This window comes from Camelus ferus, chromosome 3 (genome assembly GCF_009834535.1).
Source record: "Camelus ferus isolate YT-003-E chromosome 3, BCGSAC_Cfer_1.0, whole genome shotgun sequence".
NCBI classification, from domain to species: domain Eukaryota; kingdom Metazoa; phylum Chordata; class Mammalia; order Artiodactyla; family Camelidae; genus Camelus; species Camelus ferus.
Window position 1 is genome coordinate 113838074 of NC_045698.1, and position 143235 is coordinate 113981308.

The following is a 143235-nucleotide window of genomic DNA, read 5'->3' on the forward strand; positions in this document are numbered from 1 at the left end:
TTACACTAAGAAATGTTATAATCACGATGGCCAGGGTTAAGGATAAAGAAATGATTCTAACAGCAGCAAGAGGAAAAAGAAGAGTTAGTTACAAGGGAAACCCCATAAGGCTTTCAGCTGATTTCTCTACACAAACACTGCAAGCCAGAAGGGAGTGGAAAGATATATTCAAATTCTTGAATGAAAAAAAGAGATGCAACCTAGGATACTTTATCCAGCTAGGCTCTCATTTAGAATAGAAGGAGAGATAAAGAACTTCACAGACATGGATGCTCCTGGAGAATGTCATTCTAAGTGAAGTAAGCCAGAAAGAGAAAGAAAAATACCATATGAGATCGCTCATATGTGGAATCTAAAAAACAAAAACAAAAACAAACAAATAAAAACAAAGCATAAATACAGGACAGAAATAGACTGATAGACAGAATACAGACTTGTGGTTGCCAGGGGGGTGGAGGGTGGGAAGGGATAGACTGGGATTTCAAAATTGTAGAATAGATAAACAAGATTACACTGTATAGCACAAGGAAATATACACAAAATGTTATGATAACTCACAGAGAAAAAAATGTGACAATGAGTGTGTATATGTCCATGAATGACTGAAACATTGTGCTGAACACTGGAATTTGACACAACATTGTAAAATGATTATAAATCAATAAAAAATGTTAAAAAAGAAAGAACTTCACAGACAAGCAAAAACTAAAAGACTTTAGCAACACTAAACCTATGCTAAAAGAAATATTGAAAGGTCTACTCTAGAAAAGAAGCAGGATGCTACAGAAAGGAGAAAACCATAATTGGAAAGGTGATAACTATAATGAGTTACAACAGAATAAACATGAAACTGTAAAAGAGGACATCTAAATCATTAAGGGTGGAGGAGGGAAGCAAGAAAATATAGAATTTTTTCTTTCCTTTTTTTTTTTTTTTTTTTTTGTTCTCAGTAGGATGGGTATGAGCTTATATTACTATCATTTAAAACAAACAGGTATAGTAATAGGTTAATATACATACCAAACAGGGTAACCACAAACCAAAAGCTTACACTAGAGTCAAAAAAACTAAAAAGAAACCAAGATACTACAAAGGAAAATTATCAAATCACAAAAAGAGAAAGAAAAGAATAAAGAGGAAATACCAAGTCAACTGCAAAACTAAGTTCAAAATGGCAATAAACACATATCTATCAATAATTACCATAAATGTCAATGGACTAAGTGCTCCAATAAAAGACATAGAGTGGCATACTGGATAATAAAACAAGAACCTACCATATGCTGCATAAAAGAGACCCACTTTACGGAGAAGGACACACATAGACTGAGAGTGAGAGGATGGAAAAAGATATTCCATGCAAATGAAAATGATAAGAAAGCAGGAGTAACAATACTGATTTCAGACAAAATAGGCTTTAAAACAAAGGCAATAAAGAAAGATAAACAAGGACATTATATAATGATTAAAGGAGCAATACAAGATGAAGATATTACACTCGTTAACATATATCATCCAATATAGGAGCACCTAAATACATAAAGCAAATACTAACAGATATAAAGGGAGAAATTGATGGGAACACAATCATAGTAGGAGACTTTAACACTCCATTAACATCACTGGACAGATCTTCAAGACAGAAAATTAATAAGGAAACAGAGAAATGAAATGAAACAATAGGACAGTTAGACTTGGTTGATAATTTCAGAACATTACATCCCCCCAAAATAGAGTATACATTCTTTCCAAGTGCACACGGAGCATTTTCTAGGCTATGTTATGTACTTGGGCACAAAAGAAGCCTCAACAAATTTAAGAGGATAGAAATGATTTCAAGCACCTTTTCTGACCACAATGCCATGAAACTAGAAATCAACTACAGAAAAACAAAAACCAGCATGGAGATTAAACAACATGCTACTAAAAAATTAATGGTTCAACAATGAAATCAAAGAAGAAATTTAAAAATACTTTGAGGCAAATAACAATGATGGAAAGATATCTCATGTTCTTGGATTGAAAGAATTAATATTGTTAAAATGGCCATACTACCCAAAGAAATCTATTGATTTAATGCAATCCCTATAAAATTACCCAGGGCATTTTTCACAGAACTAGAACAAATAATCCTAAAATTTTTATGCAATCACAGAAGACCCAGAATTGACACAGCAATATTGAAGAAAAAGAATGAAGCTGGAGGAATAACCCTCCCAGACTTCAGACAATGCTACAGAGCTGCAGTAATTAAAACAGCATGCTACTGGTACAAAAACAGACATATGGATCAATGGAACAGAATAGAGAGCCTAGAAATAAATCCACAGACTTTTGGTCAGTTAATCTTTGACAAAAGAGGCAAGAATATATAATGGTATAGAGTCTCTTCAGCAAATGGTGTTGGGAAAACTGGACAGCTGCATTTAAATCAGTGAAGTTAGAATGCTCCCTCACACCATACACAAAAATAAACTCAAAATGGCTTAAAGACTTAAACATAAGACAAGACACTATAAACCTCTTAGAAGAAAACATAGGCAAAATATTGTCCGACATAAATCTTACCAATGTTCTCCTAAGGCAGTCTACCCAGCCAATAGAAATAAAAGCAGAAATTTTAAAATGATGCCTAATTAAACTTACAAGCTTTTGCACAGCAGAGGAAACCATAAGCAAAACAAAAAGACAACCTACAGAATGGGAGAAAATATTTGCAAAAGATGAGACTGACAAGGGCTTAATTTCCAGAATATATAAACAGCTCATACAACGTAATAAGAAAAAAACAAAAAACCCAATCCAAAAATGGGCAGAAGACCTAAATAAGCAATTCTCCAATGAAGACATATAAATGGCCAATAGATACATGAAAAAATGCTCAATATCGCTCATTATCAGAGAAATGCAAATAAAAAATACAGCGAGGTATCATCACACACCAGTCAGAATGGCCATCATTAAAAAGTCCACAAATGATAAATGCTGGAGAGGGTGTGGAGAAGAGGAAACCCTCCTACACTGTTGGTGGAAATGTAGTTTGGTGCAGTTGTTATGGAAAATGATATGGAGATTCCTCAAAAGACTGAAAATAAACTTACCACATGATCCAGCAATCCCACTCTTGGGCATATATCCAGAGAGAACTTTAATTTGAAAACATACATGGACCCCAATGTTCATAGCAACACTATATACAATAGCCAAGACATGGAAGCAACTAATTGTCCATCAACAGATGATTGGATAAAGAAGTTGTGGTTTATTTACACAGTGGAATACTACTCAGCCATAAAAAAGAATAAAATAATGTCATTTGCAGCAACATGGATGGACCTGGAGATTGTCATTCTAAGTGAAGGAAGCCAGAAAGAGAAAGAAAAATACCATATGATATTATTTATATGTGGAATCTAATAAAAAAGGCAATAAACTTATTTACAAAACAGAAACAGACTCACAGACGTAGAAAATAAACTTACAGTTACCTAGAGTGGAGGGTATGGGAAGGGATAAATTGGGAGTTCAAGATTTGCAGATATTAACTACTATATATGATATAGATAAACAACAAGTTTATACTGTATAGTACAGGGAGCTGTATCTAAAATTTTGTAGTAACCTATAATGAGAAAGAATATGAAAATGAATATATGTGTGTATATGTATGACTGAACTATTATGCTGTACACCAGAAACTGACACAACATTGTAAACTGACTATACTTCAATATAAAATTAATTAATAAAAAAAAAAGAAAGAAGTCTGAGAAATGTTAGATATGGGTGAAGACTCCATGCATCCAAATGAATCTTCTCTCTCTTTACTATTCTGACTCGGGTCATGTTTGATGAGGTACATCTGGGCATCAAGATGCAGGAGTAAGTTTTAGGAGAGAGGTTATCTACGTTCTTGTACATACCAAAGGATGGAGATTGAATGAAGATGGATGTGACTAGTGCTGAATATTTCCTAGAGTCTTTTCCTGCTGCTTAGTGTCCTGGTGTCACATCAGGTCCCTGAGCCATCATCCCCACCCAATACATGCTCATCCCTACCCTCCAATACACAGACACACAGACACACACAGACACAGACACACAGAGACACACACACACACACACACACTACCACCTCCATGAGGATATCAGTCTTCTTTTTTGATGCTGGTTCTGAGATGGGTGTATCTGACCCTTCCTTTCTTCAGGTAAAGTAACTCCCCAACCTGAACTCTCTCCTAAGTAAGCACCCAACCCACTGAGGAATTTCCTGTTAATTTCAATTATAAATGATACCATCTAAAACCAATCATATTTTTAAAAATAAAATGATATAAAGTTCTGGTAATGTTTTTAAAATCTACAGTAAGCAGTTTTTCCAGATATTCACTGAAATCTAAGTTCTTGTACTTTCTCCTTCGTTTATTAAATCATCCTTTAATTCTTCTCTTGAGAGCCAATCCTACACAATCTCTTCTTTCCCAAGTCTTCCTCTCTTTTCAGGAGATAAGCCCCTACTTTAAGTATTTCATGCACCATTATTTCCATCCCAAAACCCCACTTAGGAGGTTAAGCAGGCTAAGAACAGATGGCAAAATTTCAAATGGCAGCCCTGTGGGGTCTCAAAGACAAAGGAGGCATGCCAAGGTGTTAATATTGTGATCCACATGGAACGTCACCTCTGACTTCCTCTCTCAGTTGAGTAATTGAGGGACGTTTTGAATCACTCAGTGACTCTGGCATGGTACAGGGACTCAAGATCTCCAATGATCAATTAGCCACTGCCATGGGTGGTCTCCAAGGAGACCAGAGGGTGTAGGTTCCCATGGAGATGGCATTTGCCTCCAGCATTACCTTGCAAACACAATGACTGTACGTGCCCAACTGTTCCAGTGGTCTCTTAAAATTACCTAGCTATGGGATGTGTCCCCCTTAATGCAATTGAGAGGCTATTTTTCTGCATGCCAAATAAGAGAATAACACATTAATCACAAAATAATTTTATTAAATTCTGTCCTGCTAGTTCAAATAATCCTCTTTTTTTTCCATTAGGTTAATTCATATATTTGAATAGTTTGAAACTTGATATAGCAGGATTGTCATATGCCCAACATTTAGGAGAAAAACTATGTGCTCCATGCAGACTGTTGGTTCATTCCTTGAGCTACTAAATATAAAAATTTGGATTCTTAGGTAGTAGCTAGGTGGGTGGGATTTGAAATATGATGGGCCAGATTCAAATCCTGGCCCTCCATTGAATACCTAAATAAATTGAATGATGTCACACAAAGTAATAATCTAAACTTTAGTCTCTTGATCAGTAAAACTGATAAGGGGGAGTAATGCCTGTACTTTATGCTGTAAGAATTAAATATGACATTGTATTGATACATTTTATGTATATCATATAACATGGTGCTTGAACTGTAATAAATTCTAAAAAATGAGAACTATGATTATAGGATATATTGGCTTTATGCAGGGAAAAAATATTTTCTCTAGCTAAAGAATGTGTAACTCAGAAGAATTCAGAACCCTGACTGGAATAGACTAAAGCAAAATCATGAAGTATGTTAAGCTCGCCTTTGATTCTCTCCCATCAACCTTTTGTGGCAGCCTCTATCTTTCCTATTAAAAATTCACTCCTAAAAAGGAGAGTTGGCAGGGTGTAGCAGCAAGGGCTGGATTTAGGACGGCAGAAATGTGGATCTCAACCTCACTTCATATGTGAACTTGGAAAAGTTAGACGTGAACTTTGGGAATATTGGTTTCACCGTAGATAAACAGAGACTACTACGAAACTCTCACAGTGATGCTGTGATGATTAATGGCAATTTATGCAAAAGAGTTTTAAAAAGATGAAACAAATACTAGTTTCTATTATTGGAACAAAAGATGATTGACTCAATGTGAAAAATCACTGAGACGGTCAAAGTTTATCAGCAAGGATATCTGCCCTTTGACATGAAAGCATCATTTGAGTATACAGGATGGGAGGGCAGTGCTGGAACTTCGAGTGTCCACTGCCTCTCCCCCTTGCCCTAGAGTCTCCTGACCTGCCCGCCACTGCCTACCACAGGAACCTCTTTTTCTTTCTTTTTTTTTTTGTCAGTCCCTCTTATCCCTTCTTTCCTGTATCACTTCCTCTTGGCTCATTATTTTTATGCACATTTCTTCTCTGCAATGGAAAATATCTTGTCCCTGACGCCAATTAGCATGACCGAGACCCTTGGTGCTGATGACACGATGAGGCTTCCCATTACTCAGTGGTGTCCTAATGATTTTGCCTCCTTCAAACAGGTGAATGACATCTGTGTCAGAGAATATACATGCTCCACGAAGTACCTCTGTTCATGACCGCTTTATTTGTTCCAAGTTTATAGAATGGTAACCATCAAAAGAGACCTTAGAAATGGCCCTGAGATGTGAGGGGACATGTCCAGGGTCACAGCTGATTAGAAGAGCAGTGGTGAACTTGCGCCTTCGCCCTTTGAGCACAGAGCCATCTACATTGCAGCACGTTGGAAATCACTGACTTTGGAAAAGTTGTTGTCATTGCAGTCAAGTCTTTTTTCACTCACAGACTTGCTGAGAACCCGGCCCCACTCTCCACAAGTGGCCACAGTACATCTTTTCCCCAACTTCATTCCTTTGGAAAGTTCTGATACAAATCATACTCCCCTTCTACACAATAATAATAAATATTGATCTGGAAAGAGTTCTGAGAGATCACGACTTCAACTGGAAAACAAGGAAGGCATTAAAACTATAACCTCTGGAGGACTATTTCCCATTGACCAACTCCCCTCCAAGGAAGAGGATGGGCCCCATGATCTGAGAGCCATGACAGACAATTGTATTGGTCCTCCTTTCCTGTCCTACCCTGAGTATCTGCCTCTCCTTAGTACCTTCCTCAGAGCCCTCTTCACATCCTTGTTCCTTAGGGTATAAATCAGAGGATTGAACATGGGAGTAATTATGGTATAAAAAAGGGCAACAAATTTTCCCTCACTCTCAGAATAACTGTGCATGGGTTGGAGGTATGTATGGATGGCTGAGCCATAAAAAAGGGAAACCACCAGGAGGTGGGAGCCACAAGTTCTGAAAGCCTTTCTTCTCCCAGGCATTGATTGACCCTCAGCAGCGCCTGAACAATATATACATAAGAGCCCAGAGTTCGTGCTGCTGGAACAACCAAGACTATGGCTCGAGCCACAAACATCTTGGCCTCTGCCCCTTTTGTGTCCCCGCAAGCCAGCTTCAGAAGTACAGGCAACTCACAGAAGAAGTGGTTCAGGAGCTGGAGGCCACAGAGAGGCATGACCGTCACGAGGCCTGTCTGAATCAGAGGGTTCATGAAGCTCCCAAGCTAGTAAATAGCCAGGGTCTTGCAGAGAAGAGGGTGCATGATGGCTGCTGTAGTGGAGAGGATGACAGACAGCAGCCCAGCGGTCCAAGGCCATCACCACAAGGAGCACACACTCAGGGGCTCCCAGAGCAAGGCAGATGGAAAGCTGGGCCACACACCCTCTATAGGTGATGGTCCGGTCGGGTCCATGAAGGTTGACCAGAAGCTGGGGCACAGTGCTGGTGGTATAGCAGAGGTCAAGGAAGGAGAGGTGGCAGAGAAAGAAATACACAGGCATGTGCAGCTGAGGTTCCAGGAGGGAGAGACTGATGGTGGTGGTGTTGCCAAAGAGAGTTAGGGAGTAGAAAATCGAAATAAAGTCAAAAAAATTGTCTCCAGCTGAGGCCAATCTGAGAAGCCCATTAAAATGAAGCTTTCCCCAAAACTGGTGCTGAAACTTCCCATAGCTTTTCACCTGTTCAAATAGCAGAAGACAACTTAATGCTTAATGCTTATGGAAAACAAGGATTTAAAAAATTTTCACAATTGTCCCTGTATACTCTTAAGTCCTTTATTTTATTATCTATTTTTCTTTTAAGCTCCATTCTGTCCAAACTCCTACTCTTTAGAGTGAAGATCACTAAATGAGGGATGCTGTGACTTCCATTTCATTTGAACTGCAGTCCTGTTTCCTGCTGGTGACTTCAGCCAGGCCACTCAGTCCTTTGGATCTGATGTCTCTTGTCTGCAAGTAGAGGACACCTACTCCCTCCCTCACAGCATTGAGGTTAGGATGAAATTCAGTGATGTGGAAACTGCTTTTAATGGAATATTACTCAGCCATAAAAACAGACAATGTAACGCCATTTGCAGCAACATAGATGCTCCTGGAGAATGTCATTCTAAGTGAAGTAAGCCAGAAAGAGAAAGAAATATACCATATGAGATCGCTCATATGTGGAATCTAGAAAAAAAAAAAACCAGAAACAAAGCATAAATACAAAACAGAAATAGACTCACAGACACAGAATACAAACTTGTGGTTGCCAAGGGGGCGGGGGGTGGGAAGGGATAGACTGGGATTTCAAAATTGTAGAATAGATAAGCAAGATTATACTGTATAGCACAGGGAAATATATACAAGATCTTACGGTAGCTCACAGAGAAAAAAATATGACAATGAATATATATATGTTCATGTATGACTGAAAAATTGTGCTCTACACTGGAATTTGATACAACATTGTAAAATGATTATAAATCAATAAAAAATGTTAAAAAAAAAAAAAAGAATCTAAGGTGCAGCGAGGTAGTATGAGTATTCCATGCTGTTCTCTTTTGCTCCTTTCCTTGGTCTATCAGGTAGTCTGTTTCTATAAATTAGGATCCAGAGCTAACCAGGCTGAAATCACAAGTTTGACCTCTGACTGCTCACTTGCTTCCCTCTGCTCCACCAATATGCTAGCGCACCGGTCCTAGAAGTCCTGCTCATGACCGGCTGCCATCTGTTGAAAAGAACCAAGAAAAGTGTAAATCCATCCTTTCGGGAAAAAACCAACTAGCAACAAGTATGCTCCTTGTGATGACTTGCGATGCCAAGAATACCCTCCTCTTTCTTCTCCAGCTGGTTAAATCCATTCCTCAACTCCTCACAAGCCCAGTTCTCTGTGACAGTTGCTCTATAGCACTTGTCACACTCATTGAATTTTTTAAAATTGTCTTTGTCCCTCTCTGAGTTGTGAGCTCCTAATATTTATTTCTTCCTGTATGGGATACAAAAGGCGCTCAGTGAATGTTACTTTTATTCTTGGCATGGTAGTAAATGTTAAATTAATTTTGTTAAATGAAACATATGACTCTTCCTTCAATCTCATGAAAATTCATTTCTTCTAAGAAACCACATGTTACTAATACACTCTGACGAACTATGAAGCAAGCTATGTATGAAAAGTTGCTCTCCTTTGGAGTTTATTTCTTGTGCTAAAAATCTAAACAGGATTATTTAAAAATAATGTCAGAAGGCAAAGAAGAAACTGGTGCGCAAAAGCAGCCTAGTGTATGCTGAATGTGAACAATATTTGCCAAATTAACTTATTTTTCTTTTTGTTAAGTCTACTGAACTGAGAATCATCCGTGGATCAATGCTGGATCAGTGACTCCAGCAGCATATCTGGATGCCACCCTTGATGTTCTTGTGGAAAATAGAGAGAAAGTGTGAATTAGTGATAACAAAGTGCTTAAACCATGGGTAGCTTAACCAACACAACAATCCTGTTTTTTTCCTTTTTTTCCCAAATTCTATAAAATTTATTTAACCTTGTATATTTTTATATTTAGTAGCTTACATAAATGCAAATAAAAATTTTAATTGGTCAAAAATGGCAGTGAGGGTGAATAAGGGACAGACATCTTCAGTCTTCCTATTCACGGTCCGTCATATTTCCCTTTTGGAAACTCCTCCTCCACTGGCCTCCATGATACACTCTCTCTTCATTTTCTTCTGTCCGCTTTATCTACTCAAGTTTACTCTCCTTTGATGGTTCCTCTTCCTTCAATCAGTGGCTTACATAGTATCTTTCCCTGGAAACTTTCCGGGGCTCTCTCCTCACTTTACACACGCTCTCCGGGGACCCAGCTCATGGCTCCATCTACTGCTCATGACCTCCAGACAGTGACTCTGAACCAAGATTGCTCTCCAGAACTTCACAGAGAGGTGAGGAAGATATTCTTTTTATAAATTGTACAGAGGCCTTGGAGTATAAATGTGAATATAGGAACTTACTAATTTTCAACAAGGCATAAGTTGATAGAAAAAAGAACAGAAGTGAAGTGAATGTACACCAGAGGCCCTACAAGGGGGGAAGTGTAAACAAGACAGGACATGCTTGGAGGAAAAGGGATATGAAGGATGAACCAAAGGAAGAAAAAAACCAAGGAAAAAACCAGGGTCGTTAGCTCAGTTCGGGGAGAGAGGCGTTGGAACCACACGTGTGTGCCATCTGACTGGGTGCAGAGCTGCCCGAGTGTAGACTGGGACCTGATGTCCATCTCTTTGGGCCCCAGGGAAAGGAAACAGTATCACAAGGACAGGTAAGCCAGACTAGCTGTTCCAGGTGAAGCTTCACCCAAGACTTTGATAAAATCCCCAGGTTTTGGGGCCATGGGGCTCAGGTCTACAGTTTCAGAAATTTGACTTTCCTGAGTAATTTCTTAACATTTAAATAAACTATTTTTATAACTTAAAAACAAACAAACAAACAAGTAAGTAGTCTGAGAAATCAATTCAACTAAAACTCCGTAAGAGACTTCACAGATTTAAATCCCACTACCTGACAATTCGCCCGGCTGTCAGCAGAGGGCAGCCCTGCCCAATGAAAACCAAGTTCAGATGAGCAACTTGCCGCATAAGCCAAGAATCGAGACAGTTAATCTGGGCAGTGGAGTTATGGATGAACTTTATTTTTTTAATTTTTCCACATTTTACAAAATCTACACAATGAGCATTATATTACTTATATGAACAGAAAAAAAGTTATTTAAAAATAAGGTATTCTGCAACTTTCTGTCAAATGGTACAGAAAATTATATATTTGCTATATGGAAAAGTATGAATTATTGCATTATCTCAGTGGGAGGAATATGAGTCTTCTTGGTACTGGTCTTTCAACTTCTCTATGGGTTTGAAAATTTTCACAATTAAAAACTTGGAGATTATTTTGAATATAAATTTTTTTAAAGTTTTGGGAGGAAAAAAAGATACTCATATCTTTTAATTCAAGGACCACTTTTCTCTCAGTAATAGAACCAGTCTCCTAGACAGCCATATCCTCCCTTCCTAGGGATTAAAGAGTAAGTGTTTAAAAATCTTATTCTCCAAATATTTGTTTAAAAATTTCCTTCTGTTTACATAAAATCGTGTAACATTTCAGTAACAGAACATAGTACCTAAGAGTACCAGTGTTACCAAGTCCAAACTCGTTCTGCTTGCCTGCACGACAGGCCAATAAACTGGGAGACGAGGTGCTGGGGCAAGGAATGGTGACCTTATTCGGAAAGCCGGCAGACCGAGAGGATGGCCGACCAATATCTTGGAGAACCACCCTGCTCAAGTCAGAATACAGACTCCTATTATACAAAAAAACCCAAAAAAACAAAAAAACAGGGGAGGGGGTGTGGTTGGTTGTTGCAAACTTCTTGGTGTAGGAATTCTTTGTTCTTGCAGCTGTCCACATGGGCCACGTCATGGTGCTCCTGCAAAACCTGCAACAAAACAAATGTTATTCTCAATTCTGCAACTTGTTATCTTTACATGAGCGCAGAGCTAGCAAGACTAAGCCTAGAAAACAAAGGAACAGATCTAATATAGAGTCAGATTTGGTTTGCTCTATTACACCAGGTACTATTGTTGCCTAAGGAATCACTCCAAAACTTAGCATCGCAGAACAACCATTTTACTTTGCTCCTATTTGTGGATCATAAATTCAGGAAGGGATTGTCCAGGCAGCTGTCACTTGGAGTGTCCCCTGCAGTTGCAGTCAGGCGTTGGCAGGGCAGCAGACATCTAAAGGCTGGATATGCAAGGTGGCTGATTCGCATGGCTAAGGCCTCTCCAGCGATGCAGTCTCAGGTCATCAGACTTCTTCCAAGGCAGTCTGCACAGCTGGAGGCTCGGGGCTTGTGCAGTCTAGCAAACAAGATAGAGACCAGGCACAGCTACAGGAACAGTAAAAAGATCATGGCTTCCAGGGGTTTGGGGAGAGGGAGGGAGGGATACACAGATGGAGCACAAGGGATTTTTAGGGCGATGAAATTATCCTGTATGATATTATAGTGATGGCTGCATGTCATTATGTATTTGTCAAAACCCACAGAATGTACAACATCAAGAGTGAACCCTGATGTAAACTATGGACTTTGGTTGATAATAATGTGTCCGTGTTGGGCTGTCAGTTGTACTAAATATGCCACACTGATGAGGGATGTTGAAGGTAGGGGAGTATATATGTGTGGGTGGGGAGGGCTATGTGTGAACTTCCTGTATTTTCTGCTCAGTTCAGCTGTGAACCTGAAACTGCTCTAAAAAAAAAAAAAGTCTATATATTAAAAAAAAAAAAAAAAAAAAAAAAAAAGATAGCGGCCAGGTCCCCTTTCATGATCTGGGAACTCACTCTTGCTCACTGCATGACTTAAGAGAAGTTTTAGCTGAACACATGGTTGCCACTCCATTTCCCGTTCTCCCGTCCAACTAGGGGAACTAGAGCAAGTTTTGGTGAGTGGGAGGTAGGGGAAGGGTGATATGTACAAATTCTAGGTTTCATTCTAAAAAAGAAGGAGGTGTGCCCTCCCCTCCTCTTTTCCTCCTTTCTGACTGGAGCCAGGGCACCATCTTTGACTAGGAGCTGGGAGCCGTGTGTTGAAGATCATAGAAGACAAAATGGAAGGCTGAGTTCTTGGTGGGTGTGGATCTGCTGGAGCAGCCCTAAGACACCACCCATCTGGACTTTGGAACAAACCACAAATAAAACATCTTATTTCGGCCACGATCATTTTGGGTCTCTGTTCCAGCTGCCATCCTGATACCCTGTTAGCCAAAGGTCCTCTGCTTTTAATACGAGTGTATAGTGCATCTCGTGGAAGGGATACACTGATTTTTGTGAAACAGAGCAGGACCCTGTGAGGCCTTCCCAGGGACAGACATGGGCCCTCCCAGCCCCTCACCCGCAGATCCCCCACCTCTTGTTTGTTAAAAAAAAAAAAAAGCTTTAGCCTCCTAGGCCGTCCCAGAGTTCCAAAGAGCAAATTTAATCAGATAAATGAGAAAATTCAGAAACAAAGGAAAGCAGTCAAGCAAGCCTGTGCCTCAAGACAGATGTGGTGCCAGTCCCCACATCAGCACGGGGCCCCTCCCTGATCGGACTCAGGTCCGGCTGCTCACTGCTGGAAAATCAATACCAGAAAGGCAAATATTGGTAGCAGGGAAAGTTGCTCTAATCAGAAAGCTGGCAATCTGGGGAGAAGGCAGACCCCAGTGTCCCCCAAAACCAACTCTGAAGATTCTGTTCAGCCATGACACTTTTTAAAGGGAAAAGAGGGGAAGTAATCTCGACTAATCACCGAGGCAGAAGGTTAGGTTCTGCATCTTTTCCCACTGCATGCAGCATGGCTGACTCCTCGAGATCTTTCTTCAAATGTTATCTTGTCCGTGCAGTCTGTCTGCAGGATTGCTAAGGGGGCTGCCGGGGGTAGAGAGCTGCTCATTCTTTTACTACTTAATTTTTCGTTCCTACTTCTATTAATCTAGGGAAAGAATCAACAGGTTAGGCAAGATATTGTGTGCACTTAGAGCATAAGTCAGGAGTTCGGTTAAATGTTACCTAGTGATCTGGTTTTTATAATTAAGGTCAGAGGGAAACAGAGATGAATCAACGGAAAAGTGGCAGAATTGCTCCTTACGTGACCTCTGCCCCAAGCATAAACACCCTGTGTGTGACTTGCCCACCTTAGATGGAGGGTGGGTTGGAACAGATGGAAGTTCAAGGGCTCAAAGGAAATCCCTTCAGGAAGCCTAAAATCCCACGTGTTTGTTGAGGATATTTAAGGAAGAGGGTAAATGATTAAAAACTATGGTGAAGGTGAATATTTGACATGGCTATAAAACAATATATAGAGTATATATAAATGTTTAACTTATATAAAGCTAAATAAACATTTATGTAACTTTATGGGTTTTATAGATGTTTTATCTATTTATTTACATATGTAAGAAAGAAGTCTGATAGGTTTAAACAGAGATAAGGGGGTCATGTGGACGTGTGAATGTTTATATTATCTGTTTCCTGATTTCGAAAATGAACATGTATTGCTTTTGCAATATGAAAAAAAGTAAATGATACCTATCATTTTAAAAGGGGTGTTGTCTCTAACAATCTAAATGCAGCCCACCCTCACCCCTCCTCTGCCTCCCACCTTGTCCTCAACCCCACCTTCAGCCCTGTCCCTGACCCCCTACCAAGTCCCAGCCTCAATCCCCGGCCCTGGCTGGGTTTTGAAGAAACCCCAGGGGATTAACTGAAGGTTCAGGGGAGCCCTGGCCAGAGACTCTACTCAACACATTTGTTCACACTTGGGGTGACTCACCCTAAAATTAGATCTCACCAGAGGACCAAGATAAGAGAGGAGGACAAAAGAGGGAAGACAGAAACAGCAGTGGTTCCAGAGATCAGCAGGAAGTGGAGGAGGAAGGGCTGTGGGTCACCAGCAGAGGCAGAGGGGCCAAGGCCAGGGCAGAGGAGTGGTGGGCCAGCCCGAATCTCTTCTGGGCCCACAAACATACCTGGTCCCTGCGAGGCCTCCTGCGGGCAGCTGACACCCTGTGCGCCACACGGACACACCCTCCCCCTGCGGGGACTTGCAACCTGCGAGCGCCGAGCCAGTTAGTCACCTTTCAGTGAGGGCCCACCTGGCCTGGGAGCTCTGTTGAGCTGGGTGAGCTCTTTGGAATTATCTTTAATCTCCGAACTCAAGGGTAGCAGAATTCTGCAGGATTTAATGACACCATGCTTGTCCATTTGGTGTTTCCACTTGCTCTGTTACCCACGGGAAGATGGTGGTTTATGAGGAGTGGCAGCCATGCACTTATCAGTCACACCTGAGGATGCCTGGGCATGGTAAAGTTGGCGTCTCTGGGGACCCGCATCAGAAAGAAAAGAATCAAGACACATAGACCTGTCAAAGTGCTCCTCACTTCAGGAGAAACCTGAGTCTCTGTTTCTGTTTTTGTTTTTTTTTTTTAATGGAAGTACTGGGGATTGAACCCAGGACCTCATGCATGCTAAGCATGTGCTCTACCTCTGAGCTACACCCACACCCCCGCCTGCATCTGCAGAGTGTCTCCTCCTTGGTAATCTCTCCAGGAGGACTGCCTTCCCTCCCCACCTGCTGTTTGACTTGGCAGCCCAGTCCCCCTACCCCCATCACCCTGGACCCTGAGGGAGGGGAAACCAGAGTATAGGAAAGCTGAGGAGATGGTCTTGGAGGAAAGGCAGTAAAAGATAGAAATAGAACAGGCCAGACTAAGTAGTGATTATCAGCATGGGATCCATTCAAATCCTGGCTCTGCCTCAACTCGGGGTGTGACCTTGGGCAAACCAACCTCTCTGCGCCTGATTCCTCACCTGTGAAACGGGAGCTCTACTTACCTCCCACGATCGCTTTGAGGATTAAATGAGTTAATACTCAGAACAACGCACTTGGCAAGCAATGTTAAATAAATTGAGCCCTAAGAGTATGGATTCTGGCAGCCAAAGTACACTGGCCCAACTCTGTTAGGCAGGAGGGAGAGCCTCGCAAATCGTGGGTAATGGCGACCTCCTGACCCCAGAAGGGAGGCCAGAGCTGCTCCCTTAGTGACCTGGTGACACTCCCTTCTCCACAACTCACCCATCCAGTGTGCAGCTCAAGAATGGTTTGTCAACAAAGTCACCTAGCCCTGGCTTTTCAAACCCACTAATGAAATCACGCTGGTGGGTCCTAAGCAGCATTTAAAAAAAAAAAAATTGGCAGAAAATAGAAGCCCTTAGGATAGTTATGGGAAAAGTTTGCCATTTATGTGTGGATGTTCCAGGTGGCAGTGTAAAAAACGCATCTCCCTGGGGTCATGGTCAGGACTCTGAGTCCACTGCCAGTTATGAGCTCTGCATCCCAGGGCTCAGGGGCAGGTCCTGGAAGATGCAGAGGAAATGCTGCCTGAGCCAGCAGGGGACACCCTGCACAAGGCACCCACTGCAGGAGGGAATTTCCCATGTCCTCTCTCAGACCAGGCCTTCTGGCTCAGACCAAGCCCAAGGCCACTGAAAGCCCCATGGCCCACCTCTAGCAGCAGCAGGGAGGTGAAGCCTTGGGCCCCCCTCCACCTCCAAGCCTGGCCTTTCCTTCACACCTGTGCCCACCCTCTGCTCTCCCATGACATCCCCCCACTCGCTGCTTGTCTTCATCATCTGCTTTCCTTCCTTCCAGCTCCTTCCTTTTAGTTCTCATTCTCCTTTTCCTCCTTTCTTCCTCTCCCCTTCACCTCCTTTTCCACTCCCTCCTCCTTTTCCGGGGACACACAAACACGCACAGAGTTTTTCAGACAATTCAGCCTTTACTTTATTTTTGAAAATAATTCTGTAGTTTCAATTTTCTTCCATGAACTGAGGTCAGGCAAGAAACAAAAACACACGCATTGCTCTTCAACCCTCCATCTGTACCCTAATCTGTGCGCACGGGAATGCTCAGGGGAGAAGGGAGGGAGGCCGGGCTGAAAGGTCTGAGCTGCTTCATCTCACACTGAGAGGTCCTCCAGAAGCCATGGGCCAAGCCAGTGCGGGCCATCCGAGAGCACAGGGAAGGGATTTTGAAAGGACCAGATGGGGGACAGTCCGTACAAGGAACATGAGGGAGGGGTGCCCCAGCACCCAAGACCTCCCCTCGCCACGGCGGATGAGCTGAGGAGAGGTCTTGCTTTCTCCCTTCAACTTTGCCTCTTAGAATCATGAATCTCTAGGCTGCAGGGAAAGAAGAGCTGAGAGGTCAGGGACAAAGGAGAGAGGGGAGGAAGAGAAACATGGGCAGGAGGCAGTAAACCTTAACAACTTAACAGCTCCCCTGGGTCCCGGATGATGATACCCCTTTGGTTAGTCTCATTTTGGCCACAAATGCATCTCCTCCTCACATATTCCAGCCACTCAACCTGCTCCAATCGGGGGACAGTGGGCACGGGTGGGGGGCAGGTGTAAAAGGAGGGCTCATACTCTGGCTGGAAGACCCAGGACAGTAAAAAGAGACCTGGTCGAGAGAACTAAGTTGCCAACCTCTCTGCAGATGCCCTAGAAGAAAACCTGGAACATGGAAGTCTGTGGCCTCAACGAGCCCCAGTCTCCCTAAACCACACAGTGGTTTCCTGCTTAGTAATGCTCCCCCAACATGCCCCAGAAGATTCCCCTGATTTGACGTCCTTGAGAAAGGGAGAATAACCCTCACCTTACCATCTGTGCACTCAAATGCCACTCAAAAAAGGGAAAAAAAGGAGATAAATGGACCCAAGAGAAAAACAGAGAGGACGATGCGGTCCAGGGACTGCAGTCCTGTCTTAGCCCACGATATGGCAGGGAGGGGCCCCAGGAGGGACAGGCAGGTGCTGCTAATTCCAGCTAGGATCATAGCCGTCCCACGTCTGGGGTGGGGCCAGGTGGACACGGCGGCCCCGGTACAGGAAGCTGACGATGCCCCGGTAGCCAGCCCTAGGGACACCAGACTTGAGGTCATCCATGACTCCCAGGGCCTTGGCAAAGGCCTTGAAGCTGTCCCTGCCCGTGTACTGCACCCGCACCTCCCCAAGCTCGCTCCGCTCACTGGTCCTCACTTTCTCCACCTGCAGCAGGGGAGCACCGTAGACACGGGCAAGGAAATCTGTGTCGTAGGCTTCCTGCCGCAGGTAGGACAGGTCCAGCTGGGTGAAGGGCACAAAGTGCTGGTTCAGCTTGATAAACTTGAGGTGCTGGTCAAAGAACTGCCCGTGGCTCACACCCTTGCGGCCAAAGGTCATTGTCCTAGAGATTTCAGGCCGCACACAGGCCCGGCCCTGCCGCTGCTCAGGCCGGCGCATCCAGTCGTCCCAGAAGGCCTTGGGCCACTTGGGCTCCAGCTCAGCCCAGAGCTCGGCCAACAGCAGCCAGCCCAGGCCAGGGAAGAAGTCTGTGCGGTAGAGCAGCTCGGGCTTGCTCGAGTCCACCATCTGCTCCTTGCCGTTGTCGTTCCAGGCAGACACACACCAGAGGGAGGGGTCGGCCCGCAGCAGTGGGTAGGTGGCCTGGAAGTACTCAAAGAAGTCTGGAGCCACCTCCAGGTCATCCTCCACCACCACCGCCGCTGGGAACTTGAACGTGTGAAAGACCTGCCCCAGCGCCCAGCGGTAGTGCCGTGCGATCTTGTAGTAGCCCTGGAACTTGCGGTGGTCGGGCGGCACTGCGATGTTGCTCAGGTCGGGCTGCCGGATGTGCGTGACGGCACTGCCGTAGGAGGCGATGACCTGGGCTGTCTCCTCGTGCCCGCAGTCCTGGCTGACGATGATGGGGAAGCGCTCAGCCGAAGGCCGATAGTGCAGCAGCTTGTCCAAGCAGCGCCGGACAGTGCTGCGGTCACAGGCGATGACCAGGATGGGGATCACAGCTGGTGGGGAGGTCACAGGCACGCGCGGTGGCACAGGCGGGGCCACGGTGGGTACCCTCCACCGCTGGCTCCACCTAGCATGGTGTTCCCTGATCTGCTGCAACAGCCCCCGCTGCCGCTCCAACTCCACCTCGGCGTCCTGGGCCAGGCGGATCACCTCCCGGGTGAGGCTGGCGGGGTCGTCATCGAGCGCGCTGTCTGCGGGCAGCCTGCCAGGCGCCGGGCGCGTCCAAAAGAAGAGGAGCAGCAGGGCGTTCCAGGCCACGAAGAGGATGGCGCCCCACAGCACAAGCCCTGCTGGCTGCTTCTTCAGCATCCTGGCCCCCGCGGGGGAGGCGGGCAAGGGTGGGGCTCAAGGTCGCCCTCGTCTTGCCGGGCTCACACCCCCGAGTCCTAAGGATGCTTCCTCTGGGCTCTGGGGTTAGCAAGCAGCCACGCACCTGAGCAGAGGAGAGAGAAAACCAACCATCATCACAAAGGCACGGGGCTGCCCGGGGGTGGCAGAATGGGGCGGGGGAAGTGTCCAGGAACAGGTGAAGAAGTGCAGGATGAGGAAGGCCAGGGGGTTAACTCCAGGGCTCTCCTAGAAAAGAGCTGCCTGCTCCCTTATCTGTAGGGTCAATCTATATGGGAGAACACGGTTAGGATAACACTCTCCCCGACTCCAAAATAAATTCACGAGTCCTCAGAAAAGCAATACTTGGTGGGGGGAGCAGTGTAGAGTGTGATGGCCATAGGAGAATGGAAGCAAAGGAACTCCTCGTCCCCATTCCCTACCTGACAGATTTCATTTCCCATCTTCCATCCAGAGCTTAGGAGAGGTGTGGGTAAGACTACTCGCCTGCCATTCCTCAAATCAAACTGCCCAAAGATTACTGATTTTAAAACTCTAATATCACACCTCAGGGCTAAAGCCAGCACCTTACCCAATAAGGAAGCGCCAGCAGCATTCCCACGAAGGTCAAAGCCAAGCCGCCCACGGTCTACATGACTATTTAACATTCTGTTGGAGGGATCAGCCAAGTGCAACTGGACTGCAGAACACAATTAAAGGCAGAGGAAGTGGAAAAGAAGCAAAGCTATCTGAACCTATTGATGCCATGAGAATATACCTGGAAAACTCTAAGAGAATCAATGATAAACTCAACCCGAACAGTCAAAGAATTTGAGCAACGTAGTGGGATATAAAAATTAACATGCGAAGATCAATAGCCTTCATGTCCACAAATAATAACTCATTTACAAAAGTAATGAAAGACAAAACCCTATTTATAATAGCTATGAAAATGATATACTATTTAGGAGTAAACTTAACTAGAAATATTTAAAACTTCATGAACCTATAATTCCTGAAAGACGCAAAAGAAGACTGAACTATCCCTTATTCTTGGTTAGGACATCTCAGTGTCATCAAAAATCTCAATAAAAATGCTTTTTTATGGAGCTAGACAAATTGGTGCTAAAGTTCATGTGAAAAAAATAAGCGTAACAGAACATCTAGAAAAATGATGAAAATGAGCCGTAAAGAAGGACTAGCCCTACCAGATATTAATATCCTACACATTACAAAGCCTCTATAATTAAGTTTGTGGTGCTGGTATGTAAACAAACAGATCATCCAAAGGAACAGAATTTAAACTCCAGAGATAGACTCAACTACATGTAGAAACCTAATGTAATGACAAAGGGGATATTTAGAATTACTGGGGCAAAAAATAGTCTTTGGGGAAAAAAAAAAAGATCCGTATACAAGAGTAAATTCTAAGTGGATTAGATACCTAAATAAAACTAAAAAAATAAAACTATACGAGTGCTAGAAGAAAACATGGGTCAATTCCTCTACAACCTGGTAAAGGCAAAGGCTTTCTAAGTAGACCCAACATGCAGATGCAGTAACATTAAAAGGACTTTTGCACGGCTAAACACACCATAAGCCAAGTCAAAAGGCAAATCACAAACTGGGTGAGAATACCTACAACATGTATCACAAATAAAAAGCCAATGTCCTAACAGACAAAGAACTTTCTAAAAACTGAGGGGAAAAGAGGCCAAAACTCCGTGTCTAAAAGACTAGGGCAACTCACACCAAAAAATACTAAAATGGTCCTCAGACATATGAAAAGGTGTTCAAGTTCACTCATAAGAAAAATTCTCATTCAGACTGTGTACTAAGATAACATTTCTCACCCACCAGACTGGCAAAAACTCAAACACTCGTCCCAGTCTTGTAAGTGTCAACTGAAGAATAGAAGTTCTTAATTTTGATTACGTCTTAATTATCAGGGTTTCTTCCTTTTATGAATCACGCTTTTGGCATTGAATCTAAGAAATCTTTGCCAAAGTCACAAACATTTTTCCCCCCTATGTTTTCTTTTTTAGATTTTATAGTTTCAGGTTTTACATTTAGGTTTATGATTCATTTTGAGTTAATTCTGGTATATGGTGTAAGGTATGGAACTAATGTCCTTTTACAGCAGTTTGGCAGTTTGTCAAAATGCTAAACAGAGAGTTACCATCTGACCCAGCAAGCCCACTCCTAGATATATATACCCAAGAGAAATGAAAACATATGTCCATACAAAATCCTACATGGAATGTTTATAGCAGCATTATTCATAATTGCCAAAAAGTGGAAACAACCCAAACGCCCATCAACAGGGGAGTATGGATAAACAAACTGTGGTTTACCCAAAGAATGGAATAATATTCAGCAATAAAAAGGAACACACTACTGATACAACACATAGATGAATCTCAAAATAATTAGGCAAGATGTGAAAAAGCACATACATTATGATTCTATTTACATAAATCTCCAGAAAATACAAAGTAACCTATGTTCGCAGAAAGGAGATCAGTGGTTGCCTGGGGTTGGGGGCGGTGAGGAGTCCAAGGGGAGGTATTACAAAGAGACACTAGGAAACTCTGTGGGGTGATAGTTTCATGGGTGTATACATATGTCCAAACTTATCAAAATGTACATTTAAAATATGTTAAGTTCATTATATGTCATTTATAACTCAATAAAACTGATTTTTTTTAAAGCCATTATTGGGTCAAATGACAAAATTGGAATATAAACAGTAGATTAAGGTATCAGTGTTGACTAATTGGTAACCATATTGTGGTGACAAAAAAAAATACCCCAATTCTTAGGTAATACACAGTGAAGTAATTAGGGGTAGAAGGCCATAGTGGACACCAACTTCTCAAATGCTTCAGAACAAAAGTATCATGTATCACGGACACCAAACGGAGCAAAATGCTAATAGGTGAATCTGAGTAAAGGGAATATGAGTGTCCTTGTACGATTTTTATTCTTGCAACTGTTGTATGGTTTGAAATTATTTTCAAATAAAATTTCTTAAAATCAAACATGGCGACATAGCTCACAGCTCTGACTAGCTTTGTGCAATACGGCCGCAGCTGGGCATATCAGTAAGGGGAACTGGGACAATCCACTTGCTCTAAAGTCCTCAGTCACTCAATGGCATGCACCACACACCTGCTGTCTGCCAGGTTCTGGGAAACGATTGGGACACACATCCAATAAGAAGAATGCAGTGGTCCCACCAACCCCCGCACTCTACCAGACCCCATTACTCGGAGGGATCTACCACACCCTCCAATTCCGGGACAGCTGCCAGGCCTGACTGTGCAACTCTCTCCCCAGGCATCCTTGCCTCTGGTCTCAACACTTCACACCCAAAAGTTTCAAGGATATGCTCTCTTGTGCTGGCTGCTCTGCCAGTTACTCTCTACCTCACAGCCCAGTTCTCTAATCCTAGCCAAAACCTCGGGCCCCAGATTTCATCTCTGTGCTCCTGGGCTCTCAAGCAGACAGATCCAGTATCAAAGGATCAAAAGGGCTGATCCTGAAGGGTCTTGAAAGGGAATGGATTCTGCCTCCCTCCTCCAAGACCCTCCCAGCTCCTGCAAGCACCAAGTCTTCCTCCCAGAAACCATCTACCCTCACAACTCCACAGCACCAGTCTTTTCAGAAACCTCAAGCCCATTTCTGTTGTGTCATTAAATTTCCGTTTTATCCATGCTCATATACCAATCAGGATTTCCTAGAAGAGAGACACACACAGATTCCCAGTTTCTTCCTCACTCCCCTTCCTCAGGATATAGTCAATGTTGGATTCCCTAACCCCCAACATCCTGCCTCCTGACTAGGCAGGAAAAGCCTTCAGGTCAAGGGTTGGGGGAAAGAAAAGAGAAACTGAACTCTATCAGCTGAAGTGTCTGTTGGCTTCAGGGCTGGAGCAGCAGGCCTGTCTCTGACTTATTATGAAATACTCAACACTTCATGTAGCTTCTCAGCTGGTCTACCACTATCACTAACCTTGCTTTCCTCTAAGTAATCTTCCCAACAGCAACACAGCATCCTTCTTAAAGTATATGCCTGGTCAAAGCACTAGCCTGCCTTAAAAACCATCAGAGGCTACCACTGCCCACAGAATAAAACTCAGATTCATTTTTATGACACACAGGGCCTTCACAACAAACCGACTCAAACATCCCTTTTCAACCTCTCCTCCAACCACTAACCCCATGAACCCTGTATTCTGGCTTCAACAGGCTACTTAATTCCCCCAGTTAAGTACACTTTGTATGTTGCTGTATCTTTGCTCCGCTGGTCCCGCATCCTTATACATTATCCAAAGCCCCCACCCACAGGCACTACATATCCTTAAGGACCAAGTTCTAGTGAGTCCTTCCTTAACATCCAGGCAGAGCCAGGCCTCCTACAACTCTACTCCCACCGTACTCTCTCCACACCTCCCGTCTTTCTCCTCCGCACTGTAACAAAATCTGTGGCTCTGCTGACCTGGGGGTCTCATCTTGCTCCTTAGAAAAAAAACACTCTGTGACCTCTAAACCTATCACAGTGCTTGGCACATGTATGAAGTTCAAGTAGCCAGATGGAGAACTGCTTGCATTATTAACCAAATCAGGGAGAAAGAAGGCCGAACCTGCAGCCTAACAGTAAAGGATTACATTTTCCAAAGATGACTACTGCATCTCCCATCCCCCATGCTCTTCTTACAAAGTGACAATGACACTCCTCCCTCCAGAGCTGCGCGAGGTGAGGTCTACGTTCCCTCTCTTTGATCTGTGACTACAGAGGAAGTGATGATTATGTGACTTAAGAGACTAGTTCATGAAAGGCAACAGAGTTTCCACTTGGTGCTCCTGAGATGCCTGCTCTTGGAAACCAGCCACCAAGGTAAGAGGACACCCAGGCCACAGAGACGGGACACCCGTTGGTATTCCAACTGACAACCAGCATGAACCACTAGACACGGAAGAAGCCTTCCAGGTGATTCCAGCCCCAGCTACATCTGACTGCAACCGCATGAAAGACCAGGAGCAAGAACCACATAGCTGAGACAGGAATAAAATAACTCTGTTGTTTTTAAGCCACTAGGTTTTGGGGTGATTTGTTATGTGGTAATAAGTACCTGAATAAACGAGTAAAATAGAATCTCAGTAGCCTTGATCAGCAGAGCAATTGTTCCTCGTGCCCTCTGCACTCAGGCCCCAAGTCCAAATTCTGAGGCCTGCCTCAACTCATACTCTCTTCCTTACTAGATTATCTACTGCTGAATAATAAAAGCACCTAGTGGCTTAAAACAGTAATAATCATTTATTCCCTCTCAGTTTCTATAGGTGAGGAATTTGGACAGTGCAGCACAGACCTGTCTTTGCTCTGCAATGTCTGGGAGACTCCCCTGCAGGCTAATTCTCTCACATGTCTGCAGGCTGATGTTGGCATCAGCTGAGATGTCAGCTGGAATGCTGGCTGGAACACCTCCATGTGGTCTGTCCACATGGCCTGGGCTTCCTCTGAACATGATGGCTGAATTCCAAAAGTGAGTGTCCCAAGGGAAAACACAAGTCAGGTGAGCTGTACCCTTTTCATGATCCAGCCTTGGATCACTTCTGACTTATTCACAGATCAGGGGAATCACGAGTTGCTGGCTACACTGAAGGGAAGAGAAACACAGATCCCCCCACTACCGGGTGGGAAGAGGGCAGTGTCCTACTGTGACAACTGTAGAATGGAAATATTTAAGGGTGTGGCCATTCTGGGAAAATACAATCTGCCACACCTCCCTTTTCTAAAACAGAACAACAGTCCTTAACCTTGACCTGAGTCCCTGATGTTCTACCATGACATTTACCCACAAAGCACTTTTATTTGCCAGTGTTTTCACAGCTTCTTCAGGGAAGTGACACAGCTGGTCCGCACCAAGTACAAAGACATCTGCACTGTGGCGGGAGAGGAGTGAACCTTTTTAGTAAATAAAACCCTAAACCGAAACCCAGGAGGCTCCGGGCAGGTCCTGCCACCCGCTGTGGGTCTCAGTTTCCTCTTCTGTAGAAATGCCTAGGAGCTGTGAGATCCCTTTCTAAAACTCCGCTTCCCATGGTATCCTCTAGCCAGTCCTCCGAGGCCAAAAAAAAAAAAAAAAAAAAAAGTTTCTTAAACAGCAAGAGAACAACAGATCATCAAATTCCCATTGTGAACCATAGACCAGAAGTCTAATTTAGCTTTTAGAAAGCATGAAAGTTGAAGGAATGTTGACAGGCCTGCCCTTCTATCTCTGTCTTGCTTAGTATGTTAAATGCCTAAAAAAATCAGAAAGTATAGAACATACCACAGATAATGGAGACCTAACGGAATTACATTCTTGTTCATTACCAGAACTCTGCTAGACTCCTGTACCATGTACCAGGCTCCATAATTTCAGAAGGATGTTAGAACTGAAAGGGAGTCAGAGAAAATGCACTAAATAATTCAAGGGCTTAGAGAATAAGACCTAGGAGGGAAGGGATGCAGGTTATTCATCCTGGAAAAGAAAAGGCTAAAGGGAAATACGATGCTAGTGCAGCAAAAAGCACGAAGGCCTGGGAAACCAAGTAACCTCGGGCAAGTCACTTGTGCCTTGGTTCTCTCATTTGAACAGGAAAAGGGTTGATCTGGATCATCTCCAAGGTCCCTGGGCCCTGATGACGAAAAGGGCAGTGACAATTTCCCCCATGTCCCAAAAAAGAAATGAGTTTAACCTGTCACATATGCCACTGAGTTGAGACATACCACGATGCTTTCTAACCTGAGAAAAGGGCAGAGAGTGGGGATCCAGGAGAGAGACCGCAGTGGTGTCGGGTAATGGGGTCAGGGAGGGGTGATTCAAGATTTGAGGCAGACACAGGAGGATGTAAGCATCTAAGAGAAAAGGCTGCATGGTCTGAAAAGTATTATAAACGACAGAAAATGAAGCTGAACCTCTCAGCCAGCCGCGTTCTTAAAGCAAAGGCTAATTAAACACGTCACAGGGGCAAAGGTTAACCAAAGTGGAGCCTCATCCCGGGGCTCATGGTTCTGTGCAGACACAGAGTAGGTGGCTGGCCACAGCCTCTCTGCTCCTGAGTTTATAAGATGGGGGCCCTGCACGACTCAGGGGTCCCCTACTCCACACACTTTAGCAAACAGGTAGGAAAAAGTTTTTTTTTTTTGACAATTTACACATTTCTACATTGAGTCAATTCTTCCTTTCGGCAGAGGAGGAAGAACCCCTAGGAACTTGTGGAAAGGACGCTGGGGTGGGGTCTGGGGAAAGGCCACCCCGCATTCCCCTCCCCAGACCGTCTCAGGCGACCCCACCTCCACCAGGCCCGGCACCCACGGACGCCCGGAGGCTGGGTTTCACCCCCGCCTCCCTGCCGGCGGAGCCCGCCCTCTCCAACAGCTGGAGGCCCGGGATTCCGAAAGCTGAACGCAGAGTTCCACTTCCCGGCTCGGGAGGGGGCGCGCGGCCGGGACCCGGGGCGGCCCGGGCCAAGTCCCTCTCGCTGGGGCTCCCGGGCACCGCGGCTGTCGGGGGACCCGAGCCCCGGGAGCGTCCTCTCGGCTCCCGCGGAGCCTCCCTGTCAGACCTCGGTCCCCTTCCGGGGACCAGCCCCAGAACTGACGGACGCCGGAGTCCCGGGGCCCCTACTCACCAGGTCCTTCCAACTCCGCGGCCCTGAACTTGGCCCGCCCCGGGGCGTGGGGAGCGAGCCCGGTGCCCCGGCGCGTCCCGGGCGCTCGCGCGGCTGCCGGCGCCTTCCGCCTGGCCGGCCCTTCCTGCAGCGCGCCGGGGCCCGACCGCCGGGCGGGCAACGTGGCCCTTCCCCGGGGAGGGCGGGGCGGGGCAGGCCGGGGGGCGGGGCCCACCGCCCCTCCTCGCCTGGGGCCCCTGCTTCCCCGCCTGGCCCCATCGCCCGACTTCTCATAAGAACACCCCAACTTTTCCGGGGCCCCCAACTTCGGGAGATGCTGTGGAGGCAGCTGTTACCACTGGGCCCTGCGCTGCTCCCAATCGCAACGCCACGAGTCGATATCCGTCAGCGCAACCACACTCAACCCACTCCAGTCCAGACTACTCCTGACGACTCCCCAGACCCAGCCCGAGCCCAGGACCTCCTGGAGTTGAGGGGGAGAGCCTAGCAGCCGATCTCAGGAGTGCGTAAACCAAACCCAAGGCCAAGGGTCTGGTGGCCTGCTCCCCGCAACCCCTAGCTTCCGGGAGGGAGGAGTCAGGGGCAATGGAGGGGCTGCAGGGTACAGGGATGTGAGAACAGGAACCAGGGCGCCAAAATGGAAGCCAGGGAGGAAACACCTGCAGCCAAAATCGAGAAACATCAAGTTTTTTCTTTTTCTTTTCTTTGTCTGTTTATTCCTTTCCGGGTGGGTAATGGGTGCTGTTAGTTCTGAGTAAAAGAGCAGAGACAGAACTTTCCCCAGGGCAGACCCACCAGACCTAAAGAGGAAAAGCCTCAATCAGGCTCGTGGTAGCCCCGTGAAAGGGGATGGGGGAAGACCCTGGAAAAGCCTAGATGTCTATATCTGACCCTAAGAAGTGAGGGTGGGGAGCTGAGAACCGGCTGCTCATGCAGACGACTTTCCTGAGAAGGAGTGAGTCCAAGGCCAGCCCTACCATGTGATCGGACCACTCTTCTGGCACTAGCACCTTCCCGCATCCACTTCCCTCCCGTGCTCCAGAGCACAGAGCAGGCCAGAACTTTGTGGTGTGTGGTTACTGACTGACTTCCCTCCCTAACTTGTTTCTAATTAAAACTAGGAAATAGGCAGGGTTCTTGAGAAACAAAGGCAGGACATGCCCTAAAGTTCCTCACATAGGGGTGAGGAGTTCAAACAAAATTGCACAGAGGCCTCCACATGCCAGACCCCTTCCTCAGCCTCTCCTTTAACTTTCCTAGCAGCTCTGCAGAGTATCCGTTATCATCCCATTCCACAGATGAGGAGTTTGAGGCTTAGGTTAAGTGCCAACTTGCTGAAGGTCACAATATCTAATGAGGGTCATGGCCGAGTTTTAGACCCAAGCATTACTGCTTCCAAAGATGGAAACTCATTCCCTCCCCTCATGCAGCCTTGAGTACAGTGCTCTTTGAGATGACTGTGTGTCCAATGACAGGCACACAGTGGGACAGCAGGGAAAACCTGCAGTTGGAGCTGACACCTCAGTGAGGCTGGACTGTATGTGGGTGTGTGTGTGTGTGTGTCCACGGTCTCCAGTTCAGCTGACTATATGGAATGTGACAGGAGATGGGAGCTCATGCTCATGTGCCAGCCAGCAGCCGATGTTTCTGTACCTCGGCTCTCTAAACTTTTCCTCATGGAAGGCCTAATACTAATACTCCATGTCAAGGCAAAAGGAAAAATCATAAAGTTTCCTGAAAGTGTGAGAAGTTGGGAAATACTGTATATCCAAGATATTAGGAGCTGAAGTCAGTGTCCAGGACAAAGGACATAATGGAACGCTGAAAGGCTGGGAAAACAACCAGCCCATGAGATGCCAGATTCCCACCTCTACCAATAATCCTTCTCCATCTAAGGCTGTTCAGTGAGGAACAGGACAGGTGACTGTGTGCCAAAACTCACGCCCCATCGCTACAGTCCTCTGTTTAAATTCCAAGGCTCCCAGGAAGATCTAAGAGTAGAAATTCCCTGACTGTAAGAGGACTGGCCCAAAACAAAAGGACCTGGTTAAAGAATCAAGCTGAGCTGAATTCTTGGATGGAAGCAAGAGAAAACATTTGGTTTGAGAGGCAAGAAGCCAGGGTGATGAATGCCAAACTGACCTGGGAAAAGAGGCTCTTGACTGAGGTTTCATGGAAAGGGGTTTGGGGGGAAGGAGGGCAGAAACAAGGAGGCAGGTGACTGAATTCTGGGGATGAAACTGGGATTGGATTCTGTGAGGATGGAAAGAATAGGAAGATCTGGTCCCAGCCAACCCCAACTACTTCCAAAAGAGGCCTGGAGAAATAAGAAGGAAGTGAAAATTGTTTCAGGAAACTGCTCTCCCATAAACTACGCCCAAGATACCCTGTATTTTTTTTATAATTTGGAAAGAATTCATGCTCTGAACTTAGAACAGGACTTAGCTTGAAACCATCAGCAGAAATAAAAGCAAAGTTTGAAATCAATGATGTATCTATTTTCCCCTCTCCCCTCCTCTCAACATCCCCACTCCCTAGACAGACCCAGAACCTCAGCTCATCAAGACCAAAGAAAAAAGATTAACATGATAATCACTGAGCACTGTCTGTGAAATGGAACTTTTGGTTAGCCACTGCCAATTCCTTTTGGAAGAAAAAAGGGTATAAATAAATTCAGTTACAACACACACAACATTTGGTTAAGTCTATCACTGGTCCTGGCTAAGTGGTTAGACCCCCAGTGAGTGCGGTGCCTTGGCATCCTGGCACCTCCGTGAGAAGGCTGATGGCTGTCTTGAGAGGACTGTCTTGTGGAAGGGTCAGGCAGAGGGCAGGAATACTGCTTTCAGCGGAAACGACAGGGAAGAGGAATTCTGGCTTACTCTAGGGAGGAAATGTCTTACCAGAGAGGCTGGCTGACAGGGCACTGGAGCTCCCCTCCCTGGAGGTCTGCAGCAGAATCCGGACGGCCCTTGTCAGGTCAGATGCTGTAAAAACCAGCACAGCCCTGGGCAGGCGATCACAGTGTCTGCCACTCCACACTTAGGCAAGCCCTTCCTGCTCAGGGCTTCCAAAGCATCCCCTCAGGAAGAATAATCCCTGCTCTGTTCTCTTCACAACAATGTGGTGACGAAAAACTGACCCAATACAATAGCCTGGATACTTCACATAATGTAAGCACTGTACAAATACAGCACAACTCTGTTACTCCCAGTGCTTCGAAGCACTCCCAGGCCTCCCAGGCAGGATGAGGGCTGCAGAGGCATCCCGGGACCACACGCCCCTGAGGGTGATCCTGGTGTCTAAGCAAAGACTAGCACCAGAAATTTGCTGGGCAAAGCTGGGGGTGGTGACATGCCCACCCTGAAATCCACACCTTTTGAAGTAGAAGCCTGGCCCCAAAGGGGCTGCCCCAGGCGTCAGACCAGAGAAGAACAACCAGACCAGGAAGGGTGGGTCAGGAACTCCACCCAGTTCTGTCTGCCCAGCCCTCAGGCCACTGGGGGACTCAGGGACTCCTATGGCAGAGAAGCAAGGGAGGAAAAAAGAAAGACACTAAGTCAGAAATGCATGATTTTGGCTTGCAAATGACCTCTGTTATTGTTGCCAGCCCCCAGTGAATGTGAGGTCCAGGTGTTACACAGCCAGTGAGAGGCAAAGAGATGCTAGAAGCCAGGCTTCCTAACCTTAGCTGAGGCCACCATACCCCACTGTCCATCAAAATTCCCAACACCTCTCTTTTCTGCTGTTGCTGTCACTGAGAAAAGCAGGCACCATGGCACGGGTAAACTGGAGTTCAAGGAAGGAGCAAGCAAGAAGTACAAAGGTGACCTTAAACAGGTTCTGCTTCAAGTGGGAACAGAGCCTGTGAAGATACAGAAGGCTAAAAAATGGCAGTCTGAAAAAAAAAAAAAAAAAAAAACTGGCATCTTACAGAGCAGGAGAGAAGACCAGGCTATGGCATAGGGAGGAAAGGTCCAGTGTCACTCCAAGAACTGGAGATCCATCTCCCAGCCAGCCACTCAGCCCTTGAGTCTTACATTTTCCTCCACTGACACTTCCTTACACTTCAATCTGCTACCAAGCACTTGCCAAACTGACTGGAGAGCTCTGAGGGTTGACACCAGGTATCTGGCAGAAGCCCTCAACCTCAGATCTCCTTGAACCCGTGCAACTTTGCCACCACTTCATGACCCCAGGTATTGTGTATCAGCAAAAGGATGAGACAGATTCAGGGCCGGATTTTAATTAAGGACAAATAAGGCTTCTGAAAGAACACTAATTCAATAAAAGAGCAGAACTCCTAATTCAGGGTTTTTCCTCTATGTACTGTCTATACAAGCATATCAAGCAACGTCAGTGTCGCTGTTGTACGAGTACACGGCCCTGGATACTTCTCCAAATCTACCATTTCATTTGCTCCTTGTTAACAACCTGTGGATGGCTTGCAAAGTTCGTTATCCTCATTTTGCAAGTGAAGAGAACACGAATCCTGATTCCCAAACCCGTGTTCTGTTCCTCTGCTCTTTCCATGAGGTTTCACAGCCTACACGTTCTTATTGGGGAAGGAGGAGAGACAATTTAGTAAGTTCTCTGGACCATCTCCCACCTGCCAGTCCCCCCAAGGAGGTTCTATTCAGTTAGCGCCCCAAAACACAGCAGCCTGCCTCTGCCTGGATAATCCATTCCAGGGTTGTACTTAGCCCAGATTGACTTGGAATCCTATTATCTCAGTGTTGAAAAGGCCCTTACAGGTAATCTGATTCAATCTCCCTTCTGAAGCCTGAATTATTTTCATGTTCTCCTTGGCCTACCCTACAACTGCCATTGCCCACAACCTCTTACAAGGTACTCCTCCTGCCTGGGTAAGGAGAGGCTAGGAACAAGCCTGCACCCCTAGACAGTGAAGGGGAAGTGAAGCTTCCTGTGACCCATCAGGTTCCAGGTTCTCATCAGGGCACTTCCTGAATGGCTGCATTCCCCAGACTTACCCTACTCAACACTTTCTGCATGGGAGCAGCAAGACACCAAGCGGGAAATGAGACAGGAGCCTTACCTTTCTTCTCTTCTCTCAGCTGCTCCCCTGAAGATCATCAAACCCCCATCCAGCACTCCATTTCCAAAACTGAGAATCCCAAATCAGATACACCAAACAAATTGCAGCTTCTCTCCTCTTATCCAGGTCCAAAGTCCATGGCTGAGTGAACTGAGGGGGAGGAGTCTGGGGGGGGAAGGGGTATGTCCAGGCCCCTCCCCCCCCACTGCAGGCTTCAGTGTCCCTCCCAGGGGTCTGTTACATCCCTTCATTCAGCTGGTTTATTAAGCCCACAGTCTGGTGATAGGCAGATCCCGGGTACTATCCCATCTTTTGTTCAGGGAGGGGAAGGCATCCACTGTGAGGGCTGGCCAGTCCGTCTTCTGCTGGGGCTCATGAGAAGAAACAGGCCTTAGAACCAGCATGGCCCAGGAAGCTGATTTCTGTTTTAACCTGCAGAATATTTAAACATCATGACACTCTCTAATCTATTATATACCCAAAGGGATTCCTAAGATTCCCTACCTAAATTACATTCCTTTACTCAATCATCAAAAACCCTTCCTTAAACACTCCACAAGGTTATACAAAGTACCTACCTCACTCACATACTGCACCCCAAAACACAGTCACTTCATCAATATGTACGCACATGAAGGCTTAGGATAAAGTAAAGATAGCACCTATTCGCACTGTAGAGAAGTAACCAAAACCACTAGTGTGTGGAGACTGTCTTCTAACAAATAGAGAAAAGAACATCCTCCTGTTCTAGTGTCTTGTTAGTGCCACACACTAATCGCCCTACATCTCCCAAGCTTCTTAGGGTGTGCAGTGTTTTAATCGGCCAGCTCTCCCTGACTGAACTAAATCCATTCCAGACCTAGATGCTGGCGCCTTCCACAAGCATTCTTTGCTCCCTTCCCTTCACCCTCACCTCCCCCTCTGCTTCCAAAACTGTGCCAAGGATGTAATTCCCAGCCTCCGGTCAAACTCCTTCCCGGGGCCACTCCCGAGAGCACTCTCCTGGAATGTTAGAGGTCAGAGTCCTACCAGCAATAGTCCCAGTGATGTTCCAATTTTGCAATCCAGTAGCCCACCCTGGCCGCTCCCTCCCTTCTAAGTTTATTCTCAAACATCACACACATACACATACACACACGCAAGCACGCACACACGCACGCGCCCTTCCTTCCTGTAGGGGCGTGGCGTCCACAAGAACGCCCCCCCACCCAGCCAAGAATTTAACTCCTCCCACCCTTCTCGGAATCCCGAGCTCGGTGTTCACCCGGGAAGAGGGTGACAACGCGATCCTCTCTAGACTCTGTCACCCACCCCTCCACCGCCGGACGACCCTCGCCCTAACTGCGCTGGGTCTTTACCTGGGTCCCGCCCCCCCCAACCTCGGCAGGGAGCCGCGGCCCGCCCCAGATCGGAATCCAGGCCCTAAGCCAGGTCCCCACTGCCGGCCCAGGCCCCACCCCCTCGACCCCCAGCGGCCCGGCCCTCCCCTCGCGCTCCTTTCCCCCTCCCACCATCCACCGCAGCCACTTCCGCCCGTCCTCCGGAAGTGAGTCCGCGGCAACTGCCACCTCCCCGCATCCCGCCTTATTCTTCTAGCCCACTCCCCCCGCCCATCACCACCGCCACCACGGGAGCACGGAACGTGGGTCTGCAGGACTTGAGGTCGCTCTACAGTCACTATTCACAGGACTGGAGACGAGGTGTGGGCAAGACGGGTGTGGGCGAGAACGGAGCTGGGGGCGAGAGGAACTGCCGAGCAAGAAGGGGCGGGGCAGAGTGTGTGGCTGAGAGCGGGAGCTCGCGTCACGAAGAGCCGCTCGGGAAGAAGTGCGCATGCGTCGCGACGCCTCGGCCCGGTCGCAAGGGTTGATGCTTGGACTGCCTGGCCTGGCGGGACTTGGACGGGAAGGGGGCGGAGCGAGGAGCGCGGAAGTGGGGGCGGAGCCTGCAAGGGGCAGTCTCGCCCCTTCCCCTCCGTCCTACGGTCGCCTAGCAACCGCGGTCTTTTTCTGGGTTCTGGGACAGTCTCTGGCTGCTCCCCTCTCCCCATGCTGGTTCTCCTGGCGAGAAGCAGTTCTGGAAGTATCAAGACCTCTATTCACCGTTCCTGTGCTGACAGCGCTATAGCAGTACTAGAGGAAAGCTGTTTTATTTTGTTCATCGCTTACTTTTTCTCGCTGCATCTCTCATGGAGGCAGGACCTTTCTTGGGTCTGAAAAAAGAAAATGATGAGAATAATCAAAAAGTAAGTCACCCTCCCCCCGCGCCCGCAGGTCAGCTCTCCGTTCTACATGCATTGTGCGAAGCACTTTGCAAGTATTACTACCTACAGGTTGGGACCACGGTTCCATGAGCAGCAGAGCGCTTTGCCCAAGGTTATGTGTCTAGAAAGTAGTAAAGACTTGACACAAACTTCCTAGTCTGTAACCCTACCCTACCGTATGCTGTTAATATCGCCTGCCACCTGAGACTCGTCTCCAATAAAAACAAAAACAAAAAAACTTTACCACCCCTTCAAACATTGGACTTCCAAGTTCCAAAATTGACCTGGTTGCTTTTTTCTTAATATATCGGACTGACTTGCTCTTGACTTAAAGCTAAATCCAAGAGGAGCTGCTACTAATTTTTGGAGTTCATATGTCCTCTACTTAATGAAATGTTCTAGAACTTTGCGAGGACAATGGATGGTTTTGCAGCCTTATTGAACACTGCAACCTAGGCTCCAGTGTTCTGGCGTATCATCTGTGATATTGTGATTTATAAGAAGAAATATATGTATTGGGTCTTTGTCTGGTTGCTGACACAGAGCTCCTAAAATCCTCGGAACCTCCTGAGTGATAAGAGCAGGCTAGGAGCAGCTTTTGTTCTAATATTTGGTCTTTGACCACAGTTCCTGACACAGGGCTCCTGAAACCCCTGAAATCTCCTGGGTGATAGAAGTGTCATTTGTTCTAATGAAGCAACTTTACCTGGGCTTGTGGACAGCTCCTGGGTGGGGGCTGGTCATTGGAAAGACCAAAATATGATTAGAAGCTTGGAATTTTTTAACACTCCCCTAGCCTCCATCTTCTTGAGATGAAAGAAGGGTTGAAAATGGAGTTAATGAGAGATCATGCCTAGGTATGAAGCATCCATATAAATCCCAATAGTATGGGATTTGGAGAGCTTCCAGGTTGGTGAATCCATCCACATATGAGAAGGGTACCACACCCCAAATCCAGGAGGGCAGAAGCTCCTGTGCTCAGGGCCCTCCCAGACATCGCTCTCTGTATCTCTTCATCTGTATCCTTTAATAAACCAACAAACATATGTGTCCCTGAGTTCTGTGAGCTGTTCTAGCAAATAATCAAATCCAAGGGAGAGGGGGTCATAAGAACCTCCCATCTTTAGCCAAGTAGAACTGAAGTTGTGGGTAACTTGAGTACCGACTACTTGCACTTGGCATCTGAAGTGGAGTCAGTCTCATGATACTGAGTCCCTGACCTGTGGGATCTGATGCTGTCTCCAAGTAGTGTCAGAAATGAGTTAAATCGTGTCACTAGCTGGTGTCACAGAGAACTGCTTGGTGGGAGAAAACCCCCGCACATTTGGTGTCAGAAGTGAAGTGTTCTGTATGAGTAGTAAAGACGACGCACAGGATGAAATGCTGGGTTTTTCCAGTACGTGCATTGATCTGACATGCTCTTGACTTCAGGCTAAATCCAAGAGGAGCTACTACTAATGTTTGAAGTTCATATGTCATCCATTTAATGACATGTCCTAGAATCTTGCCAGGATTATGGACGTATTTGCAGCCTGTGTTTTTCCCCCCATTTCGAAAGTGAACCTAGGCTCCAGTCTTTTAGCATACCTTCTATCCACATGATTTCTCCAGATTATGAGCAATGACCAACATGCACATTTTCAGTACTGGGAATATAACAGTTGCTGGGTCAGGAGTCTTGAAATGATGCTTTTATTTGGAAAGATGTCATCATAATATTAGAAACATTCTTAATACAAAATTTATATTGCTGCTCAGATATTACAGGCCCACAAATAAGTTCCTGATCTTTTCCCAACCCCAAACCTACTCCACTGTTACTCATCTGCATTAATGGCAGCTCCACTTCATTTACTCAGGCCAGAATGCCAAGAGCCATCCTCATCCTCCTCTCTCACATCCTCTGTGCACTGTCTGGAAATCCTTTTGGCTCTATCTTCATACTTAGGATTCGACACCCCGGTATTCTCACAGCCACCTTCATCCCTCTTTGGACAACCAGGTCTCTCTGCCCTCACCCTCCTACTCCAGTAGCCTAGTCTTCACATGACAGCCAGGGAGATCCTGGTATTTCTCTGCTCAGAACCCCACAGTGGTTCCCCAGTTCATTTGGTGTAACAAGCCAGACTCCTTACAGTAGCCTCAGAGCCCGACACCAACTGGCCTGGGTAGCCCTGACTTGATCTCCCTTTGCTCACTGTGTCTCAGCCACAGTGCCATCATTGGTGGTCCTTGAACCCACCTCAGGGCCTTTGCACTTGCTGTTCTCTCTCCTTATCTCTTTTTCTGAATATTTTCATTACTCCCTCTCCTCTTTCAAATCTTTTCTCACATGTCACTTTCTCATGAGTCCTTCCCTTACCAACCTATTTAACTCTGCCCCTCACACACAGCACTGCCAGCCTCCTTTACCCTGCACCATTTTTTTCAATAGCACCCACTTATCAATTCCCAACATGTTTATTATGCTTACTACTTACTGTCTGTCTCTCCCTGCTAGAATGTCAGCTCCATGAGGGGAGGCGTATTTGGCTGTTTAATTCCTTGCTGTATCCCAAGTACCTGGAAGACGGTCATGGTGCCTAGTAAAGCAGGTGCTCAGCAGACATTTGTGGAATAAATGAATGAATGAACTTGAACAGCTCTTTTTATGATGGAGTATTTTTATCCAAGCCTCTCTCACCTGCAGATACATCAACATGGTGATAAGCATAGTATACATATTTTGCATTGATATTTTGTCATCGTATCATGGATACTATGATGTTTCTAAATACTTCCAAAATTATAACCACTTTTGCTTTTTAAGTGTACTTAGAGTGTTTGCATGCATGTTAACAACAAGTCAAACAATACAGAGTTGTATAAAGAAGAATTTATCTTCCCACCTCCACTAGTCCCTCCCTGCTGAAGAGAGTCACTTTTAAATTTAGTAGATATCCTTTCAAATATTTTCCCTACACACGCATACACATGTGTAGCAGGTACAGATTTCACAGTTCAAAGACAATTATGCCTGAATTGTAACTTCATTTTCTGTATCTCAAGGCAATTTCTATTTTAGGCTTCATTTCCTCTGATGGCAGAAAAACTAAATCTAGTTAATTCGAGATAAATGGTAGCACTTTATGATTTGCTTATTTATTAATCAGTTAGAGTTCAATTCTAGTGAACTCTTTTCTCCTTTCATCTTCACATAATTACCAGGTTTTTAAATTATTGTAAAAGAAATATGTATTCAGTACAGAAAAAGTAGTAAATCACAAATAAACAAAAAGAAAAAATAAAAACCATCAGTAAAGCCAGCAGCCAGAAACATTCTATCCTTTCAGATTTGTTCTGTTCATATATATATATATACACATATTTGAGATCATTATAATTAGCTTTTATTGCTTAATATATTGCAAACATTTTTCCATGTCAAAAAAATTCTTCTATGACATTTTTAATGACTGCCTGGTCTCCCAGTTGTACAAATGTACCGTAATTTGTCAGCCCTGTCTTTGTACATTTGGGTTGTTCCCAACTTTTCACTTTTGTGAAATGACTTGTAGCTAAACCTCTGTGCACATCCTTAGTTATTTCCTCAGGATAAAATCCCGGAACTGTTGGTGCATTTATTGTTGAAGGCTTTTTATGCATGTTGTCAGCAGACCTACAGAAATGTGGCACTGCCTTGATTCCAGCGAGCAGGAGGGTCCTTTTCTTCACACCCTTCCAGCACTGTCTGAAGTCTTCCCCTGTTACCCTGTTTTGATGTTTTCTTGATGATTTTCACAAGTATATTTTTTTCAGACATACATTTTTTCAGATGATAATTATTTTGGATTCGTTTTAGAAACTAGGTGCTCTTTTACAATTTATTGGGCTTCTCCTTGCCTTGGCAAGTATTCTTTGTACTGATTTTAGTCCAACGTCTGACAAGCGTAAGAATCAGTTTGTGTATTTGCTTCTTGTCATGTTCTTTTATCCCAGAATCAGAATTTTAAAGTTTTGTCCCGTAAAGGAACAGCCATACTCATTTTCTCCCTTTATCTTATTATACCTCTTAGCAGGTACAGACTTCTTTCTTTTTAAGGGTTTGAGTTTTATTATTATTTTCTTTAATGGAGGTACTGGGGATTGAACCCAGCACCTCTTGCATGCTAAGCACACATTCTACCACTGAGCTATACCCTCCATCCAATCTTAGCAACTTCTAACCCACTCGACTGCACTTCCAACACTCTTCCACCTTAACCCCCCGCTACTACACTCTTCTGGGTTTCCTCATCCCTCTCTGACCACTCCTCAGCCTTCCCAGCTGCCCCTTGTTCTCTACCCAGCATTTTGTTTTTAGGTGATCCCACAGATGTCATGTGGCTTCCTTTATCCACTCTGTGACAAACACCCAAATAAGGCCTCCAAGCCCCTTCTCCTGTCCTCCAGACCCATATGCCCAGCTGCCTGCGTGACTTCCCAACTGTATTCCCTCACACATAGCTCTAATTCAAATGTCCAGAACTAAACCAGCATGCCCCTTCTCATTGAGTGTCTCCATCATCCAATTGCTTGTGCCAGAAATCCAGAAGTCTTCCACAAAGTTCCCACATCCAGTCAGTCAACACACCCTCAAAGTTCATCTCCCAGTGATTTCATGACTGTGCTCTTCTCCCTGTCTCTTCCCGAGCTGGACCAGTCAGTACAGCTCATGCCCTGATTGTGGGAATTGGGTAGCACAAGACTCAAGCCTGGCCAGCCAGCTCCTTCCTGGGATTTGCTGAGCCCAGGGCAAGTTTCTCTCAGGTGGCAGACCTCAAGCACAAATGACAAGAATTTCAGCTTTTCTACTTAAAGGACAAGTGGACCAGTCCTAAAAGTCTTGGAGCACACTTGCTTAAGATGCGTTAGCCTTGCTCGACCTTCTGACATGAGTTGATGCTAGGGAGCAATCTGAAGCCAAGCTGGTGACTCCCTTTGGGAGGCGTGGATTTTCCAGCCTGGTGCCCTGGTAGGTTTTCCATTATGTAGGGAATGCAGTAAGGTTTACCAGAATGACTACTGGACACATTCTCCTATTTCAGTCTGCAGATGCAAGTTTTATTTTATTCCAGTTCTGCCTCTTACTGCAGCAGTATTTCCTTTGGCAAGTTCTTAACCCTCTCTGTGCCTTAGTTTTCTCATGAATACAGTAGGGATGGTAACAGTACTTAATCCTTATTCAATTATCACGGGCATTCAGTGAGATCATGCATGTCAAGTGCTTAAAATTATGCCAGGCGTATATAGTAAGTGCTCAGTAAATGCTGGTTACTACTCTTACGATTAATTCAGAGAAGTTTCAGTCTAGTACTAACTTACTTTTTTTGTTGTTTCATTTGTTCTATTCTCTTCAAGAACACCAGTTTTGTATATGTTGGGACTCATTTGACTGTCTTCTGCCTCCTTCATTTTTATGTCATTGTTTCTTTTCCAGTTTTCACTTTTTGTGAATAGTTTTTTTTTTTAGTTATGCTTATTCTATTTTTGATGTTTCTAATGTTTCCAGGGAAATATCAGGTTAATGCAACTAAGTTCCCTTATGTTTCCCTTAAATTTAAATTAAAACTCCTAACATAGTACGCCTGTTTTTTTTCATCCTTCCCAAGTGTACAATTCAGTGGGTTTTAGTATATTCACAGAGTTGTACAACCATCACCATTTATTCTAGAACAGTTTCATTACCCTTGAAAGAAACCCCATGCGCATTCGCAGTCATTTCCCATTCCTGCCTCCCCAGCCCCTGGCAACCATGTTTACTTTATGTCTCTGTGTTGGCCTGTCCTGGACATTGCATATGAATGGCATTGGACAGTATGTGTCTGGCTTCTTTCACTTAGCATAGCTTTTAACATTCATCCAAGTTATAGTATGTTTCAGCACTTCATTCTGTTTTGTGGCTGAATAACCTTGCACTGTGTGTATATACTGTACCTTGTATATTTTATTCCTCAGTTGATGGACATTTAAGCTGTTTCCACTGTGCATCTGGTTTTGCCAGTGAGGCATAAGGAGTGAATAAGGAGACTGGACCGCAGCCTCCACATAAAAGCCTACAGAACCCCAGGTGAAGGAGGAGGTGTTTGGGAGGAATTTGTGTTTCCTGGAGAGCAGCTGGATATGAGCCAGGGCCCTCCTAGATTTTGGGAAATCCCAATTTTAAATGATCTGTTATCCCTGTTATTAGTGTGCACATAGTTCTCACACCGCGTTTTTTCTGTGTCATGTGGAGACAGTCCTGGCCATGGACATGTCCTGACCTTCCCCTTGTCTTCTCACTCAGCCTGCCCTTGGCCTACCCAAGTGTTCTTTCCTGAAACGCCCTCCTCCTGTAGGTGTGTCTTCATGTGTGATTTATTAGTCATCGTTCAGATTTCTAAAATCTGCTCCCTTCAGCAATTCCGGGAGGTAAGGGTGGACTTTTTCTGGAACACTGAAGACAGATAACCCCCATTCCCTTTCTCATGTTCCTTGCAGCTTCAAAAAAAAAGGGGGGGGGGGTTGTGGGGAGCCCGGAGTTGCACTGCAAATACAGGACTGAAGAGGATGTGACAAGCCCAGACATCTCCATAGCTAAAGGGTAAAGCTGGGGACTTGCAGACACTGTGAGGAATCCACTGAAATCCAGAATATTAAGCAGAGACTTGGAATGAAGGTGGGGTTACAGGTGGAGGACACTTGGGAATTCCAGCTCAATCATGGAATGAAAGCTGTTTAAATACACTTAAGATCATAGCTCTTTCTTGCTTTATTTGACACTGGAAGATGGGCTATCTTGTATGTGATTTTCCCTATTCAATCCTTGTATTGTTATGTTAATTATATTAATTTGGGGCATTTCTCCCCAACAAGATCACAAGGTGCTGCTGCTGCTGCTGCTTTTTTTTTTTTTTTTTTGCTTGTTTTGGTTTTTTAATATTATTTATTTTTATTGAAGTATAGTTGATTCACAATGTTGTGTTAATTTCTGGTGTACAGTGTACTGTTTCAGTTATACATACATATATATACCTTTTCATGTTCTTTTTCATAACAGGCTATTACAAAGCACCGAATATAGTTCCCTGTGCTATCCAGTAGGACATTGTTGTTTATCTATTTTATAGATTATGAGCTTCTTAAGGGAACAGACCCTGTTTACCTTAAAACACTCACATATTTCTGTATTTGTTCAATTCAATGAACAGTCAGCTGCCAGCTCAGATCCTGGCTCCTCTGATTTCTGTGGACTCAGGAGATACAGTTTCCTTTTCCAAGGCTCAGATAGTGAAATCTGTCCTTCACTCCTGGCAAGGCATTCATGAGGATCAAATGAAACCAAGGCTGTGGGAACGCTTTTAAAACTGAAAAGAATTATGTAAATACCTGTGATATTTAGGAGTTCCCAGATAACAATCAGAAAGTGCCAGGGTACTAGTGGCTTTGAGCATTCAGGGGAGAACCCCTCAGTGCCTTCTCCATCTGTGAACAGAGAAAGCCCTGAGCACCCCCTCCCTTAGGAAGCTGCTCGCGTTTCTCACCTGGCCTCTCCCTTTTTCAGGCTCTCAAAGTGTGATTCTGTCACAGAGAAAGCCAGGCTGCTTTTAAACACCTTCCTTTAACATTATTACCATTACTTTGTATTATTATTACTTATAACAGTTATTACTTATAACAGTATTACAAGTTCTGACTGTCACTGCTTTGGTTGATTGGCTTTTAAGTCTGTGAATTTGCATTTAAACCTGGGGCATTTGCTCAGGTTGGTATTGCCTTAGACCAGTGCCATCAGCAGGGGTTGTCCAGTGACCTAATGAATATTTGAAACCTTAGATACTGAAGCCAAGAAGCTGAGGCTTTCCTGAACTGGGCCTCCACAGTGTGGGGAGTGGTGGAAAGAGGGGAGAAGACGGGGAAGAGAGTAGTCAGGCAAGAACAGTCAAAATAGAAGTGTCTTTTGCCTTCAGGATGTTATCAGGTCACAGGGAGAGAGGAGCCTGGTTCTCAAGAAAGAACAAAGACACTTGCAAGTAAAAAAACTGAAGACAATTCACATGTGTTGATGTAAAGAATAAAGAAGTGTTTAGAAGGATGTAAAATTAATTAGAAATAATTTCTGAGGCCAGGTAGCTCACCAGCAAGGTCTTGAAGGGAACCAGGAGAGGAACCCCTGGCTTAGGGGTCATAAATCTCCTTCTTTACTTCAAGCAGAACCAAGCTCAAATAGGACTATTTCTAATCCTTATCAGCGAAACTGGGCCTGGTGTTGGAAGCTGGGGTGCTGGTTCTGCTTGCAGTGACCTGACCAAATCCTTTAAAGTATCTCCTCACGTAGGAGCAGCTGAAAAGTACTTGGGGGAAGCAATTACAACTATTAACCTGAAACCAAAGTTATGACTTTATCATAATTCCTTTGTCTTTTTTGAAATGGGCTTTAAACCAGAACACCTATTTCTAATCATTAGAAACACTTGAAATAATTGTCAGTAATCTTTAATAATCATAGGAAGGAGAACATGTATATTAGTCTTTGAACGTACCATCTCTGATCTTTTGGTCGATGTGTGATTCACTGTTTTCCACCTTATTTGGGGACAAAGGTGTGGTACACACATCACCCCATCACCCCACCTCCCAAACCAATATTAGGCTCCTCCAGAATAATGGAAGAACATAAGTTAAGGGCAATCCAACACCCTCAACATCAGATATCATCTGGAAACTGTTTAAGGCAAAAAAAAATTTTTTTAAAGGGGCCACCAGCTTCTAGGAGTTAAAGATCGACTCCTTTGCCTGCCACCTCGCAGCTGTGTCACTGTTGTGTGGCAGTCACCTCCACGTTGCGTCATGCACTGAATCATCATTCCTAGGAACTGTTGAAGGACTGACCTCAGATGATTGGCCCTGCTAAATAGATCAGACCCATTTGTGGTCATGTCCAGGGGAATATTAAACTCGCTTGCATTCTGACATGCCTTCTTGAGTGGGTGAACAACAACTGGAATTTCAGTAGAGAATTGGGTGTGATGTATGAAATGGATCGCATTACTCACCTGCAACCCTGAGTGAGGAGACTATTTCAAGAAAAAAACTTTTTTTGATTTACTTTTTTCTGGGCTTTGTCAGTACCCAAAAACACCAGAAGCAGTCTGTTCCAAGGAAATGATCAGGGATGGTTGGTCTGAGGAACACGGAGATTTCTGAGTTCATCTCCCTTCCCTCAGCTTGGGGTGCCAGTGCCACCCCTTCCTGCCCCCACCCACCAAAGTCCTCAGAAGTCTTCTACTGCCAGCCCAAATGCTACTTGCTCCTTGAAACCTCAGTAGGTGTCAGCACTTATTCTTCCTTGCTGTGTACTAGAATTCCCAGGTCTTACTCCTTTGCTCATTCCTCACTTCCACCTTACCCCCGGCGGTATCTTGAGAGACTCCGGTGGAGTGTGAATGGCTGCGGGATGTAGTGGATGTGAGCAGCCACAGAGGAAACGGAAGTTTCAGCGAAGTCCTTTATGGAAGTCCTCCCAGAGAGGCTGTGGAATCAAAATTAAGAAAGACAGGTAGAAAAGACAGATACAAAATGTCAAAGATTTAACCTTAAATTTTGAGAAAAAAAGAAGAAACATGACACAGTGGATGAGGCAGGACTTAGGGCTAAAATCTGAGTTGAAATCTGTGGATTCCACTAAACCAAATCCCCAGAGAAGAGAGAGAGCCAAGAACATGTGAGAAACTTGGTTGCAAGCTGTACAAGTTTGAACCAAGAGAGCCAAGTTTGTGGGGTTATGGGAAATAGGATAGGCATTCCAAGACCAATACATGGTTTTCCCATTAAAAAACAGTCAGAGTGCAATCTGAAAATTACGGGAAAGTGCAAGTTTAGGCCCGCACTTGGGAGACACCATGGCCCAGCTGTTTTGTGCATGACTCAAGATCCCAATGTCTTGGGTTCAGCTGCCAGCTGCACCACAGAACTCGGTGTCCGCAGGCAACTCTTAGCCTCTCCATGCCCAAGTTTCCCCCTACTGCCAGATGGGAAATGAATAATGCCCACCATGTCATATTCTGGAGAAAACTGAAGAAGCTGCCAGCAACAGTGCCTGGCACAAACTGAGTACCATATCATGCCATTTTATTATATATTCTAAAATCTGAAAGATCTAGTTGGTGATTTATTTAGAACAAATAAAGAAACTTTAGGAGTAACCTTATCAAATCCTCCACGGATGATGGAACATAGTGTCATTTTTATGACCTTTATAAGCCACTTCAAATTCATTTTATTGTCTGCTAGTCTCCTTGGGTCATTTTAAATGGCTTTTTATGTATTTAAATCTTGTCTTCCAGTATGACTCTTGAATTCAGGAACTTGTGTCTTAATGTCATTACTATTAGACCCTAACAGTGTGAGGCACATAGAACAGAGCTTCATAAATACCTGTTAGGTTTTTTTAAATACTAAATTAAAAAAAATTTTTTTTAATTTCAAATGTATACCAATGACAACCATTTACACATCAGCAATGATTAGTTTCTCTTAGTTTCATTTTTACAAACGCCGCTTTGGAAGATCCAGATGGCCCTGGATAAACCGGTGTTAACAAAGGGAGAGAAGGCCCCAGAAGGAATAGCAGCTTGGGCAGTAAGTTCTGCTGGGTCTTGGTAGTCAGAGGGAGTAGGGACATTTACTGAAAAAGTTTGATGGAAGCAAATGAAAGGGACACCGAGGCCCGTGGCTCATACTTTTCAGCTGCCCCTCTCTGTCCAGCTGCAGCAAACTCTGCTTCATGTGCTGATTCCACAGACGGGGAGCCCCTGTCCTGACGCTGCTCACAGCCCATTGGGGAAACGGGTCAGCAGCCTCCCAGCATGACCCAGGCTGTGGAGGGAGGCCCTGCAAGGCCCCAGAGCTGAGAATCCAACCTGAAGCCTTGACCAGGAGGTGACGTTTGTCCTTCCTGTTAACCAAACATTAAGGGAACTGTCAGAGCAGCAGGGATGCAGGGAAGACTGAAGCACTTCGCTAAACCACCCACTTGTGAGCCATTTCGACAGTGACCAATTTTCTGCTGGGGGTGGGGAAGGGAAAATGAGAAAACAAACCTAGCCCAGAGATCTTAATTCTAGGGGGAGGAACAGACTTGGCTTGCATGGGACAGAGTGTGTGCTTTGATGGAAAGGTAAGACTTTTCTTGGGGATGTATAGAATTGGAGGAGGGTGAGGCAGAAAGGAGGTGGGGGGTGTAGGCTCTGGAGGAGGGGAGTGGGAAGCGAGCTCCTGTCCTCCCAGTGGGCTCTCCCTCACTGCGAGGACCACTTGTAGAGACTGGAGTGACTACAGGGAAAGAGTGGCGTTCTGTTCAACAGCTGGGTAGGGCTGGCGACTGTCCCTTTGCCATTGAGCATCCCAGAGGTTTGGTGTGCCAAGGTCCAGGAGGACCCAAGGGCCAAGTGGACACAATAGGAGCAGGGTTTGTGCCACGCTGGCAATCCTCTGTCCTGTCTAAGAGGGTACCCTCCAGATAAGGGAACCCTCCAGGGGGCTATGGGGTGTAGCCAGCAGTGGAAACTGGGGGGAGCGGAAGGAGGCTAAGCCCGATGTCCCCCTTGCTCCCAACAGCAGTGCCCACATCCTTTCCAGCCTAGATCCATCCATAAGATTCAAGCACCCTGAAAGTAAAGGGACAGAGCATGCAACCAGTTGGGTTGCCAGATAAAATACAGGACATCCAGTTAAATCTGAACTTCAGATAAACAAGGAATCGTTACTGCATGAGACATACTTACACTAAAAAAAGACTAGTCCTTGTTTATCTGAAATTCAAATTTAATGAGATGTCCTAGTTTTTTTAAATTTGTTTTGCTAAATCTGGCATTCCTAGGGGCAGGACAGCATGCTAAGTGAAGCTCAGCATTTTTGAAGATAATCTTAAAGTAGTAGGTTCTTGCCATGTCTCGGCAAAGGTGGGAGCTTCCACAAATGGTGCTGAGTTCTCCAAGCCCTGGGATTTGGTTACTAACTCCCAGTGACAGTCCCCTCTCCAAGCACTGAGCGGCTCTTCCCTCTGGGAGCTGTGGGACAAAAACAGAAAAGAAACACTCTACACAGGCTGGTTTGATTGGCCAGCCAGAGTAACAGGCAATAGCTCAGGGGCTTCAAACTGCAGGTCTCAACTCTTAGAGATTGTGAACCCAGGTCATGCCAGCCTTTTGGATGGGGGGTGGGATGGGCTAGGGGAGGGGTCAGAGTGTGCTGCCTGTATTTTATCTCAAAAAAAGTTTTGCATCTGGGAGTCACTGTGCATGTATATGGCTAATGATATTTCATATGTAGTCAGGGTCCAAAATGTTTGAAAGGCACTGATATGATGTTGAGGCTTGCAGGGTATTATTATTGTGAAAACTGTATTGGGTCAACAGCCAGAATGAGTTGGTCTCATACTCACAGGTTAGGCTGAGCTTGGCCTTGTTCTGGAAAAATCACCCTCTGGAACCACCTTACCTTTTCAGGGAATCTGCAGTCCCTGCACATAGATGACCAGTGCTTCACTTAAATCATTTAAAGTTCCCAGTTCTGTTCATTTTGCTGTAATCACTTACTAAAAGCATACACTGGAATCAAATATTTGTTGTATCCAATCTTTTTTTCTTTTTTTGCTGGGGAGGAGATAATTAGGTTTATTTATTTTTTTGATGGAGGTACTGAGGATTGAATCCAGGACCTCGTGCATGCTAAGCACGCTCTCTACCACTGAGCTATATATACCCTCCCCCTCCATGTTGCATCAGTCTTAGGCATTAAATATAAGTGATAATGTGGAACTAAACGCCCTGTCCAAATGGCCATGATGGTTTTTAACGTTTGTTTTATTTCCTCCTCTAAAGGGAAGGTTTTTCAACTTTGAAATCCATGGAGATTACTTGGCATAATTCCCCAGTGCTACCCTAAATGGTTTTGAGTCATAATTTCTCTCATACGGAGAATATATGATGCTTTTACTTAGAAGAAGAAAAAATGTTTACAGTTTCGCTTTGAATCTTTTTAAAATTCCAATAACAGCTAGCTCTTGATTCAGAGATTATAAATAAAGCTATTTTATTGTCTAATGTTACTGAAGCATCGTGTCCTGTGATGTTTTAGTCTTTATTGTTCCAGGGACTTAGTTTTATCTTGCACTCTTTTGTAGGAAACAGCTTATGAATCTTAAGTCTAAATACTTATTGTCCTGTATCAGCTGCAGCAGTCTCCATTTCTCTAAGTTTTGCATTTATGGTGATTGTAGAAATGATTGCTAATTTTCTTAGGTGTGATAGGGACACTGTGGTTATACAGATGATTGTCGTTGTGCTGAAGTATCTAAGGATCATGATGTCATATTGACAGCTTATTTTAAAACTGGTGTGTGTTGGTGTATGTGTGGTGCAGGTTAGGGGAGGAGAGAAAACAGATATGGTAAAACATTAACAACCATTAAATCTAGATGGAAGCCATTTGTGGTTCTATCAACATTCATCCATGTTTTTAAATTTTCACAATAAAATGTAGGGAGATAAATACCCCCCAAAAAATCTAGGTAAAATTTAGGGCATATTCGTATTTGAAGGAGTATTTTAAACTATGTTTTATTTTCCTCAGTTTCAAACAAGGAGAAGAGAAAGGAAAGAGAAATTCATTTATTTTGAGGGATTGGCCTATGCAATTATGGAGGCTAGCAAGTCCAGAATCTGCAGGGTGGGCCAGCAGGCTGGAAAGCTGCAGGGAAGAGCTGATGCTGTAGTTCAATTCCAAAGGCTGACAGCTGGTGGAATTCCTCAGAGGAAGTCAGTCTTTCTGTTCTATACAGGCCTTCAGCTGATTGGATGAGGCCCACCCACACCATGGAGGGCAATGTGCTTTACTCAAAGTCAATCAATTTAAATGTAAATCTCATCCACAAAGACTCTGACAGAAACATCCAAAATAATGTTTAACCAAATATCTGGGCGCAATGGCCCAGCAAAGCTGACACATAAAATTAACCATCACATCTTCAAAAGGCAGTTTTAACACTTTACTTTTCTAGTCTAAAATGAGAGGAAGAGTAATGTGGGAGGTTGGCAGGGGGAATAGTCAAAGCCGGGTTGAATTCCCACATATTACTCCTCTGAACCTCAGTTTTCTAATTTGTAGAATGGGAATAAGAATGATTACCTTGAGTGACTGTAAAAATTAGAGACCACAGATGGGAGAAGCCCAGCCCTGTGCCTGACACATGGCGGCAATGACTAAGTTTTCAATTTGAAAAGAAGTTTCATCGAACACTCTACATACCTGTCATTTTACTGATGCATTTTATTTGCAGGTGACTCTCCACCCTTTTCATTTTCCTTTTGAAACTGAGCTGTGTATCAACAAGAAGAAAAGTCCCCTGCCACAGTGTCGTTTTCACGTGGTTTTGCAATCTGGTGCCTGAGTTTGCCCCTCAAATCCCCACTAGTAACCGAATTTCCAGACTAGATAAATACACTAGATAACTTCCAGGATTCCAGATGTTGTGAGGAAGTGAGAATGAAACTGGGAAATGATGTAACTTTTCCCTTAGAAGTGGCTAAAAACTTTTCTGGGTGGAGGTCCCCCCCCACCCCCACCCAGAAGGAGGCAGGGAGCTAGGGAACCAAAACCAGGACCTATTGCCTGATAGCTGGCCCCAGAAAATGCTTCTGGTTGAGTAATAGAAAAAGCTACCTTGCAGAAACAGCCCTGACATGATCTGATTTATATATCTATATCGCGTAAGTAGCCCACTTGCTTGACTCACTTGCTCGGCCTAGCTTGATCACATTGTTTGAGAGTCTTTGGTTACTGAATCTCTTTTTTGAAGAGTATTTGTTACACAGAGCAGAACAAACTGGAAAGCAAGCAGGAAAAGAGTAGCCAGTGAGAAGGAGACAAGAAGACAGATTAAAAGGACCCAGCCGGGACCCCAAAAGCAGGAGTTCTTACATCAAGCCACCTGGGCTTAAGGCTCGAGTGTCTTCTCCTCTTTTCCTTTTTTCTAGCAATAAAGCAGCTTTCACTCTGCTTCTTTGTCTCCACTGTGAATTCTTTCACGGCTGGAAGACAAGATCCCACTCTTTGGGGTTCTCCCTCTTTTAGCCGGCTTCCTCATCTGCTAACGGGGAGGCTGGCAGAATCACAGGAGGAAAGTTAGTTGTGGTATTGCTGCTATAGTATTTCTGTTGCAACATGCTTGAGTCGATCTTTGTTTTTAGAGGGGAAAAAAACCTCCTGAGAAGGACACCTCATTGAGGTGTCTTATTTTTGTTTTATTTTAGGGGTATCTTTAGAGCACAGTGTCTAAGAAATACTTTTTTTTTTTAAATAAGTGACTTCTGAATGAAATTTAAAATAATTAATTGAAATAGTCTCAAGGTGACTTAACTATTAGTAAATAGCTAACTTCTGTATCTCAGACATTGTTTTGTAGAAAGGAGAAAATGAACTTGGTGGGTGAGAGACAAACTGGAACAAAATGGGCTGAGGGGAATTCCAATGGGGGGGATGTCAGTGTGCCTCCACACAAAAAAATCTTTACTAAGGCTAGGAACCTTTGAGAAAAAAGTCCAATTCCCCATCCTCACCCTAGTCTGCATTCACTTTAGAATCTTGGCTTTGGAGCACAACTTCTATAGGTCTTGAACCAAGTTCCCTTTTGCTAAAAGATAAAGTGTAAGGAAGGGCTGTGGAAGAATTTTATAGAAAGTTACAAGGCCCAGGGTTGAGAGCTTGGCAGACAGCAGTGTAACAGTCAGGTTCCAACTAGGAACATACAAACCACTCTGAGTATTTAGACAGAAGGAGTCTAATGCAAGGGATTGGTGACGTACTTGGAGATCAGCATCAGAGAAAGCCACCGTCAGATGTTATCAGATACAGCTTTTAAAATAACAATGCTCAAGGAAAATAAAGGCAAATTTGAGAATTTGGCATATTATAAGAAAGGGGGTAAATGGAAAGTCCATAACTGGAAAATAGAATACATATTTCATAGCAGATTACATAGTGAACTGGAAGATAAGTCATGTCCAGAATGAAGCCTAGGTAGGGAGTGAGGGACAAAGGGATGGAAGTGAGAGGTGAAGAGGCATAAGAGATACAGTGAGAAGGTCTAACATACCTTTATTTGGAGTCCCAGAAGAAAATGAGAAAGAGAATGGTATAGAACTAATATTTGAGCACACAGTGGCTGATAATTTACCAAAACTGAAGAAAGACACAAATCTACAAATTTAACAGCACAAAGAATCCCAAGCATGATTACTTACTAAAAAATAATCCACCCCCCCAAAAAAAAGAATTAAAAAAATCCACACCTAAACATATCATAGTAAAACTGGAATAAACCAAAGACAGAGAAAAAAATCTTAAAAGAAGCCATTAACAAAAGAATATATTAAACAGGCCACCAACCAAAGCAGAAGTCAGAAATTAGAGGCTTGGTGCCTCCAATGTGACAAAAGAATATGATGCTCAACTCAGAATTCTATTCCCAGAAAAACAAAACTGAAAAATTAAGATGGAATAAGCTATTTTTAGGCAAACAAAAGTTGGAAGGTTTAACTCTAATAGGGACAGAATGTTCTAAAGGATGTTTATCAGACACAAGAAAAATGACCCAAGGAAAGTTAGGGAGGGAGAAAAGAATGAAGAGCAGTGGAACGTAATTAAAATAGTAAATATGTGGATAAATCTAAATAAATATTTGGTGTAGAAAAATAATGTTTTAACACATCTCTATATACATGTATATATACATAACTAAAATTCACAAAAACAATAGCATAGGAGATAGGAGATAAAGTATTCTAAGATCCTTTCATTGTGTAGGTTAAAGATAAATGTATCAACACTAGGCTTTGCTAATTCAAGAATGATCTTTTAATTCCTTGCCCATTAAAAGAAGAGGAAAATTATGTAATTTCCAACCCAATAGAGGGGGAAATGGAATAATAGAATAATTGTAATCCAATCTGAAAGAAAGCAAGAAAAGAGATAATAGAACTTAGATCAGATGGGATATATATAAAACGCAGTGAATAAGATTGAAACCCAGTGGGGGAGGATATAGCTCAGCAGTAGTGTGCTTAGCATACACAAGGTCCTGGGTTCAATCCCCAGTACCTCTGTTAAAAACAAATATTAAATAAACCTAATTACCACCCCCAAAAGTCTTTAAAAAAATATGGAAACCCAAACATATCAGAAATTATATATTAAAGACCTAATTATATATTAAAGACCTGGTTAAAAGAGGTTATCAGACTGAATTAAGACAAGAACAACAACTATATGCTATTTCCAAGAGGCACATTTAAAACAAGGATACAGAAAGGTTAAAAGTGAAAGAATGGAAAGAGATATGCCAGGTAACACTAGGCAAAAAGAAGCTGGTGTTATAAGTACCAGAAAAAACACTAGGTAAGCAAAAAGCATTACTTCAGATAGAGGTTTACTTTTTAAAGTTTCAGTTCACCAGGAAGATTTAACAATTCTGTATTTGCATGCACCTAATAACATGGCCTCAAATATATAAAGCAAAATTCAGAGAACTATAAGTAGAAATGGATAACTCAACAATTATCTCATTAGTCAATAGAACAGGCAGATAAAAATTCATTAAGAGTAGAGAAGATTTGAACAATACATTACAAACTTGATCTAATGTCTTTTATCTAGGTGACTGCACCAAGCAGGTGCAGATCAGATGTTCTTTTTCAGTGCCCATGGAACATTCACCAAGGTCAAATACACACTGGGCCATAAACAAATCCCAACAAACATTAAAAGGATAGTAATCATATAGAGTATGATTTCTGACCACAATGCAATAGCAAAAATATAAGTAGGAAGTTCCTGTCTGTTTAGAAATTTAAAATACACTTCCAAATAACCTAGGGGATCTGTTGTAATTATTTGCACTTTCTCTTCTTTCTTATCACACCCAAGATCTACCAATTTTAATACTCTTCAAAGTACCAATCTTGACTTTTAATCTTCTCTGTTGTGTTGCTTTCTGTTTCATTGATTTTTGCTCTCATCCTCATTATCTCCTTCCTTTCACTTGTAAAAATAAGATAGATCATTAGTCAACTTAACAATAATGTTTGTATAAAGTTTTACAAAATACAAGGTGCTTTTTCATCAATCCTCAAAGCAACTTTGTGAGTTGAGTCTTTTCCCTCATTTAACAGAGGGAAAATTATAGACATAATTGTTGCATTCACTGGAATACTGGCGCTAAGGTTTACATTCAAGACCAGAGGAACTTCTCCCCATCCCAGGATCTCTTTTTATTTTTTATTCTTTGAGACCTTAAAGGACATTTATGCAAAACAGCCCTGGTTTATGTGGTGGAAGCTTATCTCTCACCAGCCCTTCCTGCGGTAACCTCCAGCACATTGATTACCAAGAAAACACAGGGGTGGGGAAGGAGTAGGGAGCAGAATGTGTACAGCATGAGTGGGCAGGCTGCCTTGACGGAGAAGCCAGTGTGAAGCAGCCCTTGACCCACCCAACACTCTTGGTCACTGGGCTAGAGCTGGAAGCACCTCATGTTGGCCCCTTTTCCAGAATGAAAAAGACAAAGCATGTTTGCTTAGAAACAATGGATTGCTTGCTTAGAAGCAAGACACCCCTGCGTAAACATATACAAAAAATCATTTTTCTCAAATCTTGTGTGGAGTGGTCCCTGGGGGATTTTCTTGGCCTTAAGATGGAGCTGCCTTCCATTGCCTGAGTGTCCAGATGTTCGAGTCCCTGGACAAGGGCCGCCACACTGCCAGACTTACCTCACACACCCTTCTACAAATGCTGCTCATTCCAGGCACAATTCTAAGGACTCTAATAACACTAACTTCCCCAACCCTCATTATGACTTATGAGGTTGTTCCTATTATTATCCCAATAAAAGGCAAATGAGGACACACAAGCAAAAAATGAAGGTTTAATTACTTGACTAACATCACCGGGGAATAAGTGAAAGTGTCCTTATTTGAACCTGGGCTTTATGGCGGAGAGACCCTGCTCCTGGCCACTACACTGTGTCACCTCTCTACATGGGATTCACACAGATTCTTTCCTGAGTGTAACCGATACTGTTCACAGCCTGAGAACTGCCAGGTCTAAATGAGAAGACTCAGTGGAAAGAACTGAGTTAAGTAGTCTGACTTCCTTCTCTGTGTCTCCAGCCAAGACCCTCAGCTGAGGCTGGGGAAGAGGCATGGAGTGACCTCCTAGGTCAGGGAATCCCCTGGAGGACCTTGAGGTCCTGATGCAGACAGACATCAGGTCCCCACTGTCTGTCCTTAGCTAACTGGTCCTCAGGTGACCTTTTCTTGGTTTTTGAATCTCACGACAGATGAGTTTCCCTTGCATTTCATGACTGATACTCAGTACCATTGTATTCTTACAGTCTCTGTATATAAACCCAGGTGAAATTATTTTTCAGGCTTTCACTTTCAGACAAATTCACTAATAGAAACAGAGAGTGCACTCCTATGGAAGGCTTTTCTAAACTCACTGTTCATTAAGATCTTCCCTTCCTGCTTTCTTCCTCCTCCCTCCACTTGCTCCTTCCTTGAGTTCCAAAGGACTGAACTCACTCCAGTCTTTCCCATACTTCTCACATCCATAAGCTATTGAGACTTTTATTAAGTTTCAGTTGTTTCCACCCCCCATCCCAGGAATTTTCTCACTTCATTTAAAATTTCTAATTTACTGGCATAAAATTGTGATATAATAATACCTTATTAATGTCTGTAGCATTTGTAACACAAAGTTTTAGAAATTCGCTAAGACTACAGCTACAAGGGAATTTATTCAAACTGTTATAACAGGGAAGTTTCAAAGGGAATGTCTCTCCAAATGTGAGGAATACGAGAGATTTTAAAGGGGAAAGAAAGAAAAGCAGCACTGCCTGCTCCAGTTTTGGTGGGTTTTGGTCAAGTAGGTATTGCAGTCTTACAGAAATGAGTTGTGTTTCTTTCTGATTTGGCTCATCTTAGCCCGTTACACCCTGTTCTCAGAATTGTCTCAAAGGAATTTAGGAGTGAGTTGCTGTTCTCTTGGTTTCAGAGAACAAGGTCAGGGTATGTGCACAGAAGGAAATTGGACAGTTCTCCATATTCCTCCTTTTTATTCCTGACTTTGGCTATTTGTGCACTTTTTATCTTGATCAATCTCACCAGAAGTTTGTCAATTTCATTAGCTTTTCTAAAACACATGCAGGCACGCGCGCACACACACACATACGGCTCTGTGGATTCTTCATGTTGTACGTTTGTTTTTCTATTTTGTAAATTTCTGCTCTTTATTACTTATTTTAACTTTCTTTGGGATTTATTTTGATTGTTGTAACTTTTTGAGAGATGGCTTATGTGATTAATTTCCAAGTTTTCTGATTTTCTGAAATGTCTTTCAAGGCTATAAATTTTTCTCTAAATACTGCCCAAACAGTAGCACTCTGGTTTTGACATGTAACATTTTCATTATCATTCAGTTGAAAATAGTTTCTTCTTTGAACCATGATGTTATTTTATTTTTCAATATATGAAGAAAGTTTATTCCAAACTCCAGGCCACACAACACAGACACATATAATTGATATTCACATCGAGGAATTGAAATAAATACACACACCACCTGCCACTGTCTTCCAAAACTGTTTCTAATCACACAGACTAATTCAAGATCCTCACTATGTGACAGTAATTTGAAAGACAAGTAATGAAAGTAGAGAAGTACATTGCGGAAAGTTATTGTATGCCAGGCACTTTGCACATCTTATTAGATCCCACAACATCCTGCATGGTGGGTGTTACAGAGCACTAAGAGGACACAGGCTCTAAGAGGCTAAGAAATTACCTGAAACTTCACAACTAATTAATAGGTGATATAGTTGAGATTTCAGTTCAAAAAAACTTTGCCTCTGAAGGTTAGTCAGATACTGCAACATCACAATGACTCCCAAATTAAGATGCATAAAAAGTACTCTGAGTTCTTCACAGATATTATGTAAAATATGAGGCAAGTCTTAGTAATATATCTAAATGTAGCCACTGGAAAGAAGTCCCTCTTCACTTCATCTGTAATTAGGATTTAGTTGTTCATTTTGCAGATCCTTACAGTAGTAATTAAACATTCCTTCTTTTGTATTATATGTGTTTTCAAACTGCTATTAAAGACAATTGGTCAGCATTTTAGCATTTTGCTGCTAATGCTCCACAAACATGGACAGCCAAAAAAAAATTAAGATGGTCCTGTGGAACACAAACCACGGCAACATATGGTATGCATTTAATTCTAACAAAGCATGCTTCTTAACCTCTGGGTGTCGCTCCACCATTTATAAGGCTATTCATTTCCAAGGAAGGTTCAGTTTCCAAAAGCAGGGTAGCAGACCCCAAGTGTGTTGTACAGCCATTCAGATGCATATAATGGGTCTGGATGCCTTTAGCAAGTGCATTTAGCACATGCTCCCTAACACTATCATATGTACTTACGATCTTCCCCTAGATGGTAAGCCCCTTGAGGGACAAGTGCCACGCCTGGTATCTCCCCTTGTGACAGAGTAGCAATACTGTCACATACAGAGCAATGTGCAATCTCTAAATTGCTCTTGTAGATAAGCCCCCCGACTATACTGTGACCTTTGCCACATCTTGCAGACGAGGCTCGCAGAGGCTAAGCAATTAGCTCAAATCATAAGCTAGTAAGTAATGTTTTCCTCTTGCCCACAACAAAAAATATTATTCCTTGTCTTGCAACTACTTTATTATTTTCTTCTTCTAAGGTTTGTTTTGTTTTGTTTTGTTTTGTTTTACTGAAGTAGTCAGTTTACAATGTTGTATCAATTTCTGGTGTACAATTGTTTCAGAGATATATATATATATATACATATATACACACATATATTCGTTTTCATATTGTTTTTCATTATAGGTTATTACAAGATATTGAATGCTCCTTGTGCTAGAAGAAACTTGGTGGGAATGTAGTTTGGTGCAGCTATTATGGAAAAATAGTTCAGAGATCCCTCAAAAAACTAAAAATAGACTTACCGTATGATCCAGCAATCTCACTCCTGTGCATATATCCAGAGGGAACTCTAATTTGAAAAGATACATGAACCCCAAGTTTATAGCAGTACTGTCTATATACAATAGCCAAGACATGGAAATAACCTGAATGTCCATTGACAGATGACTGGGTAAAGAAGCCGTGGTATATTTATACAATAGAATACTACTCAGCCATAAAAAAGAATAAAATAATGCCATTTGCAGCAACATGGATGGACGTAGAGATCGTCATTCTAAGTTAAGCCAGAAAGAGAAAGAAAATTACCACATGATATCACTTATATGTGGAATCTAAAAAAAGAAGATACTAATGAACATATATACAAAACAGAAACAGACTCACAGACATAGTAAACAAACTTACAGTTACTGGGGGAAAGGGAGTCGGAAGGGATAAATTGAGAGTTCAAGATTTGCAAATATTAACTACTATATAAAAGTAGACAAGTTGGAACCATTATTTAAAAATGTATCTGTAAATGTCTGAATATAATAGGGATGTTAAAAGTATTTTAATTCAATTTCAATTATTTTAAATTTGTTGAGATTGACTTTATGGCCCAGCATATTTGTCAATTACCACCCCCCCTTAATTAAAACATAGTTGACATATAACATTGGGTAAGTCAATTCTGACAATGTTTCATATGTGCTTGACAAAAAATATGCATCTTTGACACACTGGTGGGATGTTCCATACATGAGTTAGAATGCTTGTTAATCTTGTTGTTTAAATCTGTATCTTTACTAATTTTTAGTCTGCTTGTCCTATTACTTTAAGAGGTGTAAGACAATCTCTCATCCTAATGGTAGATTTTATGTTTCTCCTTTGACTTCTCCATGTTTGCCAAGTCCTGAGCTGTTATTAGGTACATGCTGACTTAAAACTGTTCTATCTTCCCAGTGTTTTCTCTTCCCTGAATCTTTTGTCTTATGTAACAACTTCCTTTATCTCTAGGAATGGTTTCTGCCTTGAAGTCCCTGTTGCATCTAGTATCAGTAGAGCTACACTAGTTTTCTATTGGCTTCGTGTAACTTCTTTCCATTCTTCTACTTTCAAACTTTGTACCCTTATATTTGAGTCTCTTCTAAGCAGCGATATATTGGGGTTTTGTACTTTTGCCCTATGTGCTATAGTCCGGATGTGTTTCCCCAAAATTCACAGGTTTGAATCCTAATGCCCAGTGTAATGGTGGTAGGAGGTGGGGCCTTTGGGAGGTAATTAGTTTGTTCTGGCTGATATAACAAAACACTACAGACTGGGTGGCTTATAAACAACAAAAATGTATTTCCAGAGTGATTGGAGCATGGTTGGGTGGGCGCTTTCTTCAGGGTTGCAAAATTCTTGTTGCATCCTCACATGGAAGAAGGGGCTGGGGAGTCCTGTGGGGTCTCTTTATAAGAGCACTAATCCCATTCATGAGGGCCCACCCTCATGACCTAATCACAAAGACAGGCATATAAGGAAAAAAGGCAGCATGACTGAAAGCCAGAAGAAAAGAACAGACTCACACAGACTTCACATTAGAATTATTGGGTACATGTGTGAAAACAACTGCTTAAAATATTTAAAGATGTATTTGGCAACAGTCTGTAAAACAGGAGGAAAGAGAATTGGTGAGCTAAAAAGTATGTTTGAAGTAGTTATCCAGAACGCAGCATGGAGATACAGTCTGACATCTTTGTCATTTAGTGAAATCAGATTAAATGTAAATATTGGTATTTCTCGGCTTAAGCTTTACCATCTTTTTTTTCTTGTATCACCCCCTTTTTACTTACCTTTTTGATTAAAACTTTTTTCTATTAGTATTGAAATTATGTTCTATTTTTGATTCCTCTAGATTTTACAATATTCATCAGTCACCAAAACCTTCACCCTAATATAATACCTCAAACCTTTTTAATCTCTCTTGATTTATATATCATTGTCGTCTGGTATTCTAAGTCCATTGTAACAACTCTAGATTTTCATTGTTTGGTATAAAATGTTCAGTTACATTTGCCTACCTGTTTTGCTCTTCATTTCTTTTTGCATCTCAAAACCCCATCTGAGATCACTTTCCTTCCACATTAAAATGCATTAAAATTTCCTTTAATGAGGGTCAGCAGGGAATGAGTAAGAGACATTTTTGTCTTAAAATGTGCTTATTTCATCCTCACTCATAAGATAGTTTCATTGGGTAAAAAATTTTAGGTTGACAGTTACTTTCTACTTTCATACTGACTTTACATTCTACTCATTTGGCTTCCAGTGTTGCTGTTGAGAAGTCTGTTGTTCCTTTAAAGATAATTTTAATTCTTTGGCTGTTATTTTTTCCCTTTGATTTTCTGCAGTTGCACTATGATGTGTGTCGATGTGATTTTATAAATCTATCCTAGTTTGTGTCCTTTGGGCTTTTAAATCTATAGATTTGTATTTTTCATCAGTTCTGAATATCCTCAGCCCCATCACCTCTGCCCTTTGTCTTCTGTCTTTGCCTTCTAAGACTGTGATTAAATGTTAGAACTTCCCAGTGAGATCTTCCCATCTCTCTGGGTTTTCTCATATTTCTCTATCTCCATGCAGACCATCTACATTTTAAAAAAAGTCTTTTTCTATGTTTTTGGTGGGAAACTGACCCAAATAACCTAGCCTACCCTTTCCAGAAAAAAAGTATTGCCTCACCTTTTCAATATTTTTCTCTTTTCTAGACTTTGAGGTTTTCTAGTCTAGATTTTTAGATTTATATACTTTATTTCTATCCTTCTAGTGCTTGCCCATGACATTTTGCCATATTTAACTCAAAATCTAGATAAACAGCATCTTGACCCTCCTCCCAAATAACACAAGCACTTTAGCCTGCGTCACACAGATCTTCCAGCTTCCAATTTACCTATTGTCCAATATTTCAATTCTATTTCTTTCAGCCTTGAGAATTAGATGTGGCCTTTTTTAAGTGTTTTGATTTGCCTATATATGTCAGAAAACTAATTTTTCTCTTTGCATATCAAACGTTCCCTGGAAGCGGGTGGGGCTTGTGGTCCCTAAACCAGCTTGAGTCCAGAGGAGGGCCTGCACCAGCTCATTTGATCTGCACCACAAAGTCTGGGATGGAAAGACCCCTTCCTCATCTGGGATCAGTCCCAGCAGCACACATCCGGCCTGAGGTAGGCTCAAGGCCTGAGCACTTGGTAGACTGCAGCCCATTTTCTGTGTCTGAGTCAATGGAGGCTGCAGTGGGAACATGCCCTGGTGTTCAGTGGGCTGGGACACTCTGAATCCCCATGTCGTAGCCGTCTTCTACCTTGTTATCTAACCTGTGTCTCTCTCAAAAGTACATGATGCAGTAGGTCCAGGTGGAGCTCATGCAGGTGTGTGTGTGAGGGGGTTGGGGGCCTCAAGCCACTGGCACACCAACAGCCCTGGCCACATGAAAACCTTAAGTAATCTGATCATCTCAGTTAGAGCTGGTCCTATATTCAGCAAATGAAAGGATGTTGACGCTCAGTGGCCACTGGAAATCAGTACTCTACAGCCTCTTTCCTTTCTGCCCACTGTGTACCAGGCCTGCCAAGGACTGGCCACCCTGGAGGATGCACGAGCATTTCCGATGCTGCCTTTGATCAGGCCATCCTATTTCCCACTCCTCCCTCTTAAAAAGACCCAATCAACTTCCTGTTTAGATGTCACCCTGCCTCCCTTCCAGTGGCTGCAGCTCACTTTCCTTGCAACATTCATGGTTTAGTTCAGCATCCATTAGGGCAGCTTTGTGTGTGGTCTCTCCCCACTACCTACTCCTGCTACCTAGTGCCTAGGACAGTGTGCCTAGCAGATCGTCAACAAGTACTTGCTGAATAAGTTAATACAAATCTGTGGATGGGGTCAGGTTTGCCAGTGCTGCATGTAGAGAAGGACAAAGAGCAGGAGTGGCTGTGGCATTCCCAAGTGGAGCTGAGTGGCAGAAATGCCTTCCCTCTCCTTTTTCTACCATAATCCTCCCACCTCCACCCCCACCATCAAAACTTACCTTGTTTGAAGGCAGAGTGAGAGAAATACTCCTAGAGAGAGGCATGTGTATAGAAAAAGGAATCCTGGAGAGAACCAGGAAACTATGTGACCAGACACTGTTCTCTTGTTAAGAGTAGATTTTGCAGCCAGAGAGACCTGACTTAGAATTCAGCCTCTACTGACAGACCCCACCCAGAGTATTCTCAAACAGGTTACTTAATTCTCAGAAGACTCTCTTTTTACTCTGAGTTTCCTAGTTACCCGCCTTATATATAGTTAACAATACTGTGTTAATTTCTACTCTTCCCAAGAGAACTGTTTCTGTGTAACGACTGGACCACTCACACAGCCTGTCCACTCCCAGGGGTTAGGATCCAGCCCCAACAGGATCAATCCAATCTGCACTTCTCCTGACGGAGGCGCCACCTAATTTCTCATGAAATTTGAGCTACTAGCCCTGTGGGATGAGTCCCCTGCTGCCTCCTTGGTTTGGATTTGGTATAACTTACCCCACAAAGATATGACAGACAAGTGGCTTTCTCCGTATGCTACTCCACCTAAAGTATGTCACAGCCTGTTTACTTTTGAAGAATTGCTTTATTGGAGTTTCACCTTACCTTGCCTTGCAAGAGCCACTATCTGGCTCTTCATGGCCAAGAGAGTGAGCCCTCAACAAAGTATGCATAACATTTTACAACAGACAATACACACACATAATGAATGAAATCTTTACAATAACACAATCCAAAACAATCAAACATTGAACAGGTTAAGAATGAATTTCCTACTATCCCTTGATTACTAGTAGCTACTTAGCTTTTTAGTTCCCGCGATAAAATGCCCTCCTTCTCAGCATTCCTATTCATAGGAATCCCTGAATCAATTCTTTCTGTGTAAGGTGCAAATTCATGTTGAGATGTGTTCCATTAGTCATCGAATGTGCTGAATTTCTCTCCATGGTAAAACCCTTCCTTTGTAGCATAACATGTGAGGTTTTCACTTATCACACATTCATCATTCATTGAGGGGGTTCATTTGAAATTTTAAGTTTTACCCATTAAAATAGTATATCACAACATTACAACAGGACAGCACAGTCAACTTGCATTTATTTATGAGTGACTCTCTCTTATCTCCTGTTAGATTTATAAGTCTATACTTTTTACATTTCCTACAGTGAAATCCAAATTGTGTTTCAGAAGTTGCCATCATTCCCCCGAATCATTTAGTTATGTCAAGGTTATACTTCATGATCACTGCTATCTGGGTTTATATTCCCTGAAGCCTCTCTCTCCCTGAATTTGCCTACTGGAGGTCCTTCTTGGGTCTTTTCCACTGACCAGTGGATAACTGGGATTCAAGGCTATACCTGAATTTCCTACATTTCTGTTCAGAGTTTACCCAAATGTGAACTTTCTGATGGTGACTATATGACTTCTAATTGAAGTCTTTTCCTCATATGTGTGTTTTCATTTATGTCCAGAAATGTCTGCTCCATCACTTTGACAGGTTTTATCCCCAGTACAAACTATTTTACATTCCATAAGGGCTCAATTACTTTGACACTGGAACCTTCTTTGCTGGCTATGATTGAAAAATCACAGAAAAAAGTTACTCATGAATTCACCTATACTATGTAAATTATAAGCCATGAACAATGACCTCAGATGCTCTTGTAAGGTTTTTCTTCCACTTGAGTTCTTTGATACCTGGTAAGCTCTGCCTCCTACAGAGACACACTCATCCTGGTCCCATCCAGAGCATTCCCTCCCTCATGAGTTCTCTTCTGTGATGTGCCACTATGGCTTCCCATACTTGTCACATTTAAAGGTCCCTCTCCAGTATGGGTTCTTTTATGCTTGGTGAGATTTGATCTGATATTGAAAGCCTTCCCACACTCATTACATCGGTATGGCTTCTTTCCTGTGTGGATCCTTCTGTGTTGGTCAAGGACTGATCTATAATTGAAGGATTTCCCACACTCACAATTATAGGGCTGCTGTCCACTGTGGATACTTTTATGGTTGATAAGACTCGAGTGTGAGATGTACGCCTTCCCACACTCATCACACCTATAGGGTTTCTCACCTGTGTGGATCCTTTTATGCACCGTGAGGCCTGAGCTGTTCCTGAAGGCCTTCCCACACCTGTCACAGATATAGGGCTTTTCCCCTGTATGGATCCTCTTGTGCTGAGAAAGGAGTGAGCTGTAACTGAAAGACTTCCCACACTCGACACATTTGAAGGGTTTCTCCCCAAGATGGACTCTTTTATGGCTTATGAGGGTTCTGCTCGAGAAAAAAGCTTTCCCACACTCATCACATGTGTAGGGTGTCTTGCCAGGGTGGGTACTTTTATGGTTAATAAGGCTTGAGTGTGAGATGTAGGCTTTTCCACACACATCACATTCATAGGGCTTCTCACCAGTATGGATTCTTTTATGCACTTTAAGGCTTGAGTTGTTTCTGAAGACCTTCTCACACCTGTCACATTCATAGGGTTTCTCTCTAGTGTGGACCCTTTTGTGTTGAGAAAGGAGTGAGGTGTAATTAAAAGATTTCTCACACACATCGCATTTGTAGGGCTTCTCCCCAAGATGAATTTTTTTGTGGTTTATGAGGGTTCGGTATGTGATAAAGGCTTTTTCACACTCATCACACTTATAGGGCTTTTCCCCAGGGTGTACACTTTTATGGTTTATAAGGCTTGAGAGTGAGATGTAGGCCTTCCCACATTCTTCACATTTGTAAGGTCTCTCCCCAGTGTGGATTCGCTTATGTACTTTAAGGCCTGAATTATTTCTGAAGGCTTTTCCACACTCGTCACACCCAAAGGGTTTCTCCCTTGTATGGATTCTTTTATGCTGTTCAAGGGCAGAGCTGTAATTGAAGGACTTCTCACAATAAGTACATTTATAGGGCTTCTCCCCAAGATGGATTCCTTTGTGGTTTTTAAGGCTAGAGCGTGAGATATAGGCTTTTCCACACACATCACACTTGTATGGTTTTTCCCCGGTATGGAGCCTCCTGTGGACCTTGAGTCCTGAATTGTTTCTGAAAGTTTTTCCACACACATCACATACATAAGGTCTTTCCCCAGTGTGAATTGTCTTATGTTGAAGAAGAAGTGAGTTATAACTGAAGGATTTTCCACACTCCTTACATTCATGGGCTTTCTTACCAGGGTGAATGCTTTTATGGACGGCGAGGCCTGAGCTATAGCTGAATGCTTTGCCACAGACATCACATTTGTAAGGTTTCTCTCCTGTGTGGATCCTTTTATGCACTATAAGGCCTGAGCTGTTCCTGAAAGCCTTTCCACATTCATCACATTCATAAGGTTTCTCTCCAGTGTGGATGACTTTATGCTGAATGAGGAGAGAGCTATAATTAAATGATTTCTCACACTCATCACATTTATAAGGTTTATCTCCAAAGTGGATGCTTTTATGGTTTAAAAGTGTTCTGCAGGTAATGAAGGCCTTCCCACACTCGTCACATTCATAGGGCTTTTCCCCTGTGTGAATCCTTTTGTGGACTCTAAGGCCAGAGCTATTACTGAAGGTTTTCCCACAGATGTCACATTCATAGGGCTTCTCGCCTGTGTGGATCCTTCTGTGGACTCTGAGACCAGAGCTGTTCCTGAAGGCCTTCCCACACTCGCCACATTCATAGGGCTTCTCCCCAGTGTGGATCCTCTTATGCTGATCCAAAACAGAACTATAATTGAAGGATTTTCCACACTCATCACACTTACAGTTCTTTTCCCCAGAATGGGTGCTTTTGTGGTTTACAAGGCTGGAGTAGGACATGTAGGCTTTCCCACATTCCTCACACTTGTACGGCTTCTCCCCAGTATGGATCCGCTTGTGGACACGAAGGCTCGAGCTGCTCCGGAAAGTCCCTCCACAGTCATCGCACTCGTAGCGTTTTTCACCAGTGTGCATAATTTTATGTTGAACAAGTCGGGAATTATATTTGAAGGATTTCCCACACTCATCACACTTATGTGATTTCTTAACAGCACTGGTTTTCTGTAGACTGGAGTGAGAGTTCCCATTAACGCTCTCCATGCACTTGCCCTGTTCACTGCTTTTCGGTTCTGCAGGGACAGTCTGGTGTGCAGTATGTTTTGAGCTCAGATGTAAGCTTTTCTCAGATGCCTCATCTTCCTGTTCTGTCTTTATATTTGCTGTATTCTTGGCTTTGCCAATCTTTTCCCTGATGCCACTTTTGTCTTCCTTCATTCTTTCTCCCTCAGGCTTTTCCAACTGATCCTCTACCTTGCTATCCCAATCACAAGTTTCACCAACCTTAGATTCCTGCATATGATCCTTGTGAAGACCTTCCACTTTTAGCCACACAGATTCTGCATTTCCAATATTTTCATACTTTTCAGTTGACTCCTCATCCTCAGTGCCCCTCGTCTTCAAATGTGACACTAAACCAAGAAAATGAAAATGATACCTGTTCACTTGGTTTAGAAGAAACTGAAGGAATTACATCCGAAAGCACTCATTCACTCAACAAATGTTTATTGATGGATACAACACTGGACAGGCCAACATTTCTGCCCCTGTGGAGCTAATGTGAAAATGCCAGAGCCCTGGATTGTCAATGGAACAAAGAGCTTTTCTATTCTTGCAAAACAGCTTAGCATGAAGGCAAGTTGAAATGGGTTGAAATAAGGCACAGAACCAAGGGCAACAATGATCAGTTTTTGAAAAATGCCACCTAGTCTTGGAAAAACAGAGGGTAGAAGGAATCTCTGAAGAATTAAGAGACAGAAAGATTAGTAAGACAAAAGCTAAGAAGACATAATTAGCAGAAGGCAGACAAAACTAAAGGAGAAATGAGTACATGGGTAAAGGTATTGGAAAGTTGGTTATGAAATCATGAGGACAGTCAGGTCAGAGATAAGAAAGAAAACGAGCTACAGCTGCCTGCTATTGGTATGGCCTCCTGGATTTCCACCCCAAAGAAAATACTGACCCTGGAGAGCAGTTTAGTCAGGGAGGAACTCTACATGGAAGAACATATTCTGGCCTTCCAGGCAAAGAGCTTTCACTCCTACTTTATGAACAGGCTAACTTGAGTCAGAGCATATCAAAGATCAGAAGCTAAAACACAAAGCATTAAGCAAAGGAAATAATACTGCCTAGGTTCAAATACCTAGAAGCTGTGTGACCTCAAGAAAGTTATTTAACCTCTTTATGCCACAGCTTCCTCTTCTGTAAAATGAGGGCAACAGAACTGCTGTATTAAATAGCCTATATAAAGCACTGAGAACAATGCCAGTCACCTGGTTAGTTCTATATGCTATATCACCTATTTTATTATTCAAACAAGGCCAAGTTACTGGATCAGGGCTGGAACCTGAGGATAAAGCACAGGACTCAGGAAAGGTAAAATCCTTCTCCAGCCAGGGGCCAGGCAGTGACTCTCTGTTCTCCTTAAGGCACTCTACCCACAGCTGGCTACCTACTAAAAGACTGACTCCTGAGACATCTCCCACCAACTTAGACAATCAGACATTTGTGATTAGGCTGAGTTAAAATTCAGACCTCTTCTCTTACCCTGGGTGTCAGACTCTCTTGGTCAGTACTCTGTAACTCTATTTAGAAATTCTATATGTGAACACGTGACAAGGAAGCAGGGGCAATAAAAGAGAAGTAAGATATATACTCTGGAGTGGACATGTATAAAGAATCACACTCATCATCCAACTTATGCTAATGGGTTTGGAGTGACAAATTCTGAATTAAAATGAATAGAACAGTGGCCAAGAACTCAGAATATCACCAGGAAGATAAAATAATAATCACTCAGTAGACATTTAAACCAAAGGTGGTTCACCTGAAAAAGCTTCACAAAATGACTGTTAAGTAATATCAGATAAGAGATCATTAGAAATCACCGAGAGAAGACAGCACAACCTAAGTTCCTTGCTCCCTTTCTTTACTACCTGGGGCAAAGCAGTCCATGTCACTTAAAATGTGAGGGCTAATGGGTGGGCAGTGGAATTCCAGACCATCAACAGCAACACACCTTTTATCTGTGCCGAATCCTGCTCCTACCACACCAGGGATCATGTTCCATCCATTCCCTTGGCCTTGGCCCCTCCAATGCTACTCACCCTCAGCCCACAGAAAGGAAAGATGTTCAAGTTTCTACAGCCTTAAAACCAAATCCCCTAAAATTGCCAGGAAAACACAAAAAATTTATCAGGAGGGGCTGGGAGGAAGGGCTACAAGGGAGGAGGACTAGCCACACTAGATAGATAAATACACCAAAAAGCTGCTAAAATTAAAACAGTGTGATATTGGTGTATAAATAAACAGAATGGAATCAAAATCTAGAAACAGTCCCAGTTACACACAGAAATCAAGTATATAATAAGGATGGCATATCAAATTATTGAGGCAAAAAGGGTCTTTTTAATAGTGTTGAAACAACTATAAAGCCACTTGGAAAAAATAAAATTAGGTTCATTCTTTACACCACACACAGGAATAAACTCCAAATGTAGCAGAACTCTAAATATTAAAAAGTGGCACTATACAAATTTTAGAAGAAAACACAGGTGAATGCCTCTATAACCTGAGTACACAGAGAGTGTTCTGTGACCCAGATGCAATAAAAGACTGATAAATCTGACTGTATAGAAATAAAAGTAAAATTGCATGGCAAAAATATCATAAGCAAAATCAAGAAATAAATGACCAAGAGGCAGAAAATATTTGCAACATACATCATGTGTAAGGCCTAGTACCCTAATATTCAAAGAATCTTTAAAAGTTGGAGAAAAATAGACTAAAAATCCTACAGAAAAAATGGGCAAAAGACGTAATAGACAATTCACAAAAAGAAATACTAAAACAGTCCTTAAAAGTATTTTCAGTTTCACTCATAGTAAGAGAAATGCAAATAAGAATTATACTAAGATCTCCTTTCTCATCTGTCAGATTGGCAAATAGTCAAAAGCTTAATAGCATACTCTGTGGGTGAGGGTGTGGCGAAACAGGCACTCTCATCCATCACTGGGAATGCAAACTGGCATAACACCTGTTGAAGGAAATTTGCCAAAATCTACACAACTATGTACACATTATACTCTAATCCAGAAATCCCATCTAGGAATTTATAGTGAAGATACACTTCCAATACAAAAGTATATATGCACAAAGTTATTCATCACAGCATTATTTTAAATTACAGGGTCAGTCAGTAAATGTGGAGGGAGTAAGTAGACCGGGAATCAAAAAAACACATTCTGCAACAATCAGAGTAAAGACTGGATTAGGGAGAATTACTGATGGATTCTAAATCCAGGGCGAAATTCTGAGAATGAGCTGTATATATGCATGGTCTTAAAATATTCCTAAAAGAAAAAATAGTACTTTTACAGTGGAGAGATTAGACAATGCCTTGGCAAGATGTCTTAAATTAATACCACCAGTGGGGGCACATACATATCATGTGCTCCCAGATGTGACACCCTGAGGATACATCACCTGTTAGAAAGCATTACCTGAACTGAAACACAAGGAAACATCAAGTAAATCAGGTAATTTTCCAAAATAAAGAACATTCTACTAAAAGATATTTATATTCTTCAAAAGCATCATTTTCATAAAAGACAAAGAAAGGCTACAGAAATGCTCCATATGAAAAAAGACTAGAGAGATTTGACCACTAAATTGAATACCTGACCTCAACTGGATCTGTACTGGAGGGAAAAGCTGTTATAAAAAATAATTATGTCAACTGACAAAACTGGAATATAGTTAAGTTAGGCAAAAATATCAACATACTGTAACTATGCAACCCTTAGTAAATATACACTGAGTGTTTAGGGATAAAGGGCCATGATGTAAGTTACCCTCAAATGCTTTGGTGGAAAAAAAAAAAAAATATATATATATATATGCATGAAAGAGCAACAAAGAGAAGACAAAGGAAGATGTTAAGCACAGGTAAATAAGTAAAGTGTATTTTTTTCACTTTTCTTATCCTTGAAATTCTTTCTGTATATTTGAAATTACTTCCAAATAAAAAGTTTAAAAAATGCCAAAATGTAAATTTTAAATTCTCTCAACTACACCTTCCCCTCCAGGTACTGCTTTCGCCATCCTGCCTCCTGTTCAGTTGTGTGTGGAAAAAGTGGTCTTCACGTCTCATCTCCCCTCATGCCTCATCTATTCAACTTGATTTCTTCTACTCAGTCCGTGCTGCATTAGTTTCTTCGGGGCCAGGTGCTGACTCCCCTGCCTGCTGGCCCCTGGATGTTCCTGGCCCCCTGTTCCACCCTGGCCCTTTCCACTGCTGACTCTACATACTCTGCCTGGGCAGTCCTGTCTATACACATGGCTCCTACAAGCTGTCTGGCAGAGCCTCATCTCTGGCCCAGACCACTCTCTTCAATTATAGAGCCTCATATCCACCTTGTTCCCTGTTGCCTAAATCAGACGTGGGCTCCTCTCTTTCCCTTATCACTCCACATCCAAAAGACTTTAAGAACAGCTGATTCTGCTGCCTGCACAGTTCTCAAGTCCCCACGCCCATTCCTAATACTAAGTTCTTAGGTTAAGCCTCCTAAATTCCCTTCTGCCGTAGTCTCCCTACCTTCACTCTTATCCCTGTCCAATTCTTCCTCCAACAGCTGTCAGGAGTTCTGTAAAATGCACACCTGGGCACTCCCCATTAGGTGTTCCCAGGCTACTTGGTGAGGTTCTTCAAGCCCTCTGCACCTGGGCAGCTGGAGTGACTTGCTGGACACCGAAGGGGCCATGCTAATTTACTCCTTGCTGACACCACACTTACTGATCCGTAGTTCAGGTGGACCCTTTCCCTTCTCTGATAGGCTAATTCTCAGGCCCCTTCATGTCCTCTGGGATTCCTTGTTTGATTGGCTGCTGACTGGCCTGCTCTGCATGAAATTACAAATACTTCACTGTTTACCTCCCTGACCTAGGCAGACTCCAGGAGTCTCCCTGTTCTAGCCCTGCTTAACCTCCTCTCAGTGGAAGCAGTGTATTCCATCATCTGATGTAGTTCACCCAATCCTCTTAATGACTGAAATCAAAATAGCAATATAAACGTGCATCTTCATTGAAAATAGATAGTTTTCAATAAGATTGAGATAATTAATCCAAGATGAAGAAAAGTTCAGTCAAAAACATGGGCAGAAAAACACTAAAACATGATGGTATTACAAGGGGGGAGTCTGTGGGAGGTACTTAGGTCATGAGAGTGGAGCCTTCGTGAATGGGATTAGTGTTCCAATAAAAGACACCCCACAGAGATCCCCTGGTGCCTTGATCTTGGACTTCCCAGCCTCCAGAACAGAAAAAACAAATTTCTGTTGTTTATAAGCCACCTTAAAAACCTAGTCTGTGGTATTTTATCATAGCAGCCCGCATGGACTAAGACAGCTGCTAAACTGTAAAGAGAATGTAACAAAATATTGTTACCCTTATAAATAATACTGAAGATGCACTCTAGTATCTCAGTTATACCTGAGGCTGAGTATTGCCCAAGGAACTTCTATTATGATCCATATCCTGCTTTTCTCCCCAGCGACCGGGCTAGTCCTAGGGTCACAGAGATGGATAAGACAAGTCCATCAAGGACTTGCAAAACTAGTAGGAGAGTCTGGCAGGAAAATAACCAACACAATAAAAATGGCAGACATGAGGCATGGATGAGCTAAGAGGCAGAAGGGGTAGATTGCTTCAAAAAACTAGGTAGAGCTTCAGGAAGAGATAAACAGCTGTAACAGAGAGAACAGCAGGTGCAAAGGGGCGCGTGTTCACCACCCACTGGACATCTGGAACAGAGGATGGCAAGCACAGCTGGACAGTGGGCCAAAAATAAGCGCTGCACCAGGGTCTGCCCGTCATACTAAGGAGTCTAGACTTGACCCCCAGAAGTTTTAGGCAAAGAGTAGCAAACTCGGATATGCATTTTGGAGATAACTTATTCCATCAAATCAGGAGTTAGCAAAGGGTCAGATAGAAAACATTTTAGGTTTTGGGGGTCACATTCAATTCTACTGCTTATTTTTCTTTCTTTTTTCTTTTCGGTTTCTTTTTAACACCCCTTAAAAAATGTAAAAACCATTCTCAGTTTGCAGGCCATACAAAAACAGGCCATAGACCCAAAAGTCTGCCAGTCTCTGTTAGATAATATCAAGGAATCAGAGTAAATTTAGGATGGTGTGAGGTAACAGCACTGTGGCTATGTTCTAAGTGTCTTTTTTTTTAGACTAAGCTATGCTAGGTGAAACAGTATGATGTCTGGAATTTCCTTTAAAATACTCCAACAAAGAAAAAGAGAAAGGTGAAACAAAGGTAGGAGAATTCTAATAACTGTGATGGATGTATGGAGTTCACTGTACTATACTACTTTCCTGTTATGTTTACATTTTTTATCATATAAAATTAAAAGAAATAAAGACCACTCATACTAGTTGCAGTGGGAGAATGGATTGAGGGGAGAGAGAACTGAGTCCTAGAGTCTGGAAGGAGGTTATTATAACCCATCAAGACAGATGTGATGGCTAACTCATGTATGCCCTAGGACAAAAGGAAGGAATCACTTCAAAAGCACAACTCCTGCACAGAGAGAGGGCCAGACGGGTTTAATTTCTCAAAAGTTCTCAGCATTGATGGGGAAACTCCTCTTTAACCAGTTCTCAACAGGGAGCAAGCATGACCCAATAGCATGGTTACATTAGTTAAAAATTTGAGCCATAGATAACCATCCACTCCTTCCAAATTACACATGACCCAGAAACTCTGGGCACCTCTATGCTGGTTGTTCACATTCTACCACCAATGTCTAGAAAAGCTCGGGGAGATAGTAAGAACCTACCCTTAACGCTTACTATTCCTACCCAGGAGTCAGAAGCCACTTCTCAAGAGACTAGGCAACTCACAAAAGAGGAATTGTGGCTCACTCTGGCTGAAAATTCTTGCCTTAACAACAGACTTCAGCAAGCAACAGCTGCAACATGCCTGCAGCTACTATGGATTTTCGGAGTCCTGACCATATTCCACAAGTCAGTCTACCATATGGATTCTGTGCCTTAAGTTCTTGATATCATACTGGACTTGGAGGTGACCATACAAAGAAAAAGAGAAAACAAGAGGAAATGTGAACACAAAATACTTACCAACTCAGAAGAAAGAAGTGGGAGGATGGGACAAATGAAAGATGGGACTAAGGAGTGAGAGAAGTGACATGCAGATGGCAAGAGAGAGAGTATGGTTTGTGCTTTATTACTGCATTTAGCTTACGAGTATCAGAATTGTAAATGGTTAACATAAGTTGGTTCTACTGATTAATCCTTATGATTAAAGATGATTTTTCCTTAAAATAAAAAATGAAATAGAACATTCTCATACCTGGTAGTAGAGAAGAGATTTCAAGTCACCCTAAGGAATAAAGTAAACAAAGGAGATTCTGAAAGGGAGGCTGAGAGATTTTTCTGAAGCTAAAGGGGCAAAGATTGGCTTGAGGAGAATCATTAATAGAACTAGTTTATTAGGCTGCTGTAAAGCTAAGTATCATAAACACAAGTCTCAGGAGAGAAAAGCTACATGGTTTAATTTGTTCTCTAAACACTCTATATGAGTTACTATAATAATGACTTGGCATATTTGACAATGTAGCAATACCTGGCTGAGTTAACATAAAACAAAACTTTTTTATGACGGTTAATCCTTTCTTTTAAAAAACCCTGCTCAGATATGCCCTAGTACAACATCATTGCGTACATCATTGTTTAAAGTGACAAAAAAAAAAAAAAAAATGGAAACAACCCAAATGCCCTGAATAGATCCAAAAATTATGAAACATCCAACAGTGGTCAATCCAATACCACAGCAGTATATTTAAAAAAGAGAAGCAGCAAAAAAAAAAAAAAAAAGAAAGAAAGAAAGAAAGAAAAAAAAAAAGCCCTTCATGTTCTGATGATCTCTAAAACAGATTAAGCAAAAGAAGCAAGTGGCAGAGCTCTGAACAGTACCCTACCACCTATGTGAAAAAAGGGGGCACTAACATTCCTATTTGCCAGTGTTTGCACAAAGAAATTCTGGAAGGATACATTCAAATAAACTAACAAATGTGGTTGGTGATCTGAGGGGTTGGGCCTAGGAATATGGGCAGAAGAAAACCTTTTCACTGACAGCTTTTCATATTTTTAAGATCTGAATCATAAGAATGAATACATTACATATTCAAAAATTTATTTTAAAAAAATCCTCGTGCTTTCAAAAAGTGAACACTCCTGGCGGCCACCTAGTCCAAACGTCTTAGAGCAGCACACCCAGCCCCAGCCATCTTTCACATCCTCAAGCCTGGGTTCCCGCAGGCTGTCCCCAGGTCTAGGAGCCTCTCGACCTTCTCCCTACCTAGTCAATTCCTGATCATCTTGTAGAGCCAGCGCTCCGGATCTCCGGTCTGTATAACACGTGAGCTCCCCTAGGGCGAAGGCTGGAAAGCCCCTCCCGGTGGCTCGATCCACACCTGAGGCAGGAGTCTCTCAACATCATTCCCCCATCAAAGAAAAAAAGTGGGGGAGGGGGCGAATCAGATCACCCCTCAGGGCCCCCCCCCCAACTCTCGTATTCACTCTCAAATATCAGGGCCAAACTTAACAGCAACGGGGGCACAAATGGTGGCTCAGTTAAAAGCGCTCATTTTCAGGGTTCCCCTCCTGCCCGAGACAGCAGCGAGTAGTTGAGAAACACGGGGGCGGGGCCCTAGCCCTTCTCCAGACACCGGGCAGCCCCAGCCAGGCCCTGGCCCCTCGGACAGCTGGAGTTGGGGCCCACAAGGGGCCCAATACGATCCAGAGGCGCGCCCTACACCCCTCGGCCGGCCGGAGGTCTTCCCTCCCTTCCACTACCCGGGAACGCGCTGAGGTGTGTACGGGGAGCGGGGCACACTTCCTCCCAGATCCCGCCCGAGACCCGAGGGGGAGCCAGGACCCGGCCTAGAAGGAAAGGGCGTGGCAGGCTAGGGCCGGGCACGGGAGCGCGGGCGGCCTCGGACTCACGTACTGGCTGTGGCGGCGCCGCGGGAGCCCGGCCGCCGGCGGGACAAAAGCGCGGACGGCCCGGCCGGAAAAACCGAAGCCGGCTCCGGGGCACTTCCGAGTCCTCTCTGGGACGCTGGAGGACTGACTCGATGGTATGGCCCCGTGCGGGCACGTGACCCGGGTTGTTCGTTAGCTATTTGAGTGCTCGTTGTGGCGCGCTCTGGGGCCGTGCCAGCGAAGCTCCCCGCGAAGGTTCCAGTTTTCTTAGGACCTTACGTTCAGGGAGAGATCTAAAGTCACGGGTATTTAGTATCTGATGAATGTTATAATCAATCAAGACGGCTGTGATGGCTAACTCATGTGTGCCCTAGGACAAAAGGAAGGAATCTCTTCAAAAGCACAACTCCTGCACTTCAAATCAGTAGGGAAAAGGTGATATAGGGACAATTATCAAGCAGTAGAAAAAAACAAGTTGGCTTCAAACCTCTGCTCCTATATCAGGATAAACTCCAGATACATCAAAGACAAATGTAAAACTTTTAGCCCACACTAACCATTGCTGCTGCTGCTGCTGCTGCTACCACCTCATCAAAGTATTGGGAAAAAGAAACACAGGACATTTCTTTGATCATATTGGAATAGGGAAGGTTTTTTTGTTTGTTTGTTTGTTTTAACACAAAATCCAGAAACCGTAAGAGTGAAGAGTAATCAATTCAAATTCACAAAAATAAAATGTATGTGGTAAAACTGCTGTAAGAAAAGTGAAAAATCAAATTGCTAACTGGGAAAAGCATTCGCATATTACATCACAAAGGGTAAATCTCCCTGATACACAAAGAGCACCTCCAAAACTGATAACAGACCAAAAATCCAATGGAAAAATGGGTTCACAGAAATGTATGTATGTACATACACACACAAATGATTTATAATAAAAATGCAAACCCAAACTGAACAGAGATGCCATTTTTCTTTTATCAGATTGGCAAAGATCCAAAGGTTTGATAGCACACTGGTGCTGGAAACTGGTGGGGAGTATATTAATAAAAAATTAACTAAAACTAATTAAAAGTATTTTATCCATTTAGAAAAAAGTGAAATTGACCTTGTACTTCATTTTACGTGCAAAAATAAAATACACATGGACCAAGATTTATACAGAACTGCATAATCACCAGCATTTGATGTTGTCAATGTTCTGGATTTGGCTGTTCTAATAGCCCAATGAATGAAACCATAGGCACCAAAAGAGTAAAATGCCAGAGGTGATCTTTAAAGATGGTGGCTTGGCATAGGAAGCTTCTAAACTCCCCACCTCCCATAAACACACTGTGGGGCCAACTAGCACCTCTCAAAGTCCAACGACCCCCCATTCCTGGGGTCCCAGATGTCCACCTGCAATCCCTCAAAAGATAAAGTGTGTTCTTTTCTGGGATGTGTTTGTCCTAGCAGAATTAATAGCCCTAGGTAATGCCTAATCTCACAATAACTCAGGCTGACTTGTCTCAGCCCATGTCTCCTCCTTATCAGAGTCATAAATCCCACTGCCCCTTTATGGGCCCTAACTTTATTACCTTACCTACAATAAATCAGAAACTTGTGCACAAGCTGATCACACAGCCCCCAACCCATTGTGTCTGCCAAGTCCTCCCTGTTATAAAAGACCATAAGCTTTCACCATTGGAGCACGCACAGTCACCTCTCATGTGTGTGACCTGCTGCTTGCTGTCTGTGGAGCGTACCCCCAATAAACTTTTTCTTTCACTTTGCTTTGTCTCTGGTAAATTCTTTTACCACCCGCGGTACTGGCCTGCCTTGTCCCACAGCACACACCAAATAAATAGATATATAAGAAGCAATTCCCTCTGAATGAAATCTAGAAACTGGCTAAGTGACTCCCATACATGGGACAAAGGAGAAGACACCCACATGGAAACAGGTAGGAAAGGCTGAGACACACTCTTGCTGTAAACCCCACCCGCAGCACAGTGCTAAAAACTCAGAGGGAATCCCCAGTTCCCAGCTTCTGCCTGAGGAGTAAAGGGTTTGGACTCCACATCTAGCATCTCCAAATTGTAAGACTCCTACCGGTGGGATGGACCTCAAAAACACCTCGCTCTGCAAGCCATGGAGTGTGTGTCCACAAGACCCACAAACTATAGCAAACAAAGACCAGTTAATAATGGGAGTGTGCACTCACTGTGACAACAGTGTTCTGTGCTGACGGAGCAGGCAAAAAATGCCCATCTCCCAGTCTTTTCCTGAATGGAGTCTATTTGCCTGCTTTAAAAGCTACTAGCAGAGGATCAGGCTTCCAATTTAGCACACATCCAAACGGCTGGTGCAATCCTCCTCAGAGACGAGGGAAGCCTGCAGACACTCCCCACTACCCTCTCCCTCCAGCCTACCTCAAATAGCCGTTGTCTGTCTCACTGAAAGGAGCTTCTACAAATGTGTATGTCTCAGCTTTTGTGGCTGAGGCCCAAGGGACATCTCCCCAGGTCACATGGCTCTGATAGCCAACAGGGCTTCCATTCAGGAGTTCCACAGACTGTAGCAAACAAAGAAGCAGTTCTTAACTGGCGATCTCCCCACGGCTCAGGGTAGAGGGAGCAGAAAGTCCCATCTTCCCAGTTTTCCCTTAAAGGGGTCTATTTGCATACTTCCAAATGTGCTGCCTGAGGGCCAGACTTCTATTTAAGCTGGCATCTAAGGGTGGACAGCAATCCTCCATGGAGACAAGGGAGGTATGGGATCATCCCCATTGGCCCTCTTTCTCTAGCCCATCCCAAGTCACCAGTATCTCCCGTGGAAGTGAGACAGGCGGGGAAAGGGCAGGGTACAACCATTCAAAGAATAACATAGCCATTAGCACCAAGATGGTGGCAAGAGTCAACTCCCAGTAGATCTTGAGCTTCAACATATGCTCATTGGTGTACAACAGCATGCTAAATGGCACTCCCACAGGCGCCGCGACAGTTTCAAGGCTGACCATAAAAGGTCAGAAAGTGGGTGGTAGACCAGTTCCTGGGAATCCCAGCCCCCTTCCCCAAAGCAGTTGAAATAATCCTCCCACTTGTTAGCATATGAGGTTACCGAGCTCATAAAGACTAACCACCCGCATATCTTGTGGCCGGTCTCATTTTTCCTAGCCGATCCCACTCTCTGAGGCCACCACTCTCCCTTCTGAGTGAGACGGACTGCATTCTGTCTATAGACTGTGTATCTACTTTACCTTACTTTAACCATCCCCGACCCCCACCCCCTCCACCCTCCTGCCCAATGCCTCGTGACCTCTCTGGCCTCCTTAGACAGCCTGCATTTTGTCCATGGAGTATGTATCTCTCTGAATAAATCTACCTTTGCTCTACGATGGCTCTCACTTGAATTCTTTCCTGTGAGAAGCCAAGGACCCTCACTTGGTGGGGCACGTCCCAGGGGCTTGCCTGAGACCTGGGACATGGCTACATGCACCACATTTTTCCTATATCAGACGTTGCTTATATATGTCTGCTGCCCAATTTTTATTTATTTATTTATTTATTTGGCAGCTGCTGCCTGAGGGAAGGGCCCCTGGATCATCTGGCTCTGATAGACAACAGGGCATGCATTCAAGAGTTCCACAGGACTGTGGTCAAAAAGAAATTCCTAATGGGCTCCGGAGCACCCGATCCCCATGGTTATACATCCTCAGCTCACACAGAGGAGCAAGTAAAAAGTCTACCTCTTGGTTTCTGCCTTAGAAGGACATAGCATTTTACATTCCCAGATGCTGCCTGAGGGTCTAGTGTCCAACAGGCCTGCATCTGGGTGTCAACTGTGAACCTCCCACTTGGGACACTGATGGATATCCACACACCCACAACTACTGGGGCCATTAAAAAAAAGATTTGAGACACAACCAAAAGCATGGAGTAGGCTGATTGACGAGGTTCATCTCCTGCACAAGACCACTGTGTCAAAACTAGGGAAGGTGGCAGCTTAAATCTATAATTATTTCAAAATGAAAGATTTAATTTAAAAAAAGAAGTGTCAGCTGGGTTGCAGTTCATTCTATATGACAATTGAAATAATATATGTTAAACACAGTTTCAGAGATTCAACTAGTGTTAGCCCACATCAGATCATAATTGAACAAAAGGCTTTTAAAAATCCCTGTGGCTTCAAAGATTAGAACAATTATCCTCAGCTTCTCTAAACCGCACGATGTCATCCTGTGCCGTCCAAAGTAAATAAGGATTAAACCCGTGAACGAGAAACAAAAATAAAACTAGACACTAAAAGTAACGAAGACAGATTTGATTTGATTTGATTTGATTTGATTTGATTTGATTTGATTTCTAAGGTGGTAAAAACAAATTTTATTCAGGAACTATTGCAATACAGAAAAAGAGACCTCAGTATAGAACTAGGTTCCTTTTCAAATACAGGATGAGCAGATGGAGACTTATAAGCCAAGGAGCAGGGTCAGGGTCAGCAATGGGAAATTCCTGAGAAGAAACATCAGGGACAGAAGGTTCTGGTTAAAGAATCACACCTAACAGGATTCCTGCTAAAGGCAGGCCAGGACGATCAGACACCAAGGGGGGGGATTGAGAAATGTATGAAGCTAGAAAATGAAACTAAACTATAGTGACCATACGCAGATCCATTGTTGCCTGGAGATGGGAGTGGGGAAGAAGGGAATAATTCCAAAGGGCACTAGGAAACTATTAGAGTGATGGAAATGTTCTATATCTTGGTTAAGGTGATGGTTTATAGGTGAATACATATATCCAATCATATCAAACTGTACTCGTTAAATGTATGTTAATTATACTTCAAGAAAGTTGTAAAAGAAAGAAAAAAAAAAACAAAAAACAAGGGTGAGGAATGAGAAATTTGATCAGATGTTGATGTTTGTGCATAACAAGCCCAGCTGAGAGAATACAGATCACTGTGACAGTCTGTCCAGTGTTCAAATTAAGAGGCTATCTAGCACCTCCATGGACTTCAAAACCATTGTGTCCCAAGTAACGGCTGAATTTAAAGGATGGCCGGAGCCACTTGGAGCTAAGAGGAGAAGCCCATTGGGCTTAGATGCTGACCAGCCCCTCTATTCCAACCTGGGAAAAACTTCAGAGACTAGACTGTCTTTTCTTCTCCCCTCCCCTACTCTCATCCTTTTCTTCTGTGTTTATGGGGGAGGGGAGAGGGGTCAGGAGTTCTTGCCGGTGAGAAGACACAGGATAATGACCTCAATGGGGAAGGACTCCTCAGTCACGGGCTTAGGCAAGAACCAGAAGGAAGTTAGCTTTGCCAGGAAATTTCAACAGCTAACCCTGATTTCTGTATTGACAGCAGTGCCATGTACAAGAACTGATTTCATCTGTGTTCAGCCTCCGAGCTTCAGAAGTACAAAAGATCATTCAGTTGCTAAAGAGTAGGAGTCACAAGCATTTCTGGTACAGTAATCTTCCTACGGCTCAGGCAATGGATATTATGCTGTTTTGCATCCTTTCTGCACAGACTTGAGGCTTGTACTTATGTGGCTGAGTTTCCTGTTTGTATAACGTAGGAGTTGAACCTTTCCACTGTGATTTTTTTCTAGGAGGCCTGCCCAAGGTATGGATCATTCAGCCTGCCCAAAAGTCCAAGGGGGCTCACTCTGTGGTGAGCCTGAGGTCCTGAGGGGTTCCAGAGAAGAGAGGTTGTGGTAGGAGACGACAGCCTGGAGGAATGGACATAGTGGAGGGAAAGGTTGGCTTTGAAAGGGCAAGTGCCAGATTTTTCAGGTACCAAGTTTGTTTTTTTGGTTTTTTTTTAGGCAGTGAATTTATGATTTCAAATACCCAAAAGGGAGCTTCTGGGTGGGTTTCTAAGAAGCCTAAGTAATCAAGGCAGATTTTATTCAGTAGTAACTATCACAATATGGAAGAGAGTCCAGTGTAAGCTGAGCCCAACTTCAACTAGTGCAGAGGGGACTGCGTGTTAAAGAGAGGATGAAGGAATGGAGAGGGAAATTCAGGGAAGTGAAAGTTCACAAAAAGAAGGAAGATGGGCTGGTCTATGTATCTAGGCCATCCGGATTTGATAACTGGTGTTTATCAAAGTTGGACACCCTTTCTCCTACAGAGACTGAGCAACAGGGACCCCATCTATGAGTGTTGGCTGGAACAAATAATTCTTTGGGTAGACTTGAGCTTTCCAGGGAGGAGCATAAAGCGGGGTTGGGTCATCTCAGGGACGCAGCCATAAGTTGTTGGAAACCATGCTAGAATTTTTCAAGTCCCTTAGGGTGGGTGGTGAATAAAATTGTGCTGAGAGTCTGCAATCTTTATAGGTTAAGTTAGAGGCCTAGTTTAGAGTAGGGCTCGGAGGCATCTGAGTCCAGGGTATAGCCAGTCAAAAAGATTTTCTAGACGCTAGGCTTAAGAAACTGCTTTTAAGTAAACATATTATAAAACGTAATTATTGTTGAAATAAAGCTTGTCAGAATAATGACTCAATTTGATTCAAATCAGATTTATAGTTTTTATAATCTTAAACATCTAGTAAATATAGAAGTAGCTTATTTGATTAGTAAACTCAAGTAGAATAAAAATGTATGACTATTACATTTAACGTTAACAATTATGAGGAAATTATGCGCTCACGCCTTTTTAAAAGTTAAACCTATGATATCAAACTAGTCTTATTCATCAAAGGCTTACCTAAATTAAGTGAACTTGATAAATAGTTCTATATTTGGGGGAGTTTTAGGAATATTTAATTTATATAAGCACTTGTTTTTATCTAAGCCAATTCAAATAGAGTCTCTTTAAGGGATTTTATAAGTTAATTTGGTAATACCATTTGCAGGTAGGCAAAGATTATATACACGTAGCAGACATGCATAAACATACAGGCAGATGCAAATGAGAATGGTATGGCTTTCATTTTAAAATTTTAGGCATGAGTCAGTCATAAAAATAATACAAAACTCACTAGTAAGGGTTGGTCCTCATCTCTGCGCACTTTGTATTTTTTATCAGAATTGTGTTTCTGGCAGATGGAGCAAGTTAAAGTTACCTGCTCGATATGGGGGCTCAAACATTTCACCATATATCTGGGGGGAGACTTTTAAGATTTTATTTTGCCTTGATACATAATCTTACAGAGGCTGTGGGCTAAATTTGGGATGAGGGGCTAAGGAGACTAGAAACCGCCGTCTGGGTATCTCCAAGTTCTGCATGAGTGGATGAAATCCTCACTTCCAATTAGTTCTTTTCTCATGTCCAGCTTCGGGTGATGCTTCTGGGGTCCTTGGGGCCCTTGAGGGCCTCTGAGGCGGGGGCAGGGGGCCTAAAGTTTGAGCAACCCCAGGGAAGTCCGAGGCTGGGGTGGGAAGCCTGGGTCCAGTGGGTGAACGGAGGGATACAGGAGGTAGGGGTTTGAGGAGAAACATATCAAAAAATTTAGGAGAGCTGAAAGGAAGATTGAAGGTGGTAAAAGGAGAGAGGAGCAGAGGTGATGGGAAAGGATACATCTCAAAGGAGGTAGTTTGAGGAGATATGAAGAAATTCCAAATTATCCTTAGCAAAGTCATGTCCACAAGAAAGGATGTGAACAGCATAAATGCCATTGGGGCGAAGCACATAAGCTGCAAGAAGTTTGAAAAGAGGGGACTTCAGGAAGGAGGGTATAGCTGGGTGGTAGAGTCCACGCTTAGCGTGCACAAAGTCCTGGGCTCAATCCCCAGTACCTCCATCTTTAAAAACCGAATTACCTCCCCACCTCCAAAAAAATCCAACCAAACAAAAAATAATAATACAAAATTTTAAAATTTCAAAAAAAAAAAAAAGAATAGGGAGCAGAAAAACTTAAGTCTGATCAAGGAGTCTGTCAAAACCTCATATGAATCAGTGAAAAAATTAACATTAATGTAATATGGTGGTCAGATTAGGAAAATGAATTTTAATGAACAACTCCCCCCCAAATTCCAACCACCATATGCTTTTAATAATAAGTATGAAAATAACAAAACAAAGGAGCCATGGATAGGACTACAGGCCCCAGGGGATGTTACTGAAATGCAGGACCATTTCAGGGTCAAGCCACTGCAGACCTGGGCTAATGGAGGCTCTCGGGACCTGCCTCCTGGGGCAGCCTTCTGAGCTTTCCCACCTGAGGACAGTGATTGGGATCAGGCTGTATGGCCTAAATCCGGAGCTAAACTCGCCCACTGTGCCTAGGGAAGGAGACATGCTTCCTGAGGAGCTCAGGAGAGGAAGCAGAGCTAGTTTGGGAGGGTGGGCTGAGTCCAGGGGCCAAAGGGAGCAGAGGGTTTCAGAGCTGTCGGTGAGTGGCAGAGATGAGGGCTGGTTCTCTGTGTGTCCCAAAGAGAATAAGAAATACAAAGCCAAGAACTGAGAGAGGACGGTCATAAGGGGTATGGGACTGGGCTGGGTTAAGGAGCTGTTGTCTAGAAACCAAATAGTCCAGGGGACATTTTGGAAGGAGGTGTCAAAAAATTACCTCCGGGGAAGAAAGGACAGAGACAGCCAAGGGGAAGCCTGGCTACACACCCGCAGGTCACCAAACTTCTCACACATAGAGGGGTGTGTGTGTGTATGTGTGTGTGTGTGTGTGTGTGTGTGTAAGACAAAAGAGAGGTGAGGTGGGGGGAGGGGAGAGATTGATTTCATGAGTTCCTGTGTGTTTCATTTTCTCTTTATATGGCCAAGAAACCAACCAATATTTATTATCCACACATAAAACCTGACTTCACATCCCAAATCTGGTCGGGACTAAGAAGCTCCTTTGTATTTTTTATAACTTCATCTTATCGAAGTAATGCAGGATCATGTTTAAGGAGTAAAACTGGAGAAAAATAATAATTAAAAAAATAAAAAAAACAGCCCTTTAACCTCCCTCCCTTCTTCATCCGGTCCCTAGCCATCCCAGTCTTGTAGCCAGAGGGAGAACCTTGTGGCTTTTGGGTTTGGTTTTTCTGTTACTACAGACTTCCTGCTGTCTAAATTATGTGTTTATATCGCCAGTCCCTGTCTATGGATTCTCTGCTCAAAGGGATCAGGATTAAGTTACTTACACCACCCTCTACCTCCTCACCCTTCTTCCCACGTGACTATTATAGTTTCATTTCCTCCCATACACACATCTACATTTTTTTCTCATTTTTCTCTCTTTTTTGATTGAAGTACAGTCAGTTACAATGTGTCAATTTTTGATGTACAGCATAATGTTTCAGTCATACATATACATACATTTATTCATTTTCATATTCTTTTTGAACAATCATCTTTTTTTTATTGAGTTATAGTCACTTTACAATGTTGTGTCAATTTCTGGTGGACAGCACAGTTTTTCAGTCATACATGAACGTACATATATTCATTTTCATATTCTTTTTCCACCATGAGCTACTACAAGACCTTGAATATATTTCCCTGTGCTATACAGTATAAACTTGTTTATCTATTCTATACATACCTGTCAGTATCTATAAATCTCGAACTCCCAGTCTGTCCCTTCACACCCACCTCCCCTCTGGCAACCACAAGTCTGTATTCTATGTCTGTGAGTCTGTTTCTGTTTTATAGTTAAGTTGAACAATCATCTTTTAACTAAGAAAGTGAAAGAGGATTTTCAGAAATGACAGGAATCAGAGAAACAATACTACTGAAGTAACATTTATGGAAATAAAATACTGCAGGATATTTCAAGCAAAACGGACCCAAGGAAAGATAAAGAAGATGAGACTTCAACACAAAAACAGTTACGGTCAACAAAAATGCCCAAAGTACCGATTGCTACTATACTGCTGATGCAACCATGATTTTTAATGTAATTGTTAGAAAGTAGTACCTAAAATAGAAGAAAGAAAAAAACGGTATTTAAAATTAAGCATCTGAAACAGCGCTTACAGATGATTTCAACCAAATCTGGAAGTTTGGAGGGGGATAAAGAAAGGTAAAGATGTAATAGCATGCATAATTTTTTGTCCTATTGAGAAGTGACCAGCACATCTAAACATTGAGGAAAAAAAACAAAACAAAACAAGTTTGTACATTTTTAAGAGTAATTACATAGAAGTAGGTTACAGAACTTTCAAACCACTAGAGGGGGCACAAAGAAAGAAAATTCTATGATCCACCCAGTCAGGAAAGAAAAGAAACACGAAGAAAGCATGTTCCATAGGAACTGTAAAATAAGAGGACAAAAAAAACTCAAAGCAAATCAGGAATTACACTGATTGTGACAAATTAAGTTCCTTTATCAAAAGACCAAGATTTTACCTTGTGGTAGGTATTTTACCCATTATTTGTGGTCTAACTTTATTTATTTGTGGTACCTTTCATCTTAGATGTAAAATTTTAACGTAAATAGATATGTCAATAATTTATAGTTTCTGGGGTCTGTTTCATGATTTTAAAGCATGTATTTTTATACTTTGATTTTCTTATTTTATTTTATTGAGGGATAATTGACATACAACATGATATTAGTTTCAGGTGGACAACATAATGGTTTGATATTTATATACAGTGTGAAATGATCACCACAATAAGTCTAGTTAACATCCACTACCACATGTAGTTACAATGTTTTTCCTTGTGATGATAACTTTTAAACTCTATTCTCTTAGCAACTTTCAACCATGCAATATAGTATTATTAAGTATAGTCACCATGTTATACATACATCCTCTAGACTTATTTACTTTATAACTGGAAGTTTGTACCTTTGACTATCTTCACCCTTTTCACACACACCCCAACCCCTGCTTCTGGTAACCACCAGCCTGTTCTCTGTATCTATGATTTTTTTCTCAGCTCCACGTGTAAGCGAGATCACATGATATTTGTCTGACTTATTTCACTTAGCATAATGTTCTCAAGGCCGATCCATGTTCTCACAAATGGCAGGTATATATATTTTTTCTTTATCCTTTCATCCATTGATAGACATTTAGGTGGCTTCCATGTCTTGGCTGTTGTAAATAATCCTGTGAACATGAGGGTACATGTATCTTTTCAGGTTAGTGTTTTGTTTCCTTCGGATAAATACCCAGGAATGGAATTACTGGATCATATGGTAGTTCTATTTTTCACTTTTTGAGGAACTTCCATACTGTTTCCCATAGTTGCTGCACCAGTTTACATTCCCACCAACAGTGTGCAAGGGTTCTCTTTCTTCCACATCATCACCAATGTAAAGCATAAATATTGAAATAGAATTTATTTCTTGCAGGTGATAAAGCTGTCTACCTAGAAAACCCAAGAGAACCAACTGGAAAATTACTTGAACTGAGAAGAGAGCTTGAAAGGCCAATCATGTGCCAGATATAAACAAGAAGACAATGATTTATTCCCCATACACTAGCAATACAGAATAAGGACACTTTAAAGTTTCTTTCATGATAGCCAATCTATGAAATAAGACCTAGGAGAAAAAAATCTTAACCATCAATGTGCCTGAAGGCGAAAACTGAAAGACTATATTGAAGGACAAAAAGTGGACTATGTTCTTGGGTGAGAGAGTGACATAAAGATGTCAGTTACTCCGACACAAATCCCATGATGTTTATTTTGAAAAATAGAGAAGATTCTGGAGTTTGAGTGGAAAAGCAAATGTACCTCTGGACCATTAGAAAAGGAAGCATAACCAGAAGTGAGATGCCCGTCAAATCTTACAATGTCACTGAAACAGTGTGTTTCTGATGTGGGAAGGAATGAGTAGGTGAACAGAACGGAGGCTCTGGCAACAGACGCAACCTTGCATGGAAACGTTGCAAGTAATAAAGATGCCGCTTCCATCGCGGGAGAAACTGCAGTTTTTCTAGCAAGTGGTATGACATTTGCTTTCCTTTGGAAACCTTACATTCCCCCAGCACACATACATATACACACTCCTGATGAATATCCATGAAACAAATCCTATAGAATTATCAGCAGATACTAGAAATATTTGTATCATGTGTCTATTGTTGAAAATCATATTTATACTCAAGATATGAAACAGACCCCAGAAGCTATAAAATAAATGATTAGCACGTTTATCTACCTTAAAATTTTACATCTCAGGGGGACGGTACAGCTCAGTGGTAGAGCGCATGCTTAACACGCACAAGGTCCCGCGTTCAATCCCAAGGATCTCCGTTAAAAAAATAAATAAATAAAAATAAATTTTAAAAAATAAAATAAAATTTTGTATCTCTCTAAGGCGAAAATGCCATAAATCAAGTTAAAACACAAGCAATGGGTAAAATAATTTTAGTCACTATCCAAAAGAAAGAACACCTTCAAATCAATAAGAAAAGATAAACAATCCAATATAAATGAGATGGAACAGACAACTCACAGACCTGAAATACAGGTGGGCCAGAAACATGAGCTAGAGATAGGAAAAGGCACACTAAAATAAACCGAGCAAAGTGCAAAAGATTTATGACATCAGTGTTTATTAATAGTGTGCACACATGAAAAGGAATAAAATAACTCCACTTGCAGGAACATGGATGGACCTGGAGATCGTCACTCTAAGTGAAATAAGCCAGAACGAGAAAGAAAAATACCATATGATGTCACTTACATGTAGAATTTTTTAAAAAAGACACAAATAAACTTAATTACAAAAGAGAAACAGACTCATAGACATAAAGAAAAACTTACGCTTACTGGGGGTAAGGAGGGCAGGAGGGGATAAATTGGGAGTTCAAAATTTGCAGATACTAACTGCTATAATATAAAATAGATAAACAACAAGTTTATACTTCATAGCACAGGGAAGTATATTCAATATCTTGTAGTAACCTGTAATGAAAAAGAATGTGAAAAATAACGTATGTGTGTATATGTATGACTGAATCACTATGCTGTACCCCAGAAACTGACACAACATTGTAAACTGACTATACTTCAATGAAAAACGATGCAAAAAAAGAAAATGCACAAAGATGGGCACCATTATACCCTGTTGCTAAATGTACCAATCAGCACACCATTTTTGGAAGGTAGTCATCAAAACCTTAAATGCATGTTCCCTGTGATCCAGAAATCCCCTTCTGTTCAAAGGATATAATTACACAAATGCACAGAAGACACTCACTGCAGCAGTTTTTGGTGTAACAAGAATTTCTGCATATCAGACGCTAATGGTGCACAGAGCAATGGGGGTGTGATGGTCTGAAGTGTCCCTTGCAGGCTTCAGAGCCAAATCCAAACAGAGATACTATGTCCATGAGCAGCCCTTGGCCCTACTCGGGGCAGAGTCTCAGAACTGCACCCAGGCTGTAGGGAGGCTGGTGGAGTCACTCATCCTCTGCAGCTTGACCTCTGCATTGTGCAGGAAAGAACTTGGGCGAGGCGATCTCTGAGATCTCCTGTCTCCTACACTCCATGCAGGAGCTGACCTCTCTTTCTAGTCTCTTTGTTCCCTCCTCCAGTTTCCCTCCTGGGGTCTGCTCAGGAGTTGGTGTGTTGTCCCAGCTGTGGGGCCTTTTGGGGGACCTGGAGGGTTGGTGTTGTGGGTGGTCAAAGAATTCACCAAAGGCAAGGAGAAGTTTAAGAATAAAGGAAAGTTTAATAGACACGTTGATACAGGCAACAGCAGGCCACACAGATGAGAGGTGCCTGTGTGAGCCCTAACTGTGAGCGTGCAGGGTCTTTTATTGGGTAAGGGGCTGGGAACACAAAGGGATAGGGGGCCAGCCTTCTGATTGGCTGTCAGTGAGGTAGGGGGCTTTGGTATACGGAAAGATAGTGGAATTACAACTCCAGTAAGATGGAGACATGGACTGACACATGCAAGGCAGTGGGATTGACGACTCCGGTAAGGAGGAAATGTGGGCTGGGGCAAGTCGGCCTGAGCTGCGGTGAGGCTAGCCGTTTCCCAGATGTTAGTTCTGCTAAGGCAGACACATGTCAGGACTTTATCTCCTGAAAAGGAGCAAGTGGACGCCTAAGAGCTGGAAGTCTGGGCGGGGCGGGGGGGGTGGGGCATGTCGCAGGGCCTCGGCAGGCATCAGTCAGCACTGCAGGACCCCCAGATTCCCTCAGACAACCTCGTGGTGAGGGCTGATGGACACCAAGGACAATCGGCCTAAGGGGCCCAATGGACAGGCTGTAACAGGGTGGGTTCCCCACTGTCCAAGGGCAGCTGAGGGTCCTTCCCTTCCACTTGCAGCCCTCCAGGAGTCCAGTGCTCACCCTGATTTTGAATATGGTCACACATGCGTTTCTAGAGGCCTTGAAATGGAGGTGCCCATATGCAGCTTGTGATTCGGGACACGGAGCCCCGTTCCTGCTAGAGGATGCACCCTGGGGTGCAGAGAGTGGCAGGTGGGGTCTCCCTACGATGTCCCAGCAGGGCTGTGTCTGGAAGCCACAGAAGTGGGCTCTGCCTGCTGCCTTTGCATTCCTCCTGCGACACACTCACGTCTCCCCACGTGGTGTGAGGACCGCAGGGGAAGGGCAGTGAAAAGCTCTGGATTAACCTTTCCAAATAGCCCCTCTGTGCAACCACCATTTTTTTCTCTAGCCTGAACCACTTCAGGTCCCTTAAACTTCCAAAAGGCCCTTGGCTGCCCCTCAGAACCATGTTGTACTTCCCTGTGTGGAACGAAACGTCCTTTGCAATTTGATCCCAACTACTTTTGTCCAGGCTTCCCTTCCATTGGTGAGTTTCATAAACTCTCGTGGCAAGCCCATAGCCTTTTTCTGCCCCATACATGCTAATCCCCTCCCTGACTCAGATTGTCTGTTCCCTTCTCCTCGCCTCCATCATCTCCCTGATGCTGCTCTGTACTTAGCATCAATTTCATGTTTAATCTGTCCCTGAGCTCCCCTCTGTCTCCCTGGCCCCAGGGACCTGAACCCACCATTTGAGCTCACCACGAAGCCTTCTTGGCTGTCCTGGGATGTCTTTAAGCATGCATAAGCCTAGGATGTATGCACCCATCTGCCTGAATATGGAACGCCTCCTTCAAGTTGGCGCCCCAAAACCCACGGTCTTCACCCCCACCCCTAGCCCAGAACCCTAACACCTGCACAAACCCCTCTCCACATATCAGGCATTTCTGGGAGTTCTACATATGCTTTAGTTACCCCATGCCATAGCTCTGACTTGTCCCTGGGAAGGATGTCAGTGTGGGGGTACAGCCGGGTGGCTGGCACCTTGGTCCACTGTACTTCCTTCCCACTAACACCAAAGTTGCGTAGTGGTGATGCAGGAAAACGGAGTGGGGCATGAGGAGGGCCGTGTCCCAGGTCTCAGCTGAGCCCCTGGGACGTGCCCCGCCAAGTGTGGGTCCTTGGCTTTGCGCAGGAAAGAATTCAAGAGCGAGCCACAGATGAGTAAAGGTAGATTTATTCAGAGAGATACATTGAAAGGCAAGAGAAAGGCCACAAGGTGTGGGGGTTGGGTGCTCAGATTAAAAGTAGGTACGCACACTCCATAGACAGTGTGGGCTGTCTCTGAAGAGGGAGAGAGAGGCGCCGTGTTGCCGGTTTTTTATGGGCTTGGTGGCTTAATATGCTAAGTGGAAGGGCCAGTCTAAGTAGCCTGGGGAAGGGGCTGGGATTCCCAGGAAGTTGGCCATTGCCCACTCTTTGACCTTTTGTGGCTAGTCCTGGGACCGCCATGGTGCCTGTGGGCATGTTATTCACCATGTGAATATATTACAATGAGCGTATAATGAAGCTCACGATCGGCTAGAAGTTAAATCTCTCACCATTTGAGCCTCAAGGCCTCCTGGGGGTTGAATCTTTCACCATTTTGATGCTAATTGCTGTAGCATGCCTTGAATGGCTGTGCCCTGCCCCCTTCCATCCTGTCTCAGTGGCATATAGCAAAATGGGGTGGGGTGGAGTAATGCTTCTTTTTTGAGCCCCATTCCATTGGAGAAATCCAGGTAGAGCACCCCACCATATTCTTACCTTGCAGAGGCTGGTGTAGCTGGTTAAGAGGTGGGCACCAAACCTTTCCTAACTCTTGGTTCATGGATATTCCTGTCCAGTCTCTGTATCATTTGCTGTGATGGCGATGAGAGAGGGGCTAGCCAGGCATGGCCGTCCTGCCTCCCTGGAGCCCCAGAGATCCTGAAAAGCCAGCTGGAGCGTTTTCTCCCTGCTCTGAGTCTCTGCAGTTTGCAGCCTCTAGAAAAATCCCAGATACCTCGCCTCTCCTCTCTCCTCTCCTTAGAAGACCTTGGAGGGAAGTTTTCCATGACAATTCAACTCATGATTTTTTCCTCACACGGGCAGGATGTGACAGAGACTTCCTCGTTTTGTTCTGTCCATCTTGGTTTTTATAGCAAAGGGCAGAGCAAGTAGCGTGTGTCTTAAGGAGGAAGGTGGGTGGGTAATTCTGCCACAGAGGAGCTGGCCTCCGTCAACCGTGCTGCCGGCCTGTCTAGGGGACCTTCACAGCTGGGACCAGGACACTTCACAATTGTCCCCTTTGCAGGGAGTTGAAATCAGCAGGATTCATCTGCCATTTCAGACCCTTTGCTGCTACCTTCCAGGTATGTGTGTGGCTCATTCTCAATGCCTGTCTAAACCTCCACCTTTCAGAAATGGGATGCAGAAAATGAGGGCTAACCAAGGAGAGAGCACAAGATGGATTGGCAGTATCTTATCAGCTGAGCCTGGCTGCAGGACAGGGTGTGTTCAAGGGGAGATGGCCATTCAGGCAGCTGCATCTGAAAAAATCCACTTCCAATTTGCCCTTCAAGCCATCTGAAGCCTCACGGAGGGTCCCTTCTGGGGGCAACTTATCTCCCTTAGAGACTAGAGGTGGAAACCCTCTGTGGGTCTATTAAAATCAAACCAAAGCAAGCCAGTGAGCATTAATTGACAGTTTGTGGAGGGCAAAGCATTGCAGCGGGTGCTGGAAGGGAAGCGGGTGCAAGGCTGCAAAAGCCCTACCTCTGGGAGCTTGCAGCTTAGGACACAGGGAATGGGAGAAGGGCGACGCACACACACAACCCGGGCTTGCAAAACTAACAAAAGCCAAAAAAAAAAAAAAAATCTTTAAAGAGAGACTCAAGAGCTAAGGGACTGGAGATCAAGAGAACACAAGCGTTGTTAGGAATTAGAGCAGCAAGAGGAGAAAACTGGAGTGGAGTTGGAGTGGGGTCAGGGAGAAGTTGAGAAGGAAAGAAGAAGGAAGAGGAAAGAGGCTTGAGAGGATGTATCTGCATTCCAGCAGCATTTCTTTGACATCAGCATGCATGACCCTTACTCCTCCTTGTGTCTTCAGAGGCTCCCTGGAGAGGAGGGAGCATGAACCCCTCCAGCAAAGCCTAGCTCCAGCCTGAGACCCCCGTCCTCTCCATCCTTCCCCCATCTTCCCCAAATATGCAACGTGTCCAGCTTCCCACCGTTCCCGGGCAAAACCTCCCCATCAGAAAAAGACTCTGAAATCCATTTACACGGTGGTGCAAATAGCTAAAATCAGGTGTTTCCCCTCTGAGGAGTAAGGATCAGAGCCTTTCAACTGCAGAGGGAGGTTGGAAAAGGCAGGCTTCAGGCAGTAAGTGGGGAGGAGGGTGCCCTTTAGAGCAGGAAGGGGCATTCAGCCCCTCGGAAGTCCCTTCAGACCATCTCCCTCCAAGACTTTCAAGACTGGTCTTTGAGTGTTGGAGGAAAAGGGACCACGAGGCACTCTTTCCTGCCTCAGAAGACGCTGTCGACGAGATCTGAGCGAAACCCTGGTTTTAAATTGTTCTATTGGAAGTGGATTTTTTCTGATTTTTTATATTACTTTATTTTATTTGGGGACGGGGAGGACTCAGGCCACTGCTTCAGTGCATGTGAGATGCTGTAAGAGTGAGCACAGGAGCTTGTGAGCAGGCAGGGTGCCTAACAGGGGTCACAGTCTGGGGAACAGGAGGACTGAGGGTGCACCCAGGCTTGACCCACAACACAGCTGGTGAGAAATCTGTATCCAGCGAAGCGCAGAGCTTGGGAGGAACCCCCACTTCACCACCTTCTCGCTGGGTGTGCAGGGCAAGTCACCGGGCCTCCCCTCCCCATGCCTCTGTAATTTGGACCTATAATAATAGTAATAATAATTCTGATATGGGTAAGTGCTTGGCAGATAGTAATTGCTCAATTTGTGTTAGTTTTTATTACTGTGGGTACAAGCGTGTGTGCGTGCGTGCGTGCGTGCGTACTTATGCCCTCCTCCCCCTGCAGCGTCAGGTGACTGAAATCACATGGGTGTATCACAACGGAGAACTGCAGTCCTGAAAGTAATTGCAGGGTCTGGGACACACTGACTGTCTTTTTTTTTTTTTTTTTTTTTTTTTTTTGAGTTATAGTCGGCTTACGGTGTTGCGTCAATTTCTGGTGTACAGCACAATGCTTCAGTCATACAGGAACATACATCTATTCGTTCTCATATTCTTTTTCTCCATGAGCTACTACAAGATATTGAATATAGTTCCCTGTGCTATACAAGTATAAACTTGTTTATCTATTTGATATACACCAGTCAGTATCTGCAAATCTCGAACTCCCAGTTTATCCCCACCCCCCGGCAACCACAAACCTGTATTCCATGTCTGCTAACACAAGTCTTGACTAATTCCTCCAAGTCCAGCTGATCCAGAAGGATCCAGACACACTCTCTGAGCCCTGCTGTTTTGGAAGGCATTCGCTACGCTGTTGCTGATATACCCTTATGGCTTCACCGTCATGGTCCAGAAGCAAAGACTGAGGCGCAAAAGAGAAGAGAAGGGAACAGGGAGAGAGAGAGAAAACACACAGCCAGTGTGGACCCTCTGCCCTGGGCTCTTTTGCTGCCAGTTTCCAGGCTTGTCGCAGACACATCCCTGCCATCAGCCAAGAGGGCAGGAGGCTAGACGGTCCAGCTGGAGCCCAGGCTCTGGCCCAAGGCACCTGTTCTGCTGGTTATTGCCTGAACAGTGATCCCCAAAAAACAAAACAGCCAGGTTCCCTTCAGATGGGACTCCAAGCTCCTCCCTGAGAGGCCCTATCTGAAGCACAGATGGGGCCGCCCCAACTTGCCCCTCTGCCTTCCCACCTGGGTGTGAGCTCCAGGGGGGCCCACAGCTCCCCGGCCCACTGAACTCACAGGCCATTGTCCCACCCTCACGCTGTGGTCTTGTCGGTCAAGGCCCTTCCGGCTCAGGGATCGCTCAGGGAGCCTCCCCTCCATGAACTCACCCACGCACCTACTCAGACCTTGGGCTGCATAACCCAGCAGTGGCTTTTAAAGTCCTGCACCTACACCCCAATGGTGATACTGCCGATGGCTCAGGACCCCAGGAACTCATGCTGCCTCGCCAGTCTGCGGGAAAAGGAAAACCAAACAGTGGAGTGGGGTGGCAGACGGAGGGAGAAGGGAGATGGAAGGGTGGGTAGCTGCAGGGTAGAAACTGCTCCACGGCAGGCCTTTCTGCTCTGGGGGTGCTGTGATGGAGTGAAAGGAGAGGGATACAGTCTCTGGAAGGAGATGGAGAGCAGAGAGCAGGTGTTTGGAAGATGACGGCAGAGAGAGGAGCTGACTTTTCTTTAAAGAGCACCCAGCCAACCCATGGGAGGCTTATTAACCCTCTGAGCCAAGCTGGCTCCTTCCATTGTTCTAGCAAAGAAATCGAGGTCAGCAAGTTACACAACCTGTCTAAAGTCCTACAAGTAAATAGAGGAGGAACTGTCAAGCAGGCTTGTATGTCTGCTGAGATGCGTCAGCTGCCCGGGCTCCCTGGCTCTCAGACTGGAAGGCATTCCCGCAGGTCCCAAAGGGGCATCAGGAGTGAGAGGGGACAGCCCTTGTGTGCGCTGGGGCTGGGCTCCCTGGACCACAGACGGGGCATGGGGAGGGCTAGATGGGATGGCTGCATTGCTGTGGCCTCGGAGACACTACTGACTCAGGGACAGCCACCAGCTGACCTCCTGGGGGCTCTATCTGAGGTCTCAGGGCTGGAGGAAAATATCCTAGGTGTGGTTGAAGTTAAAAGGCAGTCAGGCATGCATCCCACTTTGGAAAGATTAGAACTCTGTGTATGTTCCTCTCTTTTGTGGACCTGATGTTCCAGGTCAAAGGGAAGTGGGAGCAAAGAATGGAAATACATCTGGGAGTCCTTATAGATTTCCCTTTGTTTGAGCAAAGTCACTCAGTCCCAGCTCAGCCCCTACACAATGTGTGGCTCTATTCCTGGCTCCCAAACAATGGGAAGCTCAGAAGCTGCTTCCTCTGGGACGCTTTGGCCTTGTCCTCTCACAGCTCTGTGAGTCCAAGCACAGCCGACAACACCATGAGCAGGGCCACCTGTTAAAATGAGAAGTGGCTTTCAGATCTGGCTGTTATTGAAAAGAAGCCAGGCGCTGGAGCTTGTAAGCACAGGACAAAAAAAAAAAAAAAAAAAAAATCACTGAGGCAATGACAGGCACCCAGTGACCTGATGCGTGGAGTTCCAGCTCCCCTGTGGCACTCCAGCACCTCTTTGTCCCTCTAACAGGTGGCCCCCACCGCTGAAGAAAATGGTGGATTTCCCAGTCTTACTGGACCCCTACCAGCAAGTACGGCTGTCCCGCAGTCTCGTCTTCCTCGCTCACCTCCTCCACCTCCTCCTCCTCCAGCCGGGGGAGGTGAACTCAGGTAATATGTCCAGTCGGCAGCCCAGCCAGCCAGGATGTGAGCACCTCAGCTTCTGCCCAACCCTCCTACAGGGGTTCCCAGGGCTGAGGTCTCGTAGCCTCAGACCAGGCTGTGCCTGGGGCTAAAATACAAGATTGCCACCCCAGGTGTTAAGGAGCCCCGGCCCCTGAGCCCCATCCAGCCCCACAGTGCTCCTCTGCCATCCCTCCAGCCACCCACAGCCCCACAGTTCACAAGCATGGCAGACGGCATGGGAGGAGGGTGCCAGAAAATTCTTATTGGTCTGTGTTTAGGCTGAATTTGTTGGAAAGAATTTTTTAACTCCACTCCTGCATATAAGCCATAGCTTTGGAAAGGCAACAGGGACCCATCTTTTTTTTTTTTTTTTAATTGAGTTATAGTCAGTTTACAACGTTGTGTCGATTTCCAGTGTTCAGCACAATTTTTCAGTTATACATGAACATACATATATTCACTGTTGCATTCTTTTTCACCGTTAGCTGCCACACGATTGAGGGGACCCCTGTCTTACAATCCCTCATGAAAGAAGCAATTAACAGAGAGTGTAAACTAATTATGCAAATGCAATTCCCCTGAGCTGGAAAGCAGGGATACCAAGGTGACTAGGCACAGTTCAAGACAGGAGGACGGACATGACATAACCGCCTATCCAGCTGTGTGACCAGGGCGGCGAGAAAAATGTACCCAAAGATTTGGGAGCATAGCTACTAGACCAATTGGTTTTCTCCAGAAAAGCCAAGAAGGGCCATGGAGAGGAGGTGCTATTTGAGTAGAGCCTTGCAGGATGTAGATTCTCCTGGAAGATGACAGAAGAAGAGTAAACTAAGGCAAGGTGTGCCCAGGAAGTGGGCCAGCCGTCAGGTGTGGGGGCAGCAACAGCTGGAGAGAACCTGGAGAGGGAAGCTGGTAGGAAGGGCGTCAGGTCTACCCCGAGTGGCCAACAAGGTGTCTCAAATGGAATGAACAAAGAAAGGAGCCCCCATGCTGTATGGGCAGAGTGAAGGATGGGAGGGATTCATGGAGGAAAAAATTGGGGTAGGGTTAAGCTGAGCTTTGAAAGAAGGAAAGGGGGTGCACAGAGGCCAGAGGGAAGAACGAAGATGTGCCAGGTGGCAGGGAACGGCATGTGCAAAGGCACTGCAGCAGGAATAGCAACTCTCATAGGAATTGCAGAAAACAGGGAGCAGAGGAGCCATATGGAGACATCACTGAAGAGGATGATCAAATGAAAGATCCTGGTGATAAAAATCTCAGAGGCAGGATTTGGCCTTAGATAGGAAAGCCCATGAAGCAGGGAGCTCCCCGCAGATTATCTGAATACCCTTTGTTATCACAGAAGCTGTCCATGTGCATTATATAACATTAGAAAATCAGACAAAGCAAAAATGGGAACACATCTATACCCACCACACACAAATTATCACCATCAACAATTTCGTCTATCTCCTTTCAAATCTTTTGTTCTGTACATTTATGCAAATATGTCATTTTTTAATCAAGTAAGAGCATAGTGTACCTATGGTTCTGAAACTTGCTTTTTTGTTTTGTTTTTTGTTTTTTGGGTTTTTTTTTTTTTTTTTTTTTTTTTTTGCCAAAGATTCAGTTTCATTTGATGCCCTGGCCATATTTACATAGCTGTCCCCAAAATACTGTTGGAAGCCGGTTGGTTCAAACCAGCTACCAGTCCAGAACCACAAATTTCCTTGTGTATTTTTCTAATGTGGCACATTCAATTTTTTCATGACAATTACTCGTTCAAGAAACGCGACCGGCTGTCCTGTAGAGTATCTCACCTTTGTCATTTGAATGGTTTACTGTAGATTTCCGAGCTGCAATAAAACATATTTGAGGAGAGCTGATTTTGACCACTGTCTGGGTTCTCATCCTAGAGAACTTCACGGTGGTAGGCCCTGGGGAATTCGTCCTGGCGCACGTCGGGGATGAGGTGGAATTCCCGTGTCACCTGTCGCCGTACCTGGACGCCGAGGACATGGAGATCCTCTGGTTCCGCAGCCAGGCCGCTGACGTGGTGCACTTGTACCAGGGGCGTCGGGAGCTCTACGGCCAGCAGATGGCGCAGTACCAGAACAGGACCGAGCTGGTTAAGGACGACATCGCGGACGGCAGCGTGAGCCTGCGTCTCCACCGCGTCACCCCCGAAGATGAGGGTACCTACGGGTGCGGCTTCTCCTCCGGCGACTTCTCCGGGGAAGCGATCTGGGAGCTGGAGGTAGCAGGTGCGTGACTTGGTCAAGCCCCAGAGGAGAGGAGAAAAGCGTCCATTTGGATAGAGCTTAAGAGGAGACAAAGAAGGGTGGGTATAGCTCAGTGGTAGAGTGCTTAGCAGGCGCAAGGTCCTGGGTTCAATCCCCAGTATCTCCGTTAAAGGAAAAAAAATTTTAAGAAACAAACAAGAAAAGATAGAGAAATATAGAGAAAGGGAAAAATATCTCTAATTAAAAAAAAAACTATTAAAAGGAAAGGTTTTTTTAGAAAATGAACAAACGAAATGCTCATAAAGAAGATACACCAATGGCCCTTAAATGTATGAAAGATAATTACTTTTACTCATGGTGAGATTTTACTCATAGTGAGAAAAAGGCAGATGAAAGCTACAGAGATGCAATTTTTTTTACCCATCAGATTGGCAAACATTCAGCTGTTGGACCACACACTCTTGGTGGAGGTGGGAGGAAGCAGGCCCTTCTCCTACCTTGCTGATGGAGTTCAAAGTCCCGAAGCCCCAGAAGCCCCAGTGCGGGGGGATTTGGCAATAGCTACCAGAAGTGCCTGTATCTCAACCCTTTGAGCAGCAATCCCACCTCTAGGAGTTGACCCTGACGATACACCTCCCACAGCTCCAATATGGAAAAGACATATATGTATAAGTTTATTTTTGTGGCATCATTTGTCATTGTACTACAGTGGAAACTCCCTAAATGTCCAAGCTTAGGTTCCGAGTACGGTCCATCATGCTATGCAGCTGAAGAAATGGGCATGAGCTCTAAGCTGATGTGGAATGATTTCTAGGATGTTTTAAAGACACAAAAGATGCAAAGGAAGTTCTACAGCATGTTAGCTTTTGTGTAAGAAAGGAGGAGAAACACTGCACAAAAGAAACACAGGAAGGATAAACTAGAAGCCAATGAAAGGGGATGGAAAGAATGGAGAAAGGCCTGGGGCTTTTTTGATATACTTTTTAAAGTTTTATCCTTTAAACAATTTGAACATGACAATGTTCTGCACATCCCAAATATAAAGCTAGCTCCACTTGGATAGAGAGATAAAGTAGTATATGTAACAAAGGGACTTGAGCTCTGGTGGAATTCAAGAGAGAGAGGACAATCTGTTGAAATTTGTGGTGCCCGGTGGGATTTTTCTTCATCCTAGGGCCACTGTCCCTTACATTATATGACTAAATACCAGTAGCTCTTCCTGGCCAAATGGCCTCCTCCTTATTTCCAAATGCCTTTCAGAAGTAGTCCTGTCCCCCACATGCCACCACTGATTTAGACTGTCAGTTATAATCCATAGGTGGAGGGCTGCCAGCCCACACATGTGTTAGGAGCAGTCACAGTCATGATGCCTAATGGGTGACTGCAAACGGTGCATGGTGGCATGAACTTCACATACAACTTCTGGGAAGGAGTCTGACCTTTCCCACTCCTCCTGTCTCTCACAGGGCTGGGCTCGGACCCTCATATCTCCCTTGAGGGCTTCAAAGATGGAGGCATCCAGCTAAGGTGCACTTCCAGTGGCTGGTACCCCAAGCCGCAGGTTCAGTGGAGAGACCATCAGGGACGCTGCCTGACTCCGCAGACTGAAGCCATTGTCAAGGACGCCCAAGGCCTGTTCAGGCTGGAAACATCTGTGATCGTCCTAGAGGGGACCCACAACAACGTGTCCTGCTCCATCCAGAACTCCTTCCTGGGCCAGAAGAAAGAGTTTGTGGTCCACATAGCAGGTCAGTGGGTGCCAGCGCACCCTCATCTTCCCAGTCTTCAGGTCCTCGGTGTCCATTACTCCAAAGGCCATCTACTGGGATACAGTGGCACGAGGGCCTGGCTGTGTGTGGGGTGGACTAAACTTGACCCCTGAAAATTCAGCAATGACATCAGGAACCTCCTGAGAGTACCGCTGACAACCCACACAGTAATTGGAGGAGGCCCCAGAAAGCCAACATTAGGAGCCAAAGGCCATGTGCTAAAATCAAGAAAGTACTCACTAGATGTCATTATGAGAGCCCAGGCATTCCTAATTTTGTCCCTCAGACAATATTTACTGCGCACTCACAATGTTCCCCAAACCCCTGACCTCAGGTTCCCATTCCAGTGGGGGAAATAGACATACAAAAGAATAAATTAGGAGGGAGGGGACAGCTCAGTGGTACAGCATGTGCTTAGCATGCACGAGGCCCTGGGTTCAATCCCCAGTACCGCCATTTAAAAGATAAATAAATAAATAAATGTACTCACCTCACCCCCAACAAACAAACACACACACACACACAAAAGAGTAAATTACACTCACAGTGAAAGAGAATGTGACAATGAATGTATGCACGTTCATATATAGCTGAAAAATTGTGCTCTACAGTGGAATTTGACACAACATTGTGAAATGACTATAACTCAATAAAGAAATGTTTATATATATTTTAAAAAAAGCATACATTACAGCACACCTTAGAGGGTGTTAGGTTAGGTGAGAGCAAGAAACAGGAAGCAGACAAGAGTGCTAAGGTGGGGCAGGGTGTACATATGGGTTTCAAAGTGGTGGATCAGGGAAGAAGACTGCTAGGCAATGAGTTGAAAGTGAGGACATTATCTAAGATGAATGTTCTCTTATGAGGCACCCCTGCCCCCTGAAGGATTTAATGTTCATGGCCCCTACTGTTTTAAGTCTTGAGGATAAACCTAACAAATGGGCCATGTTTCACATTGGCCCAAATCAACAGTTAATATTATCACAAAAGAAAAAAAAAAATCTCACCCTTATAAATGATAACTTGTCCTCAGGTAAGAAGACTTGACAGAACCACGTGTCACACACAGTTCACCCAAAAGTCACCTGGTAATTGGGTAACTGGTAACATCTATGTTAGCTAATTGTATTTATCCAAAGGAGAAATAGGACATCTTGTATCTCCATGACGAGCGTATAATTATGACCTGGAACCAGGTGCCTAAGCGAAACTCCCAGGAGACCTGGAGATAGGGGCGCTTTATCCTTGATGTTTCCATTTCAAAGAGATGGCTCCGAGCTCCTTAAGAAAAGTATTCCTGGGTTATAAAGCTGGGAAGGGGCTTAGCTTTCAAAAAGATTTATATACATCTCAAGAAGATACAGAAAGAACTTAACAAGTTTTCTAAAGGAAATACTCTAAGAAAAGGGAAAGGGGCATCTCTTTCCCTTTTTGCACCAGGGGAAATCCAATTTTTAGATTTGTTCTTATCCTTGGTAAAAAGTGTGAGTCACCTGGTTATAAGCAGGGAGGCCATTCAGGTAGAGGCCCCTCTGGTAGAGGGGACAGCAAGTGCAAAGGTCCTGAGATGGAAATGTGTGTAGCTACTGGAGGAGCTGGAAGAGTGCAGGACAGGCTGGAATAGAGGGACAAAGTGAAGATTGCAGATCACGGAGCCATAGGACCCTGAGCTCTTTAACCCCTAGGTCAGTGCATCTGTGCTGAAGGACCAATCCTTTGTGGCCCAATACTTTTGACCAGGACAATAAAAATGCAGTACCAGAAGAATAAAATTAAAAAACAAAGGAACACATTATGTTAAGTGAAATAAGCCAGACACAAAAGGACACATATTGTATGATTCTCTTTATATGACGTACCCAGAATAGCCAAGTCACAGAAAGGGAAAGTAGGATAGAAGTTTCTAGGGACTGAGGGTCAGGGGAATGAGGAGTTAGTGTTTCATGAGCACAGAGTTTCAGTTTGGGAAGATAAAAAAAGTTATGGTGGTGATGGATGTACAACCATGTTTATATCCTTAATGCCACTGAATTATAAGCTTAAAATGATTGATAGTAAATTTTGTGTTATGTATATTTTACCATGATAAAAAAAATACAAAGAAAAAAGGATTTTAAAGACCACTGAGATAAAAGCACCGATTTCTTATAATTACCTTCAGCAGACACAAAAATATTCTACTAAATGGCCACAAGAGTTTCTGAAGGGTTACTCTCCATTTTTGCACTATATCTTTACCGTCTGACCACTGTCCTTGCAAGCCTTGTGCCGCATTCTGCAAGAATCGGGGAGATGACGTGTAGATTCCTCAGAGCTGGTAGGCAGCAACGATTCACTGGGTTTCAGATGTCAACCCCGTGGGCTCTTATGTCCTTCAGATGTAAAACAAGAGTGGGAAGAAACAGAGGGAGGTCAGGGCTGTGGTCACAGACATTCCAAGCTGGAGAACTGGGCGGGGCCCATCACTCCTTCCTTTCGCATCCTTCAGTTTGCAGTACTCTCCCCTTGGCACTAGCAAGTTCAAGTCCTCCTCTGTTCCCTGGGTGCCACTTCCCCAGGGCACTGCACAGTAGCTCTCATGCCCATTTTACAGATGGCTAAGGTAGGGGCCCAGGAAGGACCCAACTGATCACTCGAAAGGTTTTCTGGTACTCAGTATCCAAACTACTCTTGTCGCTTAGTGTGTAGTGATGACTAAATCAAGACAACTCTATGTGGGGTGTTTTGCAGATGTATTTTTACTTAGAACATCCCTCTGGAAGAGCATTTTCTTCGGGACTCTGGTGGGACTGCTGCTACTCCTGGCTCTCCTCACAATACTGGCGCTATGCTTCTTTGAGAAGCAACGGAGGTCTCAAGGTAACCAGGCAGGCATGGGGGCTGCCCTCCTGGAGCTGGCTTTGCCCAGGAGGGAAGCGGTGGCGGTGGCGGCCATAGTGGGGCACCGCGGAGGGCCCATTCTGCCTGGAGGCAGGGCTGGAACGGGACACGGAAACAGGCAGGGGAGTCCACACATTCAAGCCTGCTCCTCTTCTTTCTTTCAGAAAAGCTGAAGAAGCAGGCAGAGAAAGACACAGGTAAGCAGGGGGAAAGGTGCACTCTTCACCCCCATCCCTGCCCAGCAGATGTGGGGACACCGGCTGAGGACGCGTAGGTCACGCTGGGAGGCTTGTGAGCAGGGCACAGAGAGGGTGCAGCAGAGGTTTTCCTCCACTTCTCCTGCCTCGCAGCCCACTCCTCCTGCGCGTCCAACTCTGACTCGTTCTCCTGAGCACACGGGGCTCCCAGTCTGTGCATTTGGGGGAAGCAAGGCCTTGACTGATGGGGCTTTTCCGCTTCTCTTCATTTCTTTCTCCAGGAAAACTCACAGCTGAGCTGGATGCTGTGGGTGCTCTGGGTGCTGTGCCCACAGTGGTGGCTGTGGGCTAGTGGGGTAATCCAGAGCAGATGTGGTTTAAAAAAAAAAAAAGGTCAGAGATTTTAGGACCCCTTTGGAGAGCAATGGGTGGCAATGATCTAATTCTAAATCCATCCCCGCCTGCTGTTCCACTCCCAAATGGGCCTGTGCATACCTGCCCAGGATGCCTGACCGAAGACCCTTTGGATAGACTCTGCCAGGCCCTCCTCTGCAAATTATATGATTCAGTTACAATTCCACCATTACAGGTCTACACCCTCTGGTTCGTCTTCCTGGGATGTCCTCTTTTTAATGCAAGTGTCACTGGAATGATGGTATCTTTAATTTGCACCAAAGTGAAAGTAATTTATCCAATCCACGTTATGCCCCAGGGACTCAGCACCCAGAAACCATGAGGGGAGCAGGAGGGAGTGAATCCAAAGGAAGAGGGGATGGAGGAGAAGGCCACCATGGGTTGGGGAAGACCTCAAGAACCACCTTGCCTGCCCCAGTAACACTCCAGACAAAATAGTGATGTTGGAGAAAACTGTCTTGCAGTCTACCTGGTCAGGCAGGGGAAAGCAAACAAACGACAAAACCAACCAACCAAACAACAACAACAAAGACAGTCATAATAAGTCATTAACACCATAGTCCAAATTAGTGTATAGTGCTGCCTCTCCCAGGAGCACTATTAAAAGAGAATGTAGAGTGAAGAAATCAAAGGAATGCATTTCTAGTGGCAAAATATCAGTCTTGGTATCGGCCAGGGGAAATAATTGAGTGGAATGTCCTCCCAGTTCCTTACATAATACACCCTGTAAGTGACCCTGAGGCTCGCACAGGGTGTGCTCCGTGCCTGGACTTATGCAGGACTTCTTCCCCAAGAAAAGCTTAAGATTTCAGGGCAAATGAGAAGCAGCCTCTTCAAACCAGACCTGAGTCCCCAAGAGAGGCTTCTCACGATCAAGATCTCTTTTCCTAGTGAGGGTGGATATAGCTCAGTGGTAGAGCGCATGCTTAGCATACACAAGGTCCTGGGTTCAATCCCCAGTACTTCCACTAAAAAAAAAAAAAAAAACCAAACAAACAAAAATTCCAAAACCCTCTGTTTCCCTTCCCAGCTCTGTGCAGACTTCTGCCTTAGAGCAAAGAATAGGATGAGGAGTAAAAATCTTGTAGATGGGTGGTGCCGTAATTGGGATGGGATGGGATGGGATGGGATTGGGATGGAGCAGTGGTTTAAGGCAAAGAAAACTCTTTCCATTGGCCCAACTGCCTTAGGAAGGTGATTCCACTCATCCAAAGGCTGACATTTTCTCTGTGTTCTGCTTACAGGGAAGCTTCAAATGGAGCTTGGTAAGTGATCGCTCTTCAAACTGTTTCTTCTTGTCCACCTTTTAGCGCCTGGTTATCTGTGTGTGTTCTTCTCACCTCCCAACCAGGTATGATGGCCAGGCTGGGAGCCAGCTGGCTGTGTGTGTGGGCGGCAGGAGCAGGGGTGGGAGTAAGATTTGATGTGTGGGTAGGGAAGCCTGCAGGGACCTGGTGTTCTAATTCTGTTTTTCTTTGGCTGCTCCAGACTGGAGAAGGGCGGAGGGCCAAGCTGGTGAGTTAAGCTCATTTCCTTCCCACTGTCCAATTTATAGCTCAGCATCGCAGTCCCCGGCTCTGCTTTATTCCACAGTTACACACATGTATTAATCTATGTCACTTGGGATAGCTTATATTTATTTTTAAATACATATTTATATTTATTTTTATGTATTTTTATTTTTAAAGGTTTACTTTTCTATTTATTAATTTTGTCCTGAGGTATAAGCATACAGTAAATCACTGCTGCCAATCCTGGTTGCACATCAGATCCCTGGTGTCCACGCTCAAAGACTGTCACTCATGGTCCTGGAGTAGGCATGTCACTTTATATGTAAATATTTCTCCTTGGACCTTCTTCTATTTCCCCCATAAAGCAATCAGTCTAATGTGTATATTTTGTATGTATTCTTGCAAAATGTGAATGTGTTTTGCGCACATGCATTTTAGTGCCTGCAAATGACATTTACAGTCTCACGCTGTTCCCTGCTTTCCTCATTCATCACTGTGTCTTTATATCCATTCCCTGCTGCCGCATGTAGATCTAGTCTGTGTCTCCTTGCGGCGGAAAACTCCGTTTTACCCAGCCACCCTCCTGGAGTAGACATCCAGCCTGCTTCTAACTCCACACCACCTCAAACAGTGCCGAATGAATAACCTCAAACGTGCTGCTTTCTGGCCCTGTGTGGAGATTTCTCTGGGACGTATACTCAAGAGGGGAATTGCTGGCCCACAGGGGATGTGTCCTTAAGTGGGATAGAGGGGTCCCCTGAAGGTAGTGCCATCATTCTCCACCAGCTGTGTATACAGGCTCCATGCGCCCACATCCCTTGTGAGCCAGCTTCCTAAATTTACCAGTCAACAAGAGTAAGTAATGGTTCTTTTGGTCTGCATTCCTCTGGACATTAAAAAGTTGAAGCATCACTTTATATGCTAGCTGGCTTTGGGGGCTCCCTCTTCTGAATAATCATGTTCTTTGCCCATTTTTCTTATGGCATTGCTATTATTTTCTTGTTGATTCACCAGCCCTGGAGGAAACTGGTGTCAATGCTGAGATATAGAGCCATTTGGTTTGCAGGAGGCCCTCATGCAATATTATTATTATCATCATCATATAATATGACATATATAAGATATTAATCCCTCATTGGTATTACACTTCGTAAATTCCTTCTTCTATTCTGTCAGCTGCTATTAGCTTTGTCCAATGGTGCCCCTTATTAAAAAATAATTAAATTTGGTGCAGAGGGTATAGCTCAGTGGTAAAGTGCATGCTTAGCATGCACAAGGTCCTGGGTTCAATCCTTAGTACCTCTGTTTAGATAGATAGATAGATAGATAGATAGATAGATAGATAGATAGATAGATAGATAAAATAAACCTAATTACCTACCCCCCTAAAAAAGCCTAAAAAATTAAAATAAAAAATTTAAAACAGTTAAAAAATAATTAATTTTGAGAAAGTTGAATTAATCACATTTTTACCTTATGGATTATGTTTTTGAAGTTTTGTTGGAAGCAGATCTTCCTCACACTTAGGTCACAAAAATATTCTCTTAAATTTTCTCCTATTCACTTTATATACATTATGCGTAGGTTTTTAATCGATCTAAAATTCACCGTTTTATGTGCTGTTAGGTGAGAATCTAGTAATTTTTCTTTAAATATAGGGTCAGTTTTCCCAATGCCACCTACTACCCACTTGTGATTTTCCCATTGATGTGGGCACCACCTTCAGTGCATTTCAATTCACTAAATTCAATTGCTATGTCTTGTTGGGTCTGTCTTTCTGTCTTTTGGCCACCTGTTACTTCATTGTTTTTACTCCTGTGGCTTTTAAAGAACCTGAAAGTACAAGTTCTCCTCCATTTCCCCTTCCTTTTTTTGAAGTTAATGGATCTTTTTAAAATATAACCTTAAGGATAAATGCATGAAGTTCCTTAAAAAAAAATCCAAAAGTAGTTTTACATGGGTTGCTCTCAATTTATAGTGATATTTAGGGAGAACTGACATCCTTATAGAATTGAGTTATTCTATGCAAGAACTGTATATTTTAAAAGTTCTACTGGTTATTCTGATGCAAAAATCAGGGTTGAAAGGCCTTGCTGTAAGTTGATGGGGCTCTGAAAATGTCTTCCATTGCTTTTGCATTTTATGACTTTGGTAATCTCTTTGTTGTAAAATACAAGATAAAACAGAAATCCACAAGGATGGCTCATAAGAAAAAGGGCAAGATAAGATGTTTGGGGGACCTCTTCAGAGAGGAGCCAGGCTCAGCTGGAGCCTCTTGGGGACTGAGCCAGGCAGAGATTGAGGCTTCATTTCCATCCTTCAAAGGCACCCCACAACTGCTTGTATTGGTATTTGCCTACATTCTCTGTCGCCCCACCCCACCCCCAACCCCCCCACCCCCCGCCATTCCCTGCACACAGCTTTGGTATAACCCAGCACTGATACCAGCCCCCTACCCGATCCCAAATTCCTGGGGAGATGCTGTGGTGGACCCAGACCAGTCTGGATCCAAACCAGCTATCATGGTGGGAACGAGCTTATTTGGGTTGTAGGCGTCCATCATGCATCTTGAGCCCCGCTCAGAGTTCCAGAGTTACTGACTCAGATCTCTGAGCCTCTTTTTCCTCTCTGTTTGGTTTCAGAGTGGAGAGCAGCCCAACAACATGCAGGTAACTGAAGCCAAGGAACTGAATCTTAATCAGAAGAGAGGTGTCAAGATCTGAGATTAGAGGACGGGTCTGTCCAGGGGCCATGTATGGGGCGTGCACACACAGACACACAAGCCCACTTGCACACACACACACACACACACACGACATGACACATATGCCTGCACACTTACGTGCTCGTATGCACTCGGGATTGCACTCACACAGGCACACGTTTGTGTGCACACACATGCTCCCACAAGCACGTAGCTTTCTGGGTTTTACTAGATTTGTTTCCATCAGGCAGATAGGCTGCTACTAAGGGCGTGTTTGCCGGAGAGAATACAGATTTTATAAGGAAACTCCCAGGTCATCTGACCGAGGGGTCCTCTGGTTATCATCCACTATATGGGGGTGCTTTTCACGGGGGTGGGGTGTTGCAGTGCAGAGTACTGGACTAGATGATCTCAGAGGTCCCCTTCAGTTTTAAAGTCCTAAAATTGCTGTAAAACCGAGGCCCAGAGCTCATCGTTACCGAGAACAGAACCAGCTCTGAGCTCCTTGCCGTTGACGAGGTCTTGAGGAAAGTGAGCTCGCCTCCATCGCCACAAACCTACCTCACTGGCCATCCCTGCTTTGCGTGGCACCATTGGAATTCAGGAACCTTCTAGTTCAGGAAAGAAATGGGACTCCGCTCATCAGTTTCAAAAGCTAGGGAGTGACTCACATGCCCCTTCAGTCCCGGGATGGGGGGAGGAGGGGCTTCGGGAGAGGAGGTGACTATTCCATCCATGCTCCATAGGGAGAACTCGAGGTTTGCCTGTCGGCGGAAAGGGGATGGGGTTGGGTTGGGGTTGGGGTTGGGGTGGGGGCACTAACCCTGTGCCTCTGCGCAGTGGACGTGACCTTGGATCCTGGCTCCGCCCACCCCAGCCTGGAGGTCTCAGAGGATGGCAAGAGCGTGTCCTCCCGCAGGACGGCGCCGGGCGACCCTCAGCGCTTCTCCGAGCAGACGTGCGTGCTGAGCCGGGAGCGCTTCTCCCGGGGCCGCCACTACTGGGAGGTGCACGTGGGCCGCCGCAGCCGCTGGTTCCTGGGCGCGTGCCTGGCCGCGGGGCCGCGCGCGGCGCCCGCGCGCCTGAGCCCGGCGCTCGGCTACTGGGTGCTGGGGCTGTGGAACGGCTGCGAGTACTTCGTCCTGGACCCGCACCGCGTGGCCCTCGCCGTGCGCGTGCCGCCCCGGCGCGTGGGCGTCCTCCTGGACTGCGACGCGGGGAAGCTGTCCTTTTTCAACGTGTCCGACGGCTCGCACATCTTCACCTTCACCGACAAGTTCTCGGGGGCGCTGTGCGCGTATTTCAGGCCCAGAGCCCACGACGGCAGCGAACATCCAGATCCGCTCACCATCTGCCCGTTGCCAGTTAGAGGGACCTGCGTCCCCGGAGAAGAGGAGGCCAGTGACGCCTATATACAACCCTATGAGCCCTAGGACCCCGCCCTGAGCCTGTGGCGCGGCGCGCTCTCGTGACCGCAGGACCGGGTCCCCGGCGGCTTCCTGGATGCCCGGCTCCTGCTTTGCCCTCCCGCTTCCTCTAGAGTAAGCAAACACGCCGACCCCAGTGTCTGCATCGACATCAAACTGCCAGCAAAGCCTCAGTGCAGCAGAAAAGGGGCAAAGGGTGACCTTTGCCTCTGTAGACTCGTGTGTGCACGTGTATGAATATGATTTTCTTAAAAAAAAAAAAACAGGTAATTCCAAAGCTCATTTGTGTGTATTGTAGGATAGAGCAAATGAGAGAGAGAAAAAAAAAGATTCATGTTGCCATGGTGTTCACTGTGGAAGAAGGGAAAGAAACCGAAATGGGGCAAGCAGAGGAGAAACTTTATTGGACAAGGGTAGAAGTATCAGTTACTTTGTATATTTTAATATTTTTGTATATATTTTCCAGCTCTAGGAAGGTCTAGGAACAACACCACCTCATTCATAAGCAATGAGTTCACACAGGGCTCAGATCCTAGTTTTCAATGTCGATTCCCACTGAAATGAACTTGGAGAAATGGTGAGTTCCGGGCATGGAGCAGAGAATGCACAGGTAAATCTGGAACATCTTCTGCCTAATGTACAAATGTGCTCAAAAACTGGTGGGGTCATAGCAAGAAGGAGCTAGGTCGAAGCTGCTCAATTCTGGGACAATTTGAACATTAAAATGAATAGTGACAAGAATTGTTCAACAAGGAGTTGATGAAATAAGAAAATTTACTAAGTGTGCTGAGAGGTTTCTTCAGTCAGAGAAAGGAAATAAAAAAAATACAGAAAGGGGAAAGGAGAGAATGAAAGTAATTGTGAACTCGTGGTTTTTACTATGTAATAAATGGAACACACATATGATAGATAGATAGATAGGAAGGAAGATAGTGTGTGCACATATGTATAGTTCCTAGGTCTGTCTGCTTTGAAGGCTTAAAATCAATAACACCCCTATAGCAATGAGCACACCTGTCACCCAGAACTTGGTTTTTTTAGTACTATTTACCACTAAAAGGAACCAAGACTACTTGGAGAAATGGCGGAGTCCAGGGCTGGGGCAGGGAAAATACAAGATGGTTGTGATAATCTGATTTATATTAAGAAGTATTTATTTGGCCTTCAATCTAAATTTTAGAACTGAGCTTCTAAACCCTTGGAATTTCCTAAGTGATAAGACTGATAAGGGTGTCTTTGGATATTCATAACAAGCCTCTTTTAACCACACCTGAGTTTATGTTAAATGAGATAATCTTGGAAAGCCAGTAAGGAAGGGACTGGTTTCCAGGGGAACCAGCTATGTGATCAGAGGGCTGTGATTTAGCCCCATCCCCATCCCTTACCTTACGGAGGGGAGGGGGTCTGGAGTTCAGTCACCATTGGAGTGCCAGTGATTACATAGGCAGTCATGCCTATGTAATGAAGTCTTTCCATAAAAACCCCAAAAGACTGGGTTCAGAGAGCTTTCAGGTTGGCGAACACTTGGAGAGGTGCTCAGAGAGAGCAGGGAAGCTCTGTGCCCCTTCCCGCATACCTTCCTCTATGTATGTCTTCCGTCTGGTTCATGAGCTCTATCATTTTATAGTAAACCAGCTGTCTAGTTAGTAAACTCTTTTCCTGAGTTCTGTGAGCTGTTCTAACAAATTAATAGAATCCAAGGCAAGGGTCTTGGGCATCTCCAGTTTACAGTGGGTCAGCCAGAAGCACAGGCAACCTGGACTTGCAATTGGTCTGTGAGGAGAAGGGGGAGCCTTGTAGGACTGAGCCCTTAACCTGTGGGATCTGACACTATCTCTAGGTAAATGGTGTCAGAATTGAGTTAACAGCTTGAAGGTGTTGAAGAAAAAAATAAAAAGAAATACAGCAGAAGGGGTCTAAAATATCTTCTACTGCAAAGTAAGGAAGTCCTCCAAGAATGATGGGGGGATGTCAACTGGAGAGAAAAGCCAGCCTGAAGGGACTCCCACTGGCCAAATTTGACCATCAAAGTAATTAATGGCAGTTACAGATTGAATAAAATAGGAATCTAAACTTATGTATATCTACACTGATAAGCATAAATAAATGGGGGAGAGGAGAAAGTCTCAACACAAAATACTACTTATTTCAAAAGTACGAAACACATCAGCTTTACAGTGAAGGAGCCTGGCAGACACCATCTTAACCAAGTGACGACTTAACATCACCAGATATGCCATGAATTTATGTGATGTGTCTCCTGATACAGTGCAGTGAGAGGAATACAACAGCATAACTTTTGAGGTATTCCTGCCCCCAAAGTTTATGCATCAGGACGGAACATTGGACAAACCAGCTGATACTCTTCAAAAAGGTCAAGGTCAGAAAAAAAAAGATAAATTAAGACTAAGAAATTGTTTCCAACTGAAGGAGACTATGACAAACAAATGTTATAGGTGACACTGGGTGAGATTCTAGACCTACCAAAGATATTATTTGGAGAAAAAAGAGACACTTGGAAAAAATACCTCTGGATCAGATAGTAGCGTTGGATAAACGTTAATTTCCTGATTTTGATGTGGAAGAATGTTCTTCTTTTAAGAAAATAATACACTTATGTGTTAAGGAGTAATGGGATATGATGGTCATTTTCAAATGGCTTATTCAAAAATATAGTAATACATGGAGTGAATGATAAAGGAATACAGAGGTGTCTGATAAATAGTTAATAACTGACTTTCTGGGGGAAAAAAATCTGCAGTGTTTGCTAACTTCCGTGGTGCAAATAGTCCCACTGTGGCTGATTTCAAGTTGCAGATGTGACTTCACTGATGGAGTTGGGAAAAGATCCCCTCGATAGGCTGTCATGGGACGTCAGCTTCGGCGCGTCACTGGGTTTATAGCTTCACATAGGGTATTTGATCTATTGCGATTTCTCCACCAAATCAAATACGTGCATTTTTTGAGCTTATGAAGGTATGCTTGGCCACCTGTGATGATAAAATGATCGCCTTATTTACGTACCATGAATGATATTCAGAAAAAGGAAGTTTTATTTTCTATAACCATTCACATTGTGTGCAGATATTTTAGGATCCAAGTCACAAATGCTTTTGTGGTAACATCTAAAAATATGTTCCTTGACCATATGTAACCATGATCTATTCCTTTAAGATTTGTGTGTATTAAAGAATAAAAGCGAATATATGGCTGATACAAAAGGCAACACTAAATTATTTAAATAACCAATAGCTCCATTAGCACATTTTAAATAATGGGGAAGTCCAGCCTTAAGGTTGAAAGGGATCTTAGACATTCAGCTACATGTTTTGTGAACCACAAAGGCCATGCTGGAGGCCACCTAGGAAGCTGGAACGTTCAGAATACACACCCATCTCTTTCCAGCTCATGCCCCATGACCTTCTGGACAGATTCTAATAGTAGGACATAGTATATTCAATTCTCCCCACAGTTCACATTTGTCATGCAACTATCCCTCAGAAGTTGGAAAGGGTAAAAACACAGCACTTACGTGTGGATCCCAATCCAGTGTCCATCACACAGCTGTGATGTGAGGCTCCCCCGGTCTGAGGCAGCCTTTGGGATGGTTAACTCACGAAGACTGGTAGAGCCGAGAGAGGACTTCGACTTTGACAGCAGGGAACGCGTCAAGCTATCATTGGCTCCATAGGAACCTTACATGGGAAGACACAGATTTCCAAGGATTGCGCCCATTTTTGGTGGGCTTATAAATTGGCGCAGCCATTCTGAGGTCAATTTTGGTAACATCTACCAATTTTTCAACATGGACATCCTCTGACCAACGATTCCACGTCCAGAAATCTGTTCTACAGAAATATTCACAGCAATATATAAAGATACAAAAGGATGCTCGCTGCAACAGTGTGAAAGCCGAGGTTGGGGACCACTTACTGGCTGCTAGGAGACCAGATAAATATGTCTATTCAGACTAGGGGGTCTATTCAGACTCTGGCCCTATACATTTTTATGGGGCACAGAAATTTTTACAGGGAGTGTATATTGCTTATTTAAAAAGCAAGCTGATGACTCTTTTCCTTCTGCCTCACTTTAATGGGGAAAAAAAATCACACGAACATCTTTTTAAAACGTTGAAACCATCTGATTGAACAGTCTTTTAACACCACAGGGTAGTAACTTGACACATTGTCACGTCTGTTACGGTTTTCAAATCACTGCCTTTGATTGTCTCAGTGGAATCCTTCCTTCCTGTCCCTCAGTAGCATTTTGACCAGAGCACATCATGTTCATATAACTTTGAGTATTAAATGACCTGTTCAGTTTGGAAACTCTGACCTCACATCTATTTCTGACCCCCAGCAGGTTGGGGGCCTGCGGTGGTGGGGGTAGGGATGCCTTCCGCATCTGGAAACCCCCTCCCGCTCCTTCTCACAGGCTCTTGCTGTTCCTTCAGCACTGAGGCAGGAAGGGGAGATGAGAGAAATGGTGCAGCCACAACCTCCCGTGGATCCTCCCTGTTCCTCAGTTCCCCCAGCTTTGGCTGAACCCTTAACCTCTGCTCCATCGTGCTCATGCCAGGACACCCCCGTGTTTCTTTGATTCTGAATCCCCTCACTTGGCAGAGAGCATGCTTGGGAAGGATGCAGCAAAGTGACTCCATTTGGCTAGTTTCCCAGATGGTCTTTTGACTCGTGAGAAACTCACACGTGTCTGTGCTGAGTGCAGGCTGGGCATGCTGTCTCCAAGGACCACAGCTCCCAGTTTCCTCTTCCCCTGAGTAAATCAACAATCCTACCAGACAAGATGACAAGCTCTTCTTGCAGGCATCACCAGAAGTTACACGATTCTTTGAGGGTTGGCTTAGGGGAGTGGCAAGATCCCCACTCCCACCCCCAGAGAAGGTAACTGCCTCTCACAATACGCATTCAAACTCCCAAGATTTCAGTGACCCTCCCTCCAGTTTCCTTCCCATTTCTTGCCCCGCAAAGGAAATGACCTCTTTTAACCACTGATTTATTTCACACATCTATTTCTTTTTATTTACAGCCTATGATCAAATCCATCCTATAAAATGAGAAATTATGAAGAATCAAAGCATAATCGTGTAAATTCAAAACAGGTATTCAACACAAGAAATACAAGCATAAAAGCAGGTTCACTGGTGCACACACAGAAGCATGAGACGCAGCGGATGTTTTAAAGGACAGCAGGTGCTCGCTTTTCCATTTGAGGACTGTGGCCACATCAGATACTAGAATGCCTTGGCTGATCAGAGCGCGTTTACCATGCAAGCCAAGAATTCATTTCTAAAAATGTCTTTCCATGTTGAAACTGCTGTAAAAGATCCACTTTCCAGAATTAAGCCTCTTCTCAGGCTTCATGCCAGTTTCTAACACCTAAAAACCAACTGATACAGAAAGTGTTCCAAATGTAACTATTCTGATTCTTACAGGTTAAAAAAAGATATCTTTGAAAATAATGTAAAAGGATTATTGCAGACAGTGATGCTGGTGCACTCCCAGCCTTACTCCAGCATGGGTGTCTCTCGTTCTGCATCTGCAGCCATGGGCCAGGCCTTCACCACACCCCCACTACTCCCACCACTCCCACCACTCCGCTTGCTTCCTCCCCTGGCTCTTCCACCGGCAGCTCCACCCTGGCTCCAGGCAGCTTTGTGTCTGGTGACCTTGCGAGCTCCCAAAGTCTTGGCTTGAAACTCAGTCCCACAGGGGCCAAGGCTCAGGACCTCCCCAACACTGACGAGACTTGGGGGGCTCCTCCTCCAGCCAGCGGACCCCTGTATACTGGCTGCCACAGTCGCCATCAGGCCGAGGAAATCTCCCAGTCGTCTTCTTTCCCAGCAACAACTCAGAGAAGATCTTGTAGACCAAGGTCCAAAACCTCATCACTGTTGACACTCCAGTGTATGTCACTTGCTGCTGCCTCCCTGGACATTCTCCAGACTTCCCCAGGAGGGGGCCCTTGGAGAAGAGCTGGTCAGTGAGAGACCTGGAAGAGCCCTAGGACTGGGAAACAGAGGGGCAGCAGGTGAGCTGGGCATTGGCCAGAATCTGTGTAGGGCCTGAAGCTGGTTTGAGAATGGTGACCCCCACCCGTCATCTGCCTTCTGCTAATCTGGAAGGTCGCAACCTCGTTGTCAAGGCATTTACTGACCACAGTTTTAACTGTCACCCTCTTGCTGCTCTCAACAGCACAAAGTAGCTAGAGACGGAACCACCAGCAGGAAAAAAAACAAAACAAAACAAAACAAAAAACAAAGTCAATGAAGGGAAATAGGCCCTTCAAGTGGAATTAGGTCCCTCTGGTGGCAGCCATGGTAGGGAACCTTGGGCACGGTAACCCAGACTTCAGATTTCTCCTCTGCAATATTAAAAGCTTAGAAGCATCACTCACACTCTTACAACAAGAAAATAATTGAATAAACTGAAAAACAGTATCTCTTCTTAGATCCATCAGAGAACTGAAGTCACAAGGCAGGCTGTTACCCTGAAAACTGGAGAGAGATGCAGACACAGAGACTCACAGCTTACAGGGACACCAAGAGGAGAAGCCTGCTGGTGGAGCCAGCACCGGAAGGGATGCAAACTGTAATTCACCAGCTGCTAGAGGTAGCGTGTGGACTAGCTTGAGAGTTCAGAACTCCAGGGTGGGGACCACTTTTAGCCACTGTCCTCTTTTCTTGAGTTTTACTGCCAGGAGCCCCACCAAGTTCTCCCTGTGAAGACTGGAGGAAAAGTCTCTCATGCTTCAGCAGGAACAGTGTAAAAGCAACCATTTTGAATCTTCCAGAGCAAGCAGTCTGTTCTTCCTCCAATTCTCTGTAACAAAGGGCAGCACTTAAAGGAAACTACTTTAGCTGACCTGGGGAAGGGCAATTAGCCAATTCCAGCCAACTCTAGCCTTCCTGTCATATAGAAGCAGGGAGTGGGAAGCTGAGAAGCACTTATAAAGGTCATATCCCAGGGGCCCAAAAAAGACTGAGACATATTCATAGGCCTATAGAATGTCCCCTCTCCCCAACACCTTCTTCTAAAACAGCAACAGAACCCCTGCACAGTAAGAGGATTATAGTTGAAAAAACTGAAAGTTTCAGATCAGACTCTACGTAACAAGGACTTTCTAAGGGAAACAGAAACAAACACTAGAGGAAACTAACATCTCAGTCAACTGCAGCCGCAGCAAACAGCAAGCACAGTTGTGACTCCCGGCCAGATAAACACAAACCACACTAAAATCAGTTTACCTGGTTTCGTTACCCAATCAGTTTACCTGGTTTCTGTTACCCAATCATGTTCAGTTTTCAGCAAGACTTACAACACATGCAAAAGTGCAAGGGAAAACACAGTCTGAAGAGACGATGCACTTAGCAAAACCCATGTAATATACACCACCAGGAGAGAACCCTAACGTAAACCTTAGGGACTTTAGTTAACAATAATGTGTCAATACTGGTTCGTCCATTGTAACAAATGTACCGCACCAATGCATTTTAGTAATAGAGGGAACTGTGAGTCGGGGAGGCAAGGGGCATACAGGAATCCTCTATGCTTTCTGCTCAATTTTCTGTCAACTGAAAACCAACCTATAATTAACCGAAAACTATAGGTCAATATTACTGAGTAATATAGATGCAACATTGACAAACCTTTAGATAGACTAACTAAGAAAGAGAGGAAGATGCAAATAAATAAAATTAGACTGAGAAAAAGAGAGGAAGACTCAAGTAAGTAAAATTAGAAATGAAAAAAGAGACATTACAACCGATACTATAGAAAAACATAGAATCGTAAGAGATTACTATGAACAATTATATTCCAACAAATTGTATCCCAACACAGAAAACGGTAGAACCAGACAACTTCACTGGTGAATTCTACTACACATTTAAAGAATTAACACCAATACTCCTCAAACTCTTCCCATGGAAGAGGGAATACTTCCAAACTCATTTTACAAAGCCAGCATTACCTTGATACCAAAACCCGATAAGGTTACCACAAGGAAAGAAAACTGTAGGTCAACATCCCTGATTAATATAGATGCAACAATTCTCAACAAAGCATTAGCAAACTGAATTAAAGAACACATCAAAAGAACTATATACCAAGTGGGATATATCCCTGTGATGCAAGGATGGTTCAACATATCAAGTGTAATAGGCCACATCAACAAATGAAAGATAAAATCACAAATATCTAAATAAACACAGAAAAAGCATTATCCTTTCATGATTAAAAAAAAAGGAAAGAAAACCTTAACAGATTTGATATAGAAGGAACATAATGTAATTAAGGCTATATATGACAAACCTATAGCTAGCATTATACTTAATGGAGGAAAATTGAAAGCTTTTCATTTAAGATCAGGAACAAGACAAGGATGTCCACTCTCACCACTCCTATTCATATGGTAGTAGAAGTCCTAGCTAGAGCAATTAGGCAAGATAAAGAAATAAAAGGCATCAAATTGGAAAGGAAGAAGTAAGACTGTTGCTATTTGCTAATGATTTGATCTTACACATAAAAAACCCAAAGAGTCAATCGAAAACTAATTGCTTTAACTAGGACTTCTAGTACTATATTGAATAGGAGTAGCCAGAGTGGTCTACTCAGCCATAAAAAAAAGAATGAATGAAACTTTGTCATTTGCAACAGTGTGGATGGACCTGGAAGGTATGATGCTTAGTGAAGTAAGTCAGACAGAGAAAGACAAATCCTGTATGTTATCACTCCTATGTGGGATCTAAAAAATGGAGCAAATGAATGAATATAATGAAAACAGAAATAGACTCACAGATATAGAGAACAAACTAGTGGTTACCAGCAGTGAGAAGGACGGGAGGAGGGGCAAGAGAGAGGTATGGAATTAAGAGGTACAAACTACCATGCATCAAATAAAAAGGCTACAAGGATATATTGTATAGCACAGGGAACATAGCCAAAATTTTGTAAAACCTTTAAATGGAGTATAAGCTATAAAATATTGAATCACTATGTTGTAACCTGAAACTGATATTGTAAATCAACATGTAGTTCAATAAAAAATTAAAAACAAAACACTCAAAAAAGAGAGAGAGAGAGAGAGAAAACTATTAGAATTAATCAGTAGTTTTGGTAAAGTTGCAGGATACAATATCAATATTCGGAAATCACTTGCATTCCGTTACACTAATGATGAAGCATCTGAAAAAGAAATTGTAAAAAACCTAATCCATTTACAATGGCATCAAAAACAATAACGTACATAGGAATAAATGTTGTTGAAGGGTACAAACTTGCAACGAGTAGTAAATAAGCACTTGAAACCTAATGCCCAGTACAATGAATATAGACAATATTATATTATAATTTTGTAATATGATAAATATCACTACAGTGGCAATCATACTACGATGCGTAAGTGTGTCAAGGTAACACATTGTATACCTTACATTTACACAATGTTATATGTCAAATGTATTCAACAAAAAAAGTATACACGCACAAAATAAAAAATAATACTGCTCAAAATTTTAAAAATAAAACTGCTCTAGAAAATTAAGTCTATTAATAAGAAAAAAGGCAGTGCAAAATGAGCCATCAACAGAATAAAAAGGCAACCTACCGAATGGGAGAAAATATCTGTAAATCTTATCTGATAAGGGGTTTTAACTCCACAAATATAAAGAACTCATATAACTCAATAGCAAAATAAACAATCCAATTTAAAAATAGGCAGAGGATCTGAGCAGACATTTTTCCAAGGACAGAGATGACCAACAGATATATGAAAAGATGCTCAGTATCACTAATCATCAAAGAAATACAAATCACAACCACAACGAGATTATCACCTCACATTTGTCAGAATGGCTGTTACTACAAAGGAAAAAAAAGTGTCTGCAAGGAAGTGAAGAAAAGGGAACTTGTGCACCACTGGTGGGAATGAAAATTGGTGCAGCGACTGTGGAAAACAGTATGGAGGCTCCTCAAAAAATTAAAAATAGAACTACCATATGACCCAGCAGTTCTACTTCTGGAATATTCATCCAAAGAGAATGAAAACAATAACTTAAAAAGATATCTTCCCACCCACACCCTGTTCATTGCAGCATTATTTACAATAGCCAAGATATGTAAGCAACCTGTGTCCATGAATGAATAAATATGAATGAATAAAGAAAATTTAGTGTATACATACACACACACTGGAATATTATTTGGCCATAAAAAATAAGGAAATCTTTCCACTTGTGCCAACATGGATGGACTGTGAATGCTAAGTGAAGTAAGTCAGAGAGATAAATACTGTATGACCTCACTTATGTGTGGAATCTATTTAAAAAGAAAAAAATAAGGGGAAAATGTGGCCTAGATTTGAGGAAGGTAGGTTTCCAAAAACTCAGAGAAAGGAGGGCTAGGACCCATGGCTCTACAGTCATGAACAGTCAGTAGCTCCAGAACCATGGGATGCGGGAGCCGCAGCAGAATTCCTGGAGATGTAGTGGCAGCGATCCTAACTGAAAAGAAAAGGGATGAGAAACAATACAGAACGATGTGGCAGCGCAAGGACCGCTGCAAAATCAGGCAGGATAAACAGACACGGAGTGCCACCGGCCTCGCACAAGATCTTGGAGGCCCAGGTGGACTGGGACTCAGGCCACTGTGGTCCGACTTTCAGAGAACAGGAAGCTTCACCTGCAGCAGGCGCTTGGTAAATCCATCCACCGGCAAGATTTGACTAACGCGCGCAAAGCTTAGAGGATGTCAGGCCCCTGTGCTGGGGGACTGAGGATCCAGCGTGGGTCTTAGCAGGAAGTGAGGGCATTGGCCTCTTACACGTGGCAGGAGCTCGATGGCTAGGAACTGGGAAACTGAGGAGCCACGTGGGTGCATGATGGGATCCCTATCTGAGCAGGGGATGGGGTGGGGACAAGGAGGATCTCTGAAAGGAAGAGAGACCTGAAAGATGTCTCGTCAATGCCCAGGACAAGGGGCAGGGAGAAGGAAAGGTCTAGTCCATGCCGCAGAACCAAGAACTGGGAAACGACATCAGGGCTGGGGTAAGATGAGCAACTGGAGGAGATCTGGGGACAGGACAGGGAGGCCCTGGGGACAGAAGAAGAGAGCTAGGTGTTCCCCAAGGGGCAACAGGAGACCATGGCAGATGGGTCACATCCGCAATTCATGTCAGACTTTTCACTTTTAAGTATTCTTTCAGGGTGTGGAAGTTAGAAAATGAAGAGTAAGTGTAGGGAGACAGGTCAGGAGATCATTTCTCAGGTGTAGGCAAAAGGGAACGGTTGCTTGGCGAGAGTAACCACGATGTCTTAAGGGGCGCTGCAAACGTAACCTGAATACAAGTTCACCTCTGATGTCCCACCCTCTGCCCAACCAGCTTGCTCCCTGCCCTCGCAGGGGATGCTAACTCACTCCATTCTTCCCGTTGCTCAAGACCTTGGTGCCATTTTTAACTCCTCTTTGTCACATTCCAGCCTAGACTGTCAGCGGATTCCATCAGCTTTACCTTCCAAATAAACCTAGAATTGCACCACCTCCTATCGCCTGGTCTGAGACACCATCATTTTGACGCCTGGATTGTGGCAGTAGCTCCCCCTTGTCTCCTAGCTCGCCTTAGGGCTTGTCCATTTTGATAAGCCATCCATCAGGATGAGCCTACAGGCCGCCCCTCCCCTTCAGCTTCCAGAATAAAGCAGAATCACCATCACTTCACTCCAAAACCACTCAGAATGTGCTCTGGCCAGTGCAGCCAGATTTACACTGGGGAGCTTGGTTATTTTGTTGAGGGAACAGTGAAGCATGTCACCTAGCTCCAGTAGACCTTGTACATCACATCTTACCCTGGCCACTGTTTTGCTGGCTTCCCACCACCCTCGAGATGTTCAGGTGGATTTTTTTTTTTTTTTTTTTTTTTTGCCAAGTGGACCCTCAAACTGAATCCTATCACATTCATCTCTGACTTGAAGCATTTGCACTAGGAATTCTATTTCTGCTCTTGACCGGCGGCCCTCCCCCTTCCCGGTGGTGGGCACTCACATGTTTTATTTGCAGGCTCAGCCGCTCCTCCAGACTGTGAAAGTGGACGGGGCCGCCGGAGATTCCCCTCCAGAGGAACCCTGAGCCACCGTGTGAATCGACCAGTTACACACACAGCTGTCCGCGCTTCTCCTGCAGCCCCTCTCCCTCCCTCGTCCACAGACCTCTGTCAGACACTTTCCCAGGCGTTTTGCTGTTGGTGTGGGCAGGAAGAGGAGCGCTGATCAGAGCTCACTAAGGGCCAGGCACTGCAGACCAAAGCTGAATGTTGTTCTTAAGGAGGCCAGTCTACAAGTGGGACAGCTGGAAACAATCGTAAATCAGTAGGCAAAGCCCCAAGACAGGTGGAGAGAGGAACAGGCAGGGTGGGCGGGGCTTGGGAAGCCCCCACAGCAGGCAGTGCCGGTGCCTGGTGTTCATGATGCTTCCAAACTGCCCAGGGGCTTGTCACAAATGCAGGGCCACATGCCCCCCCACCCCCACCCCGGACACTCTGATTTAGGAGGTCAGGAGAGGTGCCCAGAAACCAGCAGGTTTAACAGGGGCTGGGGGATTCTGACTCAGGTGGATCTATTTTAGGAGCCTGGAAGCTCAGACTGCTGCAAGGAGGGTGGAGCAAGGGGCTGGCCATAACCCCTGCCAGGGGAGGTCTGGAGCCCCAGTAAGTGTCTTAGCAGTTCCGGTGGGGCTGGATGTGGGGAATGCAAGGAGTATAGATGAAAAAGGACAAGTGAGGCTGAAGGGGCAGCTCTGCTCAACAGAGGTCCCAAGACAGAGGTAAAAGGAGAACCCTGTCCCAAATGTCCTCTGCGAGTGAAGGGCCTGTGCCTCTCCCAGGAGACTCAGTGAGCGACATCTGATCTCCCAATCACTTCTCTGGAACAGATTAATTCTTCTTCACTGCCCCTCCTTCTCGGGACCTGACAGTCAGGTGCCCAGTTCTTATCAGCTCTCCATTCGCACCAGCTTCTCAACCACAACACAAACAAGAGGCTTGCTGACTTTCAACTTCAGTCCTGCCTCACACTTAGGCCAAATAGCTACTGCTCTTTAAAAAGAACTCACGCAGGGGATGGCCCCTGGGAATTACAGCTATGGGCTTAAAAAAAAAAAAAAAAGGTTTTAAACTGTATGCAGAGTTTCAGAACAAGGAACAGAAAAATCTCAAGATGCGCCCCCAGGGCCAGAGGAGGTTGAATGAAACTTGCTGAATGTCAAACTCCAGGGCCAGTACCTGACTCCTTCCCCACCACCTCCACTGCCCCACTGATGATTTTTCTGCTCCAAGAAACAGTCTGGGGGAAGACGCCCAGGGATTTTGCCAGTCAGCAGTGGGAACAGGGCTCTGAAGTCACAAAGTGGAAGGTTAGATAAAGGCAGAGGCGGGGAGGGCATAGCTCAGTGGCAATGTGCGTGCTTAGCATGCGCAAGGTCCTGGGCTCAATCCCAGTACCTCCATTAATAATACATAAATAAAGATAGGAAACTGAGATCCTGACTGTGTAGACTGGCAAGGCAGGGTGAAAGACAGGTGCTAGTTACAGGGAGGGCAGAAGGCGGCAGAACGCAGGACATCAGGGAAGAGGTGGGACGGTGGTCACTGAGAGCAGGGCTGGAGGAGATGGGAGGACAAGGACAGGAAGCTGGTCAGGGGAGCTAGGGAGAGGTCAGAGGATGGAAGAACTTAGTTTTGCCCCTTCCTTAGCTCTGACTAGAAGGAATGGGTGGGGAATGGGGTTTTTCCTTTGGGATTTCATACTTTTCCTGTCTCCAGGTACCCCACACCTCAAGGCAACAGAAAGTTCTTGAGAGACAACTGAGTCAGTATGACCATGGGAGGGACTTAGCTTCCAGGTGAGAGTGACAGGTGCTTAGGGAGTAGGAGCCAAGCATGGAAATCGAGAATAGCCACCCCCAAAAGCAGTGCTTCTCCAAATGTGGGTGCCTCACCTGCACCACTGTGTCTGGTCAGCTTTTTGGAAAAAAATGACTCTCTGACCTCACACCTGACATGCTAAATCAGAACCTTTGGAGGTAGACCCGCCCCACCCCCCGCCCTCCAAATCTGCTCCATCAATAAGCAACCTGCGTGACTTTTAAGCACAGTCCACTTGAAGGGACCCACTGATCAAGGCCCAGAGAGTCCATCTGGGCCTTTCTGGTGTTTAATAGTGTGCTGGGGAGAGACAGCTACACTATACTCTGCTTTTTTCCCAGTTCAATTAGTGGGTCATTCCAATGTGTCTCCCTGCCCCAGGATTTGAGGGGGATGGGGAAGAGGTTATTGCAAGCAATAGTTCCAAACTTTAGCTGCGTATCAGGATCACATGGATTTTATTTTTTTATTTATTTACTTATTTACTTACTTATTTATTTATTTGTATTTTTATATTTTTCTATTTAACTGTAGTTGATTTACAATATTGTTAGTTTCAGGTGTACAGCTTCAGATTCTTTTCCATTATCCAGTAGCCACAAGATACTGAATATAGTTCCATGTGCTATACAGTAAGTTCTTATTATTTATTTCATATACAATGGGGTATATCTATGAATCCCATACTCATAATTTATCCCTCCCCTTTGGTAACCATAAACTTGTCTTCTATGTCTGTGAGTCTGCTTCTGTTTTGTAAATGAGCTGATTTGTATTTTTTTAGATCCCACGTATCAGTGATACTATGTAATATGTCTTTCTCTGACTTAACTTCACTTAGTGTGATAATCTCTAAGTCTATGTGTGTTGCTGCAAATGACAGTATTTTGATCTTTTTTTTATGGCTGAGCAGTATTCCATTGTGTACATACACCACATCTTTATCCATCACATGAATATCTTTTACAAGTTCCCTTGGCCCTACCCTAGACCAATTAAATCAAAAGCCCTTAGTTGGGACCCAGATGAAAGCAGACTATCCAAGAATTGTGAGACAACCACAAAAAGTGTAACATGCTCTTAGTGGGAATGCCAGGAGAAAGGAACATAACAGTTGAAGCAGTAATGACCAAGAATTTCCCCAAATTAACATCAGATACCAAGACAGGCAGAGATCAAGGAAGCTCAGAGAACACCAAGCAAGGAAAAGCCCCCAAACCCACACCTATGGACAGCATATTGAACTTCAAAAGGGAAAGAAAGAAAGAAAGAAAGAAAGAAAGAAAGAAAGAAAGAAAGAAAGAAAGAAAGGGAGGGAGGGAGGGAGGGAGGGAAAAGAAAGGAAGGAAAGAAGACAGGAAGAAGAAAAAGAAAGGAAGGAAGACAGGAAGGAAGGAAGAAATAAAGGAAGGAAGGAAGAAAAGAAGGAAACAAAGAAAAGAAAGAAAGAAGGAAAGAAAGAAAAGAAAGAAAGAGAGATAACGGGGTCCAGACTTCTACTTGGAAAACAAGAGGGAAATGGAATGAGGAACATGGAGAACAAAAATCCTTACCACTCCAATGTCTTGATTGTCAGTTCTCTACAGCCAAGACAGAGGTAGTCAAGGAAAATTAGGGGGTTTCCCATGATTTTTGGTGCCTGGAAACCACTCGGTACATTATTCTCCACCTAATCACCCATAAATAAACACCTAAGCCTCTCTGTCCAATGGAATACCACCTTTTGGAGAAGCTACTGTCTCAGTTCAGTGAAGGTCGGCAGAGATGGAAGCCCCCAGACTCACAAAGCTCAGGGATCCAGGGAGGAGGAGGAGGGAAGAGACCTCACCCTGGGTCTCCACCCCACCTCACCCCACCCACCTTCCAGACTGAGCCAGAGGGCGCCTCCTGCTGGAGAACTGGCTGCCCCACCCTGAGTAGCTGGAGGCAGTTTGCTTGCTTCAGGGGGCAGAGCCCCAGGCAGGGATGGGAAGCCCCAGTGGCACCCACCCATCAGCCTCAATCCTTAGAGCCCCAGAGGGCACAGGAGGAGACTCAAGGTGGGGACGGCCTGTACATTAGGGTAGGCTCCCAGATGCAGACAATGGGAGGAGGGTGAGGCTCAGGCTGCTGCCTGCTGGGACAGGATCAAGGAAGGTTCCAAAATGAATGTTGGGCAACACGCATAGAGAACTACTTGAAAATTTGTTCTGTCAGTGGCATAGAATGGTCTGTCATTTTTTAAGAAATCCATTGATTACTGAAGAATATATACATTTTAATAGAAAGAGCTAACAAAGAGCTCACAGTGCCAAGCAGGTTAACTGCAGTTTCTCCTTTAAGCCTTCCTAAAACCACGTGAGCTAATAATGACAGCTCTACTGTAGGCTAGAAAATCCCACTGGCTTGACCTTCAAAATGTATCGAGTACCTGCCCATTTCTGCCACCACCTGTATTTCCACCCTGGTCCAAGTGACATCATTTCTCATCTGAATTACTACAGGGGTCATGGGATGGACCTCACAGAGCTCCCAGGGTTGTTGTTCTATTAAAAAAAGGGCAAAGCCCTACCTCCTCACACCAACCAATGAGGCTCAGTGAGATGTGGGCCCTGTTCCCTGTGGCCAGCCCTCCCTCACTCTCTCCCTGGCTCTCCCTGCTCTAGAACACTGTCCTCAGCCTTTTTGCTCAGCTGTCCCCTCTGCCAGGAACACTTTGTATCAGTAGCCAGACTCCAAACACTCCCAGGGCTGGACCATGCCCTGTCCTTCCCCGCTGTGTGTGCACACCCACAGGCTCTCAGGATATGAAAGCAGGTCTCTTGGGAGCAGTGTGATTGAATGATTAAGGGGGGATTTTGGGTCCAGCATGTTCAAGGAGATCTTTGTGGAAGACATGGCTCAAGAGATTATTTCCCAAATCTCTTCAGAGCCCCTGTGATGGAAACCTAACAGAAGCCAGTTCCTGCTGGGGTCTTCTCACATCACTCCCCATTCCACCTTTGGTCTCTATGATCAAGAATCAATGATATTCCCAAATTCCTTCATTGCATGGAGTGACACCTTTGTGTCTCCTGTACCTTCTGCCGTGTTAAACTTACAGACAGACTATAACAATGTTCTGGCTGTTTTCAAGATTTTATACTTAATGCTTATATTTAATGTACAATTTCAAGACAGGACAAAACTCTTTACTTTGCTTAATAACAAGATACATTGAAATGGAGTTTGTGTTACAGTAAGCAATTAGTAGTTAGTGAGACAGCAGGGAAGGGGGAGGGTCACCACCATTAAAAGAATGTCACAGCCATTGAGGATAGGACAAATACTGGTTAGAACCAACCAGGCCCAAGATGGCAGAAGATTCAATTTCCAGTAGACCTTGGGCCTCATTACTCCCTCACTGTAATGTATTAGCATGATAAATGGCACACCTACAGGTGCCGTGACAGTTCCCAGGCTGACCATAAAAGACTAAGAAGTAGGCAGTGGCCCAATTCCTGGAAATCCCTGCCTTTTCCCCCAAACAATTGGAATAACCCTCCCATTTGTTAGCACATGAAATTACCCAACCCATAAAAACTAACCACCCCTGTACCCTGGGGCCTCTCACCTTCTGAGAAGGCCCACACTCTGTCTATGGAGTGTGTATCTCCCCGAATAAATCTACTTTTGCTCTACTTTGGCTCGCTCTTGAATTCTTTCCTGCATGAAGCCAAGGACCATCACTTGACAGGGCACGTCTCAGGGACTCGCCTGGGACCTGGGACTGACCATCCTATCGTGCCCCACTCTCCTGCAACACCAGGGAATGTTAGACTGACTCTACTGGTAGCTATAATGGTACAGACGATAAAGTGAAATCCAGAGAATGAAGTGATGCCCAAGGCTGCACACCTCCTACATGTCAGACTCTCGCTCTGACCTTTGCACCACATTTCAGGGGGCAAATGACTTCTGAATTGGGTCCCATGCTTCCGTCACTTTTAATGTGCAGTTCAGAAGAAAACTGCCCCTAGCAACCCTAGGGAAAATGTGAACAGTGGACCTAAGGACCTCTAATGGATGGAAATGGTGGTGCTCAGTGGAGGAAAGGCTGTGAAACTGATCACTGACATCTGTCACCCTGACGTCTTCCACCCAAATGTTTTCAGATTGCTCAGCTCATAGCCTCACTCCAACCAACCAGAGGGGCCCAGTGAGTCCAGAGGAGGAAGATGAGCCACAAGGGAACCCGAGCTTGCAGAGGAAGGAGCAGAACAAGAGAGGAAGCCCCCAGGAGGGTGGGCATGTCTACACTCCCCATCTCCCCAACACCTTCTTCAGGGCCCTCCCCACCTCCCTGTTCCTCAGACTGTAAATGAGTGGGTTGAGCATTGGGGTGAGGATGGTGTAGAAGATGGAGGTGACTCGGTCTCCCACCGGTGTCCTAGCAGAGGCTCTCTGCATGTAGCTAAAAATGGCTCCCCCATAGTAAAGACTCACCACAGCCAGATGGGAGGAGCAAGTGGTCAGTGCCTTCTGTTTCCCCTCAGTGGAGGGCATTCTAATCACAGCCGTGAGGACCCGGGCATAGGAAGCCACAATGACCCCCAGGGGCAGCAGCAGCATGACCACACAGCAAGCATAGACGAGGTCCTCGAAGAGCGAGGTGTCGGCACAGGAGAGCCGCAGCAGGGCGGGGACCTCGCAGAAGAAGTGGTCCACCTGGAGGGAGCCGCAGTAGGGGAAGCTGAAGACCATGCCCACGTCGACCATGCTGTCGGCCACTCCACCCAGCCAGGATGCCAAGGCCAGGAGACAGCAGGCCTTCCAGTTCATGAGCACAGGGTACTGCAGGGGGTGGCACACAGCCACGTACCTGTCATAGGCCATGGCCGCCAGGAGGAAGCACTCAGCTCCTCCTACCATGACCACTAAGAAGACCTGAGCCGCGCAGCCGCCCCGAGAAATGAACCTCCTGCCCGACAGGAAGTTGGCTGCCATCTTGGGCACCACTGTGCCCGTTGTGGTCAGGTCCATGAGGGACAGCTGGCTGAGAAAAAAGTACATTGGGGTGTGCAGGCGCCTGTCGGCCTGGATGAGCAGGAGGAAGAAGATGTTGCCGGCCAGGGCAGCAGCAGAGGCCAGAAGGACAAGGGAAAAGAGGAGGAAGTCATAAGGTGAGTGGCTGAACAGGCCCAAGAGGATGAAGTCTGATAGGGAGGTGTGGTTCCAGATGTCCATGGCCTTGACCCTGAGAAAAAAATAAATGTGCAAACATAAAAATAAAATGCTCACCCGGCATCTCCATCATATAAGGAAACTCTCTTTTATCTTCTAAAGATCACTGCCCAGGTTCTGTCTTAGCCCCATCCTTTCCTCCTGCAGTGAAAATCCATTTCCTCTCAGTTGCCCTCAGTGGTTCCCAAGCAAGATTTGATCTTAGCTTCTCTTGATAGACTAGTAATTGGGCCCCCAGAGAAGGGGGGTGGGGGTTGTAAGTTATTTGTCTCCGAAAGGTACACAAACATTTAAAAAGCGAAATACGCTTCCAGCCAGCTTTCCGACCCAGGGATGTCTTTTCTCAAGGACTTAGGATTGGTCTCTCTCAACTGCAACCATCAAGGAAGATAAAGCCCCTATTTCTCAGGCTTTACGGGAGGGCAGGACCCTAAGTCCAGCAGGCACTTTGCTCCAAGGTGCAGAATTATCTCTTGCCATAACCTGTGAGAAGTTTGTATTTCCTTTGGATAAAGCCAACTAGCTAACAGAGACAGTCCTCCCAATTACCAGGGGAATGTAGGATGAACCCTGCGAGCCAGATGGCGCTGTCGAGTCCTCTTCCTTGAGGACAGGTTACTGTGTATCTCGAGAGCATGTGTGTAACGGGTTGCCACCGCCTGGCTGTACGAAAGGCGGTTTTCCTTCTGTCTTTGCAACCTCTTAGCAGGTCGCCTGTGATGCACGTCACATTCTGATTTAATGCTTATTCGAAAATAAAACTCTTTACTTTCCCTTCTACCTTTGTGGGGAGGTTTTCAGGGTAGGGAGGAGATTTGGCTTGTAATTATATTTCCAGAGTCAGACAATCATGGCAGCGGAGAGGGAAATCCTAGGACATACTGAGTTACAGAGACGTGCCCTCAAAGGGGGCCAGAGCACAGCTCAGGGAGGTAGATTCCAAGATCAGCACTGTCAGGAATCCCACTGTGACATGGGCCATGGGTGGCAAGGGCCCAGCAGGTCTGCCTGCCGACTTTGGAACTCAGTCCAGAGACTGGAGAACAAATGAGCAATGATAACAGTTTTGCCCAAGAAAGCCAGGATTACGGTCTTTCACGTCTCAGATGCTGACAGCCTTTGTCACTTGACAGCATAGAGGTATCCCTGTGTCCAGCCTGACACTCTCTAGGCTGAAGCCTGAAGTCAGAGTATCTTCACCACTTCCCAGTCACCTTTGGTCCCTCATCTGTTAGGTTTTCCCTCACCTCTTTAGCACCTACCACCCCTAGTCCCTTCCCCAAAGGTCACCTTCCACCCTGACCTGCAAATCTCAGCCTGGGAAAGGGTCTTACACACAGACTCTCCTCCACCTCCATGGCTCCAAGTAAAAACCTACAGCGCTAACCAAGATGCTTCTCTGCTTCTTACAGAATTGATGAGCTCATGTCCCAGGTTTATACCTCCAGTTTCAGAGCAGGTATCTTGGGACACTCCAGTCAGCTCATAATGACCCCAGGGAATAGACAGACACTCCACCCCGCAGAGGAAGCCAACATTAGTGAATGGCTTCAGGACAAAGTTCATTCCCCATAGCCCTGGTCCTGGAGAATACCCCAGACTCCCACTTAAACAAAGGAAGGAGGCATCCCCTTGACACATTCACCTACACTCCCGCTCAGGGGTCTTCACCCCTACTTCACCCCTGGGGGCTGGGAGAGAATGTGGTCACACTGAGAGTTGGAGTGAGGAGTGAGTATCTAGCTAGACTCTGGAGGTTTTGTCATAGATGACAGAAAGTGGAGCCTGCTCAGTTTTTCTACGAAACTTGTACTCAATGGATGTCCTATACATTTATAGGCTCAATTATTGGTTATTCGTTTTTCATTTAACAAGTAATTATTGAGCACTGTGGAATTAAATGAAGACCAGCCACACGAGGAAAGCAAAGGGTGTTTATTCAAAGCTTGCTCTAGCCAGGGAGTCAGCCCCTTTATTTAGATTTTGGCAGAGACTCAAAGTCGGGCAGAGGAGTTGGGAAAACTTTAGAGGGGAAAAAAGGAAGTTCCAGGAGTGCCCTGATTGAAGGATGCTGGTTTGAAGAAGCTGTAGGCAGGCTAACAAGAGCAGGATGATTGGTTAGCGTACATTTGGCTCTCTGTCGTTGGTCCTAAATTGGAAGTGGGGCAAAAATTAAGGGCTTTGTCAGTTATTAATCAAGTCTTGGCCATTTGGGTCTATTGTTACAGAAGGGACTGTTTCATTTCTGAGATTGTTACTAAAGCTAGCACCCTGACTTCCTACAAGCCTGGCTTACAGCAGGCTGGCTTTCTGCGCTGTTTATTTGTACGTAAGAAGCATGATTTCCTAGGTAAGTTTCTGCAGGTTGTAGGTCACAGTTCCATTTTTATATGTGGTCCAGTCATTGCCTGTATATTCAGTCTCTCAGCAACTATAAATATGAATATCACACTGTTGTATGTTACATACGAAAGTGAAGAGAGTAAATCCTAAGAATTCTCATCACAAGGACAAAAATTTTTTTGTATTGATATGAGATGATAATTAAAGTTAACAAAATTTTGTGGTAATCATTTCATGATATAATTTAAGTCAAGCCACTATGCTGTACACCTTAAACTTAATACAGTGGTGTTTGTCAATTACATCTCATTAAAACTGGCAGGGGAGAACACTTATAATAAAAAAGTTCTAACGATGCTAAAAAAAAAAAAAAACCAGGAAAGAAAATGTGATGTATATACGATGGAGTACTATTAATCTATTAAAAAATAAGGAAATCCTACCATTCGTAGCCATACGGCTGAAGCTTGAGGGCATTCTGTTAAATGAAATAAATCAGACAGAGAAAGACAAATACCATATGATCTCACTTACATGTAGAATCTTAAAAAGAAAGAAAGAAAGAAAGAAAGAGTTTCCACCAGCTGCCAGAGGCTGGGGGCAGGGAGAAATGTGGGAGAATTGCGTGAAGAAGGTCGTCAAAAGGTACAAACTTCCAGTTATAAGATAAGTAAGTTCTTGGGATGTAATGTACAGCGTGATGACTATAGTTAACAATACCACATTGTATTTTTGAAAGTTGTTAAGAAAATAGATCTTAAGAGTTCTCAACGCAAGGAAATAACTTTGTAACTATGTTTACTAACCTTATTGTGGTAGTCATTTCACAATATACACATATATAAGATCATTATATTGCACCCCAGAAACTTATACAATGTTATATGTCAATTATATCTCAATAAAACTGGGGGAGGGGGGAGAAAAAGAGAAAAAAGATGAAAGAAATCAGAGTTTCAAAACACGTGACTATCAAAGTCTGACTTTTGGGTGGTAAACATTCATGCATTCTAGGAATAAACCCCAATGTTTGTCATAGATTGTCCTCCTATATTGCTGGATCAACTTGCTAACATTTTGTTTAAGATTTCTCCTTCCATTCATGTGGGAGTTTGGCCTGTAATGTTTCTTCCTTGTATTATCCTTGTCAGATTATGATACCAAAGTGAAGTTGTCCGATGAAAACGAGTTGGGAAGTCTTCTGTCTTTTTCTGTTGTCTGAAAGATTTTAAATTGGTGTTATAAACATTTAGAGGAATCACCAGTGAAGCCTTCTGTGCCTTTTGGGGGAATGAGGGCGGTGGGGAGGTGGTAATTAGGTTTTTATTGATTTATTTTTTAATGGAAATACTGGGGATTGAACCCAGGACCTTGTGCATGTTAGGCAGTCACTCTACCACTGAGCTATACCCTCCCCGCCCCCGTACCTTTTTAATACATGCTTTTAATGATAAAAAATTTCTTTGAAGTACAGCAATTGTTTTTTTGTTGTCATTCAGTTTAAAATATGTTGTATCTCCATTGTGGTAGTCTTCTTTGACCATGGGTTATTTAAAATTGTGAACAAAAAATACTGCAAACCATATCAGTAAACAAAGAATGTGGAAGCCATCAAGTCGTCAGTGGCTGCCACCACCCCCCAGTGAAGACAAGCCTGCAGCCCGGCCTCTGCAGCCACTCTGCAGTGGTGCACTCTGAGGGGACTCAGAATAAGAAAGGACAGGACATTGGCCATAAATAGGTATGTACTTGTCAAAGGAATGAATTCAGTGAGCCCAAATGTTTGCTTCCTCCCATACATAGAAAAGCGCTAAATTCTTTAACTTGAGATGCCTGGTTTTCTTTAGTTAACAAGTAATCTTTTAATGTTTCAACTACCTGGTCTTTGTTGTAAAGCTCCTATATATCCTGGCTCCTCCCTTACCTTTTCAGAGCAGTCCCTCAGAGCGGTCTGAGAGGCTGTCATCCCGGCTGACACCTCAAAATTGTCCACCAAATAAAACATAACTCTCAACCTTTAGGATGTGCATTTATTTCAGTTGACAAAACTATACCCCTTAATTTCCAATTAAGCAATCTATCTTCTAGTGGTTTCATTGTTACTGATGAGGACCCTCAAATCAGAAAGGGCTTTGAGTGTTAGCTGGGGTGAACTGAAACAGCCCCACCTAATGTTTCACGTAGCCACACCTATAAGGACGTCAGATATGGGGAGGGTAGAGGAGCATGTGACAGGATGCGCTGAGCAGAGCCAGCAGGAGTCTCCTTACCCTAGATGCTCTGCACCAAAGCCAGTCTGGTCAACATGACTCATACTTCGCATGATCTCCCTTGAGAAAGGAGTCTGCTCAGATGTTAGCTTAGTGCTCCAAGCTGATGAAGACCCCAAACCCTGTGCGTAACCAAGATGATTAATGCCTCTGTTGGAAGGATAGACTCGGCTGAATCATGAAGTCTGTATTTACTACCTTTTATATCCACCCCAACCTCCTCCACATCTACCAGCTTGGCTGAGTGGCCATCTTCATTTACCTCCCACCTGGTCTGCCCCCTGTCTTTTTTGCCCCATCCCAATTAATGTTGCTGTACGGCAGGCATGCTGATATTTTAAAAATGAAGACCATCTCATACCGTGCCTTCAACGGTGTATTAGTTTCCTACTGTTGCTGTAACAAATGACCACGAACTTGATGGCTTAAAAGAACTCTTTCTCTTACAGCTCTGGAAGTCAAAATTAGTACAAAATTAGTTTCATTGGTTTAAAGTCAGCATGCCATTTCCTTCTGAAGTCTCTGAGGAAAAAATTCTTACCTTCTTCAGACCCTAGGGGCCATCTGTATTCCTTGAATTATGGCCCCTTTCTCCGTCTTCAAAGTCGGTAGCCTAGCATCTTCAAATCCCTGCTTCCACTGTCTCATCTCCTTCTACAGTCAAACCTCCGTACCCCTCCCTCTTGTGATTCAGTTTAGGGGCAGATGTCCCAGGGCAATGTCCCCATCTAAAAATCATTATCTTAATCAACATCTTCAAAGTCCTCTTTGCCATTTGTATTCATTTCCTGGGGCTGTTGGAACAAAGTAACATAAATTGGGTGACTTAAATAACACACATTTATTGTCTCAGTTATGGAGCTAGAAATCTGAAATCAAGGTGCCTGAGGGCCATGCGGGAGAATTGGTTCCATGCATCTCCCCTAGCTTCTGCTAACATCAGGCATTCCTTGGCTTTAAATGACATTCTCCTGGTGTCCCTTCACATCATCTTCTGTGTATGCCTGTGTCTGTGTCCCAAGGCTCCTTTTCCATAAGGACATCAGTCATATTGTATGGAGGCCCACTCTAAAGACCTCATCTTAACTTGACCATTGACAAAGACCTTACATCCCAATAAGGTCACATTCACAGGTACTGGGGGACTTCAATACATCTTCTTCATGAATTTATTTATAAGAGCATATGTATTAAAAGATATAATGACCATAAGTAGAATAGACACATAAAATGCTTAATGAGTAAGACAATTGTTGTTAATAACAGATTTGTTCATAAACATGAAACTGCGAAAGACCTTGCAGGGCCTTCTTGAGGACAGCTCCCTGCCATCCCCACCCCGCCACCATGTCCCCTGCCTCTTGTTTGTAGAATAGCTTTAGCCTCCTAGGCATTTCCCGAGTTCCAAAGAGAAAAATTAATCAGAAAAGTGAGAAAATGCAGAAACAAAGCAAAACAGTCAAGCAAGACAAAATAACAACAGCTAAGCCATAAAGCAAAGTCAAGGACATTTAGTTCCCCCTCAAAGGCTATAGGTGATATCCTGAGCCACATCCTTGAGTTGCTTTATAGACACTAAAACCCCCACTAGGTGGAAGAAGCTAACCGCATAATGACCCTGAGCACAGAGCCACACGGTCAGCTGGAGCCTGAGGATTGAGATGCTGATCCCTGTGACATCACACTGTTACCTCACCATCAACCAATCAGAGAACGAGCATGAGCTGATCACACACCCTGCAACCCTCTCCCTCACACTGTATTTATTTATTTTTTAATTCTTTTTTTTTATTGAGTTATATTCAGTTTACAGTGTTGTGTCAATTTCTGGTGTACAGCACAATGCTTCAGTCATACATGGATATATGTATATTCATTTTCATATTCTTTTTCACCTTGAGCTACTACAAGATGTTAAATATAATTCTTATTTTTTTATTGAAGTGTAATCGATTTACAATGTCCATTTCATGTGTATAGTAAAGCAATTCAGTTATACATACATTTCTTTTTCAGATTCTTTTCCTTTACAGCTCATTACAAGAAATTGAATATAGTTCCCTGTGCTATACAGTAGGTCCTTGTTGTTTATCTGTTTTATACACAGTAATGTGTATCTATTAATCTCAAACTCCTAATCTACCCCTCCCCACTCTTTTCTCTGTGGTAACCACAGTTTATTTTCTATGTCTATGAGTCTATTACTGGTTTGTAAATAAATTGTGTAGTTTTTTTAGATTCTACCTATAAGTGACATCATATGATATTTGTCTTTCTCTGTCTAACTTACTTCACTTAATATAATAATCTCTAGGTCCATCCATGTTGCTGCAAATGACATTATTTCATTCTTTTTTTATATCTTAATAATAGTCTGTTGTGTATATATATAACATCTTCTTTATCCAATCATCTGCTGATGGACGTTTAGGTTGCTTCTGTGTCTTGGCTTTTGTAAATAGTGAATAGTGCTGCTGTGAACATCGGGGTGCATGTGTCTTTTCACGTTAGTTTTATCTGGATATATGCCTAAGAGTGGGATAGCTGGATCATATGGTAAGTGTCTTTTCAGTTTTTTAAGGAACCGCTATACTCTTCTCCGTATTGGCTGAACCAATTTACATTCCCACCAACAGTGTAGGAGGGTTTCCTTTTTTTCCACGCCATCTCTAAAATTTATTATTTGTAGACTTTTTAATGATAGCCATTCTGACTGGTGTGAGGTGATACCTCATTTTAGTTTTGATTTGCATTTCTTTAATAATTAGTGATAGTGAGCGTATTTTCATGTGCCTGTTGACCATCTGGATGTTTTCTTTGGAGAAATGTCTATTTAGGTATTCTGCCCATTTTTTGATTGGGTTGTTTGTATTTTTGATATTAAGGAGTACAAACTGTTTGTATATTTTGGAAATTAGTCCCTTTTCAGTTGCATCATTTACAAATATTTTCTCCCATTCTGTAGGTTGTCTTTTCATTTTGTTTATGGTATCCTTAGATATGCAAAAGCTTTTAAGTTTTATTAGATCCCAATTGTTTATTTTTTCCTTTGTATTTCCATTACTCTAGAAGCTGTTTTGATTAAAAAAAAATATTGTTGTGATTTATGTACAAGAGTGTTCTGCCTATATTTCCCTCTAGTTTTATAGTATCTGGTCTTGCATTGAACTCTTTAATCCATTTTGAGTTTATTTTTGTATATGGTGTTAGAGAATGTTCTAATTTCATTCTTTTGCATGTAGCTGTCCAGTTTTCCCAGCACCACTTATTGAAGACTGTCTTTTCTCCATTATATATTCTTGCCTTCTTTGTTGTAAATTAATTGACCATAAGTGCATGGATTTATTTCTGGACTTTCTATCCTGTTCCATTGATCCCTGTGTCTGTTTTTGTGCCAGTACCATACTGTTTTGATTACTGTAGCTTTGTAGTATGGTCTGAAGTCAGGGAGCATGATTCCTCCAGCTCCGTTCTTTTCCAAGATTATTTTGGCTATTCAGGGTCTTTTGTGTTTCCATACAGATTTTAACATTTTTTTTTTTTTTTGTTCCAGCTCTGTGAAAAATGTCATTGGCAAGTTGATACGGATTGCATTGAATCTGTATTACATTGTCTTGGGTAATATGACCATTTTCAACAATGTTGGCTCTTCCAACCCAAGAACATGATATATCTTTCCATCTATTTGTGTCATCTTAAGTTTCTTTCATCAGCATCTTATAGTTTTCAGAGTACAGGTCCTTTATCTCCTTAGTTAGGTTTATTCCTAGTATTTTATTCTTTTTGATGCAATGATAAATGGGGTTCTTTCCTTAATTTCTTTTTCCATGATTTCATTGTTAGTGTATAGAAATGCAACTGATTTCTGTGTATTAATTTTGTATTGTGAATCTTTACTGAATTTGTTGATGAACCCTAGTAGTTTTCTGGTGGCATCTTTAGGATTTTCTATATATAGTATTATGTCATTTGCAAACAGTGACAGTTTAACTTCTTCATTTCCAATTTTGGTTCTTTTTATTTCTTTTTTCTCTCTGATTACTGTGGCTAGGACTTTCAAAACTATGCTTAATAAAAGTGGGGAAAGTGGGCATGCTTGTCTTGTTCCTGATCTTAGAATAAATGCTTTCAGCTTTTCACAATTGAATATGATGCCAGCTGCGGGTTGGTCATATATGGCCTTTATTATATTGAGGTATGTTCCATCTATGCCCTTTTCTGGAGAGTTTTTCTTTTTAATCATAAATGGATGTTGAATTTTATCAAAAGCTTTTTCTGCATCTACTGAGACGATCATATGGTTTTTATTCTTCAATTTGTTAATTTGTAATTCACATTTGTTAAATTTGTTAATATGTAATTTGTCTATTCGTATTTTCTATTTCTTCATGGTTTAGTCTTGGCAAATTGTATCTTTCTAAAAAATTGTCCATTTTTTCTATATTGTCCTTTTTGTTGGTGTATAATTGCTCATAGTAGCCTCTTATGATCCCTTGAATTTCTGTGGCCTCACACTTTCTTTAAAAGCCCTTCCCTGAAAGCCGTTGGAGAGGTTGAGTCTTTTGAGCATAAGCTATTCATTCTCCTTGCTTAGCCCTGTGATAAACACTATACTCTCCTTCACCATAACCTCGTGTCAATAATTGGCTTTGCTGTGCAGCAGGCAAGCAGACTCAAGTTCAGTTTGGTAACAAAAATGTTTTATATTCAGTAATCCATTCCTTTGAACCTATTGTTTTATTCTTTAGCCACACCTCTATCTCAGAGTGTCTAAGGCAGTAGTCATGAGCTGAAGAAAAAACACAGTAAGCCTTCTTCATATGTCACAGTTAACCTAAGTATAAACTTATTATTGCAGATCTTAATTGCTGCAAAGATGAATATAGAATCTGTTCATTTACATACAACAAATTACTATTATGAACTTTCAAATAGTTGAAAGAGAAAACTAGATGAACTGTTAATATGAATATTAAGAGAAAATATTGAGATTGTGCATTAGAAAGAACATTTTATTTTCACCAACAAGTATTTATAAATATTTAAGTAAAAGGGAGGAATTAGTCCCAGGAATTCCACTTATGGGAATTTATTTTGTGGTCAGAGTCACCCTTGATAGTGGCTAAGATGTGTGGGAGGGGGGTGAGGAGAAGTGGGTGAGCTCAGGAATGCTTGAGAGGTGAAGAAATTTCCCAAATAGGTTTCTTTCTTGAATGACTCAAGCTTAAATGGAATTAATTAAAAATAAACATAGCAAAATTTACTTTGTTTAATGTTACAAATATTAATCTATTATTTATTTCCCTCCCTCACAGGTCAGGTTTCCCAGAAGCAAGGTGAGACAGGCTTTGCATGCACAAGGTTAATGGAGATTCTGCTCAGTATCAAGACCTGTGAAAAGAGAAGGTGGATAAGAAAGTAAAATTGGATGCAGAGAGAATTTGCCTCTGGTGCCTCAGATGATCCCGTGGAGTGCTCTGGAGATGGGGAACTCTGGAGCTGGGATGGCCCTTCAGGGTCAAACTGAGGCAAGGTGTTCAGGCCTTTGCACCCTCCATTGACCACCTCATGGGATTCAGGCAGCCCCCACCCACCTAAGGAGAAAGGCCTAGGGCAAGGTGCCTCTCTTCAGCCATGGGAAGCCACTTGCCAACTCTCCCAGCAGCTGTGGGATGGAGAATCTGTGTCTTCTATTTTTGTAAACCTGTTGGTCCCACCTTTCATCCAGATTGCCCACACTCATCATGAACGTGAGAGATTGAACTGATGTACAAATCCGATTAACCCTGTCAGAGAATGGCTCTTATTTTTAGTAGGGCACATTCAATATTCTCCAATCACACCACAGTTGGTTAAGCCAGATTCCATGGAACTCAACCCATACACACAGTGTCAGTTCCAAACTAGCCCTACCCCCCACCACACGGGCACCTCCCCAGCAGTTTCCTGAGAGCAGCAGCGACTTCCTTGTTCCTCAGGCTGTAGATGATCGGGTTGAGCACAGGGGTGATCACTGTGTAGAAGGCAGAGACCACCTTGTCCTGCCTGGAGGAGTGGTGAGCCTGGGGCCGCATGTAGGTGATCATGGCAGCCCCGTAGAAGAGAGTCACCACTGCCATGTGGGCAGAGCAGGTAGCAAAGGCCTTCTGCCGGCCGGCAGCAGAACGCATGCAGAGCACGGTCACCAGGATGCGCAGGTAGGAGGCAGAGATGACGGAGAAGGGCAGGAGCAGCATGAGGACGCAGCACACGTAGATCATAGTCTCATACAGGGAGGTGTCGGCACAGGCCAGCTTGAGCACTGCTGGGATATCGCAGTAGAAGTGGTCAATCTCCTGGGAGCCACAGTAGGGAAAGCTCAGGGTGAAGATGGCCTGGATCAGTCCATCCACCAGGCCAGAGAGCCAGGACCCTGCCACCATGAGCCAGCAGACACGGCGGCTCATGACCACTGAGTACCTCAGCGGGTGGCTGATGGCCACGTAGCGATCGTAGGCCATGAAGGCCAGCAGGAAGCACTCATCCCCCAGCAGGGTGACGAAGAAAAGGATCTGGAGGCCACAGCCTGTGAAGGAGATGGAGCCACCGCCCAGGAGGAAGTCAGCAGCCATCCGCGGCACGATGGTGGAGATGAGCATGAGGTCCATGAGCGCCAGCCAGCGGAGGAAGAAGTACATGGGGCTGTGCAGGCGGGGGTCGATGCTGATGAGGAGGACCAGGAGCCCGTTGCCAGAGAGGGCCGCCAGGAACACGAGCACGATGATGGAGAAGAGGAGGACATGCAGGGGTGAGTGGGAGAAGAGGCCCAGGAGGATGAAGTGGGAGATGAGAGTCTGGTTTCCCTCCAGGGCCATTGCTCCTGCAGAGGGATGCGCCAGGCAGAGGGCTGGGCTCTGGAAGCAGGAGGTTTGTGTTTAGTGCCATAATGCAGAGGTCATTACTCTTCCAAAAGCTTTGCCCTCTTCAAATACCTGGTTCAGAATAAAGGCAGGGCCCCTTAAGAGAAAGAATCCAAACAAACCTGCAGGCTGTTGTTAATCGCTGCTGTTTTAACTTCTAACACTTTCTGCACCTTGTTGAGAAGCAGATGTTAAGCTCTTTTGCTAAAGTGGGCACGGCTTCTGCTTCTGCCTCTGCTGGGATGGGTCTGCAGTCCAGTCCACCTAGTTGCTGCTTCTACAAAGCCCTAGGCCAGCCTCACTCAAGGATATGCTTTTTCAGGGAAAAAAGTACTGAAGGAGCAAAGACACTTACCAGCTGTGTGAATGGGCACTTACAGAACCTCTCTGGACCTGTTTTCTCATCTTAAATTGAGATAACAAGTATCTTATAAGGTGACAGTAAAGATGAAAGAGACAGCGTGAGCAATGCCTCGTAGGACAGAAATGGTGACAGCTGACTTTGCTGGAGCATCTGCCAAGTGCCAGGCAGCGTGAGGAGCACTGTCACATTCTAGCATTCAGTCCTCATAACTGCCTGGAAAGAATGATCACTTTGGGGAAAGTGAGACACCAGGAGGCTTATTAATTTTTTTCGAGCACGAAAGGCTAAAATATTTTCTAAGAAGACAGTAAATGAGAAACTGGAGGCAACCCAAAAGCACAACACAAATGAATAACTAAATTATGGTATGCTCAAACGATAAAAGAATATGTTGTCAAGGAGATATTTATGGCATTTTTAATAGATATTGAGCAAAAAAAAAAATTATATCAACTGAGTATTTTTAAGTATTTCTAAAGACTGGAAGAAAATTTGCCAAGATATTAACCATGAGGTTCCAGACAGGTAGTGAGGTTAAGGGTTATCTCGGTGGATATACAATTTAATTTTAAAGCAACATTATTCTATATATAAGATCAATCTCCAAAAATCTGTGTCTTTCCCATACAATACCACTAATTAGTAAAAATAGTAGAAAAATATAAATGTATCTTACTCACAACTGCAACAAAACTAAACTACCGAGAAAAGAATACTAATGCTACAAATTATAAAACGTAACTGAAAGAGATAAAAGAATGCCTGAGGAAAGCTATGCATGTTCTTAGAGACATAAGCTTAGCACTGTAAACATGTAAATTCTCCACAATATTAATCTATAAGAATCCATGTGATCTCAACTGCAATTTGAAAATGACAGTGTACAGTTAGAATTCTCTCACAAGTCACCCAAAAGCAGCAAGGAGATAAGAGCAGAAACATAGCACAGGTTAGATGAAGTTGAGATCGCTAAAAGTGGAATCTACAAAATAAAATTGGAAGGGACACCGAAAACAGTAGAAACTGATCAGGATGAAGAAAAAAGTGAGGAAAGGACATCTGTGAGCATAGGAATCTTTAAAAAATGATACAAATAAACTTATTTACAAAACAGAAAGAGATTCATAGAGATAGAGAACAAACTTATGGCTACTAAAGGGGAAGTGGGGAGGGAGGGATAAATCAGGAGTTTGGGATTAGCAGATAAAAACTACTGTATATACAGTAGATAAACAAAGAGGTCTTAATGCATAGCACAGGGAGCTATGTTCAATATGTTGTGATAACCCATGATGAAAAAGAACATATATGTATAACCAAATCAGTATGCTGTACACCACAAACTAAACACTGTAAATCAACTATACTTCAATAAAAAGAAGAAAAAGCTTGCAAGCAATCTAAGTATTTACCAATATAGGAAAAATGGAATAAACAGTAAGGTAATATGCAAATAAGAAACAGAATGAGGTTGCTTTTTACGTGCTGGTATAGAATTCTCCCAAATAATATTGTTCATTGAAAAGAGCACATTACAGTGTATTACAAATACAGTATATACAGTGTATACAGTGTAATTGTACATAGAAATGTCATAATGTATACTATTTAATTACATGCCGTAATTATAGATTACAAACTAGTTCATAAGTTACGTGTCACAGGTTATGGCATATAATTATATTTCATTTCATATGATATATCATATATCAAGTAACTATATATAATTACATTATATATATGTGTGTGTGTGTATATATATACACATACAAAAATATATGTATGGATAATACATACATATAGAGATAAATAAAATCTCTAGAGTAAGACGTTAGAAATTTGTAACACTGCCTCAGAAGACAGAATCAGATGGCTGAAATCTAGGGTGGAAAAAAGAGCCTTTGTGGTATGTGATTTTGTGCGTCTTGAATTTTACTCTTTGTGAGACAATATGCACTTTAAATAAACACATAATATAATGCTGAAATGATAAACAATGACAGCAGTCATGGGAATTGATAAAGTGAAACCAACATGTAGGTACTTAATATTTTCTGAACAAAGGGCCAAACAATTTTGAAAGGGTTAAACAGTGTCCAAACAGACCAGAATAAACCGTGAAACTGCCTCATCTGTTATCAAAATATAAACAGTCTGTTACTGGAAGGAATAGAAAACTGGCCCACAGAACAAAGTAACTCCAGAATCAGCCTTACGTGTGAAGATTTACATTCTGACGTAAACAATACAATTGAAATCCTGTGAGAAAAGAAGGGCTGTTCCATAAATGGCTTGGGACAATTGGTCACCTGCTTTGAAAAAATTATATCCCTAATCATACCGCACACAAAAATAAATTCCTGGAAGCTTAAAGAACTGTATTAAGAAATTTATAATGTTATTAGAAGAAATATGGGAGAATGTGTTTATGACTTGAGAGAGAAAATGGGTGCATTAAATATAGCATAAAAAATGAACGCATTCTGTGTGTGTGTGTGTGTGTGTGTGTATGTAAATTACCTATTATATATAATAATAAATAAAACAATATAATATATTATAAAATACATATTAGAAAGAGATTCATATTATTTTCCTAATCAAAATGTGTGGCGTAAAAACACCACAAAACAATTTTCTTAAAAAGGATGAACAAAATGGGTAGTGATCGTCAGGAAAAAATCCAAGTAAACATTAAGAAAGACTGTTTTATCTCACTAGTAACTAGAGGAAAATCAAATTAAAATAGAGATACAACTTCTTACACATGGAGTTGGTACAAAGTTTGGTAATATTGAGTGTGAGGAGGCAAGAATATGAGAAACAAGGACACATAAAGTGCGGAAGGACATAGAGTACAGCAGTGGCTACCTCTGGAGAGAGGGTTAGAATTGGGTGAGGGTGGTGGTCAAGGGGGACCCCAGCTTGACCTGTAATGTTTGAGCTTTTAGCAATAAGAACATCTTCGTGTATTATTTGAATTTAAATAAAGATCGTCAGGAGCAGGTAACTGATGTATCTGATAAATCTTTTCTCTAAGCTTGCTCTGTAACATAACATTTTAAAAACACATATAAGAAGTTAACAATCTGGAAATCTTTTAAAGTCATAGATTCATAGATTAATATATTTTTACAGAAAAAGTAACAGCAATCAGATACTATTCTCAGAGTCACCTTGGGGGTGTTGTGGGGGATCTCCTGGTTGCCAAAGCTGCCTGGCCATACACACCCTAGTCACAGCACACAGGACCAAACTGCCAGCCCCGTCCCAGGCAGTGACCGTAAGCCTCATACAGCAACAGCCCAGACGCAAGTAAAGAATGAGAGAAAGAGAGTGAGGGATTCGAAGGGAGAGGGATGAGGAGCAGCGTTAACAATAGACCAGGAGAGGAAGGGAGAGATAAAAGGAGAAATGGGAAGATGTCAAGGAAAAGGAGACAAGATAAAGAGACATGATAAAATGTGGGAAAATGAAGAGGGAAGGTTTTAGATGATCAGAAATGATGTTTTCCTGGAAAAGACAGAGAAGGCAGAGGACACAGACACGGTGAACAAAGGGAGCACGGGAAACACTGAGAGAGAAGGATGAAGGGAAAGATAACGTCACAGATGGGAGACAATGGCAAGGAACAGAGAGGGCACCTGACTGCAGAGGGCAGCCAGGCAGAGACAAAAAGCCGTCCCGTTATCAATGCAGTAATGAGCACTGGTAGTTCCAGGACTCAGTGAAGGCCCAGTGTCTCTGACTCCCCCATCCTGTTAGGAGGGGCTGTGGAGCAGAGTGCATTGCTTTCAAACCCTTCTGGCTCCCTTGGGCATCCCTGCCCCCTTCAGGGTCTTCGAATCGTTGCCCCCGGCCACTCAGGCACCAGAGGCAGCTGCTTTCAATCTGGACAAAACAGTTGTAATGATCTGACCCTTCGCAGCTGCCTCCCACACCCCTGGAACGTTCTTTACGCATGTTCGAGAGCCTGGCTTCTTATACATGAGCAGTGGTCCAAGAGGCCGTAACGCCAAACCCAGACATCCCCCTGGCCTGTCTGCTGAGTCCCAGACTTCACCTCCGTCTCAGTATGCCCAAGTCCACCTGCATTCCCCCCCAGCAGAGCCTGTGCTGGTATTCACGCCTTCCCATCTGCCTGGAATGTCCTCCCTCATCCTTCATTCATTCAGCAGACCATTGAGAATCTACTATGTGCCAGGCACTGTTGTAGGTGCTAAGAACAGAGTGAACAAGCAGATGCGGTCTTCTCCTGGGAGCTGACACCGCAGTTGCTCTCTCCTCCCACCCTCAAAACCTTACCTTTTCCATCAAGTGCCTCCTCCTCCATGATCTCTCCTCTTTCTTTATCACTGATGTCATAATTAAGAAGTTGCTGATCAAACAAGTAATGCCTTGACCAACAGAACATCAAAGGTTGCTAGTGCCTGGGATACCTGAATTCTGAAATTATATGCGATCTTGTGCTGAGTGCATAGTCATGGACAGAAAGTTCAGTTTTATTACCTTCCTTTAAAAAGTGAAAAGGCCTTGGCTTTTATTTCTGAATTGATGTTATTTATCTGGTGGTGCTGTTTACATTTTCAAGAACAGATTTCTCCAAATTTTGTTAAGTTTACTAAGCACAAAGGCCGTGATTGCGGTCTCTGCATGTCCTCCATGTACCACCTATTCACAACTGAGAGCATGTAGCACTTGGGAGAGATGGCAGCCCGACAAATGCCAGGAGTACAATCTCCTTGCCCTTAAAGGTGCCGAGGAGGAAATTCTCATCTGTTTGGATGCCGAAGAGGCTTCCTGGATCCCAGGAGGTGAAGCTGGATCCTGAAGGATCATCGGAACATCTAAGCTGAGCAGAAGCCAATTAAATATTTCGAGGATAAGGAAAAGGCAGAACTTGAGGCAGAGAGAAGAAAGCAAAATATTGATGGGGGAGGTAAACTGGGTGCATTGACTGAGCAGGGAGTCCACGTTAAGGAAGCAGTGGAGAGAGTCTGTGCTCCTGAATGGCAGACTGAAGGGGCTGGGACCTTAGATATCACTGGGTCATGGTTAATAGATGAATTTGGCCAATTATTATCTTTGAGCAAGTGCTCACTGAAGCTGTCATCTCATCTCCAAAATGAGGACAAGAATAGTAACCTTCCACGGTGGTTATGGAGATTTAGTGAGTCCATGTGTTCAAAAGCATCAGACACTAGCCTGGCTCACACAGAAAAGGGCTCAACAAATAGTGAGCATTGTTGACTGTTAAGCAAAGGAGCAGGTCGAAGTCTGCTCACTGGATGGCAGAGAGACAGGGAGACAAGAGAAGGGGAGACGCTACTGGTAAGCAGCATGATGGTCCAGGCAGGAGGGGGCCATGGGCTGTGTTAACCCTACGAGCCCCAGTTTCATCACTGGCAGTGAGGATAAAACAGGATAATGTATGTAAAAGCCCC

General features: G+C 43.9%; 6 protein-coding genes and 4 long non-coding RNA genes across 21 annotated transcripts; 4 read left to right on the plus strand and 6 right to left on the minus strand.

Moving 5' to 3' along the window:
• Positions 1 to 6862: 6862 nt before the first annotated feature.
• LOC106728817 (olfactory receptor 2Y1) lies at positions 6863 to 7813 on the minus strand. The gene is given in 4 exon segments (XM_032467894.1): positions 6863 to 7132; positions 7135 to 7417; positions 7419 to 7735; positions 7738 to 7813. Coding segments are annotated over 4 exon segments (930 nt in total). The 3' UTR covers positions 6863 to 6878.
• Positions 7814 to 11831: 4018 nt separating this feature from the next.
• On the plus strand, positions 11832 to 28798 carry LOC116662815. Its single transcript, XR_004318903.1, has 3 exons — positions 11832 to 11842; positions 16230 to 16236; positions 28722 to 28798. It is a non-coding gene; the product is annotated as an uncharacterized LOC116662815 (long non-coding RNA).
• MGAT1 (alpha-1,3-mannosyl-glycoprotein 2-beta-N-acetylglucosaminyltransferase) lies at positions 16471 to 32913 on the minus strand. Of its 3 annotated transcripts, none has more exons than XM_014553559.2 (3): positions 32655 to 32913; positions 31626 to 32057; positions 16471 to 18996 (listed from the first exon to the last, which is right to left on the minus strand). In XM_014553559.2, exon 3 carries the CDS (start codon positions 18870 to 18872, stop codon positions 17529 to 17531), a length of 1344 nt encoding a protein of 447 aa, XP_014409045.1. In that variant the 5' UTR covers positions 18873 to 18996; positions 31626 to 32057; positions 32655 to 32913; the 3' UTR covers positions 16471 to 17528. The 3 variants fall into 3 exon arrangements, with proteins under 3 accessions (XP_014409045.1, XP_006178041.1, XP_032333138.1); XM_006177979.3 differs by having other exon boundaries at positions 32539 to 32913; XM_032477247.1 differs by lacking the exons at positions 31626 to 32057; positions 32655 to 32913 and adding an exon at positions 26570 to 26739.
• A 178-nt stretch (positions 32914 to 33091) lies between these two features.
• LOC116662813 lies at positions 33092 to 72255 on the plus strand. The gene is made up of 2 exons (XR_004318901.1): positions 33092 to 33870; positions 70892 to 72255. It is a non-coding gene; the product is annotated as an uncharacterized LOC116662813 (long non-coding RNA).
• ZFP62 (ZFP62 zinc finger protein) lies at positions 43165 to 89195 on the minus strand. Of its 9 annotated transcripts, none has more exons than XR_004318891.1 (3): positions 73058 to 74134; positions 71399 to 71428; positions 43165 to 43417 (listed from the first exon to the last, which is right to left on the minus strand). XR_004318891.1 is itself a non-coding variant. In XM_014553563.2 (3 exons), exon 3 carries the CDS (start codon positions 64316 to 64318, stop codon positions 61718 to 61720), a length of 2601 nt encoding a protein of 866 aa, XP_014409049.1. In that variant the 5' UTR covers positions 64319 to 64431; positions 71399 to 71428; positions 73058 to 74064; the 3' UTR covers positions 61084 to 61717. The 9 variants fall into 9 exon arrangements, 6 of the variants coding, with proteins under 6 accessions (XP_032333121.1, XP_032333122.1, XP_014409049.1 ...); XR_004318888.1 differs by lacking the exon at positions 73058 to 74134 and adding an exon at positions 72407 to 72614; XM_014553563.2 differs by lacking the exon at positions 43165 to 43417 and adding an exon at positions 61084 to 64431 and having other exon boundaries at positions 73058 to 74064.
• LOC116662814 lies at positions 73144 to 80765 on the plus strand. The gene is made up of 3 exons (XR_004318902.1): positions 73144 to 73153; positions 80391 to 80396; positions 80692 to 80765. It is a non-coding gene; the product is annotated as an uncharacterized LOC116662814 (long non-coding RNA).
• A 133-nt stretch (positions 89196 to 89328) lies between the features above and the next one.
• On the plus strand, positions 89329 to 109997 carry BTNL9 (butyrophilin like 9). 2 transcript variants are annotated; one of them, XM_032477243.1, is made up of 10 exons: positions 89330 to 89539; positions 93503 to 93642; positions 95553 to 95900; positions 97346 to 97627; positions 100379 to 100507; positions 100693 to 100725; positions 102384 to 102404; positions 102628 to 102654; positions 105293 to 105319; positions 106195 to 109997. In XM_032477243.1, the coding sequence occupies exons 2-10, from the start codon at positions 93525 to 93527 to the stop codon at positions 106785 to 106787; spliced, it is 1578 nt and encodes a 525-aa protein (XP_032333134.1). In that variant the 5' UTR covers positions 89330 to 89539; positions 93503 to 93524; the 3' UTR covers positions 106788 to 109997. The 2 variants fall into 2 exon arrangements, with proteins under 2 accessions (XP_032333135.1, XP_032333134.1); XM_032477244.1 differs by lacking the exons at positions 105293 to 105319; positions 106195 to 109997 and adding an exon at positions 103181 to 103505 and having other exon boundaries at positions 89329 to 89539.
• A 1796-nt stretch (positions 109998 to 111793) lies between these two features.
• Positions 111794 to 119467, minus strand: LOC116662812. The gene is made up of 2 exons (XR_004318899.1): positions 118838 to 119467; positions 111794 to 112807 (listed from the first exon to the last, which is right to left on the minus strand). It is a non-coding gene; the product is annotated as an uncharacterized LOC116662812 (long non-coding RNA).
• A 5518-nt stretch (positions 119468 to 124985) lies between these two features.
• On the minus strand, positions 124986 to 125918 carry LOC102506120 (olfactory receptor 56). The gene has a single exon (XM_006178012.2). The coding sequence runs from the start codon at positions 125916 to 125918 to the stop codon at positions 124986 to 124988; it is 933 nt and encodes a 310-aa protein (XP_006178074.1).
• Positions 125919 to 136437: 10519 nt separating this feature from the next.
• Positions 136438 to 137445, minus strand: LOC102506367 (olfactory receptor 56). Its single transcript, XM_006178013.2, has one exon. The coding sequence runs from the start codon at positions 137380 to 137382 to the stop codon at positions 136438 to 136440; it is 945 nt and encodes a 314-aa protein (XP_006178075.2). The 5' UTR covers positions 137383 to 137445.
• Positions 137446 to 143235: the final 5790 nt, after the last annotated feature.

Excerpts from the sequence above, each read along its gene's own strand:
- MGAT1 (XM_014553559.2), bottom strand. The coding sequence starts at position 18,872 with ATGCTGAAGAAGCAGCCAGCAGGGCTTGTGCTGTGGGGCGCCATCCTC.
- ZFP62 (XM_032477230.1), bottom strand. The coding sequence starts at position 89,016 with ATGAACCAAGAGTTAGGAAAGGTTTGGTGCCCACCTCTTAACCAGCTA. Across the intron at positions 64,432-88,952 it reads GCTACACCAGCCTCTGCAAG|TGTCACATTTGAAGACGAGG; the intron begins GTAAGAATATGG and ends TTCTTGGTTTAG.
- BTNL9 (XM_032477243.1), top strand. The coding sequence starts at position 93,525 with ATGGTGGATTTCCCAGTCTTACTGGACCCCTACCAGCAAGTACGGCTG. Across the intron at positions 102,405-102,627 it reads GAAGCTTCAAATGGAGCTTG|ACTGGAGAAGGGCGGAGGGC; the intron begins GTAAGTGATCGC and ends TGGCTGCTCCAG. Across the intron at positions 102,655-105,292 it reads AAGGGCGGAGGGCCAAGCTG|AGTGGAGAGCAGCCCAACAA; the intron begins GTGAGTTAAGCT and ends GTTTGGTTTCAG.
- LOC102506120 (XM_006178012.2), bottom strand. The coding sequence starts at position 125,918 with ATGGACATCTGGAACCACACCTCCCTATCAGACTTCATCCTCTTGGGC.
- LOC102506367 (XM_006178013.2), bottom strand. The coding sequence starts at position 137,382 with ATGGCCCTGGAGGGAAACCAGACTCTCATCTCCCACTTCATCCTCCTG.